The sequence below is a fragment of the Schistocerca nitens genome, chromosome 4 (assembly GCF_023898315.1).
Source record: "Schistocerca nitens isolate TAMUIC-IGC-003100 chromosome 4, iqSchNite1.1, whole genome shotgun sequence".
Taxonomy (NCBI): domain Eukaryota; kingdom Metazoa; phylum Arthropoda; class Insecta; order Orthoptera; family Acrididae; genus Schistocerca; species Schistocerca nitens.
In genome coordinates, this window is record NC_064617.1 from 340,402,498 (window position 1) to 340,546,676 (window position 144,179).

Here is a 144,179-nt window from a genome sequence, read left to right on the forward strand (position 1 = left end):
TTTGCACTTTGTATGCACGAAACAATAAATGTTTGTGTAAAATGTCATGGAGAGAGCTTTTTGGCATCTGTAATTCACGTGAGGCCCTGCGCACCGATTTCTTCGGACTTCGCAGAAAAGACTGCCTTACAGCTTCCACCCTGTCTGCTGAGGTGCTTGGTCGACCAGACCTCGGAAGGTCAGCAACCGATCCTGTGTCCTTGAACCTCTCATACTAGGCTTTAATGCTCTTGACATCAGGTGGATTCCTTCCAAATGTTATCTGGAAGTGTCTCTGCGCTGTGGTTGGTGATTGTGTCTCATGGTACCACAGGACACACTGTGCCTTCTCCTGATTGGTTAACATGGCTTCTTGGGCACTGCACCTCATCCACTACTTACGTACTGCGAACCTAAAAGAGAAAAAACTTTGATAGTTGTAAACAATTCGACACAAGTTCCACATTTGTATCTTACTTTTAGCATGAGTTATTAATTTATTTAATCAGGGAAATACTTTTCGGACACCCCGTATATTGATAACTTTGTAAACCTATACGTTGCTGAGAACAAGTGTTGTCTGATAATGGTTTCCTGGAATGGACAAACTATTCGTTGCAGTCACATTACTGTGACAACCGCGTATGTAAAACGTCACCATGCACTAACCATTCACAGATGGGAGGGGCAGTTGTCGTATTGTGGAGATGGAGCGATTTATCTGATGCCCAAAAGAGCATACTCATTGCCTTTCGGGTTAAGGGTGTACGTTTTTCCGAAATATCTAAGTTTGTAAACTGTTCGCCTCCAACCGTGGTTAAAGTATATCGTGCATGACAAAAAGGCGCTTTCCAATACCGGCGGCGAGGCAAATGTGATGCACCTCGGGCCATAGATGACAGAGGTGAATGGTGGCTGCGGAGATGTGTACGGGCGAGTAGACGTACAACTTTTAAGCAGCTGAAAGTCCGTACGAATCAAGCGGCTACCAGTAGAGTCTCATAAACGTTGTTGCATATGGACGTTTGCAGCAGGCGCCCAGTTCATGCACATGTGCTAAGGGCTGTTCATATGCGACGACTGCTGGAATTTGCACTCCAGTACTGCAGTTGGACGTCCACTGATTGGTGACAGGCGGCCTTTTCAGATGATTCGCGTTTTATGCTCAATCGAAGAGACAGCCTTCGGCGTGTATGACGTGAAACATCCTGCAATCATTAGGGATCAATACGGTCAGGGGAATGTTTTTGTGGCATTCGCCAGGTGATCTCGTCATCCTGGAAGGCACAATGGACCAACACCAGTATGCGTATATCCGCGCGGACAATCTCCACCTACTAGCAATTTGTTTTTCTTCGGCATGACGGCCTCTACTAGCAGGGCAATTCAGCGCCCCGCCGGCCGCTGTGGCAGAGCGGTTCTAGGCGCTTCAGTCCGGACCAAGTGGCTGCTGCGGTCGAAGTTTCGAATCCTGCCCCGGGCATGGATGTGTGTGATGTCCTTAGGTTAGTTAGGTTTAAGTAGTTCTAAGTTCTAGGGGACTGATGACCACAGATGTTACGTCCCATAGTGCTCAGAGTCATTTGAACCATTTGAACGCTAGTCCAATGCCTTCCCTAATAAACTTCCACACGTCAGCCTCGGCACTACTGACGATTTAAGAAGGGTAAAATGTAGATAAGCTGAGTTGTGAATTGAAGTTTGTGTTAGAGAGGACATTGGACTTGTGTAGTCCATGCAGCAGTGTGAACCACAGGGCCAGGTGCCAAAATGGCGAAGTGGATAACACATCTGCATAACAAGTGGGTGATCTGGGTTCAAGTCCCAACGTTGGCATAAATTTCGATTCCTGCCCATTCCATAAATTTCAATTTCTGTCCATTCAGAGACAAAGTTGAGACTTGATATGTCTCCAGGAAAACGTAATTCCATCAGATCAGTATGTCTGGTCTGTTATCCTCCTCACTATTACAGCAAAAATGGTTCAAATGGCTCTAAGCACTATGAGACAACATCTGAGGTCATCAGTCGCTTAGAACCACTTAAACCTAACTAACCTAAGGACATCACACACATCCATGCTCTAGGCAGGATTCGAACCTGCGACGGTAGCAGCCGCGTGGTTCTGGACTGAAGCGCCTAGAACCGCTCGGCCACAGCGGCCGGCTATTATAGCAGTAGACGACTTTCTGGGTAACTGTTATGCCTATATCGAGGCCGTGGTACCCAGGAGTGCATTTGGCTTGGCATCGTTGTTCGCTGAACTAAGAAATTCACTCTTGCAGTCGGCAACAGAGGATAAAGAAGCGAATTGTGGCGATGGGGGAGGGGGCAGGCAATGGCGAACGTACAGCAGTGCTCAAACGTTGCGATAACACTCGAGACGGAGTTCTATGGTCCATCAGAGCCACAGGCTTACATGTTTCATCTCCTGCTGTCACTTTCTGTGGTCCACTGGCATATTTAGAGCTAGTCCGGTTTTCTTCAGCCCACATCTTCCTGCCACGCTTGCATGTTATTACAGCGCGTTCCATGTGGGCTGTAATGTCGCGATATTATTAGGAACGTTAAAGGAGGCTGACCATTACATCTCCTTTGCAACGTCTGCGAAGTCATCACACGGTGCTCTTCAGAGTGTACAGGGAATAATTGTCTCCTTTGTAACGTTTATTAGTGACAGACAACGACGCTCAACGTTCAGCGCTTCTGACATTGATAACGGTCGTAGACGTTAGCGGAAACATTAGTCTTGGAAGTATGTTGAAGGACAAGCACTGTCAGCCCCACCTACGAGTATATTTTTTTGTACTTACATAACTTACTGTTTCATTTTGTCCTGTCCTTTTGCACAAAGAGTGAGTTCGTCGGACCAGATATTACTATCCGGCCCCTAAAATGGTCAGACTAGTTGCTTCGGAGAGCTGTAGACAGTGTGTAACTGGTACTAGACAATCATTAGACCGTCCACCGCTGACGTAGGCTAGGGCAGTGATGTACACTCCTGGAAATTGAAATAAGAACACCGTGAATTCATTGTCCCAGGAAGGGGAAACTTTATTGACACATTCCTGGGGTCAGATACATCACATGATCACACTGACAGAACCACAGGCAAATAGACACAGGCAACAGAGCATGCACAATGTCGGCACTAGTACAGTGTATATCCACCTTTCGCAGCAATGCAGGCTGCTATTCTCCCATGGAGACGATCGTAGAGATGCTGGATGTGGTCCTGTGGAACGGCTTGCCATGCCATTTCCACCTGGCGCCTCAGTTGGACCAGCGTTCGTGCTGGACGTGCAGACCGCGTGAGACGACGCTTCATCCAGTCCCAAACATGCTCAATGGGGGACAGATCCGGAGATCTTGCTGGCCAGGGTAGTTGACTTACACCTTGTAGAGCACGTTGGGTGGCACGGGATACATGCGGACGTGCATTGTCCTGTTGGAACAGCAAGTTCCCTTGCCGGTCTAGGAATGGTAGAACGATGGGTTCGATGACGGTTTGGATGTACCGTGCACTATTCAGGGTCCCCTCGACGATCACCAGTGGTGTACGGCCAGTGTAGGAGATCGCTCCCCACACCATGATGCCGGGTGTTGGCCCTGTGTGCCTCGGTCGTATGCAGTCCTGATTGTGGCGCTCACCTGCACGGCGCCAAACACGCATACGACCATCATTGGCACCAAGGCAGAAGCGACTCTCATCGCTGAAGACGACACGTCTCCATTCGTCCCTCCATTCACGCCTGTCGCGACACCACTGGAGGCGGGCTGCACGATGTTGGGGCGTGAGCGGAAGACGGCCTAACGGTGTGCGGGACCGTAGCCCAGCTTCATGGAGACGGTTGCGAATGGTCCTCGCCGATACCCCAGGAGCAACAGTGTCCCTAATTTGCTGGGAAGTGGCGGTGCGGTCCCCTACGGCACTGCGTAGGATCCTACGGTCTTGGCGTGCATCCGTGCGTCGCTGCGGTCCGGTCCCAGGTCGACGGCCACGTGCACGTGCACCTTCCGCCGACCACTGGCGACAACATCGATGTACTGTGGAGACCTCACGCCCCACGTGTTGAGCAATTCGGCGGTACGTTCACCCGGCCTCCCGCATGCCCACTATACGCCCTCGCTCAAAGTCCGTCAACTGCACATACGGTTCACGTCCACGCTGTCGCGGCATGCTACCAGTGTTAAAGACTGCGATGGAGCTCCGTATGCCACGGCAAACTGGCTGACACTGACGGCGGCGGTGCACAAATGCTGCGCAGCTAGCGCCATTCGACGGCCAACACCGCGGTTCCTGGTGTGTCCGCTGTGCCGTGCGTGTGATCATTGCTTGTACAGCCCTCTCGCAGTGTCCGGAGCAAGTATGGTGGGTCTGACACACCGGTGTCAATGTGTTCTTTTTTCCATTTCCAGGAGTGTAACTATCACGTGACTAAGTGGTTTCTGCAATGGTAGGATTGAACCACAGACATTACTAAATGATCTGATGATGGCCGATGCCAACCGAAACTGGTAATGTGTACAGAAATAAATGTGATTCTTCTGGATAATTGAATTCTTTTCGAAATAATCAATTACTGTGGTCTCCTTCTCGACAGAAATGTTATCTGTGGACACGTTGGTTTCGGAATATTGTGTGTACGTGACAGTCGATCGTACGTAATCAGCACAATAAGATTTTATGTCGTGATAGAATGATGGAAAGTAGCTATCGTTTTTGGAAGAGATTATGGCGACACCTAGACTCGCATTTGGGAGGACGATGGTTCAAACTCACATTTGGCCATCCTGATTTAGGCCTCCCATGATGTCCCTAAATCGCTTCAGGCAAATGCCGGGATGGTTCCTTTGCAAGGGCACTGCCGATTTCCCTCCCCATCCTTCCCTAATCCGAACTTGTGCTCTGTCTTAATGAGCTCGTTGTCGACGTAACGTTAAACACTAATCTCCTCCTCCTCCTTTTTATGAATAAAGTTCCCCGATTTGTCGGTATATCAACACGGGCAGCCCACCGTATCTACAAGGGAAGGTTACTGCTCGTGAGAATGTAACAACACAGCGTAATAACTGTTGTCTAAAGTTTTTCTAGTGGCAGAGGGCGAAGACGAGAGTCACGCCTTGTCAAACGATTTCAAATCCAACTAGAAGTGCTATTCTCACTGAAAGCAGGTCCGCCTCGACCAGTTTCCATGCGAAAGCTGCGAATGAATATTTGGAGTCGGAAACATCGTAAAGCGTCATATCTGCAGGACTTGCATGGACCTAACATCACATCAGCTGTACAGTAGCTGACTGGAAGCATATAGCGTGCCCCCATTTATTTATTTTTTTGAGTCGTCAGACTTATGACTAGTTTGATGCAACCCACCACGAATTCCTTTCTTGTGCTAATCTTTTTATGTCAGAGTAGCACTTGCCATCTAAGACCTCGATTATTTGCTGGATGGTTTCAAATATACGTGTTCCTCTACAGTTTTTACCCCCTACAGCTCCTTCTAGTGGCGTGGAAGTTAATGGAAGTTAATCCCTATCATCCTATCCCTTCTTCGTGTCAGTATTTCCCATATATTTCTTCCCTCGCCGATTCTACGGAGAACTTCCTCGTTCGTTGCCTTATCAGTCCACTTTATTTATAAATTCTTCTGTAACTCCACATCTCAAATGTTTTGGTTCTCTTCTCTTTCGGTTTTCCCACTGTCCGTGTTTCACTGCCACACAGTTCTGTGCTCCAAACACACATTCTCAGAAATTTCTATCTGAAATGAAGACCTTTGTTTGATGGTAGCAGACTTCTGTTGGTCAGGAATGCCATTTTTTTCAGTGCTAGTCTGCTTTCTATGTCCTCCTTACTCCAACCATGATGGGTTGGTTGGCTGCCTACGTAGCAGAATTGCTTTACTTCGTTATCCCCAATTCTGCTGTTACGTTTCTCGCTGTTCTCATTTCTGCTACTTCTGATTACTTTCGACCTTCTTCGAATTCTCTCAGTCCACAGTCTGTTCTCATTAGATTGTTCATTCTATTCAATAGACCCTTTTTCTTCTTCACTTCCACTGAGGATATCAATGTCATCAGCGAATCATTGATAGGCTATCGTCTCACCTTGATTTTTAATCCCACTCTTGAACAGTTCTTCTATTTCCATCATTGCTTCTTCGGTGTATAAACTGAAAATTGGCGGCGAAAGACTACATCCTAGTCTTACACCCTTTTCTAATCCGAGCAATTCACTCTTGGTGTTGCATTATTATTGTTTCCTCTCGTTTCTTGTATATATTGTGTACTACCTGTCTTTCCCTACGGCTTCCCCTATTTGTCTCAGAATTTCGAACGCCTTGCACCATTTTTCGTTGTCGAGCTCTTTTTCTGGGTCGCAGATCCTATAAACGTGTCTTGATTTTTCTTGTCTTGCAGTGTTCCTACTACAGGCGATTTCTTTTCTGTTCTGATAATTCAAGACGCTGAGTGGTCCGACAGCCCAATGATGCGTTTTACCTGCAGAGTGTGGTGACGAAGTGTTGTCCTTCCTCTGTATCTTCAAGAAGAATGTGGTGTGGACGATTCCGTCTTTCAAGATGACAACAGTCGGGTTTGCAGTGCTGTGAGCTTACATTTGTGGTTTGATGAACATTTGGGCACCCTGTCGCACGTTGCATGGCCTGCAGATGTGATGTGATGCTAATCCTATAGATCAGCCATCCTCAAAGTGGGGGCCACCCTCACCCCCCCTTGGGGGACAAGGTGCGAGGGTGGGGAGCTCAGAGAGTAATAGACGAGTAAGTGGGCCTTCACTGAAGTTCTTATAGTTCACATTATGTCAGTAGAAACTTGTTGTGAATAAATATTGATGATGTCAGATTCTCATTTCCATGAACCACGTTAAGAAGCTGCCACCATCGTCAATTTGCCGTCTTATATCACAGGAACTGACCAGCAGATCCTGTCAGCTGGAATACTGAGAAAAGTAGCGAAATATTCCATCCGATACCTAACAAGTATTTAACAATCACTAAAGACAACAAGCCACTTGACAATATGACCGCCACTTTCTTGCAACACTGATTCTAAGAATAGCAATCACAGCCATTGTGAGTGTCCATTCGATTTCCCCCCCCCCCCCACACACACACACACACCAGAAAATGACAAGAAGTTCAAATTCCTGCAGGACAATGCAACATACAATGGCTACCTTCACTAACCTAAGAAAATGGTGGGAAAAAAGGCACTTGTGCTACCTCATCCGACCACCACCTCTTCCTAGGAATTGGCAGGAAAAGGGCTCACCTGGGCTGGATACGATGGACGTAAGTCCGTATTTTGCATGCAGTATTTATTTAAACTATCTGAGGCAGTATCTCCATCCACTGTGTCCACCATGAGGTCCGGAGTCCAACTGATCTAGTACACAGTACCGCCACCAGAGTGCAGCTTCATCCCATGGCGGTCTGGAGAGGAAAAATTGCAGGTAAATGACTCAGCCTGTGCTGGGCTGCAGAGGATAGGGAGGGGAAGGGGGGAGGGGTGGTGAGGTGGGAGGGGAGGTGGTTAGGTTATTGGAGGTAGCCCAATTGAACTATCTACCCACCATGACATCATTGCGATGTTGCCTTATCTATCACTGCCATCTCTGTTCCACCATCTTGAATAAATATGGCAACAGTGGAGAGTGGGGCAGAACATACTTTGTTCTACTACTGTTATTTCCTTCAACAGAACTTGAAATATCATGTATTCAGGAAGATTACCTGCTCTTATGGATTCTGCCAGTGGTCTACTTTCACAGTGCAGTGTAACAAATAATGGATTTCGGGTTCAGCGTTCTGATGTGTGCAGTAAGGCAAGAAGTCACATGGAATACTTCTGGAGCATTAAGCTTTTTGTCATCATTTGCAGTAAAAATATTGTTCAATTTATAGCTTGCGTGATGGAAGCAAATAATCTCTTTATGTTGGCGTCTTCGAATGACGTAGTGCAATTGTGTGCAGATCTGATCGTTCCCCATTTTAGTCACTGCTATAGTCCACAAGATAATATTTATCGTGAGAGATGGTTAATGATTCTTTTGATGGCATACAGATAGATTTAAATCTTGTTTCCACACTTCAACATAACGTACGACGTAGATACAGATGTGTGGACATACTGCAGTTCTTAACTCAGAGTATTCTGCATCCAGGTAGCAGGATTACAGAAACCACTAGCACTACAAGGATGGACTGCTCATGGAATCAGACTTCTTATTAGCACTGTTACGTCAGCTGTGGGCTTACGTTAGTTCAATTTGACTTAATTATGCGGGAAACAATGGTGGATATATCGATATATCGAATTTTTATAAACATTTAACGCAACAAGTGCACATTTAATACAAAGCTTATACTGTCGGCTCAGTTAGTCTGTAAAACATACCGTCAGTAAGTGGAAAAAGAAATTAATAATCTTTCCATTGCTTCTCCATTAACGTAGTGAAGTGCTGAGGTAAAGCGTGCATAGCTTAAAAACTTTGGTACTGAGTTTTCTATGGGTGTCCCGAAATGATCTTTACAACTTCGATTAAGTATATCTGAGAAACGGGATAAGTACAGAATTGGGGTTTGCGGTATTATGTTAATCACTAATGTTCCTCTAAGTAATTCTTCGAAAAGTCATCTGCACGATTATACATACTTCTGCTTTGTGATGGCTGGTGTAAATGCAATAAATTTTCTATTTTACGCAGGTCAGTAGGACTTATGCGAGGTGCTTGCTGTTAAGAACTAGCTGCATTCTATAATTCCTAGGTACTAGTCTCTATGGATATCAGCTACAAAATTAATTTTCGGAATAGCATGATTTGGACATTAGAAACCACAGCGTGTTTAAAGGCCACAGCAGCTTGCACCGCAAAAGATTTAAGGAAGCAACAGAAAATTTAAATTAACGTGGCCATGCAGGAAAGTGACCCATCCCATTTCAGAGCTGGTCATCGAGGCTTATTTGAAGCGGTAATCATTAGTCTTAAATCCCGCTTCGAACTGAGCCTCGATGACCGCCATATGGCACGACAATCAGAGCTAAGGCCTGGGCTGCCATTTGTTCCTATAGCAGGAGCCCTTTGGTTGTCATCCGTGTCACCTCTAACAGCACAGCAGTAAGTCGACGATATTCTACGACCTGTTTCGTTGCCCTTCGTGGGAATCCATCATGGGCTTAAATTTCAGCAAGGTAGTGTGGTTCAAATGGCTCTGAGCACTATGGGACTTAGAACTACTTAAACCTAACTAACCTAAGGACATCACACACATCCATGCCCGAGGCAGGATTCGAACCTGCGACCGTAGCAGTCGCGCGCTTCCAGACTGAAGCGCCTAGAACCGCTCGGCCACAACGGCCGGCCGCAAGGTAGTGTCTGAGCCGTAGTAAAGTTAGCTTTGAAAAGCGCGCGGCAGAGCGTAGCGTGAAGCAGTCGCCCTCCGTTTTCTGGCGGTGGCGTCTCCCACTAGCGGGAAAGGGGAAAAGTGGGCTGTTCGCTTGGGTTTAAGAAGTGGCTGTATGGGCTCTCGTGGAGAGTTGGCAGTCGGGGCATCAAGAAGCGACTTCTCTTCCGGTGCCAGGGGGAAAGCACGCAGACCGCGGCATCAGCGTAAGCGACGCGAGCAGCGGCTCCGTGGTATGGGGCGTTAACTGCTCGTCGCGAAAGGAATCTTCCTGAGCGTGGGTCCGTAAGGGGCCTAATCTGCAGTTCGGCCGTATGCTGTCGACCGGCGAGGAGGTTCCGAAAATCGGCGCGCCTTCCTGCGTCCGTTGAAACGGCTGGAAGCGGGCGGATCGGCAGAGCATTTGAAGGTGCTGCTTTGGTTCAGTCCTGGGAGTCGTAACGCACCAGAAGTTGAGTATTGATTGTTAACAAATTTTATGAAGTTTAACTGAATTCAGTTTACTTATTCTTGTTAATTATACCAGCCGTAGTTTTTGGGGGGTTTGCCGCCATTCATTCTCGTCTGTCCACCCGCGGGAAGGTTGTAATATTAGAAAGGGTGGTCCGTTTGTCCCCTTTTGAGGACGAAAGGGGGGGAGTCAGAGTGAATCTGTGGTTCGGATTGCTTCTTTCCCCTCCCAGCTTACCTACGGGTTTATTCGACTGTTATCCTCTGCCATGTCTGTGAAAGTCTAAGGCACCAATGGCTGTACTGTTTAAAATGCAAGGCACTAAGACCTGATCCATTCTCTCGCCTACCATAACTAGTATTACTAGACTCACGTGTAAAAGGTACTCCAAGAAAGAAGAAAAATTCCTTTTGCCTCGTGGTAAGAACTAGTCAATTGCATAACTAATTCCTGCTCATCTAGAAGCTGTAACTCACGTAAATTTGTGTTTATGTATATTCGGTTATAATCAAGCAAGGTTACTGTACGCCGTAGTGGATTTTTTATATTGTTTCTGGTCAGCGAAAATTGTTGTGTGTTTTCCAATTCAGTATCTTTTAAGGCTTTTACTCAACGTGCTTATGTGTTTTATACAGGTAGTTGGTTATTAGTGTGTTTACTTGCTATGCAAAACTTCACCATTTCATTACGGTAGAAATTGCTGCCTTGAAAGGAGAATGTTGTAAAAGATCGCAAGTCGTACCTGGCGAGCGTGTGTGTTTCAGGTAACTTAACTGGCAGAAAGTTGTAAAATTTGTTTTTTTATATATTTTGGAAATGTTAAAGTTATTAACCGTGAGTGTCCCCCCGTGTGCATGACTCATGCGTTTTGGTTTTTTCTATTTTGAGAACTTTTGTAAACAGGATTGTCTTTATACTTTGCAGACAAGTTAGATTCTGCGCCATTGAATGAATGGAGTGAAATTCACTTGAAATTAAGCTGAGCTTCAAATATTATACAGCGTCGCGTTGTATACGTTAAATTTCTTGCCTGTACTTGCGTTTTACTGGCGTGAAATTTTTTATAATAATTTAATAATTTAAAAGTCCTTTCATATCATAAATTGTGTCCTATTTGTTAAATTATTGTTGGTTTTTTGTTTTAAATATCGTAAAGTCTTGCTCCAAATTAGAATAAAAAGTGTTACTGAAAGTTGTGTGTAATTTCACCAGTTATTCCTTGGCACCTACTTCCACTTTACATTTTGTGTATTGATTGAGATTAATAACCTTTGGTGAACTAGTAGTAATTTTACGGTTCCGTGTCTTCCTGCACACGAGAGAGTTTCTATTGCTAGCATTCGTGCTTGCCATATCCTACTTTGGCAAGCAAGGTCGTCGGATTTCTCCACAATTCAGATCGCTTGAAGCAATATGGGAAGGGCCTTCAAAGTATTTCGCGATACTGGTGATCTAACGCAACAAGTGGACAGATTATGGGACGATATCTCTCATGAGGACATGAAATAGCCCTGTCAATGTATGCCAAGCCGAATAACTGCTTGCATAAGAGCCAGAGGTGGACCAAGGCATTAATGACTTGCTGAGTTGGTGTGTGTGCTTTTTTTTTGGCTTAGAGTGTACATGTGAAAGTATTTGACAAGTGCGTACGCCGCCAAAGCCAAGGACGAGAAGGTCATCCTGACCCCTATCCTCTCCCCCTGGAACGCGTTCAACCACATTTGGCAGACGTATTAGTTACGATCTGGAAAGACATGCTGTGGGGGTAAGAACCACTAGCTTCCTATTGGGATAGGGATGATAATGTGCAAAGAAAAAGGGAAAGGTGGAGATGGACAGATAGATTGGAGAAAGGCGGGGATGGAAAGGAAAAGGAAAGAACATATAGATAATGAGAGGGGGGGGAGCAGATGGACGGGGAGAGGGGCAAGGAAGAAACTGATAAATAGAAGATTGGAATAATTTTATTTTAATAAACAACTGTTTACCTGCAGGTAACATCGTGGGGTGCAGCTAGTACGAAATGTTCTCCACCCTTGGTGGACAATATCGGCATCCCCTCGGCAATACGTCTGCAACTACCTGCAAGTGCCTGCAACATAAGCAGTATTTCCAAGCCATATGACATTACCGCCATTCATTGCGGCTACTGCGGCAATACTGACGTCAACGTTAATTCAGGGAAATATTGCCGTAAAGTAAGGCATTTCTATACATTCCTTAATATATGGTATATGCACCATGTATGGAAATTCTGAGATAGCTACTAATACGGAACCAGAGACTTAAAAAGATCTAGAAACATTTCATCAAACTCTTTTATTATATTCATGACACAGAGATTTCTTGTAAGAATAGCACGAATTAAGTTTTTTGTGACTGATGCTTTCGGAATCTCTGCTAATTTGCCCTGACAAGCTTATTTTATACGTGGTATGCTATTACTTTTGAATCAGAATTTGAATCTAGAATTCTTCTACAAATAGGTGTGGGCGTTGAACAACATTACATGGATCACTCCTAATATCCCTTCTGGAGCTGTGCAGTATCTCTGAGAACTCACCGCGCCCCTGAGTTAACGCAGTATATTTTATTGTACAGTGCAGTACGTAGGTAACCATAAAAACTGCGCAACTATGACTGCACCATCCGGCCTTGAACAAATCGGTGTGTCTCCATGTCTTCCTTGACGTCTGACAGACCATCTAATGAACAGTGCTTCGAAAGGTTTCCTCAGTGTCTTCGCGCATTTCTCCAACAGTCTCGTACTGACGTTGGGCCACATGGGACTGCATTAATTTCCGTAAATAGTTGTCCAGCAGGAGAAGGTCCGAAGATGTGTCTTGAGGATATCGTAGCCGACATCATAACAACTACTGCATATAATGAGGATTTTCCTTGTACCAGAAAATCACATTCCTCCAGTGTGAACTGCGATTTATCGCACATTCGTCAGGATATAAAAGTTCTGTATGAGACACGGCATTTAGAAATTATGCGAATAAAGCACAACATGATGGTCGATGCCGGTCGAAAGCAGTCGTTTCGTTTGAAAAACTTTGATTGTGTCTGACAATTAAGAATTTTCTAATCACAGCAGGCTTCGACCTACACAGTCATGGAACTGAATCCTTCCATTTTCTAATCTTTTTTAATGTGGTCGTCCGCTGTTGACCACCGTACTTCAATTTCAGTTGCTTAGAGAGGTGGCAATGTGTTTAAGACTCTAAGCTTGTAAAAGAACGATGATTGGGTTTAAAGTCCCGTCGGCATAGGGGTCATTAGAAACGGAGCCCAAGCTCAGACTGTGTCAAGGATGGGGAAGAAAATCGCACGTGCACTTTCAAAGGAACCATCTCGGCATTTGCCTGGTGCAATGTAGGGAAATCACGGTAAACCTAAATCGGGATGACCGGATGTGAGTTTGAACTGTCGTCCTCCCGCATGCAAGTCCAGTGTGCTAACCACTGCGGCACCGCGCTCTGTCGCTGGGCACGTATCTGGAAGGACGACGGTTCAAATCCACATCCGGTAATTCAGATTTAGGTTTGCTGTGATTTTCCTAAATCACTTAAGGCAAGTGCAGTAAAGGTTCCTTCGGAAGAGGCACCACTGATTTGCTTCCAAATCCTGCACTAGTCCGAGCTTGTGTTACATCTGTAATGCCTCGCCGTCGACGGGACGTTACACCCTAGTCATCATTCTTGATGTTCAATTCTGTTTTGCGAATGGATTTTCTTGGAGCTTGCTTAACTGACTGAGCAACATCAGCACAAGTTGTTACTTTTCGCATTTTCTTAATCGGGCTGCGAAGATATGTGATCTGTGTTCATTTAAAACATTTCTCCGCTCCAAGGTTCTGCGGAAGATTATGGTCTGCAACATCTCACTTCCTATGTTACAAGCGACCTAACAAGTTCAGTTTCTTATCTAACGATCTGCCCAATCACTATTGACGACATCCGAGTAGAAGTGAGTTGCTCCCGAATTGCAGTACCGAGTTTTGACAGTCCTATCCAGACATCACGTTCTCAAGGTGACTCTTAACTTCCTCGCTGGATCCGTGACTGCTGGTCACGTCCTAGAGCGACGACTGTGTTTTGTCGCCAGGAGCAGGGCAGCCAACCAGGCGCTGGCGTGAGTACTGCGTCACGCGTTGTCACGTTCCCTGTTTCCTGCACCGCCGTCTTCTGGGAAGCCCACTTACGCCTGACATCAAGGCCTCTTAGGTCACCGTGTGAAACATCATTTTTCATTCACTCCGTGCGCGGGGTGTATCTCTTCGTGCCGGAATGGAAACCGTGAAATGATATATATCCGAGTAGTTTGTACCGCGTGTCATATTCCTTGTTTCTTTTGCTTTTATTTTCCTTCTTTTCTTTCTTTCTTTTTCCTGTAACTGTCATACAACACAAGTGAGTTCCAGCAGTTGAGATTTATATCCGACTTGTGATAGCGGAGAAACTATGCAACAATTACGTTCTCTGCAAGCATTTCTTTCCTATTTATTTTTCTGCACTGTACCAGCGCAGGTCTATTTAGGAGAAACTGAAAATGTTTCAAAACCAAGCAAAGGCAGACTGGTTCTTACGATTTTTTCTTACAGGTATTCAGAACGCTCTTCATCACTTCGAAGAAAATTAACATGTCGTCGAAAGGCGATACGATCCATTTGTTGCCCGAAACGACAGTATTTCCTTGTTGATTTAAATAACCTCACTGCCTACCGACTTCCAATTATTTATTATTTTCAGGAAGTAAGCTTCTTTTTACTAAGAAACACATTTATACGCTTTCAAGGAAATTTGCTAGTTAACACGCTACTAACCACAAGATTTATTTACTTGTTTATTTACGACTTACTTATCAACTACGTTTTTCGATACTATATTCACTAAACGTAAACATGCCGTTTACATGTGTGTAACTCACACAGATATAATTCAAGCTACAGAAGTATAAACATAAACTCACATACAAGGTGATTCCTGTCAACGTTAAAAACGCCCCAAGCAACCTAGATGACAATGAAACAACTAATGAAAGATAGACGGAGCTGCATATGTGGGGAAATACCCCAAAAGCGGATGACAGATATTTAACTTGTGTCGTCAGGAGATGGTGTACGTCGCCGCGGTTGGACGTTTCGATCTTACCATCGCCGGTAATGGGCACTGCTACACATCGCCCCGCTAGGCTTCTGTTTTCGTTGTTGCATTATCCGATGTGATACGGTACTGATCGCAAATAGCAAAACACTGCAAATAATTTCTTACGTTAGATCGTGTCTGATAATTAACCTTGATTTTCGAACACAGCATATGTGACCGCAGTGTTGCCTTCCGTCGATACATTTCTTGCCTAAGTGTTTACTTACTCGCAGGGTCCCTCATTTATGCATTCGGCGATCCACAGTAGCAAACGATTTGGAGAAGGTACAACACGTTTTAGGAAACGTTCAGCGTATATAGGTCTTGCTGCAAGCGCATTAGAATTATCAGCACCAATAACGCACATGGATCTCGAGAAGCTCGTTAAATGTAAACCGATTCATCGTAGTCTTGCGTTACCACTACCGCGAGCAGTACTGTGTCGCATCGGAGAATGCAAGAACGAAAACAGAGTAGCTTAGCGGAGAGATGTGTTGCAGTGCTCATTACTGGCGAGGGTGAGATAGACAAGCCCAACCGCTGCACGTCAGGCGAGATAGGTCATCTGATGACGTCACATTTTCAACGTTTGTCATCCACTTTTAGGGTATTTCCCGACGTTTGCGGCACTGTGTGTCTCATATTAAATTTATTGGCTCAGCATCGTCTACGTCGCTTTGTCATTCTTCAAACGTTAATAAGAATCTTCCGCTATGTAATTCAGCTAACTTATTTACTTTAGGTTTCACAGCTGCCATGGGCTTGTGCTAAAATCATGGTGACGGTAAGGCTGTAAACTACCATACAAAATGAAATCTGTTGACACATCACTCATAGTCAAGCTTTACCACGTACTGTTTTCTGTTTCATGATTACGACAGCTGATATGTTTGACAGCTCTACGCTGTCATAAGAAATTGGCCTATGAAACTGGAACTGTCCAATCGCATGCTGTTCGCGGTGTTGTTGCTGCTGAAGTCTTCACTCCGAAGAGAAGTTTGCTGTAGCTCTCCATGCTAGTCTATCCTGCACATGCCTTTTCATCTCTGCACAACTACGGCACACTACATTCTTCTGAACACACTTTCTGTGTTACAGCCTTAACCTACATTCACACTTCCCTCCATCATAAAACTGATTATTCCACGATATCTAAGAATTTTCCTATCTACCGATACTTTCTTTCAGTCAAATTGCGCCACACATTTACTTTCTCCCCAATTCGTTTCAGTATGCATTTAATCTTCAACAATCTTCTAAATGGCTCTGAGCACTATGGGACTTAACATCTTAGGTCATCAGTCCCCTAGAACTTAGAACTACTTAAACCTAACTAACCTAAGGACATCACACACATCCATGCCCGAGGCAGGATTCGAACCTGCGACCGTAGCGGTCGCGCGGCTCCGGACTGCGCGCCTAGAACCTCGAGAACAATCTTCTGTAGCACCACAATTCAAAAGCTTCTATTCTGTTGCTCGTCCACGATTCGCTTCTAGAAGGCTACATTCCAGACAAATACCTTCAGATAAGATTTCTAACTTTTAAATTTGTATTACACGTTAGAATATTGCCCCTTTTTCAGATCTACTTCGGATACCGTTAGTCATTTTTTGCTCCAAAAGCAAAACTCATAAGCTATTTTTAGAGTTTCATTTCATGATATAATCCTTTATCATCACCTCATTTAAATCGAGAACACTCCATTGTCTGGTTTTCAAGACACTACCCATTTCGTTCAACTGTTTCCGTCTCTAACGGAATCACAATGTCTTCAACAAGCGCGTCACTGTATATGTCTTCTCTGTGAACTTTAATTCCCTTGTCCAGTTTCCCTTTAGTTTCTTTTACTGCTTGGTAAATCTACAGGTTGAATATGATCGGTGACAGGCTACAGCCCTGTCTCACTTCCTTCTCAACTACTGCGTGCCTTTGATGTCCTTTGTTATAACTGGAGAGGACAAGTTGCGACGGACGTTTCACTTCTTGTACCTTATTTCCACTACTTTCTTCTAGTCATTACGGTCAAAAGGTATCTTTAAATTTTTAAGTGCTACACGAGTAGGTTTGCCTTTCTTTAATCAACCATCTAAGATTTGTCACAGTTTCAGTATTGCTTCGCGTATTCCGACATTTCTACAGAACACGTCCTGTTCTTCCACGAGGTTTGGTTCTGTTATTCTATCAATTTTTGTCAGTGTTTTGCATTCTGAGTTATCCGACTGATGGTTCGGTAAACTTCATACCAGTCAACTCCTATATTTTTTGAAATAGTAATTATTACATTCTTTTTGAAGTCTGAGGGTATTTCCCCAGGTGGAACAGTTTTTGCATGGTTAGTTCTTCCAAGGATCTAAATAATTTGAGGGAACGTCGTTTTTTTTTTCTAGGATCTTGTATCCACTTACGTTTCAGTGCTCTGCCAAATTCTTGTCGTAGTGTCTTATCACCTATCTTCTCTTCATCTACCTCCTTTCTTATGATAGTTTCTTTAAATTTATTTCACTTATATAGCTTTCTCTCCTTCGCTTAATACTGGAGTATCATCTCAGCTTTTGATATTCATTCAGATCTCTTTGATTTTCCCTAGACGGTATCTGTCTTTTACCCAGTCACATATACTTTTAGTCTTGCACTTGTCGTAATTATTCTTGCTTTGACATTCTGCACATTTTGTCAGTATTTTTTGTACGTCTGTTTTCTGTTATGCTTTCTTCCGTGGCTGCATATTTATATTTTCTCCTTTCATGAATTAAATTGCTGTGATACCCAAGGATTTTTACTAGATAACCTTTCCATTTGTTTGATCCTCTGATGCCTTTGCTATCTCATGTTTAAAAGATTTCCATTCGTCTTCTACTGTGTTCCTTTCCCTTGTTTCAGTCAGTCCTTCCATAATAACCCATTCAGAAGTCTCAAAACCCTCTGATTCTTTCAATTTATCCTGACATTTTTACCTTACTTTTCTAACTTTCTGTTGTTTGTTCTGCTTTAATCTGCAATTCACAAACAAGAAATTCCAATTCATTCCATATCTACCTCTTGATACGATTTGCAGTTTACAGCCTGGTATCTGGATCTCTCCGTTATCATTACAAAATAAAAACGAAACCTTCCGGTATCTCCAGGTCTCTTCCACGTACACAACCTTCTTTCACATTAAAGCAAGTGTTTCCAGTGACTAAATTACTCGCATTTCAGATGAATGTTTGGCCTAGAGGATAGTTCATACAGGAACACACGATGTATTTTGGTCGGTACTTCAGTCTAGTGACTGATTTCAGAATATGATGAAGAAATGTGCTCTAGAGACCCCCATAAGCAGTCTCCGCAACTTTTTTACGTTTTTTACAGTTTTTGTTGTTAGACATCGACTTGTGTTCTGTGCAGTATTTGTAAATCTTTCGAATTCTTCAGTTTTAAGTGCTGTATAATACGTTAAAGCTATTGGTAATACTGTGCTTAGAATTCAGGTACATAATTTTACGATGAATAAAATTCCGTATATTTCAGTACCCTTTATGTAACATGTGTGTACCGTCATGTACCTTGAAAACAAGGAGGTCTTTTACCAAAGAGTATGTTATACTTGCAAATGAACTGATTCTCTGTAATGTCTTAACAGTTTTACTTGAGTTGAAAACAGGATTTTTTGTTAGTTTTCAATTGCTACCATTTCAAAATATATTTCTAGTTGTAACTAATTTTTGTTAACACTTCTGCTTAATTTAATCTCGCTTACTGATTATTGTTGCGCAGTTGTCACAGATGGGCTATTAACTACTCTACTGACAAGATTTCCTCGACTGCAATGCTTTGAAATTTCAATCAAATATTTGTTCCTAAGTACATGACCGTGGTGTATTTTACAACATGTTTTCACATTTGGAGAAATGTTAATTTTCTAGAGCAACTTTTTAATTAAAAAAAGACTGCAGCACAGAAAAAGTGAATGCTGTCATTTCAAAGTGGAAAAAGAAAACCTACTGAACTGATATTACAGTGCTGGCTAGAGGCGGAAATCTGAAAAGAGTACCACGCTACAACACTGTACCCTGCTGCTCAAAATTCTACCAGGATGCTCCCCCTTTCATTCCCTCCCCCATTCCATATGCTCTTATAATCTTTCCTTCTCTTCTGTTTCCTCGTATCGCATTCCACTCTCCTATCAATACTAAATTTGCGCCTGCCTTAAATTTCTAATTTATTTCTTTCATATCATGATACATTACTTTAATCTCTTCATTATCTTGGAGGGGGGAGGGGGGACTTGTTGACTTATACAGGGTGAATCACCTAAAACTTACACCGCAGATAATGTGGGAATGAGAAGTCAATTGACGTGACGTCTTCACGTAGTGAATTTGTAGTCAGGAGCTCGTATTGTTAGCCAATTAACAGATTGTGCTAATATGAAGTGTATTTTTTCTGCAATAATACACTTCTTTAAATTTAACAATGCCTATTGACATCAACAGACCAAAAGCAGGGTAAATTATAATGTCAGTAGTATTTGTTGCAATATTCTAGTGCGACTCGTTTACGGCATAAAGTACACTCCTGGAAATGGAAAAAAGAACACATTGACACCGGTGTGTCAGACCCACCATACTTGCTCCGGACACTGCGAGAGGGCTGTACAAGCAATGATCACACGCACGGCACAGCGGACACACCAGGAACCGCGGTGTTGGCCGTTGAATGGCGCTAGCTGCGCAGCATTTGTGCACCGCCGCCGTCAGTGTCAGCCAGTTTGCCGTGGCATACGGAGCTCCATCGCAGTCTTTAACACTGGTAGCATGCCGCGACAGCGTGGACGTGAACCGTATGTGCAGTTGACGGACTTTGAGCGAGGGCGTATAGTGGGCATGCGGGAGGCCGGGTGGACGTACCGCCGAATTGCTCAACACGTGGGGCGTGAGGTCTCCACAGTACATCGATGTTGTCGCCAGTGGTCGGCGGAAGGTGCACGTGCCCGTCGACCTGGGACCGGACCGCAGCGACGCACGGATGCACGCCAAGACCGTAGGATCCTACGCAGTGCCGTAGGGGACCGCACCGCCACTTCCCAGCAAATTAGGGACACTGTTGCTCCTGGGGTATCGGCGAGGACCATTCGCAACCGTCTCCATGAAGCTGGGCTACGGTCCCGCACACCGTTAGGCCGTCTTCCGCTCACGCCCCAACATCGTGCAGCCCGCCGCCTCCAGTGGTGTCGCGACAGGCGTGAATGGAGGGACGAATGGAGACGTGTCGTCTTCAGCGATGAGAGTCGCTTCTGCCTTGGTGCCAATGATGGTCGTATGCGTGTTTGGCGCCGTGCAGGTGAGCGCCACAATCAGGACTGCATACGACCGAGGCACACAGGGCCAACACCCGGCATCTTGTCTTGTGACAGCCAGAGCGAGAGCACCAGCAGCAGCGAGTACTGTTTGTATAAAGCGTTTATTTTGCATTTTGTTTACGACCTTCCACTAAGGAAGGGATTCTATTTGTGTTTATCTGCTCTGCATAGTAACTAACAGTTCTTGATAAAACTTTACGTAGTTTTCGTGTTAGATTTCTTAGTGTTTTCTTGATCGTTTAGAACAGAAAGCGCCCTAAAACCGTCTTTTGTTTGTTTCGCGGCCGTTAGCCACTAGTCACTTGAATCAGCAGTTCTCTTGTGACAGCCAGAGCGAGAGCACCAGCAGCAGCGAGTACTGTTTGTATAAAGCGTTTTTGTACTTATTTGCTGCGCTTAGCCTTTAAATAGTTTTTCTGGGAAAACCTAGCGTAGTTTTCGCGTCTCGTATTTCAGTGAGTGTTCCTTGATTATCAGAGTAGCTCATCAGAAGATTATCTTGGGAATTTGTCACCGTATAGAGTAGGGTAAACATAGTCATGTGTAGGGACTGTGGTTGTTGTGAGCGGACGCAAGGAGAATTGGCCACTCTTCGGGGGCAGGTGGAGGCTTTGTCTGTTAGGCTCATCGAGCTCGAGGCGCAGGCGTCGGCTCGTAGTGGCGTTGGGGCAACTGTGGTGAGACCTATGCCTACTTCGGTGGCCTTGGAATCACATGGAAACCCTGATGTCGCTGCGTCTTCCGGCAGTGAGCATCTTACCGGTCAGCCATCACTCCAGGGTGAATGGCGGACAGTGGTGGGCTCGCGTGTGCCTGGCCGAAAGGCGAAGGTGGGATCTGGCCGCGTGGCAGCTGCCTTACCCCTTTCCAACAGGTACGGGGTGCTTCCTAGTGGTGATGACATCGTTTCCGAGCCACCACAGGATGCCTCGCCTGTTGGGCCAGTGGCCGATTCTCCGGCAAGGTCCCGACAGTCACAGAGGGCGGGCCTATTAGTTATAGGGAGCTCCAACGTTAGGCGGGTTATGGAGCCCCTCAGGAAAATAGCGGGTAGGTCGGGGAAGAATGCCAGTGTGCACTCGGTGTGCTTGCCGGGGGGTCTCGTCCGTAATGTGGAGGAGGCCCTTCCGGCAGCTATTGAACGCACTGGGTGTGACCGGCTGCAGATAGTAGCACATGTCGGAACGAATGACGCCTGCCGCTTGGGTTCTGAGGCCATCCTTGGTTCCTTCCGGCGGCTGGCTGATTTGGTGAAGACAACCAGCATCGCACGCGGAGTGCAAGCTGAGCTTAATATCTGCAGCATAGTGCCCAGAGTCGATCGCGGTCCTCTGGTTTGGAGCCGTGTGGAGGGTCTAAACCAGAGGCTCAGACGACTCTGCGACTATAATGGTTGCAAATTCATCGACCTCCGTTATTGGGTGGAGAACTGTAGGGCCCCCCTAGACAGGTCAGGCGTGCACTACACACCGGAAGCAGCTACTAGGGTAGCAGAGTACGTGTGGCGTGCACACGGGGGTTTTTTAGGTTAGAGGGACCCCCCCTTGGGCGAAACGATAAAATACCTGACGGCTTACCAGAGAGAACATTATCATCGTTGATAAAGAACGTCCGTCCTCAGAGACCAAAAACAGGAAAAGTTAACGTAATATTGTTAAACTGCAGGAGTATCCAGGGCAAGGTTCCTGAATTAGTATCTCTTATTGAAGGAAATAGTGCGCATATAGTATTAGGAACGGAAAGTTGGTTAAAACCGGAAGTGAACAGTAACGAAATCCTAGACACAGAATGGAATATATACCGCAAGGATAGGATAAACGCCAATGGTGGAGGAGTATTTATAGCTGTAAAGAATTCAATAATATCCAGTGAAGTTATTAGCGAATGCGAATGTGAAATAATCTGGGTTAAGTTAAGTATCAAAGGTGGGTCAGATATGATAGTCGGATGCTTCTATAGACCACCTGCATCAGCAACCGTAGTAGTTGAGCGCCTCAGAGAGAACCTGCAGAACGTCGTGAAGAAGTTTCGTGATCATACTATTGTAATAGGGGGAGACTTCAATCTACCAGGTATAGAATGGGATAGTCACACAATCAGAACTGGAGCCAGGGACAGAGACTCTTGTGACATTATCCTGACTGCCTTGTCCGAGAATTACTTCGAGCAGATAGTTAGAGAACCAACTCGTGAAGCTAACGTTTTAGACCTCATAGCAACAAATAGACCGGAACTTTTCGACTCCGTGAATGTAGAAGAGGGTATCAGTGATCATAAGTCAGTGGTTGCATCAATGACTACAAGTGTAATAAGAAATGCCAAGAAAGGAAGGAAAATATATTTGCTTAACAAGAGTGATAGGGCGCAAATCGCAGAATATCTGAGTGACCACCATCAAACGTTCATTTCTGAGGAAGAGGATGTGGAACAAAAATGGAAAAAATTCAGAAACATCGTCCAGTACGCCTTAGATAGGTTCGTACCGACTAAGGTCCAAAGCGAGGGGAAAGATCCACCGTGGTATAACAATCATGTACGAAAGGTACTACGGAAACAAAGAAAGCTTCATCATAGGTTTAAGAGTAGTCGAATCATAGCTGATAAGGAAAAGCTGAACGAAGCGAAAAAGAGCGTAAAGAGAGCAATGAGAGAAGCATTCAACGAATTCGAACATAAAACATTGGCAAACAATCTAAACAAGAACCCTAAAAAGTTTTGGTCATATGTAAAATCGGTAAGCGGATCTAAATCCCCTATTCAGTCACTCGTTGACCACGATGGCACCGAAACAGAGGACGACCGAAGAAAGGCAGAAATACTGAATTCAGTGTTCCGAAACTGTTTCACTGCGGAAAATCGTAACACGGTCCCTGACTTCAGCCGTCGCACGGACGCCAAAATGGAAAATATTGAAATAAACGATATCGGAATTGAAAAACAACTGCTATCACTTAGTAGCGGAAAAGCATCCGGACCAGACGAGATACCCTTAAGATTCTACAGTGATTATGCTAAAGAACTTGCCCCCTTTCTATCAGCAATTTACCGTAGATCTCTGGAAGAACGTAAAGTACCTAGCGACTGGAAGAAAGCGCAGGTCGTTCCCATTTTCAAGAAGGGTCATAAATCAGATGCGAATAATTATAGGCCTATTTCGCTTACGTCAATCTGTTGTAGAATAATGGAACATGTTTTGTGTTCTCGTATTATGACGTTCTTAGATAATACAAATCTCCTTCATCATAACCAACATGGATTCCGCAAACAGAGATCATGTGAAACTCAGCTCGCCCTATTTGCCCAAGAAATTCACAGTGCCGTAGACACTGGCGAGCAGATTGATGCCGTATTCCTGGACTTCAGGAAGGCATTTGATACGGTTCCGCACTTACGTTTAGTGAAAAAAATACGAGCTTACGGAATATCGGACCAGGTTTGTGATTGGATTCAGGATTTCCTAGAAGAAAGAACACAACATGTCATTCTTAACGGTTCAAAATCTGCAGATGTAGAGGTAATTTCGGGAGTACCGCAAGGAAGCGTGATAGGACCTTTATTGTTTACAATATACATAAATGACTTAGTTGACAACATCGGTAGCTCCGTGAGGCTATTTGCAGATGACACGGTTGTCTACAAGAAAGTAGCAACATCAGAAGACTCGTACGTACTCCAGGAAGACCTGCAGAGGATTAATGAATGGTGCGCCAGCTGGCAGCTTTCCCTAAACGTAGATAAATGTAATATAATGCGCATACATAGGGGCAGAAATCCATTCCAGTACGATTATGCCATAGGTGGTAAATCATTGGAAGCGGTAACGACCGTAAAATACTTAGGAGTTACTATCCGGAGCGATCTGAAGTGGAATGATCACATAAAACAAATAGTGGGAAAAGCAGGCGCCAGGTTGAGATTCATAGGAAGAATTCTAAGAAAATGTGACTCATCGACGAAAGAAGTAGCTTACAAAACGCTTGTTCGTCCGATTCTTGAGTATTGCTCATCAGTATGGGACCCTTACCAGGTTGGATTAATAGAAGAGATAGACATGATCCAACGAAAAGCAGCGCGATTCGTCATGGGGACATTTAGTCAGCGCGAGAGCGTTACGGAGATGCTGAACAAGCTCCAGTGGCGGACACTTCAAGAAAGGCGTTACGCAATACGGAGAGGTTTATTATCGAAATTACGAGAGAGCACATTCCGGGAAGAGATGGGCAACATATTACTACCGCCCACATATATCTCGCGTAATGATAACAACGAAAAGATCCGAGAAATTAGAGCAAATACGGAGACTTACAAGCAGTCGTTCTTCCCACGCACAATTCGTGAATGGAACAGGGAAGGGGGATCAGATATTGGTACAATAAGTACCCTCCGCCACACACCGTAAGGTGGCTCGCGGAGTATAGATGTAGATGTAGATGTAGATCATGGTGTGGGGAGCGATCTCCTACACTGGCCGTACACCACTGGTGATCGTCGAGGGGACACTGAACAGTGCACGGTACATCCAAACCGTCATCGAACCCATCGTTCTACCATTCCTAGACCGGCAAGAGAACTTGCTGTTCGAACAGGACAATGCACGTCCGCATGCATCCCGTGCCACCCAACGTGCTCTAGAAGGTGTAAGTCAACTACCCTGGCCAGCAAGATCTCCGGATCTGTCCCCCATTGAGCATGTTTGGGACTGGATGAAGCGTCGTCTCACGCGGTCTGCACGTCCAGCACGAACGCTGGTCCAACTGAGGCGCCAGGTGGAAATGGCATGGCAAGCCGTTCCACAGGACTACATCCAGCATCTCTACGATCGTCTCCATGGGAGAATAGCAGCCCGCATTGCTGCGAAAGGTGGATATACACTGTACTAGTGCCGACATTGTGCATGCTCTGTTACCTGTGTCTATGTGCCTGTGGTTCTGTCAGTGTGATCATGTGATGTATCTGACCCCAGGAATGTGTCAATAAAGTTTCCCCTTCCTGGGACAATGAATTCACGGTGTTCTTATTTCAATTTCCAGGAGTGTATTTTGAAAAGCTCTCAAACCGACATCTGTACGATACCTGTGATAGAACACACAAAAGAACAATATCAGTGCATACACAATTTATGTGGATTCCGACAAGTAACGACACCATGATCATTACAGGTTGTGCTCAAAATGACTATCGGCAGCAGCAATACACGCTTCCCGTGTGGTATGGAGCGACTGCTGCACACGTACTATCGTTTCAGCGGAGATGCCCGAGCAGGCTGTGATAATACGTCGTTGCATATCATGGGTTGCAATTGGTATATCCTTGTAGAGGGCGTGTTTCAGGATTCCCCGCAGAAAAGAAGTCTACAGGAATCAAAACCGAGGAACAGGCCGGCCAAGGTAAAGGTCCTCTGCGTCCAGTCTAAAGATTTGGAAACAGTTTGTGAAAACACGCTGTAGTACTTCGTGTACTATGAGCTATGTTGGTACCTAATGTCCTCCTAGTCTGCAGGAGGCTTTTAGGAGGCTGGGATACTTGTGCGCGTTCAGTGCTCCGTCTATGAAAAATGGGCATATGATCCAATGGCTCACTATTTCACACCACACGTTTCCACGCCACGATACTGACCTCCCACCTGAGGAAGTCAATGGGGATTGTCAGCAGACCGACAATGCATGTTCCGGCGATTTACCTGCCCATGATTAGGAAAAGTGGCTTCATCACTAAACAAGACATATGATACATCCAGAGTATACCGTCTTAACACCCATGTGAAAAAGTTAATACATTGCTCATAATCGTTTCCACGCAGCTCTTGATGGAGAGAGATGTGATAGGAACGGAAGTTATGTCGACGGAGAATGTGTAGGACACTTGCCTGACAGGTCAGTTCCTCGTGTGATTGCGCGGGAGCTGTCGTGCGTGTCAACGGCAACAGCAGCAATAAAGTTAATGCCCCCCTCTTCTCTCGTCACTTCTTTGCTTCTGTTACAAGCACACTGTAAGCAAACGCAACAACACAGTACCCAGCTGCTATACGGGCTGAATGGCACCAACAAGTGTCGGTGTGGCAACTTCTAAAATACGATACCTCGTAAATGACTCGCCCTAGAGTCCGGCAACAAACACCACTGACATTCTAATTTACCCTACTTTACCCTACTTACAATGTCAATAGATATTGTTCCATTGAAAAAGTGTATATTTGCACTGAAAGTACATTTTCTAAGTATTATTTAAATCTGTTCATTGACGAACAGTAAGAGTCCTTGGATACCAATTCATTCTGCGAAAAACAGCACAACAGGAGCGCTTTCCATTTCACGTTTTATGTGGTTCAGCGTGGTTCACCGTGTAAGCGTGTACTACTGCGAAGTTTGTTAGTTCACTTCTATCTTGGATACTATAATGCATTCACTGTTCGGTACATAGTAACTTACCAACATTCCTACTTTCTTATTGCACTTTGGGCCTAGTACTGGGTTATCGGTATTTGATTTTGTATTTTTAACCCGGTGCTCACCTGATGGAACTCCTGTTTATTCTCGCTAATTGCCGCGCGGGATTAGCCGAGCGGTCTAAGGCGCTGCAGTCATGGACTGTGCGGCTGGTCCCGGCGGAGGTTCGAGTCCTCCCTCGGGCACGTGTGTGTTTTTGTCCTTAGGATAATTTAGGTTAAGTAGTGTGTAAGCTTAGGGACTGATGACTTTAGCAGTTAAGTCCTATAAGATTTCACATACATTTGAACTTTTTTTTTCTCGCTAATTCCATCTATACCTAACTTCACCATATCCATTTATCATTTTAAATTCTCTAGTGAACCTATCGCATTAAGAGAATTAACATTCCACGCTTAGACACTTAAAATGGTATATTTGTTTTTCATGATGCCTATGTAATCGTGAGTAGTCCCTTCTCTAAGATATGAATGGTGATTATTTTACCTTCGGAATATTTTATCCGAGAAGATGGCCTCATCATTGAGCTATGCAGCAGTGCTGCATGCCCTCAGGAAACACAGCAGCTGTAGTTTCCCCTTGTTTTCACCCGTTCGCATTACCGGCGCAAAAAAGCCGTGTAGGCTACTATTGCAAGGAAAGATCAGTCAGTTATCCATATTTTTGCCTCTGCAACTACAGAAAAGGCTGTGGGTCCTTGTCATTAACCACAGGTCAGTCAGGCCTACGGTACCTACGGTACGGCTTTATTATCGTCACACGCAGTTCACCTCATCTCCGGAGGATCCATAGTTTAAAGGAGAAACTTATAAAAGGAGAATATGTATGAAATGCTCTGATGGGCAGCAATTACTATAATACGGGGTGTGGAGCGTAAACATCCTTATTTGAAACGCGTGCCACACAGCAGCCGTTACTCATTGTTGTAAGAGGTTGAGCGCATTCGAACGTTTTGTTAAGATTATTTTAGTAGCGATCATGACGAGAGAGGAGGGAGGAGCATGCGTTCGCCGTGGCGACATATTTTCCCAATGGCCGTGCGGTCATTTCAACCCTGCGTGCAGTAAGGGAACATTTTAATATCGCACCTGCAGGTCGTGTTACTGATCGAAAATCGATTTGTATGTGGGTGGACACGTTTATGAATTTTAGCTGCGGGCAGAGAAAGAAACCAGGACCTTCAATAACCACCAGAACACCAGAATTCGTCGAGCAAGTAGGTCTGGCGAATATGAATTCCCCCAAGCGGTCTACAAGCAAACAGGCAGTTCCTTTAGCAATTTCTGATAGCACAGTGAGACCAATTCTTCGTGAGTACTTAAAATTTCATCCATACAAACTGTCAGCGGTACACTCACTTAATCCACGCGATTTTCTTTCATGAAAAAATACATGTGAAGCCTTAGTCAAAAACCTGCTTCATTCGCCTTAGTACTCTTCAGCGACGAGGCACATTGTCATTTTTCTGGATGCGTGAATAAACGAAACATTCGATACTGGAGCGACACGAACCACCCGAGAACTCCATGAGCAACCCCTGCGTACAGAACGTGCGAATGTTTAGTGTGCATCATCCAAAATTGGCATTATTGCCCTTGGTTTTCCGATCAGAACGATATGGCAGTTACGGTCAGCTCTAAGGCTTCTGTCCACATTATTGAGGAGTTTTTTCTTCGCGAACTCGAAGAAAAGGATGTTGGGGATGTCTGGTTACAATAAGACGGCGCCACGGCTCCCACTGCACGAACGTCAATGACTCTCTAGGGCGGACACTTCCCCGAGCACCTCATCTCTTTCAGGGGCAGTCTTCAGTGGCCAGCACGCTCCTCAGATTTAGCCCTCTGTGACTTTCGGTTGTAGGTCTGCCATAAATCCTTTGTGTACATCAGTCGTCCACGGACACTGGGTGAGCTACTGAACAATATCACAGTATCTCCACCAACACAGAGAGAGTCATGCTGGACAAAGTCGACTTAAGCTTCAGATTTCGACTCTCCAGATGAACTGAGCAAAACAGAGGCCACCTTCAAGATACCATTTTCAAAACCTAATGAAATAAAACTCTAAATGAACCTCTATATGGTGAAAAGAGAATTAAACTGATATCTAGAATTCTCTCTGTTTTTCTTTCTCTAAAATAAGGAAGTTCCAGAGGGCACCGTAAATGTACAGCTGTATAGAGAGTATCCGATGAAGTTATTTCTGTTTCTTTAAAAATAACTGTCAATAGATGTGCAGCAGCAGTATTTGGTAATTCGACTCTAGGTAAAAAACGAACTTAATAGTCCGCCACACCTGCACGTCGCCCACGGAAGAATTTCGCGAACCAGTCTACTACCACAGTTATTATTTAAAATCGATTCAAAGTGACGGAAACTTCACCGTCAAATAGGGGTGTATTCACGCTAGGCGATAGTCGCACCGCTTAGCCCAGTACCGAAGGTGAGAGAGATGTGAGATGGCTCCCGTCATACAGAAAGCCGGAACATATTAGTTGGCTAAGCTAAAAGACATTAACGGCCAAAGAAATTTTAACAAAGATTATACGATAAACTACTGAGAATAGGAAAATTTCAGAAGTTCGAGGTGTGTCTGCTATAGGAAAAACACGTGCGAGTATACACACGCATCAAAGAATATTTAGAATGTGATACACAGAAGCACTTTACCTAGTCTATGATTTTGTGTCCTTTTCGGTGGCAGACAGTCGGGAATTTGAGTAGTTTGTCCTTCACTAGAAAGAGCTTGTTCACTGTTGAAAATGGGGAATTTAATGAAAACTATCTGGTAGATTTTCGTTATTATATATGCACAGTATAGGTTTTCCCTTTGCCCAAATATTGTATAACCTAAGTAACTTTTCGTTTCCGGATAAATAGTAAGCGAAAAAGTTATAGTTGTCTGCTTAAAAAAGTGTTGGTGACCTTTGAAAGAGGATACAGCGCAGTTCATGGCATGGATTCAACTCCTTGGTAGCACCAGATGTCTAAGTACTGGTCACCCAGTTCCCATAGATTACGGGGAAATTTGGTGGCCAAGGTATCAATGTGATTTCAGTGTCATACCCCTCAAACCACCATAGCATGGTTCTGACCTTGAGATACGTACAGTTAGGCTACTGAAAGGTGCCATCACCATCAGACACAACTTCGAACAAAAGAGGAGCAGATTGTCCGAAATAATGTTCACGTAGTCCACAGCTTCCACGGTGTTTTTGATTACTACCATAGCTATCACGGAAGTTCAGGTGAATGTTCCCCGTATCACAATATTGCCCCCACTGATCAGTGTCCGTGGCTTTCTGTAACTTTCCAACAGCCATTTTCCCAGATGACTATGTTTCCAGACACGACCATCCACCTGATGTAGCAAGAAACGTGATTGATCTGACCAGGTGACATGTTCCCACCGATACACAGTCCTATCTCCATGACACCGTGAGCACTGCAATCGTAAATTAACGGGGTTGTTGCATCAGCGTGGAAACACTGTGGGTCTTGATGTGTCCGCAGAAGTGCCAACACCGTGTTGTTTGAGGAAGCCGAAATGCACGCTATAAGCTCGCGCAGGATGGCGTGAGGTCTGAAACAGGATACTTACTGAATGCTATAAAGAAAAGTACGTAGCTGCTGAAATACTTAACTTTAATCAACAATTGGTTAACACTGGTCTTGTTACTGTACATGCTTCATTAGATACATAGCAAAGGATAAATGGCGCCTTGCTAGGTCGTAGCAATTGACTAAGCTGAAGGCTATGCTAACTATCGTCTCGGCTAATGAGAGCGTAATTCTCAGTGAACCTTTCCTAGCAACGTCGGCTGTACAACTGGGGCGAGTGCTAGTAAGTCTCTCTAGACCTGCCGTGTGGCGGCTCTCGGTCTGCAATTACTGACAGTGGCGACACACGGGTCCGACATGTACTAATGGACCGCGGCCGATTTAAAGCTACCACCTAGCAAGTGTGGTGTCTGGCGGTGACACCACAGGTCTCTATGCTCAGTAGTGAGCTGAACAGTTGGTTCTGTTCTGTGCGCTCTGTGTTAATACGTGGATACCCGCCACCTTGTCGTCTACAAGTGATTTCACTATCTTTCAATGAATTTACATACGCACTCACGCCAGTAACCCATGAATAACAAATCAGCTTCACTTTTTTCGAGACGCTATTTACCAGACACCTATCCACAACAGTGTCTCCTTTGTCAAAGTTACTTGCCAGTGGATTTATCCATTTTCAGCCCATATCGTCGTCGTAATGATACCCCATTTGTCTATTCGTGGCTTACAGTTTCCTTACCGTGTTACGTGCCCGCAATGCCAGCTGTGGCATTCAGATTCCTGATAGGCAAGGATCCGGATGTCTAGGCGCATTAGTCCATGTGGCCTGTTCTGTGGAGGAACACTAATGGCAAACGTATCCACTCATGGGAAATATATCCAAGTCGTTGGGGATCTTTTGCAGTGTGTTACGAAAGTAAAGCAAAAACCATTTAAAGAAGAAGAAGATGCAAAAGCGCAAAACCCACTGCACCAACATCAGCGATTCAAACTAGAACAGGCTACCTTTTGATGGTAACAGATGTCTCCACTATACATCCACCTACATCAAAGCGAAAACTTACTGCTGCAGAAAGCTTTACTTTGACGTCTCTTTATGTCTCGTTCTGAAGGCCTGTGTGAATGCCGCCATTTAAAATGCTTTGTTTAATGTCTTGATGTGTTCCTTTCAGTATCAACTGAACTTTAAAACACCTCTGTTGGATGCTGCTCCTCTCTCCTGTCGTGTGTCGACTGGCTGTCTCACGAAGTGCTTGTACAGGAACCCAGGGTTTGTTATGTGTTAGGAGAGTGCTTACGTTTCTCAAACTTGGGCTGATTCCTTTATTTTACAGGGGATTGCATGCTGTGGTCCTCGATTTGTGTTCAACAGAGTTTCGGAAATCTCATGTTTCACACTGGCGAGAAGAGAAGGCTGTGAGAAGAAGTCAGCCAATCGCACGCTGACTGGGCCTCCCTCCAGGACGACAATGCGACAGCAGTGGCCCCTATGTGAAGAGGACACAAGCGCCGCGACCCGACTGGCCACGGCCCTGTTCAATAGCAGCTTCAAGATTAGTGACATTGATAGCAGCGTCAAAACTAGACAGTGCGCTTTTACTCTCTTTGGCCGGCCGGTGTGGCCGAGCGGTTCTAGCCGCTTCAGTCTGGAACCGCGTGACCGCTACGGTCGCAGGTTCTAATTCTGCCTCGGGCATGGATGTGTGTGATGTCCTTAGGTTAGTTAGGTTTAAGTAGTTCTAAGTTCTAGGGGACTGATGATTTCAGCTGTTAAGTCCCATAGTGCTCAGAGCCATTTGAATCATTTTGTACTCTCTATGTAGCACAGACTTGAGATTGTCTATACTGAAGAATGTTGATTATTTCGTATGTGGACCTTTACTTGCGACACATCTGTGTTATTGTCAAAGTTAAGAATTATAATTTTCTTTTTGTAATAAACCTCATTAATAAGACTTGTTTGATTCTTCGTCTAGCGAACCGAGAATACAGGCTTTCTAGACACTACAGATCTGTTTTATGACATTCCATTACAAAATACATAAAGAGGCCATTCCAGTCAGACCAATCATTAGTGTAATCGGGGTCCAACTTAGAAGCTGCTGAAACATCTAACATAACATTTGACACCTAAAATCGATAACTGCTGCTTTCAAACTGGATCACTAAACCCCTCCTTGATGTAATGAAAAATCATATAGTTACCCCTGGGTGACACTGCGGTAAGTCTAAACTTGCTGTCTTTATTTAGGAAAGTACTGGTACAGATGTGTTGGAACTTCTAGCTGGCCATTTTCCACCTGGCATTCCCTTACTTTATAAAGATGTCTTGATGATGATTTATGTTCTGTACAGTGGGAAATATTATGAATTGACCAATGGTACGACTATAGGCTCCCCATTATCACCAACTGTTGCTAACTTCTTCATGGGAGATTTTGAAGAACAGGCTTTACAGTCTGTTCCTCTTCGCCCAATATGTTTTTACAGGTGTGTGGATGACACGTTTCTAATCTGGTCCCACAAAATGAAAGCATTACATCATTACTTAGACCAAATGAACTGCACACATCCAAGCATCATATTTATTATGGAAGTAGAGATAAAAGGCAAATTGCCCTTTTTGATTGTATTAGTTGAATATATATTGGATAGATGATTGTCTCACTCGGTTCACAAAAGCCCACTCACACGGATCTTTACTCAACTGAGCGCAGTTTCTACCATCCGGCTCGAAAGCACCCGGTACTGAGCTCTTTAATACACAGGGTGCATACGATTTCAGACAATTATCATCTCAGATGTGGATTGAAACAGCTAAAGCTTCTGTTCAGGAAAACCAGATGCAAACCACACCAATTTACAGCTGTATTTGGTAACTGGAAGCGAAAATCTATTCAGCCAACGGAAGAAGACAAACCAACAGCATTTCTATCCCTCTTTGTAACTACCTTGAGCAAAGTTGGGCGTATATTGAGTAAATACGGTAGTAGAGCAATTTTTCGATATCCGCAGAAAATTAAGGACTTTCTACGTGCAATGAAAAACAATACACAGCGCGTAAAATTTGCCAAGCGAAAGCGACGAAAATTACGTAAGGTAGACAATCCACGCTGAAGCTGAGCGCTGCACTTAAAACGGACGCAACATTAGGTACAGAAGTCTTCAGAAATCAGCGATAGTGGAACGCAGCCCTACGGAAGGGCACAAAATCGGCTTTGGGAAAACGAAAGTTCTCTCCCAAGCATCGACGCACTGGGATTCCATAATACAAGAAGCGGCACAAATTCGCATGTGCACAAACAATTTTAACAGAGGCAGACGTTATAATCTGAGTGGTGCCTGGAGACCAGCGCTTGAGACACGCCACTTCTACATCTACATCTACATCTACATCCATACTCCGCAAGCCACCTGACGGTGTGTGGCGGAGGGTACCCTGAGCACCTCTATCGGTTCTCCCTTCTATTCCAGTCTCGTATTGTTCGTGGAAAGAATGATTGTCGGTATGCATCTGTGTGGGCTCTAATCTCTATGATTTTATCCTCATGGTCTCTTCGCGAGACATATTTAGGAGGGAGCAATATACTGCTTGACTCTTCAGTGAAGGTATGTTCTCGAAACTTTAACAAAAGCCCGTACCGAGCTACTGAGCGTCTCTCCTGCAGAGTCTTCCACTGGAGTTTATCTATCATCTCCGTAACGCTTTCGCGATTACTAAATGATCCCGTAACGAAGCGCGCCGCTCTCCGTTGGATCCTCTCTATCTCTTCTATCAATCCTATCTGGTACGGATCCCACACTGCTGAGCAGTATTCAAGCAGTGGGCGAACAAGCGTACTGTAACCTACTTCCTTTGTTTTCGGATTGCACTTCCTTAGGACTCTTCCAATGAATCTCAGTCTGGCATCTGCTTTACCGACGATCAACTTCATATGATCATTCCATTTTAAATCACTCCTAATGCGTACTCCCAGATAATTTATGGAATTAACTGCTTCCAGTTGCTGACCTGCTATTTTGTAGCTAAATGATAAGGGATCTAGCTTTCTATGTATTCGCAGCACATTACACTTGTCTACATTGAGATTCAGTTGCCATTCCCCGCACCATGCGTCAATTCGCTGCAGATCCTCCTGCATTTCAGTACAATTTTCCATTGTTACAACCTCTCGATACACCACAGCATCATCTGCAAAAAGCCCCAGTGAACTTCCGATGTCATCCACCAAGTCATTTATGTTTATTGTGAATAGCAACGGTCCCATGACACTCCCCTGCGGCACAACTGAAATCACTCTTACTTCGGAAGACTTCTCTCCATTGAGAATGACATGCTGCGTTCTGTTATCTAGGAACTCCTCAATCCAATCACACAGCTGGTCTGACAGTCCATATGCTCTTACTTTGTTCATTAAACGACTGTGGGGAACTGTATCGAACGCCTTGCGGAAGTCAAGAAACACGGCATCTACCTGGGAACCCGTGTCTATGGCCTTCTGAGTCTCGTGGACGAATAGCGCGAGCTGGGTTTCACACGACCGTCTTTTTCGAAACCCATGCTGATTCCTACAGAGTAGATTTCTAGTCTCCAGAAAAGTCATTATACTCGAACATAATACGTGTTCCAAAATTCTACAACTGATTGACGTTAGAGATATAGGTCTGTAGTTCTGCACATCTGTTCGACGTCCCTTCTTGAAAACGGGGATGACCTGTGCCCTTTTCCAATCCTTTGGAACGCTACGCTCTTCTAGAGACCTACTTCAAAGAAATGCAGCTAAAAATTAAAGCTCTTATGAGAAGAGGTGATGCTTTGCGTCGTCTCCGTTCTCCTTCTGTACCCCAATCGTTGCCCGGTGTGTGACGGAGGGGGGGGGGGGGGCGGGGGGGGGATACAGACGCATTATCGGTTTTCAGCATTTGTACATGTGAATCCCGCCTTCCAGATGACATCACCGCCAATAGAAGCGACATTTCTGAACAACGTCACTCGACCAATCACAAGCCTCAAGCCATGAGGCTTACAATAGATATCATATGTAGTTTCATGAGGTTCAAAAGTTCAAATGACCACACAGATTATAGCAGTAATGATGGTTACGCAATTAAATTATAAGGCTAACATTCTAAATCATAAAAAGCATTCTCTTAACAATTGATACAGTCATTTCTTACAGAAACGCTTAAAATTAAACACATTTTAAATATTATAGTACTTTGTCGAAAAATTTCTGTAAAGAGTAGAGAGAACTAATCAAAAGATAAAGTCTTAGCTGTTTATTGAATTTAGTCTTATTCCTAATGACTGATTTATCATCAACTCGAAGTTTATTGTAAACTTTCATGCATGAATAATATACTCCTTTCTGCACCATACTGAGGTTTTTTATATCTTCGTGGAAATCACGTTTATTTCTTATATTATGATCATGATATTCACTGTTTGTTCTGTAAATTGTATGATTATTCTCCACACAGCACATTAGTGAAAAAATAGTGAGGCTCTCTAGCTGTTTGAATAAATTTCTGCAAGAGCATTTAGAGTGCACTCTACTCATAATTCTGATAACTTTCTTGTGTGCAATAACGGCTGTATTTGTTCATGACTGATTTCTCCAGAACATGATACCATACATCATAAGTGAATGTAAATATGCAAAGCATTCACCTTCCACTGTTTCTGAGTCACAAACAGATTAAATTGATTAAATGGAAAATGCTGACAAATCCAGTCTTTTTCACAGGTTGGTTATGTAGACTGACCAGTTTACAGAGTTGTTAATGTGAAATCCCAGAAGTCTGGAAGACTTAGCTCTCAATATTGTCCCATTTTTCGTTTGCTGTTTGAAAGCAAATGAATTTAGTCTAGTTACCATTGATGGACAGACTATTTGAAGAGAAGCAATCTAGAGCTTCTTTGAATACAGTGATGACAGAGTTATCTAGACTGCAGTTTGGTACTCGCTCTATGATAGTGGTTGTGTCGTCTGAAAACAGGGCGAGGTGTGCTTTTTGTGCAATACACCACAGCAGATCGTTGATAAAGATTAGGGAAAGTAAGGGACCAAACATTGAGCCCTGTGCCACTTCACATTTCACTGTTCCCCAATCAGATCAGGCAGGAGCCATTGCAGAATTATTCAGTACTACCTTCTGCCTTCTATCATGTATATATGATTCAAGCCAAATCCGTACTTTAGCATATAAGCCATAGTGCAAAGCCTGCAAATCAGAATTTTGTGATCTACACAGTTGAATGCTTTCGACAGACCACAAAAGTTTCCAGCTGGTGACATTTTTATTGTTTATCGATTCGAGGAGTTTGTTGGCAAATGAGAAAATGGTGTGTAATGTTTATGTTTATTAAGATGATCCATGATTCTCTTGAACATTGGTTTCTCTAGATTTTGGAAAGACTTACTAGCAATGAAATTGGTCAGTAATTGGGAACCTCAGCTTTATAACCTTTTTTGAGCAGTGGATTAACAGTTGCATATTTGAGTCTATTAGGGACAATACTTTAATTTATAGACTCATTAAATATGTGACAGAGAATGTCAGGAACAAATTTGCAGCAGTGCTTCAGTGCTTGCACAGATATGTTTTAATTTTTCATTTGGCTTATTACCTTACCAGTCTCATCAGTTGTAATGTAAGGTGTATGCATCTGACTAATTTTGTTCTGGACTGGTTTCTGAAGAAGGTCCATGGCTTTACTCATAGATCCTTCATAAACAATTTGATCTGCTACTGTCAAAAAATAGTTTGTTGAAGATATTGGCAGTTATATCACCTTCACCTGATTTCAGTATGACACACTTCGATACTGTCCGTATCTTCTTAAATTTTTGTCTCCCTTTTGACAACTTTCCAAATAGTTTTTATTTCATAATTTGAACTGTAAATTTCAGATAAGATTAACATGCTATTCTATTTTTTATTTATATTCTGTAGAAAGATAAAAAATAATTTGTAGTGTTCCCTTTCCTGAGGTTTTTTAGAATTTCTGTGTGAAACGTAAAGCATTATGTTTGTTTTACGGATTTTTGATTCTGATAATGAACCATTGTTTCCTGTAACCACTCATCTTGGTACTTTTTGGAATTCTCTTAGGAAATCCGGCTTCAAAATGGGTAAATAATTCATTTAGGGATAGATTACATATATCATTGACATTTATCATTGACATATACTGTGCCTCACTCTAACTGCTGCAGATGTCTGCTGAAGGATTTCAGATACTCGCCACTTATTAGTCTAAAAGATCTATTGATAAAACTTTTCTTGTTAGTAGAGCTTACATCATGCATTTTCAGCAGCTTCCAATCATGGTCAGAAAGGCCATTTAAGATTTGTGTTACACGTATGTTATCAGTTCTGTTACTGTCTACAAATGTATTGTCATCTGACTGGTGCTGTACTTTGTTACTCTTATGGGAAAGTCAGTAACTGCCCTCATATTAAAAGAGGACATTACATTCCCAGAATCTGTTCTATCATTACTAAAATTAAAGTCACCAAGCATGATTAGTTCTTTGGTTTTTGAGAATAGGTAAGTTAAAAGTCTTAAAAGTGACTATGTGCTTGAGGACTATACTAAGCTTTCCTGAGGCAGCTCTAAGACAGTAATCACATAAATAAGCAGAGCATTAAAACGGAATTCAGCGCTACAATCATCAAAATGTTGATCAACACAATAATTTCTTACATCTATAGACTAGTACACTGTACAATTTTTAACACATATTATTACTCCACATTTATATATTGTATTCCTAGCGTAATAAGCTGCTAAGTTGTACTTTTACAGATGTATCATTTCATTCATTTCCTTCAAATAATATTCAATGAAACAAGATGTGAGCACATTGTTTATTGTGTTACTGTCGTTAATGCAAACAGATGATTGGTCCAAATTGTTTCTTAGATCCATTGTATACTGGTGAAAAATACAAAGTTTGTCATTTTCTAAACCCTTTGTTGTGATGTCACTGGTATGTTGTAAATTTCAGTTAGAGATTAAAGAGAGTATATTTGCAGATTTGTCCTGTAACAGGCCAGGTACCAAAAATCTGGTAGAGTTATGCGTTTCCTGGTCCTTGTGTTTCTTCTACTTTTCACTCTTACTGCTGATGATGGTGGAGAAACATCAAGTGGTGAAGGATCTTGCACTTCTGAAGATTGTGGGGGACTAGTATTGATGAAAGGTTTTGAGCCACTGATGGAAGGTCAGCAGCAAATGAAGTTTTTGACACTGTTGCTGATGAATGCAGGGACACAGTAGTTGCAGGTTTGATGGCTACGTTTTGGGATTCTAAGATCACTGTTGACACACCTGAAGTTTAGTGGAAGTATTCCTGTTGATTCTTCCATTGTTGACAGAGATATGGTTGGATCCTCTAAAGTTGCCACTGCTGGCAGGGAAACTGGGATGTTTGCTTTACTTGTTGACAGAAGAACTTTATTTCCGCACCCATAGCATCTTTACCCTTGTTATTTCGGCTGAGATCATGGGTTGTAAAGTGCTCTCTTACAGAGCTGTTAACTGGAGTGAACGTTACATTGTGAAATGATTCACAAAATTTTTATAGTTCCTTGTTAATATCCGTGTTTTCAATATTAGCACACGATTTTTTCCCTTAAATCATACATCCGCAGAATAGCCATAACAAAGAAGATACGTGAGTTATTTCGCAGTTTACCTTTCTAAACCCTCATTGCCCACCTACTTTAATTACAGTAAACCTCGTTTGCACCTCCTATCACAATACGCTTCTTCCAAACTGTAAGGATCTTACACAGTTTCTTAGAATTCGAGATAAAGGTGCCCCTTGTTTGACAGTGCCAGTTATGTCAAGTCTTTGTTGAGAGTTACGTCAAATTTCGGTGATTACTGCACCACGACTATCTACAAAAACATCTATTTTGCGATTTTTCTTCGGTACGTGATAATATGTACGGCTGACTGTTTCGTCCACTTTTTTCCGAGTTTTATCACTTTTTTCACAGATACAAATTTTTCTTGTCGCTCCTTCCCCTTCAGATTTACTGTCGCCGAGTTCAAGAACATCGAGTTTGTTCTCCATTCCGAACACAAATTTCTCTGTCCTTCGCACTAAAAGAGCTGACTTGTTAGGCCTAATATATCTTTCCTGTTGATTTCCGTCCTTCACATATTCTTGAGCGTTGAGTCAATAATTTTGCAAATAATTTTCAGTTACCGAAACTTATTGTCTGAGTGCTTCTACCACTGATTCTTCCAAATCAGCATTAAGTTTCATGTTCACAATTTTTTGTCGCTTACAGTCTGTGAAACCACGTTCACACGAATGTTTATCGCATTTAAATTCGCCAAACAAGATACGTGAGTCCACAAATATATCACTGGGTACATTCGAATACCTTTTATTACTGCTTTTTGATACGCTATACAGTTTAATTAAATACGGAAATTTAAGAGAGCGAATTACTGCTATGTCTACACGTGATTACATCTTGTAATTTTAGCTCTGGTGACAACGCTTCATGTATATGTATACAGAACGATAATCCAGTACCTGAGTTGTTCAGAATTAATGCAATGTTCCTTCGGACATACACGCGATAAGCGAGAAATCACGTTCGAGTCCTGGTAATTGGCACAAATTTTGATTTCCGTCATTACATTATATAGCTGATAGTTGTCCTTATTCGCAGCTGCGAATACATTTCATGTAAAGGAATCCAAATTCGCTTCTGGCGGATGTTCATCTCCTGACGAGAAAGATGATGTTAACATTGAAAAACTAGAGTTTTAATTCTGATTTGACGTGGTCTTAACACCGAGGAGATTTTATACATGTTGCGTTACAGATCTGCAATAACAACTGTTATACATTTTCAAGCATTTTAATACTTGTTGCGATAGATCAAGTTAAGTTCCATTCAAACCGAACAAAATTTATTAAGACACATTTGTTGGTACATTATGCAAGCATGTCGTCTTCATGGTCACCAAAAATATAGTAAGATTCTGGTCACTTCTCCGAGCCCTTCACGCATCCATTTATGCGTGACGTCACAGTCCCCAATTACAGAGGATAAGTTCATTAATCTACTGAAACTTGTAATATCTCTCTCAACACACATTCAACCACTTATTACATTAAAGGAAACTGTGAATCGTATTGTCACAATGCTACACTTTTATAAATGTATAGAATCAAATCCCTATTCACCTTTGATGTAAATGCATCGACGAGCAGTAGTGCAGCGAACAGCGTCTAATTTGGATTCACAACTTCTGGAACTCCTAAAGCAACGATAGGAAACCCATCAGCAGCAAATGTGGATTCGAAAAGGGAGAGCCAAATAAAAATCGTCAGTGATATTTATTTTCCACAAGCGGCGCATACCTTCTCGATATTATCTCCCTCACGTGTAGTGCATCTTCGTCAGCGCTTACAAAGTGCTTGATTTCTAGTGTAATAGAATTCTGCGCAACGGCTCGTGCACTGAGAGGCGTATCTCTTCATCAGAACGGAACTTTTTGCCACCAGATGTTTCTCGAGTGATGTAAACATATGGAAATCAGTCGGGGAAGGGTCTAGAGAGTATGCTGGATGCGCGAAAGACACCAACTTTAGGCCTGTGAAGGTCACAGCTGTTACACCTCGCTATTGTGCCGTGCATTAGCATGTTGCAATACAATACCTATAGACGGCTCGATCCACGTCACTGTGATTGTATAAGAAGGGAAGACGTCGATTTTAGGAGGTCTGAGTATGATGTACTAGCGGCAGTGGTCCGTCATTGTGTCTAGTGCTTCTTCGTTTCAAACGGGATTCAGGAAACGTCTGTTCTGACGGCTGTGTTCTTTTTGGGTGATTAGGAATGACACTGTTTCTGACGCGCTTTTTTTATTTCCATTGGTGATAATGGATCTGCAAATCCGGTGCCGATTCTTGCAAGAATAGCATCGTCCCCTTGTTCAGTTCATCAATGAAGTTTTCCACACCGACGAACCGACCGACCTCCGTTTCAGTCCCAGGTCCCAGAAATGGGCGCTGCTATGAAAAACTGGTTCTACTCGTGAGTTAGGCGGGGGACAGACTAAGGATTCAAAGATTCAAGGCTCAATCATTAGTCGATCCAGATATATTATCAGCTTCTTTCACCTTTGGCAGTGATCTTGATGTGTGAAACTTATCAAGTCACACTGTCGTCGGGGTCCACGTTGATCTGTAAGGTCAAAGGTTTTAGCAAGCCAAGGATCTCCACGTCCCATACGGCCAAGCCTAGTAAAGTCTGGTGGTGTCAAAGAAAACAAAACTGTCGGTCTGAGAACGACTTTAGTCACCAACAGCTGAAAAACTTGCAAATCCAGATTTCGGCTATAATTAGCCGTCTTCAGTGCATTTTCGTTACAATTCAACGGACTCACAGGCTCACTCTTACAGGTGTAAGACCATATGGTGACATGAACTGCCACGAGTCTTTTGAATTGTAACGGAATCAAATTTCACATCATGCTCTTTACGGAATGAGTATTAATAGGGATCTCTCTTTGTCCTGTGAACCGCCACAGAATCATTTTTCTTTTACATACACCCTCTAATCAGATTCATTAGTGTTGACTTTAAGGACAGTAGGTTTTCAAGAAGAGAACAGAAGTTTTCGAAATGTGGTGCTACAGAAGAATGCTGAAGATTAGATGGGTATATCACGTAACTAATGAGATGGTACTGAATAGAATTGGGGAGAAGAGAAATTTGTGGCACAACTTGACTAGAAGAAGGGATTGTTTGGTAGGACATGTTCTGAGGCATCAAGGGATCAACAACTTAGCACTGGAGGGCAGCGTAGAGGAAAAAAACTCGCAGGGGGAGACCAAGAGATGAATATACTAAGCAGATTCAGAAGGATGTAGGTTGCAGTAGGTACTTGGAGAGGAAAAAACTTGCACACGATAGAGTAGCATATAGAGCGGCATCAAACCAGTCTCAGGACTGAAGACCACAACAACAACACAGGTTGGCTTTAATCTTTCTGTTTTTGCAGCTGTGTCATGTAGGGACGACGCTAGAATATTATCATTAGCATAAGTAATCACACTCTTCGTATCCCTATTATTCCTCGCGGATCAGAGATCAAGTGCCAAATCATACGTACAGATGTCAAACGTAAACGTTCCGACCCTGTCACGAAATTCTGAAAGTGTCACTAGAACCTGATGACTCTTCTGTAAACGATATAATTCGCACTGCAAAGTAATTCGAAATAGCTGAGACATCTAATGAGAGTTTCCGTAGGTGGTAACATTCAAAGGGACACATCAGCACCGTAATACAGTGTCATCCAATCTTTCAGCAGAACAAGCCTGTGTAGACGCAGTCTCGTGCAACTGTCGTATTCGAAGTGTTTCAGAAAGCATTTCAGGTTGGCTGGTTATATTGGTTGGTTCAAATGGCTCTGAGCACTCTGCGACTTAACTTCTAAGGTCATCAGTCGCCTAGAACTTAGAACTAATTAAACCTAACTAACCAAAGGACATCACACACATCCATGCCGGGGGCAGGATTCGAACCTGCGACCGTAGCGGTCGCTCGGCTCCAGACTGTAGCGCCTAGAACCGCACGGCCACTAAGGCCGGCTATACTGCTTGCCATGAACAAGTATTTGTTTATCGAAATCCGAAAAGCTTACAGTGTTGCCCTATGGGTTCTCATTCATTCAGTGTGACGAAACTCACAACTTTACATTTAGCGAGTAGCGTGTTTTTGTAAAGGCTGTTGGTATCGATGCAACCCCAAGTAGCCCTTGACTTCGATCTCTCATATTAATTTGTCTACCTATTAATACTTAGATTTACCACAGATGTCACTGAAACGTGGACCAGTATCCACGTACGACAAGTAGCATATCACCATGAAAGGTAAATTTTTCAAAGTAATGAATAGTTTGCTATTCCTTAGATCGATGATGTGCGCTTTAAATTGCTACCGGTATTTCTCCCTACATTTGCTCATTTATGTATTTTTAAGCCTACGTATAGCTAAACCGAATTGTATTTTCATGTATCTGCTGCGAACGACCAATAATGTTCTTGTAAATCAGTTTCAAACAAAAATCAGATTGAAAAATATACGTATTTTAGAAACGATAATTTCCAGTGAACGAACGACAATGTAATTGGTAAAATATGTTAAAATCTTGCTCTTTCTCTCCACCTGTGAGTTGATTTCAAATCAAAACCCAAATTATGTTGAAAGGTCTCTGTTGGATTCCTTTCATGTTTAATTTCTCAAATTTGTTGTCTTTTAAGGAATAAATTCCTCTTCTAAATTTACTGTGGCGTTTCTGACTATCTGGGAGGAGACTGAGTAGTGGAACGTGTTACTTTTACACGTAAACAAGAACGATCTCTCACACTACTACACTTTAAAGCACAGTTTATATGTAATTCTTATATGTAATTCATGTCACACAGTCTCATACGGAACCTACATCCGCTTTCTTTTATATACTGTGTATGATAAGATACTGTCATCCCCCTTCCCTTCTGTGTGAGAGGATGAATGATCAAATGTGTTTGTAGCTGCATGCTTGAGGGTAGCAGACAAGGCTGTCTGCTAGAGAACAGTAGGACCAACGTTGAAACAGGTAGCTACGGTTCCTAAAAGCAGAGAGGTTTCCATTCTTAGTATGGTCCGGTCCGTCCCCTGTCATGTTGGTATAGGAAGCTGCCCCTCTGGCGCCTTCCGTTGGTCTTTGTGAGCGACTCTCGGGAGCACGCTGGGTAGTTCAGTGGGTAGTCGGCAGTTGGAGTCCAGTAGTAGCGCAGGGCAGTCCAGCAGTAGCAGTCTGGCGGTGCGAGCGTCTGAAGTGGTAAGATCTCCGGCCAAGCGCGTGTCTGTTAAGTCCATAGGACAATGGATTTGTTAAGTTCAGGTTAACTGAGAATTTAATCATTTTATTTCGGGTTAGCTTTAAAATAGCTAAGGTTATCTTTAATTGCAGCGGAGTGTAATTCTCGTGTCCAGTTCAGATTAATTTGCGGTAGTTGCTTTGTTACTACTTTGTGAGTAAAGTGGAACCACGTGTTGGTCAGTAACTCTAAGTAAGATCAATCTTAAAGGCAAATGCTTGTGTGATTATAACGTATCGTCTTGAAAAGATTTTGAATATACCAACTTTTCTTTATGTTCAACCCACGTGGCGTGTACTTTGTGAGACCAGTACCACGTGCTTATATAACTGTTTGACCCATCAGGTTAGTAGTAAGACGTTAGTAACCAGTTCGAGGTTTTTGTTTTGTAATTTGCTTTTTGATCTAATTTATTTTTATTATCTAAATTATTGCGGAGTTATACGCTTTCTGTAAACCAAGTTGACCACGTGAAGGGTAATTACAAGACGGACAGGATTGTGCTACGAAAGTAAATTCCTTAACTAAAAATTTGAATCTGTTTGTAGTGATTAACTTTCTCTTGCATGCGTTTCAATGTTCTTTGTGTGTTGTTTTATGAATGCAGTGCTGTATCCAGTCTCCCAATCTTGACTCCATATTTTATGTGTTCCGTAATATTCCAATCTCACAGTTTCACAATCGTAAATAAGGCACCAACTCAGTTATAACTCACGTATAATATGCTGAAATTTCAAAGAACAATCTTTAAAATAAATTTGCAAATATAAACTGATTTCTTTCTTTTTATTTAAATTCTCCTTTTATATAGATATATTACCGGTTGTTGTATGAGTGTAAAAGATTATAATCAATGTTAGTCTGATTGGTAAGGTGGTAAACCTAGACTAGTTACCTGCTGAAACAGTGGCCCAGTAAACTCACGGTTAACCTCCCAAGACAGCTCACAGTTTTAAACCGCTTTCATGGTCTAATTAGCACCCGATTTCAGCATACCAAATTCAAGTCACAATCTTACGCTATTCAGCAAAGCAAATTAGAGTTACAATCTTTCAATGTTTATCCATTACGGATATTTTAGAACCGTGACTGTATATTGAATGTAAATAAAGTATACAGAACTGCTACCAGTCACTTTTTTGAATAATTATGTTTTATTCCATGAACCGGTTTTCGAACCTTTTCAAGTTCATCTTCAGATGGTTTCAGAAAGTTACATCATTATTGCTAGCATAATGCTGGGTGCTGATTTGCGACAGTATCGGCGGCTTTTTTCGGTTAGTGTCCATCTGTCTGCTTCCATTTTGATGTCCAGTTGTTGTATCACTACACACACTTCCATACAAACTATATTAATTACACTCTGGCAGGGAGACTTTTCCAGCATCCAGCATGCGCTTTACAACTGTTACAAGCATTTTTTTTTATATGCTTCAGTTTGGAGAGCTGTTTTTTAATCGTGAGCTATACAGATATTCGAAGACAACATCAAGAGAAGATTTGGATTTATTATTTTGAATAGCCCCTGGAAGTTCTTTGCCGCTCAGCGGTGATTTAATTAATACAGCTGACAACTGACTCATTCGAAATCTATCACATTCGTCATCCTTGCTCTACAGATCCTATTATCTTTCCGTTCTCATGCTGGAGAAAGCCTAACTCGCAAACCAAAAACTTGAAGTTAATATTATCAAATAGTGAAGAATGTTGGGATACTGCAGAAAACAGAGAAGCTTGATATGATTTTTTGTTGTCTGAGCTGTTACGAGTAGGTATTGAATCTGTTGTCTACGACTTAGCAGGAACTGATCACTGTCCTCAACAGCTGAAACATCCGTTAGCCACGATAGACAGACTTCAGGATGCTGCTCTAGACTGCGTTGCTGTTGACGGAACTGCGGCGAAAGCTACGGCCCATCTGGCGCCTCTAGCATGGCCTGGGATCCCCATCTTACAAAACCGCCCTACCTTGTACTGCCACGGCGGAGCCGGCTGGTGTACTCAAGGTCCGCTTTATGGCTTAAATGTTTCCTGACGGATGGATTATGTATCCGATTACCTTGGTGTCTATTTTACATTATATGTGGTTTTATGACTGATTGGTCACATATACAGCAGGTTTTACGCAATCTGATGATGCCCCAAGGACGTCATTGACATTAAATAATTACGCAAATGAGACTGTTTCTCTTCTGCAAAATAAACACATAAAAAAATTTGCATCACCCCGTTCACAGAACTCCTGAAGATAGACGTTTACTGTGTGGAAATTGTATCACATACACAGTGACTTTGACTGTTCAGAGATGTCACTAACCCCCCCCCCCCCCGCCCCCCACCCACCCAGAGATCTAAACAACCATGCATGAGCAGCGCCTATTAGATGGAGGGGGTCCGACATCCGATCAGTTCCAGTCATTCCACCACGAAGGAGGTATACGGCTTGTGTTGTCTGTAGTTCATCCATGCCTAGACGGTCAGTACCGCGGTTCGATCGCGTCTGCATTGTTACTTTGTGCCAGCAACGGCTCTCAACGAGGGATGTGTCCAGGCGTCTCTGAGTGAACCAAAGCGATGTTGTTCGAACATGGAGGAAATACAGAGACACAGGAACTGTCGATGACATGCCTCGCTCAGGCCGCCCAAGGGCTTCTACTGCAGAGGATGAGCGTTACCTACGGTTTATGGCTCGGAGGAACCCTGACAGCAACGCCACCATGTTGTTAATGCTTTTCGTGCAGCCACAGGACGTCGTGTTACGATTCAAACTGTGCGCAATAGGCTGCATGATGCGCATGCTGAACTTCACTCCCGACGTCCATGGTGAGGTCCATCTCTGCAACCACAACATCATGCATCGCGGTACAGATGGTCCCAACAATATGCCGAACGGACCGCTCAGGTTTGGCATCACGTTCTCTTCACCGATGAGTGTCGCATATGCCTTCAACCAGACAATCGTCGGAGACGTGTTTGGAGGCAAACCGGTCAAGCTGACCGCTTTAGACACACTGCCCAGGGAGGTTCCCTGCTGTTTTGGGGTGGCACTATGTGCGGCCGACTTACGCCACTGGTGGTCATGGAAGGCGCCGAAAAGACTGTACGATACGTGAATTCCGTCCTCCGACCGATAGTGCAACCATATTGGCAGCATATTGGCGAGGCATTCGCCTTTGTGATTGACTTCCTTCAGGATAAAAACATCGCTCGACTAGAGTTACAAGACACCTTTCCTACTTTCCCGCACCCAGTACTCATGTAAACTGGTCCAAGTCCTAGTGCCTGAATTTTCCGTCGCCTGTAAAAACAATATACGTTTAAAACAAATTCAAGCTTTATATCCTAGAACAAGCATTTTTAGCAGCACACTAGTACTTCAGTGAAAGCAAAACCTGAACTCATTTATCTTATTAATGATTTTTTCCGGGCACTCGTCAATACCATCGGAAGCTTCCTTTTTTGTGCCATTCGTCATTGAAATTCTGCCTAATTCCTGTATTGAATACGGATCATGAGCATGATTTCCGTCGTAACGAGACAAAACATGATCAGTCCCTAACGTAGACAATGTTGGCATTGCAGTTCTTCTTGTTAATATCCAACACTTTTCGCCAGTAGATCTCACGTTAGTGTAATGTGTGAGTGTAAAGGAGGCGTGTCTGGCACCTTTTGCTGTGCAATATCTGCACAGTATTCTCCTCCTTCAGATTCCTACACTAGACGTTTAAAAACTTTTCAGAAAAAGTACTGTGCCGTGCGTCGAAACCTTCTGCAAAGTTTTGGTATTTTTCGACCTTTTGTCTCTCTCAGTGAATCGCTGGTTGCGCAGAATCTATTCGACAGAAAGGCTTGTGGTGCGAATGTGGGCCGCTAGGCGGAGTGTGAGGGGCAGCGACGGGGGCCTGGACGTAGCAGCGAGCCGGGACCTGTGCTGGGAGCAGCTCGTGTATGTGCAAGAAAACGACCTGGCCGCACCTAGAGTGACAGCGCGGCCTAGTTGTAGTAAAGAGGCGTTGTTCTGAAAGTTGTAATTTAGAAAGGAGCTCTCCGTCTGATGCAAGAGCGCTTCGCTTGCACAATAATGATGTTGTCCTAAGGAGATCGTTGGTTACAGCAATAGTTGGAGGTCTGAAGAGCAGTCACTATACTGTCGTTGCAGCCTGGTTGTATTTACACACGAATACTCGGTAACTCCACGTGAAGCTGAGTAACTTTAGTATTGAGTAGTTACCCATCTGTGTGTTTTAGTTGGTCGTCTTGTAAAACTGTAATTGAGTCTGGCGCTATGAGTTCCACTATTTCGTGACTTCTCTTTGGTTTAAGGCAACGGCCTTGCCGCAGTGGATACATCGGTTCCCGTGAGATCACCGAAGTTAAGCACTGTCGGGCGTGGCCGGCGCTTGAATGGGTGACCATCCAGCCGCCATGCGCTGTTGCCATTTTTCGGGGTGCACTCAGCCTCGTGATGCCAATTGAGGAGCTACTCGACCGAATAGTAGCGGCTCCGGTCAAGGAAAACCATCATAACGACAGGGAGAGCGGTGTGCTGACCACACGCCCCTCCTATCCGCATCCTCACCTGAGGATGACACGGCGGTCGGATGGTCCCGATGGGCCATTTGTGGCCTGAAGACGGAGTGCTTTTCTTTGTTTTAACTGTTCATGTTACAAGGTGGGAGCATTATTTTGTATGCACGTGTGAGACCAGTGATAAGTGATTTATGTTTCAGGTCTTATCGCACCATTTAATGATCTGGGTAATGTATTGCCAGAAGGCGTGCGCAAGAGTGATGTGTGAACAAAAATAAGATTGCAAGATCACGGCTCTGTAAACCTACTGAGGCAGCAACGGATGAATTCTGATACTGCAGATTTGTTCTTGAGTTAAGTAATTATGTTTTGTAATCGAACGATTAACGTCTCTTAATTTGGCGTTCATCCGAAGGAGCTTTGCAACTAAATTATTTTGAAATTTGTCGGCAATATATTACACACTTCATTAAATGGTGTGATAAGACCTGAAACAAATCAGTTACCACTGATTCCACATATGCCTACAAAACAATGTCCCCCACCAGGGCAAACTCAATGACGACTTTGAAACCTGAACAGTTAAAACAAACAAAAGAGCAGTCTCGAAATAATGGAACTAATGGCACGGCAAAGGACAGACTCAATTACAGTTTTGCAAGATGAGCAACTAAAGCAAACAGATGGGCAACTACTCTGTACTAAAGTTGCTCAGCTTCACGTGGATTTGTCGAGTACTCGTGTGAAAATCAGTCACCACTAGTCCCACACATGCATACAAAATAATGCCCCAACTAGGGCAAACTCAATGACAACCTTGTAATATGAACAGTTAAAACAAAGAGAAGTCACGAAACAGTGGAACTAATGGCGCCGCACAAGGACAGACTCAATTACAGTTTTGCAAGACGAACAACTAAAACAAACAGATGGGTAACTACTCAATACTAAAGTTACTCAGCTTCACGTGAAGTTATCGAGTACTTGTGTGTAAATGCAACCAGGTCGCAGCGACAGTATAGTAATGGTTGTACAGACCTCCAACCGTTGCTTTAACCGCCGATCTCCTTCAGGCAACTCCAGTATTGTGCAACCGAAGCGCTCTTGCACGAAAAAGGAGAGCTCCTTTCCAAATTCCAGCTTTCCAAACAACGGCTCTCAGCTACAACTAGGCCGCGTTATCACTCCAGGTGCGACCAAGTCGTTCTCTGGCACATGCACGGGCTGCTCCCACCACAGGGCACCGCTCACTGCTGACTAATGCTCAGTACGGCCATCCTGTTCCCCTGCGTTTGCCGCAGTCCGCTGTTCAGGATTGGCTGAAGCCGCGTCTCGTGAGATTAACAGTCATTGTGGGCTAAAGCGTTACGTGTGATGCATAGGAAGAGTTGTGTATTTTCGAAGTTTTAAGTAGAATAATGTCTCAGTGCTGTGCTTTTGACTTTTCCTTTCGTGGCAAAAAGGGAGGAAAACTGTACAGAATTACTTCCGAATAATACATTTCTTCACGATATTTTTAATAACACATGTTACAAATATTAGTGCACCCATTGTCTTCAAAGTAGAACAACAGTTTCAGTAATACCATATAGTAAATACATTCCCTCAAATATTTTCAGATATTGAGTGCAGATGTTAATTGCTGTTACGGACCATGCCCCTTTCTGTTAACAGATACTGGGCAAGATTCATATTTTCTATTAATTCACTGAAATTACGGGACGAAACTCCATCCTAGCTTTCAAGGCAAAACCTATTTCATTCTTCCTTTCTTGGTCCTGCAATTGCAACTTATTTTAAATGAGATATACTTGCCTTACATCTCTGCTGCAGTGAATTTTGCAGCATATGATTTACCTTATACATTGTAATGACGTATCATTTATTTGAAATCCATATTCAAAAGTTAATGAAAATTTGGTGAGCAAATACATCAGCAAAAGTAGAACCATGTTGCCTGATTGGTAGTGACAGAAATGATGTTTGTAAGTTCCCTGTGGTCGTCCGAGCGGTCTAAGGCGCTGCAGTCATGGACTGTGCGGCTGGTCCCGGCGGAGGTTCGAGTCCTCCTTCGGGCATGGGTGTTTGTGTTTGTTCTTAGGATAATTTAGGTTAAGTAGTGTGTAAGCTTAGGGAATGATGACCTTAGCAGTTAAGTCCCATAAGATTTCACACACAGTACAGTACCTGTGGTCGTGAGCACAAGATTGCTGTTTACACCTAATTCAGCTAATTTCATGCTACTATCAGGCCCATTATTTTAATTTCAATGTCTGGCCACTACAGCGTAAGTCCTTATCCAATTTCTGGGTTTTGGGTTGATCTTGGTCGCTATGGGAAAGGTTGCAGGAACTCGACTTAACCATCCAATTAATTTTATTCATTTCTGGACTTTCGTCTTTGTTTCTTTTTTTACTTTTCTGTCACTTAATTTCCAATCTATTCGAACAGAAAAAAAGGCAGAAGAGCTAATAGGATGGTTTAATGGTAATTTAACTACAAAATAGAAATTTTAGAGATGAAACCGCCGCTGTTAGCACATAAAACGAAACATAGTGAGTGGTACCGTACAAAGCTATCATGACTGGTAAAAAAATTGACCCGACTGATTGTACAGTACATTTAGGATGCTCACAATAATGAATTGTACTTTGTGCCACACAATATAGTGTACCAAGAGAAAAAAAATATACTGTGCATGTATCGAACCTACTACCTTTCATTCAGTAATTTTCGTAGTACCGAGCAGCAGGAACAAGAATTAAGTCGATACAGAGCTTTCAATCAGCGATGGATTTTTCCTTGCACTTACGAACTAATATTGGTTCCCTTTTGTCTTGCTGACTAATGGATAGGACCAATTTAACGTTAATTACGAAAACAGGTGGTGAAACTCGATACCGCATCGAAAACTGCGACATCTGCATTCGCTATTAATAAAGGATAGTAGGAAAAACTGGTAAATTTGTTGAGATTTTTTATTGCTAAATATCCGACATGTTCCGTTTGAAGCCACTGATCAGTTTTACTAGTGCATTAGACGGTTGAGTGCAGACGGCTAAATTTGCTGCAGATGTCAACGTATCACCAGTGGCGCAGGGGGTCCAAAATGGCGGCCGCTGCTAAGTTGGCCGTACATTCCCTATACAGAGCTTTACTGCTAACACCAGACTCCGTCACTGCCGGCCACATTCGCACCACAACCCTGGCAAAGAGATTCTACGCAACCGGTGATTCAACGGGAGAAGCACAAGGTCGAAAAATACCAAAACTTTGCAGAAGATTTTGATGCATGGCACACGTAAATTGGCACTAGATTCACCATCACTATGCACGTCACTGCCAGCAGATGCAAGCTTACTGTGTCTACGGCGACGCTGCCGGTGGCAACCATGAGGCGAGAAAGTCCCATGTATGCACTCTCCTACCTGAAGGGAAAACTGCACAATTCGTGTACAGGATTTGTTGTTGTTGTTGTGGTCTTCCGTCCTGAGACTTGTTTGATGCAGCTCTTCATGCTACTCTCTATCCTGTGCAAGCTTCTTCATCTCCCAGTACCTATTGAAACCTACATCCTTCCGAATCTGCTTAGTGTATTCATCTCTTGGTCTCCCTCTACGACATTTTACCCTCCACGCTGCCCTCCAGTTCTAAGTTGGTGACCCCTTGGTGCCTCAGAACATGTCCTACCAAACGATCCCTTCTTCTAGTCAAGTTATGCCACAAATTTATCTTCTCCCCAATTATATTCAGTATCTCCTCATTAGTAACGTGATCTACCCATCTAATCTTCAGCATTCTTCTGTAGCACCACATTTCGAAAGCTTCTATTCTCTTTTTGTCCAAACTATTTATCATCCATGTTTCACTTCCATACATGGCTACACTCCGTATAAATACTTTTAGAAACGGCTTCCTGACACTTAAATCTATACTCAATGTTAACAAATTTCTCTTCTTCAGAAACGCTTTGCTAGCCATTGCCAGTCTACGTTTTATATCCTCTCTATTTCGACCGTCATCAGTTATTTTCTCCCCAAATAGCAAAACTCCTTTACTACTTTGAGTGTCTCATTTCCTAATCTAATTCCCTCAGCATCACCCGACTTAATTCGACTACATTCCATGATCCTCGTTTTGCTTTTGTTGATGTTCATCTTATATCCTCCTTTCAAGACACTGTCCATTCCGTTCAACTGCTCTTCCAAGTCTTTTGCTGTCCCTGACAGAATTACAATGTCATCGGCGAACCTCAAAGTTTTTATTTTTTCTCCATGGATTTTAATTTCTACTCCGAACTGTTCTTTTGATTCCTTTACTGCTTGCTCAATATACAAATTGAATAACATGAGAACCCTCTCACTCCCTTCCCAACCACTGCTTCCCTTTCATGTCCCCCGACTCTTATAACTGCCATCTGGTTTCAGTACAAATTGTAAATAGCCTTCCGCTCCCTGTATTTTACCCCTGCCACTTTTCAGAATTTGCAAGAGAGTATTCCAATCAACGTTGTCAAAAGCTTTCTGTAAGTCTTCAAATGCTAGAAACGTAGGTTTGCCTTCCATTAATCTATTTTCTAAGATAAGTCGTACGGTCAGTACCGCCTCACGTGTTCCAATATTTCTACGAAATCCAAACTAATTTTCCCCGATGTCGGCTTCTACCAGTTTTTCCATTCTTCTGTAAAGAATTCGTGTTATTATTTTGCAGCGGAGACTTATTAAACTGATAGTTCGGTAATTTTCACATCTGTCAACACCTGCTTTCTTTGGGATTGGAATTATTATATTCTTCTTGAAGTCTGAGGGTATTTCGCCTGTCTCATACATCTTGCTCACCAGATGGTAGAGTTTTGTTGGGAGTGGCTCCCTCAAGGCTGTCGGTAGTTCTAATGGAATGTCGTCTACTCCCGGGGCTTGTTTCGACTCAGGCCTTTCAATGCCCTGTGAAACTCTTCACGTAGTATCATATCTCCCATTTCATCTTCATCTACATCCTCTTCCATTTTCATAATCTTGTCCTCAAGTACATCGCCCTTGTATAGATCCTCTATATATTCCTACCACCTTCCTGCTTGTCCTTCTTTGCTTAGAACTGGGTTTCCATCTGAGCTCTTGATATTCATAAAAGTGGTTCTCTTTTCTCCAAAGGTCTCTTTGATTTTCCTGTAGGCAGTATTTATCTTACCCCTAGTGAGATAAGCCTCTACATCCTTACATTTGCTTTCTAACCATCACTGCTTAGCCATTTTGCACTTTCTGTCGATCTCATTTTTTAGAGGTTTGTATTCCTTTCTCTAGGATTTAGTGAGGCCTACCTCGACCTCGTCTGAGCTGCGGAGTTCATGTCCTCTCGGCTGTGAGTGCCTATAGCAAAGAAGCAGTTGCGAGCAGGACTGGTGTTTCCAGGAAGATCTTACACAATTTGTTGGTGCGGCGGCAAGCAGGAGCTTTTGTTAGCTGTCCGGCGCTTCACACTGCAATAACCGCGCCTTTACAAAACAGGCCTAGTTCTAAACTGCTGCGCGCGCCAACGGCTATCTCTCGCCTGCAGCACGACAGATACTAGCTGCGTCCGTTTTTCCTCAGAAGTCTCTGCCTCGTCGCCTTTGCAGTCGTCAGAACGGCAGACTTTCCTGTGTATGTGCGCGTCTCATGAGCAAGATCGTGCTACTTTCAGAACTGAGTCTTCTTAATGGCCGCCACCATCTTCAACAAATAATTACTTGCTCTAAAAAGGACAGTGGCCGAAATTATAAGTTTTCTTTCCTCTCTGAAATTAATACTTCGCAGCTCACTTATTCGGTACTTCGAAATAAAATTAATGCACAAGTTATAAATGCAGCAGCGGGTTGCCCATCATCAAAAGGTCGAGAATCTGCCACCCCAAGTAATATTTGTTAATTACTTCTCTAGTCATCTTTTGGGTTTGGCCCTCGCTGCCGCCGATCCGCTCGTTACGGCACATGGCATTCTTGGGAGGATTCCTAACACGATGTATTACAAGCTTACGATCAACGGATAGTCCGAGATATTTTAATGTGGTTCCTAATCGGATAGGAGATTCATAAGTAGTAAGATTAAGTCGTAGAATTCCAAATTAGGGTAATTCTTCTTCCTATAATTGCTGCCGAGGGGCAGAGGAAAGACAAGAGAACCTTCAAAGTTGATGAACTACTCATTTGTGTCGATGAAATGAATTCATCTAACCAAATTTACATAATCTGCCTCTCTGAACATCAAGTGACCACTGATATAGATATGTTAGACATTTCAGGATTTAAGCTAGCTTCCTACTTCTGCAGAGTAGATATGGATGGAGGAGGAGTTGCCACATTTATTAAAAACTGCCATAAATTCAAGAACATTGACATTAATAAATTCTGTTTAGAGCAGCATCTAGAAGCATGTGCAACAGAAGTAGAGTTCCATAACAGATCCTATATAATAGTAACTATTTACCGAGCACCTGCAGGAAATTATAATCTATTCATAAATCATCTAGAAGCTCTTTTGGGTTATTTAACAGGAAGAAACAAGAAATTTTGATTGCTGGTGACTTTAATACAGATTTTCTAATAATATTCCAGCAAACAATCACTGCAGTTAGTAATGTTGTCTTTCAATCTAACTCACACTGTAAACTTTCCAACTAGGATCACTAAATCCTCAAGGACAGCCATTGATAACATTTTTATAGACAAATCAAAGGAACAAAATCATATCATAAAACCTATAATAAATGGACTATCGGATCATGACATGCAGCTCCTTGTTTTAGATGTAAATTCTAAGCAGATTGTCAAGACTGCTAAATCTGAGTACAGGACAGTAGTCAATCTACCAAAAATTGAGTGTTTTAGAAAACTGCTCAAAGATATGAACTGGAGATATGTTTATAGTGCTCATGACATGATTGAAAAATATAACACATTCATGAAAAATGTCAGTACCATGTCTGAAAACTGTTTTCCTCTAAAAGTTACTCTAATTAAACAGAAGTCTATATTAAAACCATGGATCACACAAGGAATAAGGATTTCCTGTAAGACAAAAAGGAAAATGTATCTGTCTACCAAGAATAGCTCCAATGCTGATGATTTAGCTAAATACAAGGATTACTGTAAAATATGAAAAAAAGTAATTCAGACATACAAACAAATGCACTATGGGAAGAAGATAGCAATGTCAGAGAACAAAATAAAAACAATATGGGATATAGTGAAAGAGGAGACTGGTAGAACCAGGAAGGAACAGGAGCAAATAGCACTAATGGTAGATGACACATTAGTAACCGATTGGCATAGTGTGGCAAATCTATTAAACAACTACTTTATATCCGTTACTGATAGAATGGGATTGTCAGGATCAGTAAATAATGCCCTTGAGTATCTGAAACTAGCCTTTACAAATAGCTTCAGGTACATGAATACGTCACTCACTTCACCAAAAGAAATAACTTCCATAATAAAATCTTTAAAAACAAAGCATTCTAGTGGTTACGATGAAATATCAACAAAGTTAATTAAGGCATGTTCTTGTGAGTTTAGCACAATTCTAAGTTACTTGTGTAACCAGTCAATTATAACTGGGACATTTCCTGACTGGCTAAAATATGCAGATGTCAAATCTCTATTCAAGAAAGGGGATAAAGAGATACCATCAAACTACAGACCGATTTCACTTTTGCCAGCATTCTCAAAACTTTAAAAAAAAGTAATGTACAGGCAGCTTCTCAACCATCTGACCACAAATAACATATTATCAAGAACACAGTTTGGATTTCTCAAGGGTTCTGATATCGAAAAGGCTATTTACTCCTACAGTGACAATGTATTTAATTCATTAAATAACAAGTTACAAGCAGCAGGTATTTTCTGTGATTTGTCAAAGGGATTCGATTGTGTGAATCACAACACCTTTTAAATAAATTAGAATTCTATGGTGTCACGGGCAGTGCTGCAAAATGGTTCAAGTCATACCTCGCTAACAGGAAACAAAGGGTGTCAGTGCAAGGAACTAGTGAATTAAGTCATCAGTCATCATCAGAATGGGAAGAAATTACATGTGGTGTCCCACAAGGATCCATCTTAGAGCCATTGCTTTTTCTTGTGTACATTAAGGATCTCTCATCAGTTACACTGCCAGAAGTAGAAATCGTTTTGTTTGCAGATAACACAAGTATTGCAATAAATAGTATGTTGAGTGTAGTTCTAGAAAGATCTGCTAATGATATTTTCATGGATATTAATAAATGGTTTAAAGCCAACTCACTGACATTAAACTTCGAAAAGACTCACTGTATGCAATTCAGAACCTGTAAGAGGTTTCCACCCAACATATGCATAAAGTATGAAGAAGAGCAGATAGAAGAGGTTGACAGTCTTAAATTCCTGGGATTACAACTTGATAATAAATTCAGTTGGGAGGAGCACACCACAGAACTGCAGAAACGCCTTAACAAATATGTATTTGCAATTCGAGTGTTAGCAGACATAGGCGACATAAAAATGAAAAAGCTTGCATACTTTGCCTACTTTCATTCCATAATGTCATATGGTATAATATTTTTGGGTAACTCTTCAAGTCAAAAGTTTTCAGTGTCCAAAAGCGTGTAATATTATTATTTGTGGAGTAAATTCACGGACGCCCTGTAGAAACCTCTTCAAAGAACCGGGTATACTAACTACTGTCTCTCAGTATATTTACTCCTTGATGAAATTTGTTCTAAATAATATATCTCTTTTCCAACAAACAGCTCAGTTCATACATACAATACCAGGAACAAAAATGATCTGCACATGGACTTAAAAGCACTTACTTTAGTTCAAAAAGGGGTCCACTACTCACGAACACTCATCTTCAATAATTTGCCAGCAAACATAAAAAATTTAGTTACAAATAAAAATCAGTTTAAAAGGAGCCTGAAAGCATTACTAGTGGCCAACTCCTTCTACTCCACTGACGAATTTTTAATAGAAAAAAGTGATGTATATATTCATACTATTAGTATTGTTATTTGAGTTTTAAAAAAATTATTGTATATATTATACTATTAGTATTGCTATTTCAAATTTTTAAAAAAAGTGACATGATCCACATCCACGAGGATCTCCTCAACATGGATCTATGGAACGAAAAACTAATCTAATCTAATCTTCAACACAGGACTATTGAAAGAATCCTCTTGAAACAAGCACAAAACGATGTTTAACTACATTTTCATTTTACATAACGTTTCAGCAGTCTTATTGCTTCTTCATGGAACCTATAGCAGCGAGTTAGTATCACAGGAGTTAAGCCCGAAATTTGACAAAGATTGAAAATTTGTATCAAAATAAGAGGTTTGAAGATATGTATGTAACTTGTAAAAAAATGGTTCAAATGGCTCTGAGCACTATGGGACTCAACTGCTGAGGTCATTAGTCCCCTAGAACTTAAAACTAGTTAAACCTAACTAACCTAAGGACATCACACACATCCATGCCCGAGGCAGGATTCGAACCTGCGACCGTAGCGGTCTCGCGGTTCCAGACTGCAGCGCCAGAACCGCGCGGCCACTTCGGCCGGCTGTAACTTGTACTCGGAGTTTTCCGCAGCGGCATGCTTCAATAAAATCTTCTCGACCTACAGGCCGTGTCTTTTCGATTAAAACGCTCAAGCTTTCGGCAGCAGTCTCCACTATAATCACCTGGAACTGAAATTACTGTACCGGTGCTGGAACGATGTTCCTCTTATATAGACGTAATGGAGCGTCTGGAACCTTCTAGAAAGTGTCGGAGTGGCGCATGTGCGGAGGGCAAGTTGGGCTGCTCCTAGCGGCTCCGTCCCGCAGGGGGATCGAGTGACGTCATTTTTTATCCGGGATAAAATACAATTTGTAAAAAAAACGAGTTTTCGTTGAGACCACAACATACTGGAATTCTGTTTTCAAAGAAACGGCAGACATTAGAATAAACGTAGGTCTGGGAACCATCGATACAACAGTAGTAACAGTCGTGGTTGTATTGGGAAAGTACCGGAGCTCCGAGCGCTAATAGAAAGCTCAGATGTATCAATCGTTGTAGGCCCTGAAAGCTGGCTAAAGGCGAAGATATGGACAGGTGAAATTTTTGCGAAACACCTAACGGTGTTCAGAAATGATAGGCTAAACACATTTGGCGGTGGATTGTTTGTTGCTGTTAGAAGTAGCTTCTCCTGTACCGAAATTGAAATAGATAGTTCCTGTGAGTTATTATAGGGTAAGAGATCATTCTCGGCAACCGGAGTAAAATAGGGATTCGATCCTTTTGCCGATCTCCCAACTCAGATGATACAATTGCTGAATGGTTCAAAGAAAACTTGAGTCTAATTTCAAACACGTATCCGACTCATACAGTTATAGTTGAGGGTGACTTCAATTTAACCTCGATATGTTGCCGAAAATACATGTTTAAATCCGGAGATACGAATAAAACATCATCCGAAATTGTGCTAAACGCGTTCTCTGATAATTATTTCTAGCTGTTATTTCATGAGCCCACTCGAATAGTAAACGGTTTTGATAACACGCTCAACCTCTTAGCAACAAATAATACTGAGCTAATAACGAGCATCAAAACAGATGCAGGGTTAATGAACATAGGGGTGTCAAAGGCTTGACTGAATATCGTAACTCCCAAGCCTCTCGAAAATAAACAAAAAATATACCTTTTCAAAAAAGCAGATAAAAATTCGCTTGACGCCTTCCTGAGAGACAATCTCCACTCATTCCAAATAAACAATGTCAGTGCAGACTAGATGTGGCTTGAATTCAAAGAAATCGTATCTACAACAAATCACGGAGCTGATACCCCTCGGTACACAAAACGGTTCAGAACATCTGCAGAAACAACCAAAATGCATGTCAAATTTAAACGAATGCAAAATCCGCAAGTTTGAAGATGATTGCAGAACCTCGAAATTTAGCGCGGGCTTCAATGCCAGATGCTTATAATTGTTTCCATAACGAAACTTTGTCTAGAAACCTGGCAGAAAACCCAAAGAGATTCTTGTCGTATGTGAAGTATGCTAGCGACAAGGCACAATCAATGCCTTCTCTGCACGATAGTAATGGAAATAGCGGAGTTACTAAACACAGCGTCCCGAAATGCCTTCAACTAAGAAGAATTAGTAAATATTTCAAAATTCGAATCAAGATCAGCTGCCAACATGAGTAACTTAGAAGTAGATAACCTCAGAGTAGTGAAGTAACTTAAATCATTTAATAAAAGCAAGTGTTTCGGTCAGGACTGGTCCACGGACGCTTGGTCGGAGCTCGTGTGGGGGCGACGGTGGGGCGGCAATGGTCGCGTCGGCGGCGGCGGTGGCTTCCCGCGAGGTGACCGGCAGTGGCCATGCCGGTAAGGCATGTCTCATCGTGTCCCGCTTCTCTACCCCCGGTGGGAGAGCGACATTGTATTGGCTGAACGGAGCTGCTGTAAAGAGAGAGAATAACGAAACATACGTACAGCGTTCAAGACATCGCCGGCTGCTGCTGCTGCAAGGAAAGAAAGAACACATATTATTTGTAAGCAGAGTGAGTATGTATATCACCTATTTCGCTCTGGCTCCTTGGCATCTGCCTCAGATCATCAGGCATCTCCTCACGCCGGCGAAGGTCTTCCTCCGTCTCCTCCACTGTGGCATTTCGTCCTCTCCTGGACTGGGGAAGAGCTATCTGTCCCTCTCACTGGTATCACCTAAAACTTTATGTTAATTTCTCTTTAATAATAAAAGCATATACAAATACGAAAAAATACAAGGAAAAAATATGCACTTATAGGAGATCTGTCATGGCTCCTGCTTATCGTCGACACATACCCTTCCCTGTTCATCTTCTTCGGCAAGGAAATAGTCTACAACACAACAAAGAATATGAACCATATTACACATCCCATGAAATTTTTGTCAAACAGAAACGTATTACGTATACAAAGTACCACGAAAAAGAAAATTATATATACAGGGTGGTCCATTGATCGTGACCGGGCCAAATATCTCACGAAATAAGCGTCAGACGAAAAAACTACAAATAACGAAATTTGTCTAGCTTGAAGGGGAAAACCAGATGGCGCTTTGGTTGGCCCGCTAGATGGCGCTGCCATAGGTCAAACGGGTATCAACTGCGTTTTTTTTTTAAATTGGAACCCCCATTTTTTATTACATATTCGTATAGTATGTAAAGAAATATGAATATTTTAGTTGGACCACTTTTTTCGCTTTGCGATAGATGGCGCTGTAATAGTCACAAACCTATGGCTCACAATTTTAGACGAACAGTTAGTAACAGGTAGGTTTTTTTAAATTAAAATACAGAACGTAGGTACGTTTGAACATTTTATTTCGGTTGTTCCAATGTGATACACGTACCTTTGCGAACTTATCACTTCTGAGAACGCATGCTGTAACAGCGTGATTACGTGTAAATACCACATTAATGCAATAAATACTCAAAATGATGTCCGTCAACCTCAATGCATTTGGCAATACGTGTAACGACATCCCTCTCAACAGCGTATAGCTCGCCTTCCGTAATGTTCGCACATGCATTGACAATGCGCTGACGCATGTTGTCAGGCGTTGTCGGTTGATCACGATAGCAAATATCCTTCAACTTTCCCCACAAAAAGAAATCCGGGGACGTCAGATCCGGTGAACGTGCCGGCCATGGTATGGTGCTTCGACGACCAATCCACTTGTCGTGAAATATGCTATTAAATACCGCTTCAACCGCACTCGAACTATGTGCCGGACATCCATCGTGTTGGACGTACATCGCCATTCTGTCATGCAGTGAAATATCTTGTAGTAACATCGGTAGAACATTACGTAGGAAATCAGCATACATTGCACCATTTAGATTGCCATCGATAAAATGGGGGCCAATTATCCTTCCTCCCATAATGCCGCACCATACATTAACCCGTCAAGGTCGCTGATGTTCCACTTGTCGCAGCCATCGTCGATTTTCCGTTGCCAAATAGTGCATATTATGCCGGTTTACGTTACAGCTGTTGGTGAATGACACTTCATTGCTAAATAGAAGGCGTGCTAAAAATCTGTCATCATCCCGTAATTTCTCTTGTGCCCAGTGGCAGAACTATACACGACGTTCAAAATCGTCGCCATGCAATTCCTGGTGCCTAGAAATATGGTACGGGTGCAATCGATGTTGATGTAGCATTCTCAACACCAACGTTTTTGAGATTCCCGATTCTCGCGCAATTTGTCTGCTACTGATGTGCGGATTAGCCGCGACAGCAGCTAAAACATCTACTTGGGCATTATCATTTCTTGCACGTCGTGGTTGACGTTTCACTTGTGGATGAACACTTCCTGTTTCCTTAAATAACATAACTATCCGGTGAACGGTTCGGACACTTGAATGATGTCGTCCAGGATACCGAGCAGCATACATAGCACACGCCCTTTGGGCATTTTGATCACAATAGCCATACATCCGCAATTAGTAAACGGTCCATTTTAACACGGGTAATGTATCCCGAAGCAAGTACCGTCCGCACTGGCGGAGTGTTACGTGATACCACGTACTTACACGTTTGTGACTATTACAGCGCCATCTATCACAAAGCGAAAAAAGTTGTCCAACTAAAACATTCTTATTTCTTTACGTACTACACGAATATGTAATAAAAAATGGGGGTCCTATTTTTAAAAAACGCAGCTGATATCCGTTTGACCTATGGCAGCGCCATCTAGCGGGCCAACCATAGCGCCATCTTGTTTTCCCCTTCAAGCTAGACGAGTTTCGTTCTTTGCAGTTTTTTCGTTTGATGCTTATTTCGTGAGATATTTGGCCCGGTCACTATCAGTGGACCACCCTGTATACTACTTAAGTTGCTGGACTTCAGCTGATTACAACTGTCGATCTGTCACATTTGTCGCTAACGTCACACTTGCCTGTACATTACAGTCAAGATTCTTAATTATATTTCTATGTCTTCTACTGCTCTGCCTTATTGTTGACGGGTATGCTAACCGAATCATCAAGTAAGACGACTGTCGTTACTTTCATGTACCCTACGGAAGTAATACTCGCATAATTTTGTCGAGGGACAAATTATCGTTCATTGTATGTAAAACGCTGCTGCATCTGTATTTTATACAAATGTTCGTGTTGTGTACTCGGTAGACGTTCGAGAATGAAATATCAGCACGAATAGAGACAGAAAGTAAACAAACAACAAAAATTCGTTCTTTATAAAACATATCTGATTGTCAACGCCGGCCGTAGTGGCCGTGCGGTTAAAGGCGCTGCAGTCTGGAACCGCAAGACCGCTACGGTCGCAGGTTCGAATCCTGCCTCGGGCATGGATGTTTGTGATGTCCTTAGGTTAGTTAGGTTTAACTAGTTCTAAGTTCTAGGGGACTAATGACCTCAGCAGTTGAGTCCCATAGTGCTCAGAGCCATTTGAACCATTTTTTTTTGTCAACTTTGAAACCATTCTTGCATTTTCGGAAATCACCGCCTCACAGAAATAGTGAAGCATACAGAAGAGGAGGAGGAGGAAACCAAATGAAGGGTTGATATGCTATGTGGTGTTATTTCAACGTTTACTGGTCCGCAGCTCGTGGTGTAGTGGCTAGCATTGCTATCTTTGGATCATGGGGTTCTGGTTTCGATGCCGGGTCGAAGATTTTCTTCGACCGAGGACTGTGTGTGTATATGTGTGTGTGTATATGTGTGTGTGTGTGTGTGTGTGTGTTGTCCTCATCATCTCATCGTCATTCGGGAAGTGGCGAGCTGAGAACTTGAAAGATTGGGAACTTGTACGGGCGCTGGAGACCACGATGTTTGTGGTGGTTCTTTTTACGTATGCGTATTGTTGGTACTTGTTTGACGTGTAATCTTGGAGTCAGTATTATTCTGCCTGCTTCATAACTGAAAAATTATTTACGTCATTGACTCAGTTCTGGTACTTCTCGCAGTTAGTTTGCCCAACACGCTGTTTCTATGTTAAAAGACACCACTATAACACAGTATTTGAGGTATATTGCAGCTGTTACTGTGGTAGTTAAAATTAATTGAATTAGTTTTGCGAAAAGGCAACGCTAAGGAGATAATTGGAATTTCAATTAAGTTGGGATCAAAAACATTTTATTGGAGTCACTTTACTCAAATGTGATTCAATATTGAGGAAACTGGTTACTTTTATTGTTTCAAAGGAAGAATCGCTAATCAAGAGAAATCTCCAACATTTACGTTTATTTTTATTTTTCAAAATTAGCAAATATTAACACTTTGCCGTCCGCACTTCTCGTGCAAATTTATTCGCTTGGCGCCGGCAGCGCTCTTTCGGGTTACTTGGTTTGTCGCAGGCCGCTTGTCACCTTTCCATTGATGACAAGCTTCAAACACATTGACTTTTGCGCGCTTTAATTTTCCGGAAGTCCTCTGTTTTACCGTATCGTTCTATAAACTCGAATTTTCTTTTCAAGTAACTTCTCTTCAAGGTCTACACTGTTATAAATCCATGCAGAGGTGATGCCACTTTCCGTCAGAAGGTGTCAATAGTTCCGTCATTGTTTTTGATAACGGCTGTCCAGCGCCGGAATATATCTTGAATGAGGAAATGTATCCCGAAATCGAGTCACACAGCATCCGAATGAGTATTCCGTATTTCGCAATTTTCGACGGATTGTAAACTTTAAAATTTAACCGTCCACGTCACGCTATCATTCCTTCATCAATTTAGATGTTTTGACTTGGATTAAACGTTTCTTTAAACTTTTTGGAAAAATAAACAATTACGAATTGCACTCTGACAAGCCGGTCGACACTATCCGGTTTATTGTTGCTGTCGGAAAAATGTAAAAATGATAATATTTGTCTGAATCGGTTGCGGGACATCGTTTTGCGAAATATCGATGTGTCTATCAACGGATTCGTTGACCAATTATCATCGATCTTTGCTTTCTTTACAGTTCCCATAAGGATAGCAAGCCCAAACCATTTTCTAAGTTCGGGTCCCGGAACGTAGACAAATTTAGCATTTTTAAAAACAAGTTTCCTTTTATTGACATTCTGACTGTAGTACTTGTTGGTTTGGTTGCTAATATATTCAAATAGATCGTTCCCAATATATAATTCTACGATATCCTCGACGATCTGTGTATCTTTGAGAAATATGTGTGGAGCCGGGGATGGTTCAAATTTATTATTGGTCCCCGTAAATCAAAGTCTGACCACTGTGCACTGCATTCTTCGTCTGATTCATCCGAATCAGTTGGCAACCGTAGCGTTCACTGAATTCTTCTTGGACATATTTCACTATCTTCCTACGATTCTGCTTCACTTTCATCTTTTGATATACAATGTCTTCTTCTCAATCGGCCAAATCGTCCGGAACGTCAGAAAAGACATCCGCGCATTCTTCGTAAATAATCCTACAGTCTCTTTCGTCCGCACAAGTACTTATAAAAACAAAAAACTTGTTGACGTGTGTAACTTATTGTTACCAAACAAAACACCAACAGAATGCAAAAGATTCGAAAGTGCTGTCGCCAACAATGCCTGATACTATGTTCATGACACCACTGTGGTGTCGCTGGCCACTGAGCGATACTATGCAGACGACACCACTGTGGTGTCGCCGGCCGTTGACCGCTATATCGCGCATGACACCACTGTGGTGTCGCCAGACGGCATAGTGTTAACATATTTATTACGACTCTGAGCTGTTATCATTAAGAACAATGGCGTTGACCTCTGCACCAACGTACCCCTATAAAATTTGCATAAATTTATTAAGTCATTCACTTCATGAATATAGGATCTGTTGCAGTAAAACATTAGGGACACTTTTAAATAATATTTGATTATATGAAGTCTAAATATTACATGAAACTTAAACGTTTTCGTACCTCGTCACAAAATGGCTTCTTCCACTACCAAGAAACAAAAAGGAAATGTTTTCGAACCTTTTTCAAAAGGAACAGTGAGTACAATAACATTCGCAGATCATATTAGTTAATTACATAGTCTTTTCGATTTTTCTGCGATAATATTAATTTCGTTAAGACGTCAGTTTTGTTAAATTTGCGAAATTCTTCAATATTATTTTTATTTCACGCTATGTGGCGTACCGCCACATGTTGAGCGTCCAACCAACCAACATCATCAATGATTACTAATTCCAATCAAATTTACAAAGCACTTGGAAATATGAACTCATAAGTAAGACGTTGCATCCTTCTGTCCTGGATGCATGCACCGGTTCCGCTGGGAAGTCTGTCAGAAAGCCTGTGTCTTCTGTCGTGAGAGAAGCTGGCCCAAAACGTGTAACTTATGGCTGATATCCTGGACATCGGAATTGAAATGGAGTTGACCTCCGAGATGGTCCGACACATTTGATGGCAACGAGGGTATCTCTTATTAGAGACACTTACCATATGTGGACGCCCTTTGTCCTCTTGAAACATGTCACTACGTTACTGTCTCATGTGTGGTAACACATCAGGACCAGAGGATGACTGTCGCGTACTATTGTGACGTCAGAGCTTCCTCAGTCACTGCCAGACGTGACCTGAAGCCATAAACTATGGCTCCCCACACTATCGACGATGGTCGCCCGGGGGAGTGCCCGTGATTGACGGCTCAAGACAATGCGACGCCATTTATCACTAGTCCATATTTTCCGTTCATGACAACACTCCAGACACAGCTGTTTGAGATATGCTGTTAATGACAGCCTATGCAGCCTGGTCTAGTTGCTGTTAACCTCCGACCAATGATGCGGAATGACCATTACTTGTTCTCCGACGTCAGGGTCAGATACGAAGGGGTTACGATATGCTTGGTGCACAATACGGCGTTCCCGCGAAGTGGTGATCAGATATGATTGATTGGAACCTTGACTACGAACATGGCTGCTCTCCTGGTCCCATGTTGTCTAACACTGAGCGTGTGTCCCAGTGCCACAAATCTGTATATTGCACGATTCGCCAGCCGGTCGAATGGGGAGCCACAATGAGGCCTCTTTCTATCTGTCAAGTGACATTAACGCTGTCTCACTGGAGTACGTGGCGTCTCCGTGTCTTTCACAGTCATCACTCAACATCTGACGCTGCTCACGCTTCATATACACCCTACCAGGCTTGGTAACAACATTAAACACGAACAACGTTAATGCACACTGGTGGCCATTCTACATGTCACAGAGAATTGCAGCTCTAATAATTCACATCCGCCGATGGTGTGTACGTGTGTGAAACAACATCGCCATCCGAAGATAACTTCTGGCGCTTTACTTCTTTCGTCAGGCAGTGTATACAGCTTGTCCAGAAAGTGTACTACGGTAACATCCACTAGAACAACATACTTGTATGTTGACTAAACTAGGGATCAAGCACAGATACAACGGTAGTTGAACTCATAGACTAATTGTTCCCTTACACAGAATTTAGGAAGATATGAGACAGAAGGCTGCAGGAGTTTGAAATGAAATATTCTTAATACATACAAAATACTTCCAAATGGGTGTTTTGAGTAAGATGTAGATTCTGTTCATTAAAGTAAACCTAATCATTCAGAACTGTTTTCTTTCCCAGAGTTCATTTATATGAAACTTATGCTCACCTTGGTCTTTCATCACAGTTATATTACTTGGAATAAATACGATCGTGAGTTGCAATTAATAGTTACAAATAAACGGTAAGAAGTAATGCGAAGTAAAACTGTTGATTGTAGATACACATCGAAAGTTAACAAATGTATGCAAGGTACCAGGCTAATGGTATCTGTTTAATGAAACAGAAAAACGCATCCTGAAAATATTCCAAAGAACACTATCCCACAAACATTCCATCAACTTTTATCACTTAAAATATCTTTGAAAAATTAATTGTTCTAAGCAAAAACCATACGCATGTGTAATGACCGAATCATAAAGAAATATTTTCTGGTAAAGATCGTTTTCAAAACTATTTTTTTATCGACCGGTTTCGAAAGAGAAGAATGTCGTCTAAAGATATTCAAAAACGTCTTTGTTTGTATTTCATGTTCCATTGTGCTTTTATCACTACATTAACATTTTACTGGAAAGGATATTGCGCATTGCACACAGATTTGTCAATATACTCCCCACTAAAATTTCTAACATAGAATGAGTAAAGAATGCACAATGTAATATGACGTGAAACTAACAAGTTTTTTGAAGATCTGAAGAGGGCAGTTTTGTCTGTCGAAGCCAGTCAATAAAAAATAGTTTTCAACACGATCCTGGCTACAACAAATTTCTTTAGGGTACCTACAGATCGCTCGTTTTGATTTCTCATTTGAGAAGCTTCAATCGAATCATGAAGAGCTGCCGGAGTGGCCGAGCGGTTCTAGGCGCTACAGTCTGGAACCGCGCGACCGCTACGGTCGCAGGTTCGAATCCTGCCTAGGGCATGGATGTCTGTGACGTCCTGAGGTTAGTTAGGTTTAAGTAGTTCTAAGTTCTAGGGGACTGATGGCCTCAGAAGTTAAGTCCCATAGTGCTCCGAGCCATTTGAACCATGTAAGTACAAATATTAGCTGTAAGCCTTAACTTAGGTAGAGATATACAGCGCAAGCCGCTTTTGTCAGTCCATTAAGAGGTCGCTTTCGTTGAGAAACTGCTAGTTTCACTCTCACTGCGAGTAAGAGGTAGAAAGGAACGCAATCACGTACCATCTACAAGCAAACAGCCCCAAATGCCGTATATAGAAACCCTCAGATGTCAAGCAAGGCAGAGTTCCAGCGAGCAGGGGAGTTCCCGACAGAGAAGAGTTCCAGCTAGACTAGGATAAACAAACCTACAGCAAATACTGTTTGAATGAGCTTTATAATTAGTTAAGTTTGTACGCTAAGGAGAACTCGAAGATCTTGCCTATATGTATCTCTGACTAGAGTTATTGATTTACATCGTGCATTTGTCTGCATGTCTATATGTCACTTTCACTTTGATGATTACTTGAATCTAAGAGCTCCATTAGAGCAATACGATCTGGCACTTCTGTGGTTGATGGTCTGCAGTACAATACATTAATTAACAATGGTACAGGCGACAGTGGCCATTTGTTCTGGTAATTTATTGGAGAAACTAGTAAATCCAATGTATGTTCTACGTTTACTGAAGTTATAAACTGGTGTCTGTGCTCTTCTGCATTATCATTGCAAACACTTGAAGAAGCAATACAAAGCAGACCAATAAGCCAACCTTGAGTCTCATACCCTTACCATCACAATATCTGTCCCCATAGTATGACATCCGAGTCATTCAGTACTGACTCCAACAACAGAGCCTGATAAATCTCATGCTGACCACGTCGCCGTTTCACTCGTGTACACAGCCGCTCATGTACCGAGAAACGGATGACTTAAAAATCCCGCGCCACCTCTGATGTGAGCGTGAGCTACTACGTAAGTATGTTGGGATCACGTCGGTTTACGACAATTGGCTAAAAAAATCAATAGAGGATAAGAGAGAGTTTTTCTGTAGTGACACGGAAATAATTCATTGCAACGTGTAACAGAATTACTATAAAAAAAAAAGACCGAGCAAGGAGACGCAATGATATGGCACTGGATTCGTATTCGGGAGGACGACGACTCAGTCCCCGTCTGCCAACCAGATGTAGGCTTTCACAAGTTCGATCAAGCCACTTGACGCAATTATTTGTGTAAAACTAATCATTTTGGATAGGTGCTATTAGTCAGTCTAGATGATGCATTTGATTTGTTAGAGGGGATTCTGGGACATAGAGTATCGAGTGCGTGCTGTTTAATCAGGAAGACATTAAGCCAAATTTTTTAGACGTTTCCTAATATTCGCGCTCCAGTGACACTCTATTCCTTAACTTTGCTCGATGTTGTGAAGAGCAGCTAGATTTCCCTATTGCATGTTGAACTTTCGTTATAAAAGGGGCGTAATATGTTGCACCCGTTGTATCAGGGAAGTTCTTCCACGAGGGGAGGATAAAGACCGGGAGCGGGTGGAGGAAGGCACGTAGGGAACGGATGGACAGCGTAGCATCATGACTGTTGCAGATAAAGGAGGAGTGCGCTTCATGTAAAGACCGAGTAACTTTCACCTCAAGCAGATAGTGTTGCCACTAGCAAAAATTTGGTCAGGTGCGAATAGGACTCGCGCTCTGAGGACTCCGTAGAAGCATAATTATATATACAGACAGTTAATCGATTCTAGGTATCGAGATTCTCGATAATTTTTGCCCATTATCGACACAGCTGCTGGAAAGACATCTAACCAGGTCATTGTAAGTCTTTCGAGAATCTTCTAATTGTTACATTTGAAGGCGGATTGCAAATGATAAAAGAAATTTATTTTTCGTGTGATCTAATTACAAATTAACAATTTTCTGCTTTTTTTCATTATTTGTATTGTGAAACCTTGCTTCTTGACAAACTTCATGATTCTATAGATTTTGATAAGTGAGTCTGCGTGTATCAAAATATGTTACATAAATTATTGTATCTTTTCACTGTATTGATATAGGAGCCTACATTGACTACACCGCTAACGGACCATAGGCTTTAGTATGTGACATAAATTTGAACTTGATTCGGCCACTCCTTCCTGAGAAAACAGGTTTTCAACAGTCGGACAGACAGAAAGGAGAACAGACAATAAAGTGGTTTGTAAGGGTTTTTGCCAATTTAAGTACGAAATTCTAAAAATCTGGCAGAAGTTGATGCATCTTCCGAGTCACCTGTGAGGGCAAGAATGAAATTAAAATCTGATGAGCGCCTAAATTTTTAAAATTTATCAAGAAGAAACTATCATTGTCATCCATATGAAGTTGCACTAACATACGTCAGAATAAATAACTGGAAGGTCTCTCTGAAACTCACAACTTCCAAGGAACTCCGGCAAATGATGTGGAGGTGTCCGTCTCTGCCAGTACAGGCTATTGCCCATATCACCTCTCCATGGCATCAATAACAGGAAGTTTTGCAAAGAAAAGTTGTTTGCTTTGCGTTCCAACGTTTCTAGAAATGTGAGCGCATCGGTTTTCAAATACAGCGCTAAGAAATCACTCTTCAGAAAACAAAGCGTGGCTGCATTTACTGTGTCCCCGTCCATAATGTTACTCCGTCTAATATCTTTGGATGTTGTGACTGAATGAGAGAAGAGCTAGAGGCAGGTTCGGGACTGTTTATGGGAGTTATCGAATAAGTTTACTTTGCGACGAGATGTATGTTGTGATGAAACTTCACGACAGATTAAAACTGGGTATCGCTCTTGGACTAGTAAAGGTGCGTTTACACTGCGATTTGTATCGGTACATGTATGAGATACATGTATATGCGACTTTGCGACATGTATCGCGACTTGTATGAGTTGACAAGTATCAATCTCATACATGTATGAGCGTGCGTTTACACTGGTTGATATGTATCACTGTGCGATAGCTTCCGACGACGATTTGGAAGATTTCACATTTTTATGTGCTGATACACTTGCTCTTTTGGAAGATGATAGAAAGAAAAGGCGGAGGAAGCGTAGATGGTGGCACAGAGAGTTTCTCGCGAATTAACGCTAGAGGATGGCGCATATTTTAGAAATTATGTTAGGATGAGTATGGAGGATTTCCGCAGTTTGTTATCACTTGTGGCTCCTCTTGTGTCCAAAACCAACACAAACTTTCGGGAAGTGATTCCACCAGAGGATCAGTTGGCAGTAACACTTCGTTTTTTAGCCACTGGGGATTCCTCGTAAAACGAAGATTTCATGACAAAACATTTGCATTGTCGCGCGATTGCTAATGCCAACGCCTCACACACGATTGTCGGCATCCGTTGTCAACATTATCACGCGAGGCCGCCGGAATAATAGCAAAACATTGATATACGTGCCAGATGCATGAAAAAATTATATAATGTATTACATACTCTGATATATATATAAAACTTTTACGTTCACTTGTTGGGATAAAACTTGCACAATGGCCTCGCAAACACGAAGAATAATGTTGCATATGGCACTTTTTGATATTCTATGCAGATACATTAACGTCGAAACGACAGTCGGCACCTTCAAAACTCAAACAGCCGCCAAAGAGCCTGGTACTACGCATGCGCTAATCGTCGAAATAAGCGGCAGTCGACAAGACGACAGGAAATGATAGTACTGCGCATGCGCGAGTTCTTCAAATGTCGCTCATACATGTCGCGTATATGGCCAAAAAGCGATATACAAAATGTATACGCGACATGTATGAGCTGGAGGGTCCGCATACAAGTTCTGTGAATTTTTGTATGAGGTGATGTATCGCGACATGTCAAATTGACATGTCGCTCATACATGTCGCGATACATGTATCCCAGTGTAAACGTACCTTAACTCAGACTGTTCTCTTTCGTTAGCGACGCACTTACCATCTGAACCACCCGAACAGACCCTAACCTTCGTAGTTTTCTTATTCCAAGCGTTCACCTAAAAACGGAACGGTGCTGGTTCCAGTCCAGTCATTCAGTAGGCTACATATCACTGAAGAAAATCAGCTGAAGCGTATTTCCCCTACAAAGTGAAAAGTTCGTTCTGGTGACCAGCCTTAAGTTATAGCCAGGCAGCTTTATATCACGTCAGTCCCTACAGTAATTCTTTTTCAGTAACGTGTTCAGGCGTTTTTGTGTGCATTTATATAGATTGAAGCTTAAAGTTGAGGTAACTCGGCTGAGAAATATGTGAACCAGAAGCGACAGAAGTCATGTTTTAAGCCGAAGCCCATCATAGGGATTTTTGCTATTCGGAAGTTCATAGTGAAACTAACTGCACTAACGGCAATACTGCAGTAGCATATCTACGATGAAATAGTTTCCTTTACTTTCATACTACTGTCCATTGTAGACCTCCAGAACACAGAATTCTACATATCTCATTAAAAGTGTCTTACATTTGTTCGTATATCGAAGCTGTCCGCCTCTTACGAACACTAGCAATCTTTGGCAAGGGAAATGAAGTAGTAGCTAACGCGATATAACTTGCATAATATCCGAATCAATGGCTGATGGTTATTACGTGAAAGAAATTGTTACATTATTTAAAAGACTGACGTTGTTAAAAGTTTCTTTGTGTGTTAGTCCACAGCCTCTACGTAATTTCTGAATGATAGAACTACTTTAAATATCCACCATAGGCTGTCAGATTCTTTACACAAGATGAACTTCATTGCAACATGTATCATACTGCACTACGTTATTTGCCAGTTTCAGCCTCTGTGAATTTTCAAATGCCTGTAATAAAAAGTATCAACAAAGTAAGGAGGTAAACTACTTATTTGCCATCGTTACGTTTTTAATATTCGAACTGGTGTGAAATCATTTACAGCTGCGTCAGTTACATGAGTTTCATGTCACACATTTTGTGAGACATCATATAACTAAAGTGCTGTTAACAAATGGCTTCTGAGGCCTTGCTTAATGCATTTAATAGCATTCCACAGACGTAGACACATTTGTTAGAAAAACGCAGGAACATGCAGTGCTCAAGGCATATGTTTAGTGAGTGACATTTTGCAGAGATTTAGTGTACACCTGCAGAGAGAATCGTCTGTTCACAGTATTTCATGCTTCCATGCTTGTCATTATACATAATGGAAAAACAGTACTTAGTAGAAGTCAAAGTTGTTTACAAGAAAATTACTAGTACAATCAATTGATGCCGTTAGAACCATAAGGGTCTAAAGCACATCATCGTCGATTGTGAAAATGGAGCATTTATTGATGATTGTAACAACTGTTGATCTTATGGTGAGCCAGAGTTATATGTGCTATAGGCCCACATCTATTCTAATATTATAACTCTTGTGCGTGTGGTTTGCGATATTGAGTACGCACTCTGCCTGGCACACCAAGGAGCTTTGGTGCGGATATAACAACAAAACTGGGCTGTAATCCCGAGAACAACATTGAAAATTATTACTATAGGCCTCGCAAATGTAAGTTTGCTTTAATTGTAAAATGTAAACGTCACATTTTATAAAATATTCCGGGCTAATATGTCGAGGTCGAATGGATTTCAGCTTAAAAGAACGTTCAAATGTGTGTGAATTCCTAAGGGACCAAACTGATGAGGTCATCGGTCCCTAGACTTACAAACTACGTAAACTAACTTATGCTAAGAAGAACGCACATACTCACGCCGGAGGGAGGACTCGAACCTCCGACGGGAGGAGCCGCGCAATCCGTGTCATGGAGCCTCAAACCGAGGGGCCACTCCGCTCGTCTTCAGCTTAAAACCGGACATTTCATCTCTATCTGCGGAGGACGTTTTCAAGGGGGATGGTAGCGTTATTGAACGTCCGATTCACACACTGGTTCGCAACTGACTACAGTAACATTCCGCTTCTGCGAACTTCCGCGCTGTGGTGTGACGTAAAATTTTGTGAATACGCTAGCGCAATTGGCCGTTGTCGGCTGCCGTCGTCCGCTGATGCCGTCATCCCATGGTGTAAGACTGGTACACATCTTATTCAGCACAGGAAACCCAATGTCATACAAACTCACATCTTCCTCATTCCTATCGAAATTCCACGGGTGTTTGACAAGCTCTATGGTCTTTCCGTACAGCCTTTCATGGTATCCGCTTGTGGATGTATAATCGCTATTTTAATTGAAAACCGTATTATCAAGCTTATTCTCGTATAGGGGAAAGGTGATCGATAATACCAGAAATAATTAATAGCATTGAAAGAGTTTTCATTAAAATCATTGATATATAATCTCACATCAGAATAACGCCCGCGGCTAAGTATTGTCTAAGGGAAATCAAAGAGGGTTCAACGCGACTACTTTTGTTTCTGAATTCTACTAAATAAACCATGTATGGGAATTATTTGTTGGTTCTCTTGTCTTGTTTTCTGCGCTGTGAATAAGTCTACGTAGCTGCGGCGTGCGATATAGCTGGCATTTCCGTGTGATATGATACGGAAGGGATCAGCGTACTTCTGTTAAACTGTAAGAGAAGTGACTATAGTTAATTTATACGGGACAGACATACGTTGAAACTTATACTCAGATCTAGGTACATTTTTGCCGTAAGGTCACGGACTAAGAATATCTGAGGAATTGTGTGCGCGAGAGATAGTATCGCTCAGTATAAAACTCTATTACATGCCGAATAACCGATAATAGGATCTGTGGAATATACGTAGGGACGTTAAACTGAATATAAGAAAACAATTGGACGATTAGCTCTGTAAAAGTAAAAGCGTAAGAAGTGTGAATGACTGTATCGAAGTATATTAATGGACCATAGTCCTTGCTATAATATCTTTGAGTGACTAACTATAAAAATCATAGACGTTTTAGTTCCCGTAATTTCTGAGAGTAATTGCAGGGTCAGCCCTCCCTTTCTCTATATACAAAACGCAATCATTCATGATCATTTAATTATGATTAAACTTTGTTAATTAAAAGTAAAGTGATTTCAACAATAACGTGTGTGTTAGTCAACGATAATCACAGTCAATCCGCAAACTGTATCTCTGGATGTCGGAAGGTTCGATTATGAAATATTACTAAGCGTAAATTGTGACTTAAAAGCTATTTAACGATTCATTTCCAATCGGACAGAAATAATACAAAATCAGAAATAGCGCGGATAAGTAGTTACGTCAAAAATAGGAAGCTGAATTAATAACTAAAATCCAAAGACTTTATTAACTATCTTATCTTCGGTAACGCAGCAACAAATGAAGGGTGTAAAAAGTCAACATCAATTACCCGTATCAAAACCCGAAATTTAGTCACCGTTTCAGTGAAGATGTTGTGGCTGCTCCATCTAATGCGTAGATATAACGAAAAGTCGGGCGTATAAAGTAGATAACAACATCAATATCTTACGTCAGAGAAGTCGACGACAGCAGATCGACGGAGGGCGGCTACAACTGGCGCCCAACGTGGGGCTTAAAGGAAAAGGTATGAAAACAATTAATACGTAATAAACAGTGGTAAATATAATTGTTGTAATTTCTTAATGAGCAGTGACTGAAAACTACCAATTATATGTCTCAGATTTTCCACTACGACAACCCACGACGCACGCCTAACGACACGAGCTGATTGCGGACGGAAGATCGCATCTGCGAGTGCGGCCGACAACGAGGCGTCTACCTTCGGCAACTACAAGACGTCAGAAGCTGTACGGAAGGTAGGAAATAACTGACTCTTGTTACTGCGGCTCGGACTTGAATGTGTAGACACATTTTATTACTGACTGAACAGTGCGTCATTGTGATTCCTTTTAATTATAATTGCCTGGATAAATGCGGCAAGTCCGTGACGCAGAAGCTATATAAGTAGTTAGTTATATTTTATTTATTGTGTATTGTTATTTTGGTGCTATTCTAGGAGTGCATACTGATAATAATGAAGCGGGGATACCATTTAAGATCGAATCTAGATACAATTCTAGAGACATTGGGGAGAGAAGGTACGAGCGAGGATGAAAACCGTGTGGAAAATTTAGATGTTAATAGGACAGAGGATTTGTTGGAACCTGAAATGTCAAAAATGAGTAGAACTAATTTGGTAAGGAGTAATGACCATACCGAAAGTGACAAGTTTGAAACTGTAGGTACTTACGAGGAAAGTAATCCTACCAGTGTGGTCAATATGCCATCTGGAGGGATAAGTATCAGTAAGCTGTTTGAATTTCTAGTGAAATCAAATCAGGAAAAGTTAGAGCAAAACAAACAACGTGAACTCAGAGAAATAGAGCTAAAGAAATTACGTGATCTTAGCGATAAAGCCTTCAGAGAGGAAATTTTAGAGCAAAAAATCAACGCGAACTTAGACAAAGGGAACAACAGAAACGACGCGAACTTGCGGAAAAAACTTTTGGGGAGGAGATGTTAGAATTACAGAAACAACAAGATCATCAAGACCAAGAATTTAAGACAGAGGTATTACAGATTGTTAATGACCTAGCATCACGTACTAAGAAAAGGAATGAATACTTATCTTCCGAGACAGACAGAATAACATTTAGTGTAAGATCTTCTAATGAAATGAGCGAAACATTGCGTAGAGGGGAATCTGGAGGCAATAAATAGAGAACAGACCAAAATAGCTGAACACGATCGACAAAGTAACTAAACAAGTAGAAGATTTAAAAATCACAGAGCATGAGTTTATTGATGACTAAACAGACGACTAAGGTAGAGGAGGATTTGTCAGAATGGTTAGAAACAAAGGCGGGAGAAATTCACACACAAGTTCAGAATGTTATCGAGAACGTGACCTGTGGTGTCACCGCCAGACACCACACTTGCTAGGTGGTAGCCTTTAAATCGGCCGCGGTCCGTTAGTATACGTCGGACCCGCGTGTCGCCACTGTCAGTGATTGCAGACCGAGCGCCGCCACACGGCAGGTCTAGAGAGACTTCCTAGCAGTCGCCCAGTTGTACAGCCGACTTTGCTAGCAATGGTTCACTGACAAATTACGCTCTCAATTGCCGAGACGATGTTAGCATAGCCTTCAGCTACATTTGCTACGACCTAGCAAGGCGCCATTATCATTCGCTATTTATCTTGTGATGCATGTACCGTCAGACCGATGTTCACCAATTATGGATTAAAGTTAAGTATTCCGGAAGCTACGTACCTTTTTTGCTAGTCTCTATTCCTTTAACTGTTCCAGACCTCACGCCAGCTTGCGTGAGCTTAAACGCGTGCCTTTCGGCTTCCTCTCATAGTGGCTTGGCTGTCTTGCCAAGTCACAACATGACCCAACAGAATAAATCAAATGCAGGAAAACTTTCGACTTCACCGGTGCGTTAGCATCGCTATGATTTCTACGCCGTGGTCTTAACACTCTTTTCACCTCAGAGAACGAATAACCATTCTTGAGCAGTGCAGTGGTTGAATTGTTTTAATTCTGCGTCAAGCAGCTCTGACCTCGCTTTTGTCGTGGGTGGTGGTTCGAATCTCTGTGTAGATAACGATCCGTGTGCGTGGGTTCTCGGTAAAGAATCATTTTACCATGCAGGAGGAGACAGGCGGAAGATCAAATTTTCTTGACGTGGCTAGTTTTCAAGGAAGGGTTTACCGAAAACCGAAAACCAACGCACAGTTACAGCGGACTATGGCAGTCGGCAACGGCCAGTAGTGCTCCGGTCCTGTTTTAAGCTGAAATCCATTCGACCACGACATAACAGCCCGGAACATTTTATTAATTGTGAAGTCGGACTGCGCATAGTTCTAAGTGCCCAAGCTGCGAAAGCTACTCGAATCCAACAAACTTCAGATCAGTCTCATGTTCGTCGGAACTTGGATGCAGAACGTCTTAGGGTCTACAGAGATGTCAGAACAGTCACAAGCCCATCGCATAGCATACGCTGATCGTCGGGCGTCTCTTGCAGCTTCCAAGACGCTTGAAGAATCACATCGACGGCGTCATTTAAGGGTTGCAGGACAAACAGGGAGTCGTACCTTTACACGTGGAACGTGGGAGGATTTTGGTGAGAGTGCATTTGATTATCACCTATTAACTGACTATGTTAATCATAAATTAGGTATCATGGGGGGATGGATCAAACATAAAGGCGCCATAACACATTAAAGTGTACTGAAGAAACGGTTGGTATGTGTGACTGGTGACAAAATCTCACATCCCGTACTAAATGACCCAGAGAAATCCCTAAAAACTCCACTTCTGCACGAATGAAGTGAGCAAGGCAGTTTTTAATTACAATTAGTAAGTATAATGCATGCTTTCAGATTCGATATACAAGAAAATAATAGAAACACATTCATTATTTACCTACACACTGCCATTGTATACATTTTTATGTGTAAGTCTCTACATTACTGCATACATAGACATCTCGTAAAATTAGTAGATTGCTTACTCACCATTATTCATCATAACAAAATCTCTGCTATGCGAGCGAAGAAACGGGTGACGGGTAGTTGTATGTATGAACGTTCACGAAACAGGTGTTTCATCGGTTTGTCTGATATTCACTTATGGGGTCGACGACGGTGTGCTTCAGGTCCCTATGGTTCTCAGTGCCTCCTTTATTTTCCTCACTGATGCGTAAGATGTATCGAGATTGTGTTAAAAATTATTCCGCTGGTAATAATGGTCTCTCACGTTCATTAGTCTACATATGATAATTATAATATTTACACTATAATGTTGCTTTTATAATAAACGATAATAGTCGCTACTACACAAAATCCGGCCGGCCGCGGTGGTCTCGCGGTTAATGCGCTCAGTCCGGAACCGCGCGACTGCTACGGTCGCAGGTTCGAATCCTGCCTCGGGCATGGATGTGTGTGATGTCCTTAGGTTAGTTAGGTTTAAGTAGTTCTAAGTTCTAGGGGACTGATGACCACAGATGTTAAGTCCCATAGTGCTCAGAGCCATTTGAACCATTTTGAACAAAATCCAGAGTGACTCTCTAACACTGCACATATGTCAGTTAGGCTCTTACTCTCGTATGATACAGATCTACAGAGCAGCAAGTTAAGTTTTTACCTTTTCCTGTCTTTTCGTCGTAGTATATTTATTAAATTTAGCGTGAGTTTTTCTTATTAAGAGGTTTCATCTCTCGTTTCTGTAAGTGTAAATTCATTCAGTCTGGAGCGCAGTAGTTGCTCACATATTTTGTTTTCATGACGAGCATTTGTTTAGTAAGCCAGTCAGTAAGACTCCAGTACTGATACATATCTGCAGAGCGGATAGGTAAGTGCTTATCTATTCCTATCCTTTTCCCGTATATGTTTACTAAATTCCGTGCGTGTTCCCGTTTAAGAGGAGTAAACTCGCATTTTGTAAGTGTAAATTGGGGCAGTCTGCAGCGCAGTTATTTCCTCTGAACAGTCAGCTAACTAGATCACTGAGACATCAGAGTCCATTGGTGACACATCACAAGGATAGCAAGTTGCATATCTAAGATCCTGTCTGCTTTTGTAGTATACTTCTTCAGGTAGTCTTGCTAGGATGTGTAGGATTTGCGCATGCCTGTGTGCGGATGCTGGAGGAGATGGCCGGAGTTCGCGAACAGCTGAATGCGCTTTTGGCTACTGTCAGACACCTTCAAGCAGCTGTCTCAGGGTGTAGCGGTGGCGGAGAAACTGACGCGTCGCCTCCGGCACCACACCTATTTCTTGTTTCGCCCACGGCCTCTGCTACCGAGGCACCACCTAGCTTACCAGATGCTGTGGATCCGCCCTTACAGAAGAAAGAGTGGCAGGTGGTAACCCGTTCACGTCGCCCGAGGCAGAGGGGCAATATGGAGACTGGTTATCTGGCTTCACTCATTCATCCTGTGAGTGGACACAGGTAACAGCTCCTTCAGCAGGATCCGAGCAGGCACGCGGAAGGAGGGGTTTACTGGTTATAGGGAGCTTCAACATTAGGCGCCTTATGGAGCCCCTTCGGCTGGTAGCGTTCAGGGCTAGGAAGAAAGCCAGTGTGCACTCGGTATGTCCACCGGGAGGCCTCATTCGATATGTGGAGGAGGCCCAGCCTGCGGCCGTCGAGCATGCTGGGTGCAGTCAGCTGCGAGTTGTGGCTCATGTCGATACCAAAGACGCCTGTTGCATGGCATGGATTCTGAGGCCATCCTTAGTTCATACAGGTGACTGGCGGAAGTGGTGAAGGGTGCAAGCAGACCCCGCAATCGCAATCTGCAGCATTGTTGCCAGAGTTGATCGGGGTCCTGTAGTTTGAAGCCGAGTGGAGGGTCTCAAGCAAAGGATTCGTCGACTGTGCAGTGGTCCTGGCTGCAGATTTATAGACCTGCGTTATCTGTTGGAGATTTGTAGGACTCCCCTTGAAAGGTCAGGGGTGCACAACACAAACGAAGCAATTACTCAGGTAGAGTACATGTGGAGTGCATATGAGGTTTTTTTAAGTTAGGCGGTAGTTTGAGGTACTCTGATGAACACTCGCCAGTCGGTACGCACCAAGGGAAGTCAGACAGCCTTCAGAGTAAAGACACCGTCAAAATTTTATCAGTAAATTGTCGAAGTTTTGTAACAAAGTTCCCGAATTTACTGCCCTCAGGGAAAGTTCTAGAGCTCACATTATTCTCAGGACCGATAGCAGGCTGAAGCCCGAAGTGGAAAGCTGTGAGATATTAAGCGATTCACGGAATGTACATCGGAAAGACAGATTGGATGCCATAGGAAGGGGAGTGTTCACTGAGGTTGACAAAAATATTGTCTATTGACATCGAAGCTGAGCGTGACAGTAAAATCGGAAATTTGTGGTAAGGCCTTATGGGACGAAACTGCTGAGGTCATCGGTCCCTAAGCGTAATCTAACTCAAACTATCTTACGTTATGGACAACACACACACCCATGCCCGAAGGAGGACTCGAACCTCCGACGGGGGGAGCCGCACGGACCGTGACAAGGCGCCCAAGACAGCGCGGCTACCCCGCTCGGCACAGTAAAATTATCTGGTCGCGTGTAACACGTATACGTGAAACCACACAAATTGTTCGATGTTTTTGCTGGCCACTCGATTCTGTTGTGAAAGTTCTAGTCATTCAAAGAATGTCTATGGTCAGTAACGCGTAAATACCCAGCTCGTGCGTTACTGGTTGGAGGCGATTTTCATCTACCGAGTATATGCTTGGACGTCTATAGATTCATTGCAGAGGGGTGCAGACAGACACTCGTGCGAATTACTTCTGAACGCCTTTTCTGAAAGCTGTCTTGAGCATTTAGTTTGGCAGCCCACACGCAGTGGAAATATCTGAGACGTTGTAGCTACAAATAGCCCGGACTTATCCACAACGTCAGCACAGAAACGGGTATAAGCGATCATGATGCCATTATATCAACTATGGTTACGAAATTTAATAAATGAGTTAAGAAGGTTAGGAGACGATTTCTGCTACAAATAGCAGATAAGTGGTTGTTAGCATCTCACTTAAACAGTGAACTGACATCACTTAGTTCCCGTAAGATGGATGTATAGGAATTATGGACAAAGTTTAAGTGGAATGTAAATCGTGATCTGGGGAATAATATGCCTAATAAGTGAATTAGGTTCAAAAATGGTTCAAATGGCTCTGAGCACTATGGGACTCAACTGCTGTGGTCATAAGTCCCCTAGAACTTAGAACTACTTAAACCTAACTAACCTAAGGACAGCACACAACACCCAGCCATCACGAGGCAGAGAAAATCCCTGACCCCGCCGGGAATCGAACCCGGGAACCCGGGCGTGGGAAGCGAGAACGCCACCGCACGACCACGAGATGCGGGCAAGTGAATTAGGGACAGAAAAGGCCCACCATGGTTTAATAAAGGGATCCGTAAAACTTTGATAAAGTTGAGGCTGTTACACTTTCTGTTCAAAAGAGGTCGCGCAAATGACGACGATCAAAGTTTAGTAGAAATTCGTGAGCCTGCGAAATGATGTACGTGCGAGTCATACAGCTACAACCACCGTCATACGTTAGCGAAAGATCTGGCAAAGAACCCGAGAAAATTCTCGTCCTATGTAAATTGGCTGAGTGGGTGTAAGCCCTCAATCCAGTGACTTGATCAGTCTGGTGTGGCAGTTGAAGATAGCAAAACGAAAGCGGAAGTTCTGAATTTCACATTCAAGAAATCGTTCACGTAGGATAATCGTATAAACGTACTGTTGTTGGACCATGGATCAGACTCCCGTATGGGCGACGTAGTAACAAGTGTCTCTGGCTAGAGAAAAACCGAAGGAGTTAAAAACAAATAAGTCACCTGTTCCTCATGGAATCCCAATTCGTTTTTTACAGCAGTGGCCAGTTACTTAGCTTGCAATTATCGTGAATCTGTAGCCCAGCACAAAGTACCAAGCGACTGGAAAAAAGCGCAGGGGACCCCTGTGTATAGGAAGGGCGAAAGACCAATATCCCTGATATCGGTTTGCTGCCGAACCCTTGAACATATTCTCATTTCGAATACAATAAATTTTCTGGAGACTGAGAAGCTTGTGTCCACGAATCAGCAAGGTTTCAAAAAGCATCGTTCGTGAGAAACTCTGCTTGCCCCTTTTCTCACATAATATGCTGAGAAGTACGATGAATAGTAATAGGCAGATTCCATATTTCTAGATTTCCGGAAAGCGTTTGATACGATGCCCTATTGCAGGCTGTTAAAGAAGGTACGAGCATATGAAATAGATTTACAGATACGTGAGTGGCTCGAAGACTTCTTAATTTACAGATCACAGTATGTTGTTACGTCGTCCTCGACGGCGAGAGTTCATCAGAGACAAGGATGACGTCAGGCTTGCCCCTGGAAAGTGTGACAGGACCCTTATTATTCTCTATATGATTTGGCGGACAGGGTGGGCAGCAATCTGCTGTTCTTTGGTGATGCTGCTCTGGTTTACGGTAAAGTGTCAAAGTTGAGTAACTGCAGGAGGATACAAGATGACTTTGACAATATTTCTAGTTGTTGTGATTAACGGTAGCTACCCCTAAATGAAGAAAAATGTAAGTTAATGTCGGTGATTAGGAAAAACAAACCCATAATGTTGGGATAGAGTATTAGTAGTATCCTGATTGACATAGTCACGTGGTTTAAATACCTGGGCATAATATTGCAAAGCGTTATGAGATAGAACGTGCATGTGCGTATTGTGGTAGGATAAACGAATGGTCGAATTCGGTTTATTGGGAGAATTCTAGGTAAGCCTGGTTCACCTGTAAAGGTGACCGCATATAGGACGCTATTGCCATCTGTTCTTGGTTACTGCCCGAGTGTTTGGGATCCTAGTAGGTCGGATTAAAGGAAGACATCGAAGCAATTCAGAGATGGGCTGCTAGATTTGCTACTGGTGGAAAATGCATGCTTTGGGAACTCAAATGCAAATCCCTGGAGCGAAGGCGACGTTCTTTTCGAGGAACTCTATTGAGAAAATTTAGACAACTGACATTTGAAACTGACTGCAGAAAGATTCTATTTCCTGCAACGTACAATGCGCATTGCAAATATTAAGCGCTTTTTTCATGCCAATTATGTGCAACATTCTGTCTGTTCTTTTATGCAGATAACCGACTAAAAGGAAATCGCAAACAAATAAACATATACATTGCGCTTAAGGACCACGAAGATAAAGTACGAGAAATTAGCGGCATATATACGGAGGCATATATACAGTTGTTTTCCCCCGCTATTTTCGAGTGGAATAGGAGTAGAAATGACTGGTAGTAGTACGGGGTACCATCCTATCCCCGATGTTATTCAATCTGTATATTGAGCAAGCAGTAAAGGAAACAAAAGAAAGATTCGGAGCAAAGGACCTGGAAGAGCAGCTGAATGGAATGGACAGTGTCTTGAAAAGAGGATATAAGATGAACATCAACAAAAGCTAAACGAGGATAATGGAATGTAGTCGAATTAAATCGGGTGATGCTGCGTGAATTAGATTAGGAAATGAGACGCATAAAGTAGTAAATGAGTTTTGCTATTTCGGGAGCAAAATAACTGATGATGGTCGAAGTAGAGAGGATATAAAATGTAGACTGGCAATAGCAAGGAAAGCGTTTCTGAAGAAGAGAAATTTGTTGACACCGAGAATCGATTTAAGTGTCGGGAAGTCGTTTCTGAAAGTATTTGTATGGAGTGTAGCCATGTATGGAAGTGAAACGTGGACGATAAATAGTTTAGACAAGAAGAGAGTAGAAGCTTTCGAAATGTGGTGCTAAAGAAGAATGCTGAAGATTAGATGAGTAGATCACCTAGATAATGAGGAGGTATTGAACACAATTGGAGAGAAGAGAAATTTGTATCACAACTTGACTAGAAGAAGGGATTGGTTGGTAGGGCATATTCTGAGGCATCAAGACATCACCAATTTAGTATTGGAGGGCAGTGTGGAGGGTAAAATTCGTAGAGGGAGACCAAGAGATGAATACACTAAACAGATTCAGAAGGATGTAGGTTGCAGTAGGTACTGGGAGATGAAGAAGCTTGCACAGGATAGAGTAGCATGGAGAGCTGCATCAAACCAGTCTCTGGACTGAAGACCACAACAACAAGATTCTTCTATGTCAGTGGAAAAAAGTAGCTTCTCATGTTCATCCTACTAAGAGGGTACATCAAAATTCACATTAACGTCACTAATATAAAACAACAATCACTATCACACAAAACACAATGCGGTTTTGCAACTCTGTCAGATGTCCTCATAGTAAAAGTAGCCCCTCGCGCTCAGTGGTTCACATGGTACTTAAAATATGATTAACACTGTCCAAACAACCTCCTATTTCGCAAAGTACCTTTTTAAATTGTTGGTATTCTTATAACAGGCCTTTAAAATGGCCACAGGCTGAAAATGAGCAGTAATGTAATGGAATACATGACGCAATGAAGTTCATGTTTTATACAGATTTTGCCAGCCTACGGTGAATATTTAAAATGGTTTCATAATATCATTCAGTTATTTAAAAGTATTGTAGATATAGTTCTTTTCCTTTCCGATTTTTTTTCTTTGTCTTCTCCGTGCCGATGTGTTGCACCTATCCGTTGCCAATGTTTTCTGCAGACGTAATACGTATTCCAGATGGTGATTTCACGGATCAGATTTCCTGTTCGTCTCGCCGTCACAATGATGTATGGCCGTACTCCCAACAAATCGTAGAAGCGGCCACCGTGTCGACTTCCCGGAAACTGCGACGCAACGTGAATCGATTGTGAACTAATGGAGCGTGCTCTTAGCACACACACGTAAACGCCTTCGCCGTCAGATCTTATCTCTTACCTGCTGGCGGGGCCTTTGATTTCTCACAGCGGCTACAAGCCAACACTTTGTGCTATCCGTTACCGCAGTTTCGCCGAGCATAGTTTATCCTGCCCCCTCCATGAACCATGGACCTTGCCGTTGGTGGGGAGGCTTGCGTGCCTCAGCGATACAGATAGCCGTACCGTAGGTACAACCACAACGGAGGGGTATCTGTTGAGAGGCCAGACAAATGTGTGGTTCCTGAAGAGGGGCAGCAGCCTTTTCAGTAGTTGCAAGGGCAACAGTCTGGATGATTGACTGATCTGGCCTTGTAACAATAACCAAAACGGCCTTGCTGTGCTGGTACTGCGAACGGCTGAAAGCAAGGGGAAACTACGGCCGTAATTTTTCCCGAGGGCATGCAGCTTTACTGTATGATTAAATGATGATGGCGTCCTCTTGGGTAAAATATTCCGGAGGTAAAATAGTCCCCCATTCGGATCTCCGGGCGGGGACTACCCAAGAGGATGTCGTTATCAGGAGAAAGAAAACTGGCGTTCTACGGATCGGAGCGTGGAATGTCAGGTCCCTTAATCGGGCAGGTAGGTTAGAAAATTTGAAAAGGGAAATGGATAGGTTAAAGTTAGATATAGTGGGAATTAGTGAAGTTCGGTGGCAGGAGGAACAAGACTTTTGGTCAGGTGAATACAGGGTTATAAATACAAAATCAAATAGGGGTAATGCAGGAGTAGGTTTAATAATGAATAGGAAAATAGGAACGCGGGTAAGCTACTACAAACAGCTTAGTGAACGCATTATTGTGGCCAAGATAAACACGAAGCCCACACCTACTACAGTAGTACAAGTTTATATGCCAACTAGCTCTGCAGATGACGAAGAAATTGAAGAAATGTATGATGAAATAAAAGAAATTATTCAGATAGTGAAGGGAGACGAAAATTTAATAGTCATGGGTGACTGGAATTCGAGTCTAGGAAAAGGGAGAGTAGGAAACGTAGTAGGTGAATATGGATTGGGGCTAAGAAATGAAAGAGGAAGCCGCCTGGTAGAATTTTGCACAGAGCACAACTTAATCATAGCTAACACTTGGTTTAAGAATCATGATAGAAGGTTGTATACATGGAAGAACCCTGGAGATACTAAAAGGTATCAGATAGATTATATAATGGTAAGACAGAGATTTAGGAACCAGGTTTTAAATTGTAAGACATTTCCAGGGGCAGATGTGGACTCTGACCACAATCTATTGGTTATGACCTGTAGATTAAAACTGAAGAAACTGCAAAAAGGTGGGAATTTAAGGAGATGGGACCTGGATAAACTGAAAGAACCAGAGGTTGTACAGAGTTTCAGGGAGAGCATAAGGGAACAATTGACAGGAATGGGGGAAAGAAATACAGTAGAAGAAGAATGGGTAGCTTTGAGGGATGAAGTAGTGAAGGCAGCAGAGGATCAAGTAGGTAAAAAGATGAGGGCTAGTAGAAATCCTTGGGTAACAGAAGAAATATTGAATTTAATTGATGAAAGGAGAAAATATAAAAATGCAGTAAATGAAGCAGGCAAAAAGGAATACAAACGTCTCAAAAATGAGATCGACAGGAAGTGCAAAATGGCTAAGCAGGGATGGCTAGAGGACAAATGTAAGGATGTAGAGGCTTGTCTCACTAGGGGTAAGATAGATACTGCCTACAGGAAAATTAAAGAGACCTTTGGAGATAAGAGAACCACTTGTATGAACATCAAGAGCTCAGATGGAAACCCAGTTCTAAGCAAAGAAGGGAAAGCAGAAAGGTGGAAGGAGTATATAGAGGGTCTATACAAGGGCGATGTACTTGAGGACAATATTATGGAAATGGAAGAGGATGTAGATGAAGATGAAATGGGAGATACGATACTGCGTGAAGAGTTTGACAGAGCACTGAAAGACCTGAGTCGAAACAAGGCCCCCGGAGTAGACAACATTCCATTGGAACTACTGACGGCCTTGGGAGAGCCAGTCCTGACAAAACTCTACCATCTGGTGAGCAAGATGTATGAAACAGGCGAAGTACCCTCAGACTTCAAGAAGAATATAATAATTCCAATCCCAAAGAAAGCAGGTGTTGACAGATGTGAGAATTACCGAACAATCAGTTTAATAAGCCACAGTTGCAAAATACTAACACGAATTCTTTACAGACGAATGGAAAAACTAGTAGAAGCCAACCTCGGGGAAGATCAGTTTGGATTCCGTAGAAATACTGGAACACGTGAGGCAATACTGACCTTACGACTTATCTTAGAAGAAAGATTAAGGAAAGGCAAACCTACGTTTCTAGCATTTGTAGACTTAGAGAAAGCTTTTGACAATGTTGACTGGAATACTCTCTTTCAAATTCTAAAGGTGGCAGGGGTAAAATACAGGGAGCGAAAGGCTATTTACAATTTGTACAGAAACCAGATGGCAGTTATAAGAGTCGAGGGACATGAAAGGGAAGCAGTGGTTGGGAAGGGAGTAAGACAGGGTTGTAGCCTCTCCCCGATGTTATTCAATCTGTATATTGAGCAAGCAGTAAAGGAAACAAAAGAAAAATTCGGAGTAGGTATTAAAATCCATGGAGAAGAAATAAAAACTTTGAGGTTCGCCGATGACATTGTAATTCTGTCAGAGACAGCAAAGGACTTGGAAGAGCAGTTGAACGGAATGGATGGTGTCTTGAAGGGAGGATATAAGATGAACATCAACAAAAGCAAAACGAGGATAATGGAATGTAGTCGAATTAAGTCGGGTGATGTTGAGGGTATTAGATTAGGAAATGAGACACTTAAAGTAGTAAAGGAGTTTTGCTATTTGGGGAGCAAAATAACTGATGATGGTCGAAGTAGAGAGGATATAAAATGTAGACTGGCAATGGCAAGGAAATCGTTTCTGAAGAAGAGAAATTTGTTAACATCGAGTATAGATTTAAGTGTCAGGAAGTCTTTTCTGAAAGTATTTGTATGGAGTGTAGCCATGTATGGAAGTGAAACATGGACGATAAATAGTTTAGACAAGAAGAGAATAGAAGCTTTCGAAATGTGGTGCTACAGAAGAATGCTGAAGATTAGATGGGTAGATCACATAACTAATGAGGAGGTACTGAATAGGATTGGGGAGAAGAGGAGTTTGTGGCACAACTTGACCAGAAGAAGGGATCGGTTGGTAGGACATGTTTTGAGGCATCAAGGGATCACCAATTTAGTATTGGAGGGCAGTGTGGAGGGTAAAAATCGTAGGGGGAGACCAAGAGATGCATACACTAAGCAGATTCAGAAGGATGTAGGTTGCAGTAGGTACTGGGAGATGAAGAAGCTTGCACAGGATAGAGTAGCATGGAGAGCTGCATCAAACCAGTCTCAGGACTGAAGACCACAACAACAACAACAGTTTATCCTGTGTGTGTCGGTGCTCCGATTGCAGACAGGAATCTATTAGACTCTAGCGCTTGCGTGAGAGAACTAAAGGGAGAGGATTGTGAAGGGTGTGAATGATAATTGCTAACAACGTGCCACAGTAGTGTAGGGAAAGTCGAGACGAACAATTTGATAAAGAATTTTGTATCTGTGTTGGTCCACAGCCTTTAAATATTTTACAAATGAAAATGTGGTCAGTTTTGGGCTGCATATTAATGTTCTTCATTTACTTTGTGTGACTAGGTAATTCCGAGATGGCCTCATTCTCAAGTACATGCGTGACATCAACTTGCGTATATCGTTTCATCGTTTTGTACATTGTGTAAATATCGGATTCATCGTATATGTAATCCAGAAATACATGTGGATAGAGTCCTAATAATAATTTTACACCATCTCGAGTCACATAATTGTAGAGGAATCTTCGCGTACTGCGGCCCAAAGAATCACAAGAGGAAGAGTTATACTTGGCAAAGGCCGGGAGATGCGGGAGGATTTCAATTAGATTACTTCATGGTAACGTAGAGATTCCGAAATCTAATACTGAATTATAAAGCTTACACGGGAGCAGATATAGACTCAGATCAAAATTTAGTAATGATGAAGAGTAGGCTGACGTTGAAGAGACTAGTCAGGAAAAACTAGTGCTCAAGGATGTGGAATACCGAAGTACTAAGGAATAAAGGGACACGCTTGATGATCTCTGAGGCTATAGATACTGCGCTAATAAATAGGTGTGTGAGCAACTCAGTTGAACAGGAATCGACATCTCCAAAAAGGGCACTCAGAGAAGTTGGGAAGAAAACCGTAGATACAAAGAAGGTAGCTGCGAAGAAACCATGGACAACAGAAGGAATACTACGGTTGATCGGTAAAATAAGAAAGTAAAAATATGAAACTTCCTGGCAGATTAAAACTGTGTGCCCGACCGAGACTCGAACTCGGGAAAGGTAAAGGTCCCGAGTTCGAGTCTCGGTCGGGCACACAGTTTTAATCTGCCAGGAAGTTTCATATCAGCGCACACTCCGCTGCAGAGTGAAAATCTTATTCTGGAAACATCCCCCAGGCTGTGGCTAAGCCATGTCTCCGCAGTATCCTTTCTTTCAGGAGTGCTAGTTCTGCAAGGTTCGCAGGAGAGCTTCTGTAAAGTTTGGAAGGTAGGAGACGAGATACTGGCAGAAGTAAAGCTGTGAGATCGGGCGTGAGTCGTGCTTCGGTAGCTCAGATGGTAGAGCACTTGCCGCGAAAGGCAAAGGTCCCGAATTCGAGTCTCGGTCGGGCACACAGTTTTAATCTGCCAGGAAATTTCATATCAGCGCACACTCCGCTGCAGAGTGAAAATCTCATTCTGGAAGTAAAAATATGTTCAGGGACATTCAGGAATACAGAAATACAAGTAACTTAGGAACGAAATAAACAGGAAGTGCAGGCAGATTTGCTGCATGAAAAAAAGATTGTCGGAAGGACAGACTCAGCATATAGCGTAGAGCTAGGAGACCCACTATTAGAATCAGGATTTAAAAGAGCTATGAATGACTTAAGATCAAAGAAGGTAGAAGGGATGGATAACATTCGATCGGAATTTCTGAAATCATTGTTTGAAGTGGCAGCAAGGATTTCCGTCGGTATGTATAATGTATGAGACTGGCGATGTACCACCACACTTTCGGAAAAACATGATCAACAATTTTCTGAAGACTGCAAGAGCTGACAAATGCGAGAAATATCGCACAGTCGACTTAACAGCTCATGCATCTAAGCGGCTGACAAGAATAATATACAGAAGAATGGAGAATAAAACTGAGGATCCATTAGATGACGATCAGTTTCGCTTTAGGAAAAGTAAAGGCACTAGAGGCACAGTTCAGACGTTGCGGTTGATAATGCAAGCAAGACTGAAGAAAAATGAAGACACCTGCATAGGATTTGTTGACCCGGAAAACCTTTCGACAACGTAAAATGATGCAATATGTTCTAAATTTTGAGCAAAATGGGGGTAAGCTATAGGTAAAGACGGGTGATACACAATATGTACAAGAACCAATAGGATACAATAAGAATGAGAGACCAAGATCGAAATGCTCGGACTAAAAAGAGTGTAACGCAGGGACGTAGTCTTTTATCTCTACTGTGCAATCAATACGTCGAAGAAGTAGTGATGGAAATAAAAGAAAGGTTGAAGAGTAGGATTAAAATTCGAGGTGAAAGGATATCAATGATACGATTCGCTGATGACATTGGTATCGTTAGTGACAGTGAATAAGACTTAGAGGATCTGTTGAATAGAATGGATAACCTAATGAGTACAGAATATGATTGACAGTGAACTGAAGAAAGGGGAAAATAATGAGAGGTTGCAGAAATGAGAACAGCGAGAAACTTACCAGTAAAACTGGTGATCACGAAGCAGATGAAGTTAAGGAATTCTGATACCTAGACACCAAAATAACCCATGACGTTCGGGGAAACGAGGACATAAATAACAGAGTTGCACTAGCAAGAAGGGAATAACTGGCCAAAAGAAATCTACTAGTACCAAACACGGGCTTTAACTTTAGGAAGAAATTTCTGAGAATGTACGTTTGGGACACCGTATTGTATGGTAGTGGAACATGAACAGTAGGAAAAGCGGGACAGAAGAGAATCGAAGCACCGGAGATGAGGTGCTACAGAAGAATAGTGAAAATTCGGTGGATTGATAAGTAAGGAATGGGGATGTTCTCCGGAGAATCAGCGAGGAAAATAATACATGGGAAACACTGGCAAGAAGAAGGGGTAGCATGGTAGGAATCTGTTAAGACATCACAAAATAGCTACCATGGTACTAGAGGGAGCTGTAGAGAGTATAAACTGTAGAGCAAGACAGAGATTGAAATATAGCCAGCATATAACAGAGGACTCCGGTTTCTGAGATGAAAAGGTTGGCACAAAATTCGTGGCGGGGCGCATAAAACCAGTCAGAAGACTGATGAGCCCAAAAAAGTTGAAGATCAAGATGTGTTTGATATTCAGGGACGATTTTAGCGAGAAAAAGAAATGACCTTAAAATGGTTAAGACTGTCTAAGCTGGTGATGTAAAAGTGCGAGAGGATATTTAAAATCTCTCCCGGCGCGCATGCTGGTGTAGCTTAGGAGGCTTTTGAAGGGCAGCTGGAGATTATTTCACAGCTTCATAGACCTCAAGTGTCATATATAAAATTGTTCGTCTCGATTTCCCGACTTTACAGCCTGTACAGTGCGTCCAAAAATGCGAGACCGTGCTTTTCACTAAGCGACAAGCTACAAGTTTTCCCCAAATATCATACAATCTACCGTTTGTGAGAAAATTCTGATATAGTACACGATGTAACAATACTGCTGGACTGAAGTGCCCCACACCAAATTGTATTCAAAAAACGGAAGCAGTGTATTTAACAAAATTATTGCATTCTTATTTCCAGCCTCGTGTTACACAAATAGTTTCGTTATCGGTTTTATCTTTTTCAAAAGCCTTCACCGGATGACTGAATAAATATTTGGTAAATCACGGGAAGTATGAGAGCTCGTACAGCACTGTGGTAAAAGTGTATGTGAACTATTGTATCAAAGTGTTGTACTCGTTTTTAACAGTTGCAAAGTATTTGCAGCTCATCAGTCTAAGGCCTTCGTTCGTTACAGCTTTTCAATATCTGTATTTATATTACTAACAGAACATCCACTTATATCGACGTAAACTACACCATTCGTAAATTACTATGTAAAAGTTTTATTTTTATTCATAAAATCGAGGGATACGAGTCAACAGTGAGTTGCCAGAGGGAGCTGTCGACGCACCTGCAATTAAAAACCTGTAGCAATTACTGTATCTTTCTGTACGCAAAATTTCCTTCTGTTATCACTGAAGTAGTAATACAATTGGACGTAATTCCGACGATAGTGATATAGCATCTGACGGCTTGTCACCGCGGATCGGTTAAAAGAGAAGGGAGTTGGAAAAGAAAGTCCCATATATATCACTAGTGAGAGAACTGTTGCTCAGAATGGTCGTGGATGGGGAAAGGAAAAGATCGTGTCCTTGTTAAAGGAATCATCCCAAAATTGCGAAAAGTTGCAGTGAATCCATGCATAGCTGAGAGATTTCAGGTACTAATCCTTTTGCTTGCAGACTAGGACCATCATGCACTGGAGTGCGTCTGTAATTAGTATACAGGGTGACTCTTACTAATGTTTAAAAAACCCGAAACGGCGTAGATGACCCTGAGGCAAGTAATTTAATATAAGTCACAAGGGGTCGCAAATGTCGGGAAAGACTCCAAAAATGCATGAGTAATAGTGAACGTGTGACGTCACCAAATGACGTACGTCACCGCACTTGCAGCGGTCGAGCTTGTGAGTGAAGAGATGATTGAGCGGTGTAATTCTTACTTTCGAGCAAACGGTACAAATTTCGAACACCTTTTGTAAATTTAATATGTTGTAAGCGTATAATTTACAGAATTATTGTCTTTGATGTAACAAAGTAAAAGCTGTTCTTATTTTGTGTTTCTTTTCTTTTGTCAAGTCTTTTTTCGCTTACAGACATTATTTAGTGAAGAAAACGTAAATCATTTACTGGTAACAACGCAGTTCGGAAGCTTATACTCACTTATTTGTGACGCAATACGGTAGATATTTGTTGTACTGTACTTTGCAGTAAACCAGTGGAGACGGCGAGATCCTTACCTCAACGTAAACACACAATTATCTAACGCAATGAAAAATATACTGCCTGCCAAACACAAGACTCGAACCCTGAACCCTACGCGCTAATATCGTGCGCGTAGATCCTGAGCCACACCGATGTAAATAATTGAGCTAGGTTGGGACGATCAGATGCGACAGACCGATAGGTTCAACCGCTGCACAAGCGGCGAGGTACGTCGTATGATGACGTCACATGTTCAACTTCTGTCATTCACTTCTGGGGTATTTTCCCGACCTTTGCGGCCCCATATGCCTTATACTTAATTACTTGTCTCAGCGTCATCTACGTCCCTTCGGAAGTCTTTAAATGTTAGTAAGAATCACCGTTTATAGTGGTACAGCTCCCAACACTTATGGGTTGAGTGAATCAGCGCCGCCACCTCATACATCAGCGCTGGTAGGCTCGCTTCGCAAGCCAAGCAAGTCATACAGTTTACTTTCTTACACATACAAACAGATGCTGAAACACACTATCTCTCCATGTTTTTGATTGGAACATATAGAACCAGAAATAAATAAAAAATAGTTTCAACCTTCCTTACTGGTTTCTGCCAGTCTTTGATAATAATACAAATGCTGGAACCCGTACTCCACTTCGCAATACTCCGAACTGTGGATCTCTCTTTCCCATAATGAGATGAGTTGGTGCGTGATAATACATCCATATGATAAGACGCTAAAATCAGTGGCCATTTTGCTGCTTATTACTTGACGGCACCCTTTCCAGTTCTCTCGCCCACTCTACCACCCTTATCGACAACACATTTGTTGCCTCCTTTAGTTTTGGTGGAGAGTCGTTGCCGCTTCAAGGACTTGGGTACGAGTCTCACTTCGTATATTAGATTCTGCTTTAAATATGCAGTTGCTTTGTGTAGTCTGCTTATATATGATAAATGAACTGCACCTATGAAATTCAATCGTTACAAAATTTGATGTGTAATGAGGCTATTCAGTGACTAAGGAATAATAATGGCTAATGGCAGTTGGCCTGATGAGCACGGAACAAATAAATAAAGATATCATCGGCAAAGGGAAGAAAGGCACATCAAGGTCACTAGAGGAGAAATAAAGGGTGGAAAGGAAATAAGCCGTGCCCTTTCGAAGGAACCATTCCGTCATTCGCCATATGTCATTTAGAGAAGTCACATAAAACCTAAAACTGAATGGTTAACGGAGATTCGAGCCAGTGTCCTCCCGAAAGCGGCACCTTGTTCGGTAAAGTAAGTGGAACGTAATTTCGTACCACCAGACTTTGCGCCAAAATCCTAAGGAGATCTGCAAACCTCTCCGCAATGTCTCATTGAATGAGGGCGTGCGTCTTACTTGAGGGTGACCCGTTTCATGTTCCGGCACAAGATTCCCCCTTCTTTCATCTCCCTTCCTTTGCCATCAGCTACATGAACACGACATTTAAACACACTACCTACTCATAACAGCCACTTAATATCTAGCCTCACGACACAATTCTCACATTTCGCCAAGGAACAGTGCGAGTGTGCGTGAAGAAAAAAACTCTTTCAATCAAACATGTTAATCCAGTTCTGGAGTACATGCAGTTAATACGACCTCATTTACTGATAACGGAGTAGATTTAGTATGCGTAAGAAATGACAAATCAGTACGTTCATGAAAGTCACATTCAATTAAACGGCAGCTGACCCCTCTGCAATATTTAGTGGTAATATACAGGGTGCGGCAAATAAAAGAGGCTCGAACCAGTGGATACGACTGGACATGAATGTATGCATACAACCACACACCGTGACGCGCTCACCACGTGTACGCCCGCCTCATTAGCAAAGAGGACGATGGTACCCACAGTGGAACAGTGGGTGTTCGTTGTGGAAAGTTACGTGACAACAGAGTCGTGGAAATGTTGTGTTCAGCTGTTTGCTGAAAAGCTCAATGGTGTCAAAGTGCCAGCAAAGAGGGCCATTCAAAGCTTAGTCCGAAAGAGGCGTCAGACAGGCTCTATTTTGAACAGGTCAAAAAACATTCCGAAACGTGCCCGCACAGCGGAAAATGTGTCTGCAGCTCACCAGAAAATGCTTCAGATTCTTACGAAATCAACTCGACGCCTGTCCAGGAGACCGGCATATCACGTTGATCATGCGAACGAATACTCCGTCTGGACCTGTTCTCCGGACCACTGTTATTTGTCCCGCCTTGTATTTAGCGAAAACAAATGATATAAATTAATTTTACTTTAAAGTCCACTGTAACGAACTCTCGTGAGAGAATCCAAGGATAAAACGTCTTTTTAGAACTTCCTAGACTTCCAAATTTCCTTCTAGTTTATGCAGAGACCAGCAATCCTCCGAATTCTTTCTTTTTTTTTGGGGGGGGGGGGGAGGGGCTGCGGTGAGGAGCGACAGGGGAGAGGAGGGGGAGAACGGAGGAGCGGCGGAAAAAAAGAAAAAAAAAACACCAGAATTCCAACTCCACACCGAAACGGATATCGTCCCAGCCGTAGTTACAGCTGTGGAGAACTTATTTCTAATTGTGAAGCTACGCCACGTATGAAGTGATTCACCGCTGGAATCCGTTCCACCGGAACGTCTTATTCAGCGGATGATGATGGAGATGTTTGCGGTCGCTGCTGAAAGCCGTAACGTCAGACTTATTGCTAACAAACGAGGTTTACGCTATTATTCAAACAGCCCTTGTCTGTCTGTAAATGCGTTTGCCTATCCGTATGTCTTAACATCTCAGCCCGGCATGTGCTCCAAGGTCTTACTGTCAATGTCTGAATGGTACTCACCAAGAAAACGAGTAATTCGAAACACGTCCGTCACTATTCACAATTCCTTGTTAGACGTAAGTTGCTCAGGCTTTGTGTGCCTTAATATTACAGGAAAATAAATACTTAGTTGACACCGTAAGGATAGTGTCTAAATATCTACGTTTCGGAAGTGAAGGTATACAGCCTAAGGAAATTAGTATGAAAAGTCTGAAAATGAGCTAAGACGCAGCCCATGAAACAGGTAACACAAAACAGACGAAAAAGGTAGTAAGGAAAAAACAGACGAAAAAGGTAGTAAGGAACTCGCTGACAGTACTGACGCTGACAGTCAAAAATGACAAGATAATGCTGTAATTGATCTATATGATCATGTTTCTTGACCTCTGGATCGGTCTGTCTGTGATTAAGGATTATTTACTTAAATCTGTTCATAAACCTTCAAACTCGAACCCTCTTTCACCAAGTGGAGTGTCCGAAACGACTAGTTATCAAATTCGAATTTTTTAAATATTTAAATGACATCGTGGACAGATTTTATACATTTAGAAACAATTAATCCACTAAAAAACAACAGAAAACTGAATCATAGTACGAAAGACGTCCAACAATATCAACGGAGTAACAATCGTGTCATTCATATTAGAGATAGGCTGTTTTCCCGTTAGGAAAAATAAGTGGGGCAGAGTTGGATATCACTTTATTTATTTCGTGGAAATATCAAATCTGCGTGATGCATTTGGAGTACATGATTTTTGAAATAATATTTCAGGTTTTCTTGGCAAAATTGTTGGTTTACAGGTTTTCCAGTTACGAGTTGTCATTTTCTTTACGCCAAACAGCAGCCAACTTATCTAGTTATAATTTTCATGTGGCCAGCACAGATTTCATTGCTTGCTATTTGGACTCAAACAGTGCAGGGAACATGCTATGAGCCGTTTAGAATTTACCAGCCATTTTCCTTCCTTGTAACATTGTCATTTGGATGGTGTTAGGTGCACTGTTTGCTCGGTGTCCAAATAGGGAACAACAACATCTATGCCTATCAACTGTACATTATAATTAAACCAGCTTTCGAAATATCGTATGAAGGAAATGGCATATCGGCCGCAAAACAGTTTGAAAATGTGACTGTCGGTTCTAATAAAAGTCAAAGTGCGTAATCTCGCGGCGATATGCCGAATGGGTCCAGTTGATCTATATCCTACTCCATCACAGGTTGTATCCCATCAGCAACGTACTCCACATCAATACTTGACCCTGTTAATGCAGGCACCTCCTGATTAATGCGAGGACGCTTCTTTTATTTGTATTTGCAACTGTACTGCGCATTAAATTTGGCTACTGCGTTTTTATCGTCGTACTCTTTGGAATTTTGTCCTCTGTGCACTAGCGTTTTTATAAACCTCAGTGTACTTTACACAAAAGTTACCGCCTTGCATCATTTTTATCCCTTGGTACCGCTGGTGAGTTTTTAAAAAATACAGAGCTCTTTAGTGTAAGACGCCAGTCTAATCATTATTTTTTTCTCAGATATGATCTGGCTTATGGCCACGAGTCGAATCCATAAAATCGAAAATCGTGGGCACACAGCTGGTTACTTAAGGCCGACGCAAGTATAGGACTACTACTGGACCAAACTCTATTCTTTTCTCTCTAAAATGAGGTCACATTGTAAGAGCAGTGCTCCTTTATTAGAGTTACTGAGCTTTGAATAGCTTTGACAGAAATTGTCGCTTATTTGCAAGCGATTGCCTCCTCATATTTGTCATCGAATTCTAAGATATTTCACGTCAAAAAGTAGATAAACAGGAGATGAAAGGAATTCTTGAGCTAACAGTATCATACAATAATTTCTCTGTTAACGACAAATATTGCTCGATGAAACAGAGTTTGGTGATGTGACAAAATCTAGCAGCTATATTAAGGAAAACTTATGTTGGTGACTTGTAAACTTATATTTTACCCCTTAAGATATCAGAACTTGTCATATACTACAAGAATATGAACACAATATGCGAGAGTTTTCCAAAAGCAAAAGTTAAAAAACAGATACTATGAGGTGCGACAAAAAGTAATGAGACTTATTTTCTTTGCAAGATGTGGCAACCCTGCAGGCTTGCGTAGGCACAATATCTTTGACCTTGGTCTATAAGCTGCTTCTGGTCCAAGAGGCACATCGATGCAACTACTCAGTCGTGAGTTGTGCTGTAATAAGTTAACATGTGTTTGTGTCTCTCGTCACGGAAATGAAACCACATAATATTGCGCAACGGTATGCCATTTCTCTTTGCGTTAAATTGGGTGAAAAAGCGACGAAAACTTACGGTAAGCTTCAGAAGGTCTTTGGAGAGGAGGTTATGTCAAGAACTCAAGCTTGTCGTTGGCATAAAATGTTCAGTGAAGGCAGAACGATTGTTGAATAAGAAGACTGCAGTGGATGACCGTCAACCTCACAGACGGATGTCAACTTGACCAGGGTGCATGAACTCGTACGATCTGATCGAAGATTATCTGTGAAAATGATTGCAGGAGAACTGAACATCAATCGATAAACAGTTCGTCTAATAACAACTGAAGATCTTGGTATGAGAAAGATTTGTGCAGAAATGGTCCCCAAAAATCCCACACCACAATAGCGAGAAAAACACGGAAAAATGTGGCAACCGATCTGTTAGAACAAACCGAAATCAATCCAGAACTGTTGAGCCGTATTATCACTGGTGATGAAAGTTGGTTTCTTCAGTACGATTCAAAGACAAAACGCCAAAGTTCGCAATGGTGCTCAAAGAGATCACCCGGACCAAAAATGCTCGCATGTCAAAGTCAAAAGTGAAATGCATGCTTGTGTGCTTCTTTGATTCCAAAGGAACTGTTCATAAAGAGTGGCTGCCTCGTGAACATACAGTTAACCAATATTACTACAAAGAAATTTTAGAAAGACTTCGTAAAAGAGTTCTTCGTGTCCTTGCCAACATTGCTGATAATTGGGTTCTACATCACGATAATGAGGCATCCCATACTGCTCTGTCAGTACAGAAATTTTTAACCTCAAAACAAATTTCAATACTACCACAGCCACCTTATTCACCAGATATCGCTCTGTGCGACTTTTTTCTATTTCCAAGAGTCAAAACGGCAGTCAAGGGGACACCATTTTCACACAACACAAGAAGTCCAAAAAGCTGTGACGAGTGTCTTGGAGGATATTACACAAGATGAGTTTCAGAAATGTTACCATCAATGTCAAAAGCGGTGGAAAAAGTGTGTGCAATCAGAATGGAACTACACTACTGGCCATTAAAATTGTTACACCAAGAAGAAATGCAGATGATAAACGGGTATTCATTGGACAAATATATTGTTTAGAACTGACTTGTGATTAAATTTTCACGCAATTTGGGTGCATAGATGCTGAGAAATCAGTACCCAGAGCAACCACCTCTGGCCGTAATAACAGCCTTGATACACCTGGGCATTGAGTCAATCTGAGCTTGGATGCTGTGTACAGGTACAGCTGCCCATGCAGCTTCAATATGGTACCACAGTTCATCAAGAGTAGTGACTGGCGTATTTTGATGAGCCAGTTGCTCGGTCACCGTTGGCCACACGTTTGCAATTGCTGAGATATCTGGAGTATGTGCTGGCCAGGGCAGCAGTCGAACATCCAGAAAGGCCTGTACAGGACCTACAAAATGCTGTCCTGCGTAATCCTGCTGAAATGTAGGGTTTCGCAGGGATCGAATGAAGGGTAGAGCCACGGGTCTTAACACATCTGAAATGTAACGTCCACTGTTCAAAGTGCCCTCAGTGCGAACAAGAGGTGACCGAGGCACCCCGTACCATCACGCTGGGTGATACGCCAGTATGGCGATGACGAATACACGCTTCCAATGTGCATTCACCGCGATGTCGCTACACACGGATGCGACCATCATGATGCTGTAAACAGAACCTGGATTCATCCGAAAAATGACGTTTTGCCATTCGTGTACCCAGGTTCGTCGTTGAGTACACCACCACAGGCGCTCCTGTCTGTGATGCAGCGTCAAGGGTAACTGCAGCCATGGTCTCCGAGCTGATAGTCCATGCTGCTGCAAACGTCGTCGAACTGTTGGTGCAGATGGTTGTTGTCTTGCAAACGTCCCCATCTGTTGACTCAGGGATCGAGACGTGCCATGCGGATAAGATTCCTGTCATCTGGACTGCTAGCGATACGAAGCCGTTGGGATCCAGCACGGCGTTCCGTATTACCCTCCTGAACTCACCGATTCCATATTCTGCTAACAGTCATTGGATATCGACCAACGCGAGCAGCAATCTCCCGATACGATAAACCGCAATCGCGATAGGCTACAATCCGACCTTTATCAAAGTCGCAAACGTGATGGTACGCATTTCTCCTCCTTACACGAGGCATCAGAACAACGTTTCACCAGGCGACGCCGGTCAACTGGTGTTTGTGTATAAGAAATCGATTGGAAACTTTCCTCATGTCGGCACGTTGTAGGTGTCGCCGCCTGCGGCAAACTTGTGTGAATGCTCTGAAAAGCTAATCATTTGCATATCACAGCATCTTCTTCCTGTCGGTTAAATTTCGTGACGTCATCTTCGTGGTGTAGCAATTTTAATAGCCAGTAGTGCACTTTGATGGATACACTAAACTTGACTAAAACGGTAAGCAACTTTTTTTTTCACATCAGTCTCATTACTTTATTGTCGCACCTCGTATATCTCAAAACTTGGTAAAATGAATTGAGGTTACTAGACACTGCTATATCCTACAAGAAATACAAACGTAATAAAATTATTTTCTATGGGAATGAGGTAAGAAACAGATACTCTATTTCATGAACTAAGTGAAACGTATAAAAATATTCAATTAAACGTAAAGAGTACAGTCGCTGTTGTATTATGGAAAAGGAGCGATTTATACGATTTTCAAAAGGGAATGATCATTGGCTTTCTGAACAACGGCGTAAGCATTTCTGAAATGACTAAGTTTTCGCCATAGTTACAGTATACCGTGCAAGGCAAAGTAGCGTTATCCAACAGCGGCGCCGAGGCAACTATTGTGCACCACCGGCCACAGGTGACAGGGGTGAATAACGGGCGCTGAGATGTGTACGGGAGAATAAACTGTTGACAAACTGACTGTGCAGACGAACCAAGATCAAACAGTGTCTCTTCAACGACCGTTCAGCGAAAGTTGCTGCGCATGGCCCTTCGCAGCAGGCGCTCGGCTCATGCTCCCATGGTGACTGCTGTTCATCAGCGACGGTTGCTCGAATTTGCACGCAAGTACTGTTAATGGACCTCCACTAATAGCGACCATTTGCCTTTCCAGGCTAATCACGTTTTATGCTCCAGTGATCTGAAAGCAAACACCCTGTAAAAGTCGAGAGAGGGATCCAGGCCGTAGGAGGGAGCGTTGTGGCATGGAGGATGTTTTCGTGGCATTCCGTGGGTGATCTCGTCATTCTGAAAGGCACATTGGATCAACACACGTATACATCTATCCTAGGAGACCATGTCCACCACTACATGCAGAGTATTTTTCGTCGGCAGGACGGCATCTACCAGCAGGACAATGGAACTGGTCACACAGCTCGCAGTTTACTCGTGTGGTTCGAAAAGCATCAGGGTGAGTATACCGTACTCACTTGGTCATCAGACTCCCGGATTTCAACCGAATCGAGTGTCTGTGAGACCACGTGTTGCGCGATGCATCTTGAACCGAGAAACCTAGTGTACAAGGGACTGGAGTGGGCATGGCTCCACATCCCTGTCCCTGCCTTCGAGAAGCTCACTAGCCCTTTTCCTGCCCGTCTTGCAGCACTCCATGCTGCAAACGGAGATTACTCAGGCTTTTGACACGTGGTCACATTAATGTGACTAGGCAATGAAAATCATTTCGATATGTCGAGAAAATTATCTTCCTTGTGGCACCATCTTGCTTTTTTCGGTCCTGGTGATCATTAGTCATCACGTATGACGTACTGAGTATTATTAGTTAAAAATTCTTAGAAACAATCACAAATCTGTGAAGATACTACTTATAATAGTATCCTATCACTCTACGATATATGACAATACCGAATCGATTGCGGAAATCTACGAAGAAAAACCTACACGTTCGACTGCATTTACTTTTCCACAGAGTGGCTGCATGTCATCATGGGTTTCTTTGGAATAGAGTACCTTTTTCTGAAACGTTGCTATACAAGAAAATGCGGTGTCATACGGTTATAAACTACTGGCTGAGTGCCCAGCATGCCCAGGTATGTATTTATTCCAGCCTTCTATTAGTCCACCTCCTCCTTCCCTCCCCCCTCTCTCTCTCCATTTTCTCCTTCATCTCATCTCTAGCCCACTCCTCCACTCCGTCTAATACCATGCCTCCTCCCCCTCTCTTCGTCAATCTCCTCTTCCCCTCCCTCTGTCTATTTCCTTCTTCCACATCTTCCTGTTCATCTCCTCTTCTTTCCTTTCTGTGTCCATCTCCTCCTCTCTCCCCCCTCTCTCCCTGTCCATTTCCTTTTCCCCTATCTCTGTCCACCTCCTCCTCCTCTTATTTCTGCCTATCTCCTCCTTCCCCTTCTCTTACCCCTCCATTCTCTGGTGGGCTTTACCCCTGCAGTATTTCTTTCCTGATTGTAAGTAATGTGAGTACCAGATTTTAATGAATTCATTCCAAGGGTTAAGGATGAGTATTTTACACATGGCTTTGTCCACATACAAACATGTCAAATGCATTATGTGATCACACCAAGAAAATACGTTTTTCATATTAGGTGCATTGTGCTGCCACCTACTGCCAGGTGCTCCATATCAGCTACCTCAGTAGCCATTAGACATCATGTGTGAGAAGAATGTGGCGCTTCGCGGAACTCGCGAACTTCGAACGGGGTCAGGTGACTGGGTGTCACTTGCGTCATACGTCTGTACACGAGATTTCCACACTCTTAAACATCCCTAGGTCCACTGTTTCCGATGTCATAGTGAAGTGGATACGTGAAGGGACACATAGAGCATGAAAGCGTACAGGCCGACCTCTTCTGTGACTGACAGAGACCGCTGACTTTTGAAGAGAGTCGTAATGTGTAATAGCCAGACATCTATCCAGACCATCACACAGGAATTCCTAACTGCATCAGGATCCATTGCAAGTACTATGACAGTTAAGCGGGAGGTGAGCAAACGGATTTCATGGTCGAGCAGCTGCTCATAAGCCACACATCACGCCGATAGATGCCAAACGACGCCTCGCTTGGTGTAAGGAGCGTAAACATTGGACGACTGAACAGTGGAAAAACGTTGTGTGCAGTGACGAATCAGGGTACACAATGTGGCGATCCATGGCAGGGTGTGGGTATGGCGAATGCCCTGTGAACGTCATCTGCCAGCGTGTGTAGTGCCAACAGTCAAATTCGGAGGCGGTGGTGCTACGGTGTGGTCGTATTTTTCTTGGAGTGGGCTTGCACCCCTTGCTGTTTTGCGTGGCACTGTCACAGCACCGGTCTACATTGACGTTTTAAGCACGTTCTTGCTTCCCACAGTTGAAGAGAAATTCGGGGGTGGTGATTGCATCTTTCAACACGATCGAGCACCTGTTCATAATGCACGAGCTGTGGCGGAGTGGATACACGACAAAACCATCCCTGTAGTGGACTGGCCTGTACTGATTCCTGACCTGAATCCTATTGAACACCTTTGGGATGTTTTGGAACGCTGACATCGTGCCAGGCCTCACCGACAGACATCGATACCTCTGCTCAGTGCAGCACCCCGTGAGGAATGAGCTGCCATTCCCCAAGAAACCTCGCAGCACCTGATTGAACGCATGCCTGCGGGAGCGAAAGTCATCAAGATTAAGGCTGGGCCAACATCATATTGAATTCCAGTATTACCAGTGGAGGGCACCACGAACTTGTCAGTCATTTTCATCCAGGTGTCCGGATACTTTTGATCACAGAGTGTATATTTCACATAAATTTAACATATTTCTCTGCTATCTGTGCACATATTTCACTTATGTCTCTAGCGAGTTTCACCTTGGACTTTTTTTTCTTGTTGCTGCATTTTTATGATGTTTTATCTCCTGAAATATGTGCTATACAGTGACATAAATTTTTAGATACGTGCAGTGTTATATGTGGCTACTGCCTCCGTAATGTGTTTTGAACAGAATTAATAGTAAAGAAGTAATGAATTAAAACGTAATGCATGATGCGGCAATTTTTCACGAGTCTCACGTTATTCCTCCAGAACTGTGTATCGTACAATGATATATTTTTCTAGGTACATTCAGTGACATACGTGAATACTGGCTATGAAACTTGTTGCAAATAGAATTAATAGCAAAGAAATAATAAATTAAAACTTCATACAGGATGCTGCACTTTTTACGCATCTTTGTATTTGACGCCATATCTCCTAAACTGTGTTGTGCGTGATATATTATTGTCGGGACATTCAGTGGCAGACGTGAATACTGTCCGCGGGAAGTGTTGCGAATAGAGTTAGTAGCAACGATGTAATAAATTCAAACGTTTTGCACGACGCGGTAGTTTTTCGCGCGTTTACAACCTCATATCTCCTGAACTAAGTGTCATACGATGATGTGATTATTTGTGGTATATTCAGTGCATGCGGTAGTTTTACTAAATGACCGGCGAAAATGTAGTAAGCGATAAACATTTTTCCTTTCGTCGTTTTGTGGAGGGTATTCGCGCGGTGCGAGTTACACTGCTTTTTCACTCCCAACCCCACCCATTTCACTGTTGGGTTGTTCTTACCCTCACAACGATTCTTTCTAGACAGTAAGTGATAAGTGCACCAAGTTTAGCTGAAATCGATAAAGTGGTTTAGTAGGAGATAAGGAACGTATATACATATATGTATATATACATATAGAGTGTGTACCAAAAACACATCGGCAAACTACACAGAAATAATTTAAAAATGTCTAGTAAACATGGGCTCTAAAATGCATACTTCAAGAGATACGCGCACTTGTTCATCTTTTATGCTATGAAACCGATCTCTTCTCTTACAGGGTCTCTGATTTCCATGTTTTGGAAGGAGGAAGTATTGAGCAAAACAAGAAAAGAATCTCCGGTAAACACAGTTCTAAAATACATACTTCAAGAGCTTCGAGCACTTCATCATCGCTGGTGTGAAATACGTCTCTTCTACTGAACAACTGTTCATAGTTCTATGCATTTGAGGATCCATGTTTACTAGTAATTTTTTTCTTGTTTTGGTCCGTACTACTGTCTCCCAAAATATGAAAAGCAAAGAGCTTGCAGTAGAAGAGATGTGTTTCACAGTATCGAAGATCAACAGGTGCTCATATCGCTTAAGCCATGCGCTTTAGAGCCCTTGTTATTAGATATTTTTGTTTTGCTGTAAGGAACCTGTTCGTAAATTTTGTCGGTGGTTTTTAGGGACACTCTGTACACGTACATCTGTTTTCATAATTTGCATGGATTTTGTAGCTCATTTTATAAAAGAAAGTTAAGTTAACGACACTGACTGGTTTTTCAACTACGAAAAATGCACAAGTTGAAGGGCCGCGGAAAAAAATCCTGCATTTTGCATTATCTACATATGCTATGTTTTTAACGAATTCCATCTTGATACTGAGCCTGCAAGAATGCGATGAATCATGAATAAAAGGATGTAAATTATAGTTGAAGCTCTATGTCGTAAAAATTGACAAGAAATAGTTTTCTGGAGTTTTAAAACAGGATTGTTGTATAGCCTTAATCGTTTTCCTGATAATCGTGTAAGCATGAACGATGATCGAAGGCTAGCAACGATGAAAACATCAAGGAATGACTCCGAAATTAGTCTGCGACACGCCGAAAATATACTTTATTTGTACTACTCTATAAAGACAAGTTGTAGTTCAACGTTGTTAGCAAAAATCTCGAGAACTGTTAGACCGATCTACTTCAGATTATTACACGATATTCTAATAAACGTTAAGATAGACAAAGGCCACACTTTTTTTTAATATACGAAAAATTATAGATCGATTTCCTTAAAAATTTTACATTCTCTAATAAACATTCGGACAGACAAAGCTACATATTCTTAATACATACTAGACGTAAATGTAAAAATATAAAATATATACGTCTATATTCATACAAGTCGTAGTTTAACGTTTTTACCAAAAATCTCGAAAAGTTCGTGACCTATTTCCTTCAGATATTTACACGATGCTCTAATAAACATTCGCTCTGACACTGGTTGCATTTGTTTTAAGTATATCTAATATATTAATATATATTTAAGATATAAAGGGGAAACGTTGTTACTAAAAATTTGGAAAATTTTTGGCTAACTAACATTAAATCGTTACAAGAAACTGTACTAACATTCAGGCGGAAACTGCTCATATATTTTTTAAACAAGAATGTACGGATCCTCTGTTAACATCGACTGCAAGAAAGAAAATGCTATGCTGTGAAAATGCGTTGGTTTGTTGTACTTCTCGCAGTCAGTTTTAACTTAGATATCGGGGCATTTAAACCATTACACAAACTGTTTCTTGCACAAATATATTTTTCACCTTATGTATAATTTTCTTCAAAAATTTCATACATAACAACGTGCTGTTTTGTTTTCTTCGTCGCAGTCAGCTTTAAGAGGAAAGAGCAATGTTGTATTGAGTGTTTATCGGCTTATGATTAGAATACTACTGAGAAGTCTGTATCATCCGAAACATTGCAATTCTACCTGTTCACAGATTAAGACTATGAGAAATACTAACATTATTATCCTCACATATCCAGCAGCTAGAGAGGTCTCTCCTCTACCCCATATTAATGATTCCAACTGATTTACCCATCCATTTTAAGTAACTTCGTTTCCCAATAGAGGTTTCGTTAGCAATAAATATAAAGAAGACTCAAGGTCAGAGGAGGAGGAGATGGATAGCGAGAGGGGTAAGGAGGAGGTGGAGAGAGATTGTGGGGGGGGGGGAGGGAGGAGATCGACAGAAGATGGACAAAGAGAGGGGGAGGAAGTGATGGACAGAAAGAGGGAAGATAAGGAGTTTATGACGTATATACTATTGCTATTCATGTTATTTTTAGTGATTGTTGGGTCGCTAGTTTTAGTACCGGATGATCAAAAAGTCAGTATAAATTTGAAAACTGAATAAATCACGGAATAATGTAGATAGAGAGGTACAAATTGAAACACATGCTAGGAATGACACGGGGTTTTATTAGAACCAAAAAAATACAAAACTTCAAAAAATGTCCGACAGATGGCGCTTCATCTGATCAGAATAGCAATAATTAGCATAACAAAGTAAGACAAAGCAAAGATGATATTCTTTACAGGAAATTCTCAGTATGTCCACCATCATTCCTCAACAATAGCTGCAGTCGAGGAATAATGTCGTGAACAGCACTGTAAAGCATGCCCGAAGTATGGTGAGGCATTGGCGTCGGATGTCGTCTTTCATCATCCCTAGAGATGTCGGTCGATCACGATACACTTGCGACTTCAGGTAACCCCAAAGCCAATAATTGCACGGACTGAGGTCTGGGGACCTGGGAGGCCAAGCATGACGAAAGTGGCGGCTGAGCACACGATCATAACCAAACGACGCGCATCTGTCGGACATTTTGTGAACTTGTTTTTTTTTTTTGTTCTAATAAAACCCCATGTCATTCCAAGCATGTGTGTCAATTTTTACCTCTCTATCTACATTATTCCGTGGTTTATTAAGTTTTCAAATTTATACTGACTTTTTGATCACCCGGTATATTAGCAGTCCAAGTGTATGTGCATGTGTGTGTGTGTGTGTGTGTGTGTGTGTGTGTGTGTGTGTGTGTGTGTGTGTACATGAGAAAGAAGAAGACTGTCTGCTTTCAGAGCACCTGCGTGATGATACAGTGTTCTGTTCAGCCTGCAGCCATGCTCACACTGAGAACCCGACGAAAGTGTTTTCCCATGGCCTGAGAGTGTTTCCCAGCAACAAGAGAGCACGTGGGCAAGGCGCCTGCGGACCGTTACACACAGCTGCCGAAGATCCCAAACTCCCTCGGTCCTTCCGGAGTCTGGAGGAAGTGGTGACAGTTAAGCTCATCAATAGTGTCTCGTCCCAACTGTCAGGCAGCAGCAGCCTTCTTGGAAGGTCTCCGAACCCTCACGCCTGGAGCACAGACGAAGTCCTAAACCGATGACGCCGGATCTGTGTGATGCTCGGCTGAAATTTCCTGAAGCTGGGCTAGCGTAGGTTTCTTGGGCCTGTGAGACGTGCGCTATGCAGATGAAAGGCAGTTTCCAGCAAGTACAGTGTGTGTGTGTGTGTGTGTGTGTGTGTGTTTGTGGAATGCTTATAGGGACCTTCTTTTTATTGTAGACGAAATTCAAAGAAACCTAGGTGAAAACTAGACAGTTACCTTACTGGATATGAATCTGGACGACCACTGTGAGGAACTAGAGCCTAGCTGTCTAAGACTTTGTAAGAGAGTCGTAGATTTCACTATATTGCAACAAACAACTCGTGGTTTGTAATTATTTTATTACAGTTTGTTTGTTTACTGTTGTGTGTGTGAAGTGGTTTACTCTTCTTAAACCTTCGTGTATGTCTGTATTGTAATGTGAACCTGAATAATGCAAATAGTGTGCTTGCGTAAACGCTGCCTGATAAAATGAGCTGCCAGATCCATCTAAAACTCTGTAATGCTTTGAAATTAAATTCTAGCAAAAATAATTAGAAAAAAGTGAAGCTGTATACTAAATAAGCTATCCTGTTAAATTCTCTATTGTGCAGTGGAGCGAGCAGTGGTATAATGCGTGACATCACAATGCTTGTGTTACAGTTCTGAAGTAATGCTTTACTGTATGGTTAAATGATGATGGCGTCCTCTTTGGTGAAATATTTCGGAGATAAAATAGTCCCCCATTCGGATCTCCGGGCGGGGACTACTCAAGAGGACGTCGTTATCAGGAGAAAGAAAACTGGCGTTCCACTGATCGGAGCGTGGAATGTCAGATCAGTTAATCGGGCAGGTAGGCAGATTCAGAAGGATGTAGGCTGCAGTATGTACTGGGAGATGAAGCAGCTTGCACAGGATAGAGTAGCATGTAAAGCTGCATTAAACCAGTTTCAGGACTGAAGACCACAACAACAACAGAGTTAAATACAAAATTATAAACCGAATTTTGAAAAAATAAATATCAAAAACGTTTCAGTGAAAAATCCCTGTAAATTTATGCACGTGAAGTGACTAAATAAAATTCCAAACCCGAAATGATATACACGCGAACACATAACACTGCTCTGTAGGAATAAGAATGCCAGCAGAAAGAGAAGAGCTGCATTCAACGTTATGTCATCTGAACGTGATAATAATTTGGACTGCGAACGATTTTACAAGGTGTTGGCTCCAATGTTAAACTGGATCTAACAAATTTTCATAACTTGCCTTGCGGCAATGTAAGCCCGATACTGCTCGATAGTGGTGAAAATTATAATGCAGCGTAGCAGCAACCCAGTTAAATGTAAACCCCACCAACTGCAATCCAAGGAAAAGCAGCTATGCTATACTTCTCTGCATATCATGCTTTATTTTGAGTGACTGTGTTCCGCTCAATGCAGTGCACGACTCATAATTACAAAACATAATTTTCGGTAACGAATGGTGGAAAAAACTCAACTTACTGAACGAATGAAAAAACACTAGAATTCAAAACTGTATTATGAACCTCATTCCTTAACAATTAAAGTCATCTTTACAAAAATAATTTCTTATAAAATTCTGACTCTCCTGTGAAATTAGTTAATGAAACGGTACAGGAGTGGTGGATCTATAAATCTGTGACCAAGCTATGTGGGCGGGTGACTTTGTTTAATCACATCTCAACAGTCAACTAATTGACACAACCCAATAAAGAAAGATTCGTGCTAAATATTTGCCTTCTCGAACTCATATAAAGCAATGCAGAGACAACATCATCTGAATATCGTCACACTTCTGAAATCAATCATTACAGAATCATATTTCGAAAAAGCAACATCCTCTGCATTTGCATTTCTGTGTTCCGCTATCTACTTCCAGACCGCTCAGCAGCGTCACCAACAGGCGACTCTCTCACTTACTTCTCACTGAAAGCTATACTGGCAAAGGCAATGCTACTGACAACGAAAGAACACACTGCTTGTACTCGGAACCCTTGTGGCGTAACATATCGACTATTGAACTCTTCTGCTTGAAAAAATCGAGTGTAAAAATATGAAGTATGGCACATCGAATAAAAAGAGAGTTCACATCACTTTCACTCAATACTAAAAATAAGCCAGATGACTTACAAACAGCCCAGTTGAATCTCGCTCTCAACCCTCAAGTCGCTGCTGTCTGTTGTATGGTAACATCGGTCAACGACGGATGGCAGCTCGATGTCTCAATCCAGCCTCCAACAATCTATTCCTAAGGTTCGTGAAGGCACTCTGCCTGTAACGTACGCCCGCATTTCAGCTGTAAGCATATCCACCTTCTCGTCACAGCCAGTTGAACGAATCTATTACCTTCTCGTGACACAATACTTGTGGTAGAGCTCCTGCGTACTTCTTCCGCGTACACTGCTTTCCTGATTCCATATGGTAGTCACTCATAATGCAGTCATCACACTACAACCACCTCCATATGCGATCCGTCAGTACGATCCTCCTAAGCCTCTCATGCAACTGATTTCGAACTGTTTCAAACTGAGAAGTTCCAGTAACGTTAAACACACCCAGCACCCATCATGCACTGTGCACTCACACCATTCTTTCCTCTTCTTTATCTTCTTCTTCTTGCGGATTATATACGACTGTTGCCACTTCCGCCTGCAGTCCCGTCTTCCTCCGTCTTGACTTTCCTAAGTCTTCATACTGATTGCTTGCATTGCCTCCTCAACACCTTCTTGTCAGTTGCATAGTGGGCGATGCTTTTGTCCGATAGTGATATCCACCGTGCTATCTAATTTGATATCCTGTCTACACTTCTTTTATTCACAGGACTAAATGACATCAGCTGTTTTTGTTGAGTGTCGTCACTGATATCCATATCCGTCTTCATTCTTTGTCAGATTACGTCTTTTTCTATCCTTTTGTCCGATAGTGATATCCACCGTGCCATCTAGTTTGATATCCTGTCTACACTTCTTTTATTCACAGGACTAAATGACATCAGCTGTTTTTGTTGAGTGTCGTCACTGGTATCCATATCCATCTTCATTCATTGTCAGATTACGTCTTTTTCAATCCTTTTGTCCGATAGTGATATCCACCGTGCTATCTAATTTGATATCCTGTCTACACTTCTTTTATTCACAGGACTAAATGACATCAGCTGTTTTTGTTGAGTGTCGTCACTGATATCCATATCCATCTTCATTCTTTGTCAGATTACGTCTTTTTCTATCCTTTTGTCCGATAGTGATATCCACCGTGCTATCTAATTTGATATCCTGTCTACACTTCTTTTATTCACAGGACTAAATGACATCAGCTGTTTTTGTTGAGTGTCGTCACTGATATCCATATCCATCTTCATTCTTTGTCAGATTACGTCTTTTTCTATCCTTTTGTCCGATAGTGATATCCACCGTGCTATCTAATTTGATATCCTGTCTACACTTCTTTTATTCACAGGACTAAATGACATCAGCTGTTTTTGTTGAGTGTCGTCACTGATATCCATATCCATCTTCATTCTTTGTCAGATTACGTCTTTTTCTATCCTTTTGTCAGATAGTGATATCCACCGTGCTATCTAATTTGATATCCTGTCTACACTTCTTTTATTCACAGGACTAAATGACATCAGTTGTTTTTGTTGAGTGTCGTCACTGATATCCATATCCATCTTCATTCTTTGTCAGATTACGTCTTTTTCTATCCTTTTGTCCGATAGTGATATCCACCGTGCTATCTAATTTGATATCCTGTCTACACTTCTTTTATTCACAGGACTAAATGACATCAGTTGTTTTTGTTGAGTGTCGTCACTGATATCCATATCCATCTTCATTCTTTGTCAGATTACGTCTTTTTCTATCCTTTTGTCCGATAGTGATATCCACCGTGCTATCTAATTTGATATCCTGTCTACACTTCTTTTATTCACAGGACTAAATGACATCAGCTGTTTTTGTTGAGTGTCGTCACTGATATCCATATCCATCTTCATTCTTTGTCAGATTACGTCTTTTTCTATCCTTTTGTCCGATAGTGATATCCACCGTGCTATCTAATTTGATATCCTGTCTACACTTCTTTTATTCACAGGACTAAATGACATCAGCTGTTTTTGTTGAGTGTCGTCACTGATATCCATATCCATCTTCATTCTTTGTCAGATTACGTCTTTTTCTATCCTTTTGTCCGATAGTGATATCCACCGTGCTATCTAATTTGATATCCTGTCTACACTTCTTTTATTCACAGGACTAAATGACATCAGCTGTTTTTGTTGAGTGTCGTCACTGATATCCATATCCATCTTCATTCTTTGTCAGATTACGTCTTTTTCTATCCTGTCTATACTAGAACAGTTTGGGCTTCGTTATCAGATATCCTTCTCAGTGGCAAGCAGTTTACTCCTTTATTTTTGCTAACGTTCCTGGCTCCCGCTCCGTAAAAACAATACTTCCATAAATTCCTTCTTCGTTATTCGTCTTCTCTTTTTGTTCTACTGAACGGAGTTCATTACCCTTGTTAAGGCGTCTTCTTTATTAATCCTATTATTGATTCCATCATCGCTTGTGCCCTCTTTATTAAGTAATACTGAAAGGTATTTTACCTTTTCCACAGTTACTTCTCCATCTGTTTCCAATTTATTTATTCTTCCCACTCCAAAAGCCAACTACTCAGACTTACTCATGTTCATCTTCAGATGAGCCTTATTGTATCTCCCTTTAAGCTTTCTTATATCGTTTTCATCGTGTGTTAGTAAAATCTGGTCGTCTGCAAAATATAGGCAAAAAATCCTGCTACAGCAACTCCCATTACCTGGAATTTTCTATGACAAGTATATAGGATTACTTAAAGAGTCACCGTGAGAACCCAGATCACTGCCACAGGCCCTTATTGGCCTCAAATTCTTCTGTCCAGCTATTCCCAATCCTTTATTTTCATGTAATTTCGTAACGGGATTTACCAATCGTCATTTTTTCGTTTCCCGTTGTTGCGTCCATTCAACTACAAGACCAAATATATCACCATCAAATTTAACAATCTTTGGGACATGTCTTATCTCTTTCAACTTTTCCCCCAGTTTGTTGGTGGGTACATTATCAGATGCATTTTCTAACTAGGACTGTACTGAAAACAAGCTCTTATATGGATGAAATTTCAATGTAAACACTGGAGTATCAGTTTGGTAGCGTTGGATCAAGATGTTTGTGATGTAACATTTCCCACGTCCGCCAACGTACAATTCTTGGCACCGACTAACAGAAGGCACCTGAGGTCGATTGTAGTGGACTTGGATATATTGAACGTGTACCAGAAAGATAAGTTCGATTTCTTAACACTACTACAACGAGGGTACTGACCTGTAGTACAGTACGTGCAGCTATACCCGTAAAATTTGCTACCACATTCACGCATGGTGGAAATTAATCACCTCGTTTTGTCCGCGGTTCATTTCGACAGTGGAGTTTACATTACACCTGGTAAGCAAGACAGGACCTGCTCTGTTACCACGTTCTTGAATACATAAAATACCACTGACCAATGAGTTGGCCCCACTTCATCCAGCACAATAAAATTTGCTGGCGCATTAAGTTGACATTTATTTCGCATGCCAGGTGACTTAGGTTCCGTTCGATGAGTTTAAATCTAAAAGTGTATGTAGAAGAAGTGTAATAACAGTCATCCCCAAGTCAGTTTTCTACAAAAATTCACTATAAAAGAATCCACGTCAGTTTTGGAAAGAACTGACTATAATTTTCTCCACACGACTTCCAAATTGCGTGTTATAACTTTTCTGTCAACAGTCATTGGTATTTTTATGGCTACATGCTATAGGTTTGAGTTTTAACTTTGAGAGTGTAGGGAGAGATCGTATCCGTGGTCTAGGGATAGCGTTTTGGACTACTAATCAAAACGTCCAGCATCTCGTGTTTGAACCTCACCACTGCTTAATTTAGAATTAAAATCATCAGCAATGGCGGCCGAAGACTTCCGGCATTAGAAGTCACCCTCGTTCTGCCAACGGTCTTATCGAAGAGGGCAATGAGTGGACAGAGGTTCAGGACACTCTCTTGCCCTTTTGGCGGAAAACTACCACTGAAGGCGGAAGAATCAGCAATTATCAACGGCATGAGGATGCAGAAGGCAATGATCTCTCCATTGGCAAAAGATTCCGGATTAGTCCTCCATTTGGATCTCCGGGAGGGGACTGCCAAGGGGGAAGTGACCATGAGAAAAAGACTGTATAAGCAACGAAAGGGTAACTTTCAGCGAGTCGGGGCTTGGAACGTCAAAAGATTGAACATAGCAGGGAAGCTGGAAAGCCTGAAAAGGGAAATGATACCGCTTAATCTAGAAATATAGTGAGATGAAGTGAAGTAAAACTGAAAGAAGACAAGGATTTCAGGTCAGTCGAAAATGAGATAACTGGAGAAGGATTAGTTATAAATAGGGAGGTAGGACAGAGATTGAGTTACTGTGAACTGTTCATTGATAGGGTTGTTCTCACCAGAACCGACAGCAAACCAACACCGACAACGATATTTAGGTACATATGTCGACGCCTCTGCAGAAGATGAAGAGAGAGGATCATAAAAGGGTAATTCAGTACTTAAAGGAAGATGAGACAATAGTAGTCATGGGAGACGGTAATAATAACTCTGAACAGTGTTAACGTAGGAAACCTTAATAAGCACGTAGCGAGGTTTATAAAACAGCACGGTCCACAGTGAAACTATAGTTGACCTCTTGTTTGTCGACTTTCGGGAAGTTTAAGATACAGTCCAGAAATTTGGCTGCTATAAGGGGTGATCAACAAGTTGCCTTTTTGAGGACGTTGCTGCGGAGTATTTGCAACGCAGCGTCACTTCTGTACTGGTATACAAGCACCGACATGTGGGCAAGGGATTAGTGTAACATTCGGGTCTTTCCTATGTGCGTGGGGTAAATGCGGAAACGTGAACGTGAGCTATGGCGACGTTATTACCAAACGCTTCCAAACAGAACCGACGTGCCGTTGTTCTTGTCTTGGTTGCCGAGGACAAACACCAGTATACACTCACCGGAGACCGAAGAATATGAATGGTGCAGCATGCCTGCCAAAAAGCAGCAACGACAAGGGGAGCTGCTGCTTCACGATAACGCACGTCCTCATAACGCAGAAGTTAACGCCAAAAGAAGTGGGAGACACTCGAACCCGCACCCTACAGTCCTTACTTTTCCCTATTCAATTACCACACCTACGGTCTCTTACCAAAAGGCCTTCGTCGTAACGCTCACGGCGATTTTGCCTGATTGGCATACCAATTCTGGACTGTACGGACTTGGAACGGCAGCTTCTTTTATCGATTCTTATAAATCAAGTAATTGCTTAAATGATGCCATGTGTAATATGCGACAGGAATGGAAATTTTCTAGGAAAAAATACACAGTATGTTTATCTCGGAAGCGCCGTCAAGAGCGAAACTACAATTTGGCACCCAAAAATTATGTGATACTACAACATAATTTCAGTAGCCACCTGGTTTTAGAGGGATGTTATCGAAAGGAAAAAGATGCGAAACGAAGGAATACCGCTCTCCGCGGCAAAATCTCGAAGCTAATCGTTACGGGGCGCAACAACAGTGCACATTGCGCTTTTGCGTCTTCTTCAATCTTTATTTTATTGGTTACCTCGTCTTCGTGACATATCGTGAAGTTAGAGTGATAGCTATGTATTCTTCCTACGAGTGTTATCGCACAGAATTGACTAATTACCTGAAGATGAAAAATGATTTAAGGTTTATTTTATGTGGATACTGCAATTTCTTAGTAACATAGCGAAACATTAGGCCTTATAGAAGGAGAATTTTTTTCCCCGCAGTTATTTTGCAGTGAGACAGAAAATAAGACGCAAAGAAAGAAACGAAAGGAGCTGTGCACTGCCTTCAAAATACTGTTTGATGCGTTACATGGAAATATTTGATCGATAAATTTGATGTTTTATTCAGTATGAATTTTCACTCTGCAGCACTGCCTTCTAAATACTGTTTGATGCGTTACATGGAAATATTTGATCGATAAATTTGATGTTTTATTCAGTATAAATTTTCACTCTGCAGCAGAGTGTGTGCTCCGATTTAAAACTTCTGACAGAATACAACTGTGTGCCTGCGCCCTTAGCCTTTCTTGGGCAAGTTCTAGACCGACTGGACTACCCAAGCACGACTCACAAGATATACTGCCAACTTCACTTGCTGCTGTACATCTTCTATCTTCCAACCATTTCAGAAGTTCTACTGCACACCTAGCAGGACTAGCACTCATGGCACAAAGAATATTGCAGACAAATAGCTTGGCTATAGCCTAAGGCTATAGTACCACTAAAACTTGTTCAGTTTTTAACGAAATCGCTGGTGGAGCAAGAGATTGGGCAGCAGATGGCTGACCGACGAATACCGGAAGGATAAGGATCGATTCGGTGGAAATGATTTTCAACCACCGTTGACAACACACAGCGGTTTTACGTCATGCCGGTCAGCTGTGGCAGAAATGTTCCTCACACAGTCACAAGTAATAAAGTTTCGTGAAAGCACTTTCTTACGGAGTCGCTCACGTTTACATCTGATACTTCTTTGTAGCAAATAATATGAAACTAAATTAAGCCGGTTTTGATACAAATATTCAGTAAGAGACGAATACCATTTAAAATATTTGCTAACCTTTTACAGCACAATTAATACAAGCCAGCTGTGCAAGAGAGTAATAAACTGATCACTGAGTATAGTAAATTGGAAGCAAAAAGGCAAAAAAAAAAAAAAAATCTGAATCGAATCTAACTTTGGCGGAAAATAAAAATCAGTAATTAATCAGCTCTCAAATTTGAGTTCTGATAAAAGGACAACTACACGTTTCAGCTGGAAGGATGTGCTGTTTATCTCCCATCAGAGCCTCAAAGTCCGGTTCCACTGAGCTCAACTTAACTTTCGAATCTTCTTCAACACTAAGTCTGATCCTTACAATTTTAAAACTAACAGATACGAAATTTTTATTAATTTAGTATCATTGCTGATAAAATTTCCTATAGATTTGGGTTCACTTTTACAATACCCTGATGTCCTCTGAAAAAAATCAGTAGGTTTACCCAGTTTAACTAAGTGCTTAGAATGATGACGACGTTTTATTGAGGAAGTCTTAATGCCCTGATATGAAAGCGTTTATAAACAGACAATGCATTTGAGAATTGAGTTATTACTGGTTTCTGATCCAGTCTTTTCTGTAAAACCAGGCTGTAAATAACTTCTTGATTCACATTTATAGACTTCTAGATTTTCTCACTACTGGCTTCTAATAAAACTGCACACCTATGGAATATAGTACCTGCGTCCAGACATCCACATTTAGGTTTCCCGTGATTTCCATAAATAGCTCCAGGCAAGTGCCAGGATGGTTCCCTTGAAAGGGCACGGCCTGTTTCCTTGCCCGTCCTTACAACAATCCGAACTTGTGCTCCAATGGCCTAAATGTCGTCGTGGCCTTAAACACAATCTTCCCTCCTTCCTTACCCTCTGAAACTCTCCTTCATGTAGTGAGTTGTGTGTCTGAATTCGTGATTTCCTGTCAAAAAAATCCAAGTTCATAGCAGCTGACGGAAACTCATCGAGTAAATCAGAAGTGATACCTGGCGTTCCCCCAGGGGGGTGTTATAGGCCCTCTATATAAAGGATTTAGGATATGATGAGCCTTCTAGACTGTTTGCAGATGATGCTGTGTTTATCCTTTAGTAAAGTCGTCAAATATCGATACTAATTGCGATCTGATTTAGACAAGATATTCGTATGGTGCAGAAACTGACAGTTAAAGTAATGAAAAGTGTCAAGCCATCCTCACGAGTAGTATAAGAAAGTCGTTAAATTTCGATTACACAATAAATCACACAAATCTAAAGGCTATGAATACAGCTGAATACCAAGGATTACAATTATTGTTAGCAACTTAAACTGGAAAGATCACACAGAAAATGTAGTGGGGAAGGTGAAGGAAAGATAGTACTTTATTGGCAGAACTCTTAGAAGGTACATCAGATCTACTAAAGACACAGCCTAGCTAAGATTGTCCGTCCTCTTCTGGAGTGTTGCAGCGCGATATGGGATCCTTTCCAGACAGTACTAACGGATGATGTCGAAAAATCCAAAGAAGGGCAGCTCGTTTTGTACTATCACAAATTAGGGGAAAGAGTGACACGGATATGATACACGAGTCGGAGTGCCAGTCATTAAAACAAAGGCCTTTTTCCTTGTGGCGAGGTCTTTTCATGAAATTTCAGTCACATATGAGAAAACATTTTGTTGATGTACACCTTCTTAGGGAGAACTGATCGTAATAAAATAAAAAATCAGAACTGGCACTGGACGTTTTAAGAGATCGCTTATTCGGAGGTAGAACGATGGAGAAATAGTCTGAAGGTGGTTCGACAAATCTTCTGCCACGCAGCTAAATTTGAACTGCAGAGTGTCATTTAGGTGATAATGTAGAACCAGAGAAGTGCTACATGCATTCCGTAACGTGGGAGTGTTTTATCAGTGAACGTCTTGAATGCGTACACATTTCTGACAATAGTCACCTGGACGTAAAATTTGTATATGATTACCTCCAGATTACACAGATCTTCGGTCCAGGGAGCTTATGTTAAAGCAGTCACAATATGTAACTTGCAGCACCTATGAGGTGGAGTATCAGTATGTGGAACTAGTATTTTAGTTTCTCTAACTGTGAGAGAGCAACATATAAAACTGTCCATAAAGTAATAACGTCCGTAGCCGTAGCCGAGTGGTTTGCGCGGCTTACTGCCATGCGGAGGATCTGGGTTCGATTTCTGCTTCTGTCAGGGATTTTTGTTGGTAGGAGCAGTGGAACAGCCACTTGAGGAGATATTTGAGCGAGAAGTTGAGGCTGCACGTCACGAAAATTGACAACGGCCTAGAGAACGCTGTGCTGACACCACTCCCCTCCAGATCGCATCCAAAGACACCATTGGCAGAGGATGACACGGCGGTGAGTCGGTGCCGAGGGGCCTGTATATGGTGATTTGTTTAGAAAGTAACAAGAGAAGAATCTTTTGCACTTCATAACTCCAAATTCGATGTGTTCAAGACACTTTCACTTTGGTATAGTAAGAATCGATTTCGCAATGGCACTGCATCATAACACAAGATGTCTTCAAAAATTACGGTGAATAATTTTATTTTTAAAAAAATGCATCCATGACTGGATGCATTTCTGGAATTTCTCATTTGGAAGGTGGTTCAGCTGCTTTTCTGTGGCACCCTCAGTGTCAGGAATGGTGTCAAAACGTTTTCCTTTAAGTACCGTGTTAATTTTAGGGATGAACTAGACGTAGCCTGATGCTAAATCTGGTCAATAAGGTGGATGTGGACAGAGAGGAACACTTTTTCCAGCAAAAGAGTCCAAAGCGAGATATAGCACGGCGTGTTGCTATGATGAAGAACGAAGTCATTAGCCCATTTTTTCTGGTCTCTTTCTTCGTACATCGCTTCGCAGGCGTTGCAGTATGCCCCTGCAAAATTTGGCGTTGTTCCCCTTGCAACAAAGTCTGGTCGCACTACGCCCTCAGTGTCGAGAAAGTACAATGAGCATGGCTTTAATATTCTATTTTAACAGATGTGCCTCTTTAGGGCGAAGAGGTTCATTGGATTTCCACTGGAAACTGAGTTTTCCTCTGCGGGTCTTACCAATAGACCCAAGTTTCATTTCCAGATACAGTTTGAACATGATGTCCGGGTCTGGATGAAGACAATCCTGCAACTCATTGCTGGCTGACACACGATTTTCCTTCTGTTCATCACTCAAACGTCTGGGAACAAATTTTGCAATCACTCGTCTCATTTGCAAATTATCGGTACGAGACGCTAAGTTCATCAGGAAGCTCTAGCTCTCGAATGGTTATTCGTCTGTTTTAACGAACACTTTTTGCCACCTTTCGATGTTTCCTTCTGAATGTGAGGTGAACCCTAGAAATACCAACGCATTTTCCATAGGTGATGAGGCGGGGGGAGGAGGGGGGGCGGGGGGGGGGAAGAAGGGGTACTTTGTGCCCACCATAAAAAAACAAACTAAAACATCCTATTTTTCTTAATGGTGTTTAACTTTCATTGACAACAAACTTTTTAAATAGGTACTAATGTATAAGTATGGCACATAACCTGAAAATATCTTTTAGTACAATCTTAGCAAAATCAACGCATTTTCTGTAATGTTTACACCGAGCGCTGCGGTACCTAATGACCACCACGAAAATTTCAAAAATGCAAATTTCGTTGATTGTCGTTGATTTTCATTCACAATGTGTAGAAGAAGGGTTCTGAAAGTTGTTGAAATAGTACATATTAACTACTAACACTTAAATTTTTGGGAAGTTTTATTGAAAAATATAAAACACTTACGGAATTTGATAAGAAATGACTGAAAACAATAAATAATTTTTTTCGAAATTTTGAAATATAAAGCGCCAGACTGGATTACGATAGTTTAAAAATGTGGGCACAAAGTTCCTCCCCCCCCCCCTCTCCACCCGCACCAATCATGGTATTGCGATGTTTAATGGACATCCAGACGGCTGCACGTCTTCTACCGACTCACTTCCGCTTTTAAATTCCTGATACCACTTGTAAACAGCCTTCAGAGGTACAACAATATCGCCATATACCAATTTCCACATTTTATTAGTTTCTTTAGCACTTTTTTGCTACTTGAAACAGAACTTAATGTTCACGTGGTAATCTAAATCCACGGTAAATGCAACCCCACGCTAGCGTCTCTAGACGCTGACTCACAAGTCAGAACACGTTCCATCTTCACTCTGCCTGTCTCAACGGATCAAGCTCATTCAGCGTATTTTTTGATCACTCCTCGTAAATAAGACACACAAAAAGCAACATACGTGCTGCGACACTGCTACATCGGAAGTATATGTTCGTTGTCATGCAGATGTAAAAAAAGGAATCAGACAAATTGCTATCACAAATGTCGGCAACTGCTATCGGCTTGTGGTAAAATGGTCGACTTTAATAATTCGCCAGTTTTTTCATAACATGTGTGATTGTCCTCTACAAACACGGATTTTTGATTCCACGTAGATCACACAGTTTAAAGCAACCAGTATTGGAATAAAACAATCTGTAATTCCTCACTTCTTCGTAATAACATCACTTCAAATTTACTCAACGTACAATGGATTTCAAGGACACAGGAACAAAATCGGAGACGAACTTCTCACTATCACAACTACTAGGGTCACAACGCAACAGTGTTACCGTACAAGGAGAAAGAGATAAATAATATATACTCCATAGAGATGTTCAACACGATACCACAGTTAATCAAGAGTAGTGACTGGCGTATTGTGACGAGCCAGTTGCTAGGCCATCATTGACCAGACGTTTTCAGTTGGTGAGGGATCTGGAGAATGTGCTGGCCAGAGCAGTAGCCGAACATTTTCTGTATCCAGAAAGGCCCGTACAGAACCTGCAACATGCGGTCGTGCATCATACTACTGAAATGTAGGGTTTCGCAGGGATCGAATGAAGGGTAGAGCCACGGGTCGTAACACATCTGAAATGTAACGTCCACTGTTCAAAGTGCCGTCAATGCGAACAAGAGGTGACCGAGACGTGTAACCAATGGCCCCCTATACCATCACGATGGGTGATACGCCAGTATGGCGATGACGAATACACGCTTCCGATGTGCGTTCACCGCGATGTCGCCAAACACGGATGTGACCATCATGATGCTGTAAACATAACCTGGATTCATCCGAAAAATGACGTTTTGCCATTCGTGCACCCAGGTTCGTCGTTGAGTACACAATCGCAGGCGCTCCTGTCTGTGATGCAGCGTCAGGGGTAACCGCAGCCATGGTCTCCGAGCTGATAGTCCATGCTGCTGAAAACGTCGTCGAACTGTTCGTGTAGATGGTTGTTGTCTTGCAAACGTCCCCATCTGTTGACTCAGGGATCGAGACGTGGCTGCACGAACCGTTACCGCCATGCGGATAAGATGCCTGTCATCTCGACTGCTAGTGATACGAGGCCGTTGGGGTCCAGCACGACGTTCCGTATTACCCTACTGAACCCACCGATTCCATATTCTGCTAACAGTCATCGGATCTCGACAAACGCGAGTACCAATGTCGCGATACGATAATCCGCAATCGTGATAGGCTACAATCCGACCTTTATCAAAGTCGCAAACGTGATGGTATGCATTTCTCCTCCTTACACGAGGCATCACAACAACGTTTCACCACGCAACGCCGGTCAACTGCTGTTTGCGTATGAGAAATCGGTTGGAAACTTTCCTCGTGTCAGCACGTTGTAGGTGTCGTGACCGTCGCCAACCTTGTGTGAATGCTCTGAAAAGCTAATCATTTGCATATCACAGCATCTTCATCCTGTCGGTTAAATTTCGCGTCTGTAGCACGTCATCTTCGTGGTGTAGCAATTTTAATGGCCAGTGGTGTAAATACTTGGAAGCAGCCGGCGGAGCCGAGAGATTAGCAGGTAATATGTACACAGCCCCCCATTCAGACATTCCCACCCGGCTTTCACGCCGGTGGCGTCCGGGCACCCCGCGGAGGTGCGGGGGTGTTCTGCGCCTAACCTCGCGGTGATCCGAACCGCGTATGCGCGCGCACGCCGCGGCTGCGACAGGCCACATTCCTGGCGCCTCGCCTCCAGGACTCGGCAAACACGAGGCCGCCACAAAGGCGCATTCCACGCGACGCGCCACCCCCCGGTCCACTGGTTGCTCGCGCCCGCGTGGGAAGATTACGGTGGACGTGCGCCTCCCTCTCTGCCACTGACTGATCGCCACTTGCTCTACACGGCAAATCAGTGTGAGGCATTCCCAACAACAGGCTCTTTAGGTTGTAGCGTAAACAGCGCGAAATAGCATTAATTGATGAATATACCCTGACGTACATCCGCATCTACATACAGAACATGGGCAAAGATATCGAAACACCAGAAACACGACACATTACAATGTCTAATACAGTATATGGAAACCGTTGGCATTCAGAACAGCTTCCAGTAATTTCGAAATGGATAAATGCAGGTCCTGTATGGTTTTAAAGAGACTTTTATCCCATTCTTCCTGAAAAATAGTGGCAAGGTCAGGCTTGAAAAACACTCGTTCGACCTATACTGCTCATCAGTGTGGGATCCGTACCAGGTCGGGTTGACGGAGGAGATAGAGAAGGTCCAAAGATGAGCGGCGCGTTTCGTCACAGGGTTATCTGGTAAGCGTGATAGCGTTACGAAGATGTTTAGCAAACTCAAGGGGCCGACTCTGCAAGAGAGGCGCTCTGCATCGCGGTGTAGCTTGCTGTCCAAGTTTCGAGATGGTGCGTTTCTGGATGAGGTATCGAATATATTGCTTCCCCCTACTTATACCTCCAGAGGAGATTACGAATATAAAATTAGAGAGATTCGAGCGCGCACAGAGGCTTTCCGGCAGTCGTTCTTCCCGCGAACCATATGCGACTGGAACAGGAAAGGGAGGTAATGATAGTGGCACGTAAAGTGCCTTACGCCACTCACCGTTGGGTGGTTTGCGGAGTATAAATGTAGATGCAGATGTAGAAATGATGATGGAGATGGATAGATATCACTTAACATTCTCTCCGAAGTACACCACAAAGTTTCAACAGTGGGCTATAGAGATCTGCTGACAGTGATGGGCAGGGCAGATACGACAATTCATCCTCGTGTTCACAAAACCACTCCTGCATGATGCGAGTTACTCATAAGACTAGTGCTGGATTATGCCAGCTGTGTGAATAGGAGCCTAGTCTTCTTGGAACACAGCATCGCCATTTGGGAACAAATATTGTACCGTGGGATGGACCTGAATAGCCGAAGTGGTCACATAATCCATGGCGGTAATGCGACCTTACCGACTAACCATGGGGCTCACGGAATACCACGATATGGCTGCCCAATCATCAACGAACCCCAGCCATGTTTCACTCTTGCGACGTAAACTCCCTGAAGTTGGAAAGAGTGTGAAACGTGACTCATCAAAAATGGCTCTGAGCACTATGGGACCTAACTGCTGAGGTCATCTGTCTCCTAGAACTTAGAAATAATTAAACCTAACTAACCTAAGGACATCACACACATCCATGCCCGATGCAGGATTCGAACCTGCGACCGTAGCAGCAGCGCGGCTCCGTACTGAAGCGCCTAGAATCTCTCGGTCACAACGGCCGGCTCATGACTAATTCGACCAAAGGACTTTTTTCCACTGCTCCATAGCGCAGGTTTCACGGCTTCGGCACCACGTTTTCGTGTTGCAGGCATTTGCATTACTGTCTTGTGGTTTTAGAATTTCAGCTCGCTGTGCAATTCGCAGCTTAAAGAGCAGCCTTAGTGTTGCTTTGTAGCGCTCAGTGTTCACGAGTGCGACATTCAGTTCTGCAGTGACTTTCGCAGCTACTGTCATCAGACGATCAAAACGACTTGCAAAATGATTTAGATAAGATATCTTTATGGTGCGAAAAGTGGCAATTGACCCTGAATAAAGAAAAGTGCGAAGTTATTCACATGAGTACTAAAAGAAATCAGCTAAATTTCGATTAGGCGATAAGTCACACAAATCTGAAGGCTGTAAATACTTAGGGATTACATTTACAAATAACCTAAACTGGAACTATCACATAGATAATATTGTGGGTAGAGAAAACCAAAGACTGCGATTCATTGGCAGAACACTTAGAAGTTGCAACAGGTCTACTAAAGAGACTCCTTACACCACGCTTGTCCGCCCTATTCTGGAGTGTTGCCGTGCTGTGTGGGATCCGCATCATGTGGGACTGACGGATGACATCGAAAAAGTACAAAGAATGGCACCTAGTTTTGTATTATCGAGACATAGGGGAGATAGTGTCACAGACATGATACGTCAATTGGAGTAGCAATCATTATAACAAAGACGTTTTTCGTTACGACGGGATCTTCTCATGAAATTTGAATCACCAGTTTTCTCCTCCGATTGCGAAAACATAGTGTTGGCACCCACCACATAGGGAGAAATGATCATCACGATAAAATAAGAGAAATAAGGGCCCGCACAGAAGAATTTAAGTGCTCGTTTTTCCCGCATGCCGTTCGAGAGTGGAACGGTAGAGAGACAGCTCGAAGGTGGTTGACTGAACCCTCTGCCAGGCACTTTATTGTGAATAGCAGAGTAATAACGTAGAAGTAGCTGAAGCGAAGTGACCCGGCCGTCTGCTCTTGATCAGATGGCTGAATCAGGAGCGGAGCTCGTAGATCTCTGCACAGCAGAGACTAGAGGGCGCTGTCGGTCGGTGTCCGTCGTAGTGCCAACTTAATAACTTTAACTCACCGTGGCATCGTTGCTATCGATACCACAAGAAGTTTGGCCACTGGACAATCTGTACAAATTCAAATGTCTCAAAGCAGTATGGGACTTAGCACCTGAGGTCATCAGTCCCCTAGACTTAGAGCTACGTAAACCTAACTAACCTAAGGACATCTAAGGACATCACATACATCCATCCCGAGGCAGGATTCGAACCTGCAACCGTAGCAGCCGCGTGGTTCCGGACTGAAGATGCTAGAACCGCTCGGCCACAGCGGCCAGCCGGCCAGAGTGGCCGAGCGGTTCTAGGCGCTACAGTCTGGAACCTCGCGACCGCTCCGGTCGAAGGTTCGAATCCTGCCTCGGGCATGGATGTGTGTGCTGTCCTTAGGTTAGTTAGTTTTAATTAGTTCTAAGTTCTAGGTGACTGATGACCTCAGAAGTTAAGTCCCATAGTGCTCAGAGCCATTTTTTGAATAGCGGCCAGCCAAGAATCAGTAGAAGGGTCTGTACATTCTCCAAGGCATATGTGGTGTGAAGTGCAGTGTGGGGTCGTGCAATATTCCACTGGAATATACAGTTCGGTATCATGGTGATGAATGGAATCATAACTACGTATACCATCCTTGCCACATACTGGGGAGTATTCAGTCACCCCGCAACAACTACCAGAGCAGTCCTTCTGTCGTATCCAATAGCTACCCACATAATGATTTCAACATCTACGTACACACATATATTACGCAAGCTGTTCAGTGTAATGCGTAGAGTACATAATATAACGTTATAGATTATTGTTCGTATTCCACTCACGTAATAAGCGAGAGAAATAAAGAATGCGTGTGAGCCTCTGTACATGCCTCCAATCTCTCATTATTCCTGCGCGAAGTATAGTGGTACCTTGGTAGGTTCAGTCTTTTCCGGATACAGGACTTGCAAGTTTCCCTTCGAGATGCACTGCAGTTAGCCAGAACCCTTCTGCAGCTCTATGTCTCCTTTCGTCTTGCTTAACTCTGATTCTACGTGATCGTCCCACTCCATATCGGTTCTTATTATTACCTCTCAATACTTACACCATGTGTAGTGCCGAATATATTCACCAGAAATCTTGTAATCAGATACTATAGTGTTCTTTCTCTTTGATATAGGAAATATCTTACACACTGCGCAAAAAAGTATCACTTTTCTAAAAGTCCCGATTGATCTCTTGTTGTCACGCCTGAGATTGAAATTTGGCTCAGATGTGCGTATATCCTTCCTCCATAGTTGTGCAAAAGCTCGGTGTCTACGACGCTGTCATCGGACTCAGCGACACTTCGAACAGCAAGACGTCGACACATCCGAGTATAAGGCCGGATGTTCATATGAGGTCTAAGATGGGTTAACGATGTCACATTGGCACCGAATTTCACAATTCGATATTTTGGTTTATCTCTGGCAAGGATTATCTCTGCCGATCACATGTGAAATTCCATCACTTCCCATTCTCACAGTATTCATATTGCTCTCCGAATTACTAACAGTCAATCGGCACAGCTCAACCTATCAAAAAAAAAATGGTTCAAATGGCTCTGAGCACTATAGGACTCAACTGCTGAGGTCATTAGTCCCCTAGAACTTAGAACTAGTTAAACCTAACTAACCTAAGGACATCACAAACATCCATGCCCGAGGCAGGATTCGAACCTGCGACCGTAGCGGTCTTGCGGTTCCAGACTGCAGCGCCTTTAACCGCACGGCCACTTCGGCCGGCCTCAACCTATCTTCGAGTAGCTGTGGTTGATACGATAGGAACGGAAAGTTTCATAGACTACGACCGTACAACGTAGAAGATTTACCAGGAACTAAGACATCGGGTACTGAATGAAAATGATTTAAATTTTTCTAAATTTTGTAATAAAATACAGAAACCATCTCTGAAATTTTCTTGAAGAGATTTATGGAATCCTTGGAAAAACTTAATCTGAATGGTCAAACGGGGATTTAAATCTGTGTCCTCTGTCATGAGAGTGCAGTAGCTCATTGGAGCGCCACATCGCTCTATCCCCTTCAAAGATACTTCGAGGCTGGCGATGAAGTGGGTAACATCATTCTGTACCGATATTTCACCTGGTAAAACGGGGCAAGAGAAGACGACTGCTGTAGCTTAACACTGATTGATCTCCATCACATCACATTCCTACGTGTAAAACGTGCTATACTTACTTCTAATCTTCTGGATAACTGTGATATTCAGATAACATATAACCAACCGAGAAAATACTTGTTTCTATTTCAACTAGCGACTAAAGAAATGGATACGCTAAAATTCGTTGTAAATAAAAATTAAGAATACGGTAAAATACAAATATGAAGGAAAAGGTACAGTGACACGCATGATGTTTGAGTTGAATGTTCCAGGAGAGAGAGAGAGCGTATGAGAGAGAGGGAGGGAGGGAGGGAGAGAGAAGGAGGGAGGGAGAAGATGAACCGGACCGTTACGTGCCTGAAACCGACCCCGCTACTTCCTCGTCACCAGCCACATAAAACTGCCACGGATCCTTTTCTTTTTTCCTTGAAAGGGTTGGTTGGCTATTGTAACTCTCCGTCCTATTCTGCGACACGAGCCACAGCCGCAGGTCTAACCGGCAATGGGGATTAAGGAAATTCCAGCACAGGCGAGGACCGAAATCCACTAGCGTTTGTCTCGGAGCCGACCTCGGCTGTACATGCAACTCCATGTTGACACATAATTTCAGTAGCACAATTTATGGAGGGGACTCTCAGGTTATGGCAAATACTGTAAAAACAGCCTAATGTGTAATAATATTAACGTATGTGCATTGCAGTTTCGTAGGAAGAGAATGTGTGGCGTTTTACACGCGAGGTTGAACTTCTTTCTCATTACTAACGACGATTCTGCATAGAGAGAAGAAAGGGTGGAAGCCCGATGTCATGGAAGAACTTGAGATCTTTAGACATAATAACCAGTAAACATGATCTAATCTTAAATAAACTACGACAGTTGATGATGATGATGTTTGGTTAATAGGGCGCTCAACTGCGCAGTCATCAACGCCCGTAAAAATGCCCAATTTTTCTCACACTCCAATTCTTAACGTAGCCCAATCTAGCCACAATCACGAATGATAAAGATGATGAAATGATGAGGACAACACAAACACCCAGTCCCCGGGCACTGAGAATCCCCAACCGGGCCAGGAATCGAATGCGGGACCCCGTGATCCAGATGCAGCAACACTAGCCACTAAACCATGAGCTACGGTCTACTATAGTTAAGAAACAAAAATCTCTTTATCACTTTCATGCCGTTGCTCGTAACTGCATGGCAGTTTGGCTCATGCAATTTTCACTTCCATTTCGGAAACGTTGTTTTCCCTTTACTTAGTGAGCTCTGTATTTCCTTACCGATATGATATAAAAATGATTGTAATATATACCCATCTCTAAATAAAAAGTTGTAGTAATTACATAACCACTGCAGCAGGTAAGCTTTACATTCATTGAAAACTGGTTAAATGCCTTCGATTCGAGCGCTTCCTCAATAGGCTGAATTGAACGGGGGCGTCAGAAGTTGGAAAAAATATTCCTTAGCGGTGGACCAGGCAATGGAGTCTGTAACTGAGTACCACTTCGTAACGTAAATTGAAATAACCATATCACGATTTTTGGTGAGCATATGATTCTTCAGCTTGATTGTCCGTCGGTGTTTGTCAGAACAACATAATAAGAACCAAAAAATAAAAAAATTCTATAATCGTGTAATATCTCCTTCTGACTTAACCTGCCTTATATGTGGCTGCGACAGTCAATTATCGCCTGATAATGACTTAAGGTACCGAAAACTGTCTAGAAGGAAAGTAAATATGATTGCAGAACTCCAAGAAACTGAACCTTTTAGACTTGTTACTTTTTGTTAGATGCTTTAGCCAGACGGCTGTATACACAGCAACCTCTATGCCACAGCATGTTTCAGTTTTTTACTGATTTTCAATCTTTCGTATTAACTTGTGGATTCCTGTTTCAGCTGCAGTAATCAATGACCATTCTACAGCACGGAAAATGAAACAATGAAAAGACTGAAGATACACGCACAGTAAAAGAAACATACATCGTCTGCATATACAAAAGGGAAAACTATTTCTTCCAGATATTCGTTGCTAAACCAGAGATTTAGGTGAGCCGATAAATAGTGAAACATACCTTTGCGTCTTGCCAAATTTTTGCTGCAGTTTATGGATGAGAGGCTAAAAAATAACTCTCATATATTTCTCCACAGTCGTCTCCATGATGCAACTTTTAGTTGGTTAGAGAATTTGAGTATTACCTTGAGTTATACTTATCTGCCGGCCACTCTACAAAACTGTGCGAACTTCGAAGTCGCACCTGAACTCTTAGGGCTTGAGACGCTTCAGAAGTTAAAACACTGGATTCGAATTCTCTGCGAGCAGGGCTTCAAACGTGCGTCTGGCCATATATTTAGGTTTTTCCTGGTTTTCATAGAAAGGGTCGCTATAAAAGGGAAGTAGCTTCCTTAGTTTTCCGTACTTAAGCAACTGAGCTCGTGGTATCACTTTACTCAAATCGATTTTGATGGCAACCTGAACTCTTATTTGTCTCCCTTCCTTCCTTCCTTGCGAAAAATCTCAAAACATAATAATACAGATCACAAAATCATACACACGAAACTACTCGGATCTCTGTACACCTTGTTGAGAACTTGCTAAACTAGCACATACCAGACAAAAATTTATTTGTATCACTGAAAAATCGTAGCGGTTTATGAGTGACGCAATTATGCGGCAGGTACTGCCACACTCAAACGCAGCCGGAAGGGATGAAACTCATCCGTCCTTAAATGTTGTAACTCGTCCTAAGCCTCCTCCCCTAGTCCACCCATGTGCTTAAATGCAGCTAAGAGTCCTAAGAAGCACTTCGCTTGTAAAAGGAGAAGAAGCACAGACAGCGGCCGTCAAAGGATCAGCCTGTCAACACAGGAAGTTCTTATTGTCCCGCACCGCCCAGCAGTACAATAGGCGAGGTCTACTAACAGTTCCCAAGCTCGTGCATCCGGCCTCCTTGGTATCTCTCACTTCGATAACTAGATGTTTAACAGCAGCTCATCAGAGTTGCATCTCGGAAATCGTTGCGTGATCACGAGCTCCTCGTCCAACCAGTGAAGACACAAGGGATGTCTACCGGCCGCCGTGTCATCCTCTGCGTTGCGGCTATGTTGCGTGTCCAGGAAGGAGCCAGATAAAAGACACTCACAAAATTGTAAAGCTCAACTTAATGTTTCGACTGAAACTTTCATCCACACCCATGAATGGGTATTTCAGCGTTTTTATTATGGTTCATTACACTATTAAAGAAAAAACATCATCAGATACTATGTTAATATTTCCCTTTTGCCAATTTCTATTACATTTTTAATGTGTTTCTTCTGTTCTTTTTCCTATTTCGCTTATAAACTTAAAAATGTATTCCCTCCTCTTTACAATCATGGTCGCAAGCGATAAAAATAATTTGTAATCATCCGTATCACTTGACTAGACAGCCAACATTAGAAGCGGATAGTACGATGGCCCGCTTCCGAATATTTGATGTCAAAACTCTTAACGCTTTTAAAGTAAAAAAAAAAAAGCGTTATTAACATTCTACATCTTTCTTCTTCGTGTCTACATATTTATTTCTCAACATAGGTCTCTTGTAAAAATGTACTAAATTTCATTTGTTCTGTATGTTGTAATGAAGTAATATATGTGAGTTATGTCATGGAAGATAAATGAAATATTAATCAGAGTAGAGCACAATGTAAATTTAATTCAAAACCTGTGTATACCAAAAAACAGCAAAGACTCTATCTACAGGTTACTCATTGTTTAAAACGAAAGTAAGCAAGTTTGGTCTTCTTCTTCCGATGTTCACTGCTTGCCTTTCCCTTGTGAACAGATATATGCGTATTTTCTCTGTGTAATTTTTAATTATTACTGAATAAGAAGATCATTTCTTGCAAATATTTCTGCTGTCATATTTTAGGTCCTTTGGAACTATGTATTTAAATCTGGTTTATGAGTTTTAGCTCCGACCTGTGTATCAGTAGTGTGCACACGTTTGGAGGCAAAATAGCCTATAGCTTACTGCAACTGATCGTTTTACTCGTACATTACGTACATTGAAAGTCGAATCTCTGGCTTTATTCTTGTACAGTTCGATTTCATACTTTTTGCCATTTTGTGCATGGAAGTCAATATAATATATTTTCAAGGTCAATGCTTTAAAACAATGGCGATGTACAACAGCTACCAGGGCCTGATGCATCGAGAGAACATTGAAGTCGCTATGGCAGAAGGAAGATACTAAAGCTGATGAAAGTTAACCAAATAATATTAAATTTTATAATACCTTTTAAACTAGTAACCGCATTGAGTAATTGCATTTGTGACGTGTGTTTCCTCAGGCAACTCCTTCTTAACTGCACTCTATACATTCTGATAACAACTAAATGTATTTTCCAAATTTTACCTTGCCGGTAAGGAAAGAGACGTTACAGAGAGTCCACTTTGTTAATGTTTGACTTTGTTGACGGAGCCACAACCTGTCCTCCGCTAGCACCGCTTCATCACAATCAAAACTGAAGTCCTCGGAGCTGTTTTGGAAACAGATGCGGCTAAGTCTGGACTGTATGGATGGTGATCGATAACGGTGAACCCAAGGCGTCGGATTGTCGCTGTTGTCGCAGCCTTCGTGTAGTCCGGCATGTCATGGTGGACAGCACGCCCGATGTGTGTGAACGGGATGGTTTTTAGGCGGTTTTCCATCTGCCTCGGCGAATGCGGGCTGGTTCCCCTTATTTCGCCTCAGCTACATTATGTCGGCGATTGCTGCGCAAACAAGTTCTGCACGTACGCGTGCACCACTATTACTCTACCACACAAACTTTGGGGTTACAGTCGACTGGTGTCAGACATTCCCTGGGGAGGTCCACCGCGGGCTGAAAGAGTGGTTCGGTGTGGGTCGGTGGAGGGGTGAAGTGGACTGCGGTAGTCGTCGTAGGTTTGTGGACCACTGCGGCTGTGGCAGGGACGGAGCCTCTCCGTCGTTTCCAGACCCCCCGTTATCATACAATACAATGCAATACAATATCTCAACCGATATTGAGGACAGAATTTAAAAAATTCGGAGGCGTTGCTTTTCAGCATGCCTACGAAGTTTGCGTTTTATTCCATTATCAAAGACAAGCTCCCAGACGAAATACTGTATTAGTCACTCAGTGAAAAAGCGCAGACCAGTTGCTGTGGAGTGGTGTACATAGTGTATAACTGGTACCAGACAATAAAGTGATAATCCACCGTTGAAGTTACCCAGGACTGTCATGTGGTATACAAAAGGTGTTCATTTTAACTGAAGACATTGAAAGACCTTGAAAACTACGCATAGAATCAAAAAGAGTTGTAATTCCAATTTGTTTGCCTCAGAGGGGGACATCCAACCATATCACACTCGACCGCCACCCCACCCCGTGCGTGACTGGTGAGAGGCAACTTTGAGATCTTCAGCAGGAATCTCCGTTATTTATTGCAGGTTACGATACTAGGGCAAAAGCTACAATGCAAATATCGATCCCTTTTTGGGATAGGAGCTACTGGTGCTAATGCAGGATGTAGCCCTGGATGTTCGACAACATACGTAGTTTCAGCATGACGGTTGCCCCGCACGTTACACAATTGATTCATAGAAGGTAGTAGACCGTGTTTACACTGGCCGTTGTATCGGCAGAGGTGGCCCTGTGAACTGGCCCGCAGGATCGCCGGATTTTACGTCGCTGGATTTCTTTCTGTGGGGATATTTAAAAGATAAGATGTATCAGCAAGTGCCAACAGGCCGTGAAGATATGGTCGACCGCATCAGAAAGGCTGTGATGACATTCCCGCAGATATGCTTCCATCTCGTGTACCGTCATTTGAAAAGCCCTGTGTGCGGTCATTTGAAAAGCAGATTACTAAGTCTGTTGGATTGGCGGTACTATGTTTGAACACTTACTGTAATTGGAAAATTAGAGTAGCATTCGCCTCGAACCACGATCACAGTGGTGCGTCGAATACCTCACTGTTCGATTTGTCGGAGGAATACAACGTTGCGAATGGGTTTTCCAGTTGGAAGTTATCAAATACTGACGTGGTCTACCTACGCAACTTGGGGGTGGGGTCTCACATGCCACCGGATATTCTAGAGCCATTGAGTAGCGTGTCGTAAATTACGATTGTGTACCCATTTCTGTTCCTCCGATTACAGCGCCATCTGTGACGAAAAGAAGAAAATTTAGATTTTGCAGCAGAATCTTAATCTGCAACAGAGAACTGGGGTTCGTATTGAAGATTTTAAAGTTGCTCCTCGCCATTCCCGCACGGGGCAGTGTGTAGGTTTGAGTTTGGTATCATTAAATGTCCCACTCCGAGAAAAAAAAAAAAAAAATATTTTAACTTTTTTGTGATCCGATCTGTAGTTTTCGAGATATTTCGATGTCTTCAGTTAAAATGAACACCCTGTACGTGCCAGTCGGTCGTAGGGAACCATGCAGTAAAACGGGTCAACACGGAGACTTGAGAGAATGGAGACAGGATCCGTTGCGTTTGGACGTGGCCATGAACACGGCGTCAGTAAAATTCCAGAATTGTTATTGTGTCAATACAGACTGTGCAATGTGCCAACAAAGAATGGTGTACCGCTCGCAGCGATGTAACACGGCTTAATAATAGGAGTGAAAGTGTGATGGGAATAGTGAAATAGGAACCCTTGTATAGCAGGATAGAAAAATCAAGGATAAGACTTAAATATGGGCACTTAAACAGAATGGAAAATAAGAGGATTCTCTAGAAGACACACGAAACGTGTGCTCCTCCTCGTCCTCCTTCTCCTCCCCTCTTTTTCCGTTCAGACAATTACACACATGTCACTTTTGGCTACCAATTGCGATACGCACTGTATGCAAATTTTACTCTGAGCTTGGCGCACAAAGTCGCCGCTGCTAATAGTGATACGTCCTGTTTAGAAATCTTAGGCCCAGTTCACACAGAAATGGCATGGCTTAGATGCCTGGCGGTGGCGAGTCAGTGACGCTGCTCGGACGCAAAGTGAGCAATTCACAATGAAGTGGCGCTGTCAGTGAGACGCGGGACGGTCGTGCTGCGAAAGTATTTGAAAATGTCGTCTGCATTAAGCAAATAGACTGACGCAGTGGATCTTTTGTAACTCGTAAATGGGCAGCGAAAGAGATATTGGGTACGTCCGTGGAGGTTGCAAAATGACAAATTTAGCACTTTTGACGAAATACGATTCAACGTTGTTCGTTAGGGAAAATAAAAAGAAAGTGCTGTCTTTTCAAAGATAACATAAGTGATTGTGTAATAACTGTTACAAAAATATAAAATGGCGTTTTAAGTCATATACACTGCTTGCAAAAAGAAAGCCCAAGTATATAAGCAGAAAATTGGTAAGCAAATAGGTACAAACAAAACATCCAGAACAAAGATTAATTTTAAATCAAATAGCGAAGGCTCCTATTCTCATTCGTTACTCGCTGGAACAGACGCCATTTGTTCGACAATATCTGAACGAAAGTAGTTACTCCATGTTTCGTGAATGAAACTGTTAGTACAGCCAAGTTAAATTCACGTGTACAGTATATAGCTAAGTCTGCCGCTGGATTTGCCATCGTCTACCTCTAGTTTTAAAATGAAAATAACTCTTCGCGCAATATTACCTTAAAATGCGATTGTAACTGACTTCATAAACCACATACAAATGTGAAACATGAGCCACAACCCCGCTTAGCACGCGGTCATAGAGTCGAGTAATGGATGTCGTAGCTCGCCACGGTCGAACGTCAAAATATGTATCACTTATTTACTCGGTATTGGAAAGGCGTATCGCTCTCCTTCCATCGTTAAAAACAATTTCGATATGTTACTTGTACTTCTTATGCAGTAGCTTATGCTCTAAAGCCCACCGTCTGGTCCCTTCAACCCCCACAAACCAACCAACCAACCAACCAAAGCCCACCAGACGTAAACTGACCAGCAACTACAGTCTTCACTGCAAACTTTTCAAAATATTCCCAGTGGTTTACTTACTTGGGAAATTTCACAACAACTATGGGCAATCAGTTCACTATCAAACAGCGGTGTCAGACTATAAGATGTCAAAAAATATGTTTTTCTTTGCAGTTTTACTGAGAAACTATCGACAGAGATGGATGCAGCTTTGCTTCATCTACATGAAACAACTTTTTTAGGAACCTCGAATGACTTCAGATTAATGAAAACAGCTGCACGCCACTTGGACGTATCCGTCACGCATCCCTTTGGCGCGCCACTCGTATCCACAGATGGACGTGACGCGGACCACGAAGCGACGCGTCCCCGCCCTGCCATCTCCGTGTGAGCTGCTTCATTTGTTAGCATGGAGGTGGCGCGAAACAGAGCTACTTCTGTTCAAGACGTCCGCGTCACGCTATTTCTTGTGTATAAGCCCTTAAAGTTGTTGCGCCATGGCGTCCCTTTTAGTTTGGCGCCTCCTATGTGGCGGGTTGTGTCGCTTGGGCCTTAAACCGGCTGTCTATTGTCGTCTATTGCCGAGGTGAAACTTGTCTGGGAGTAAGGAATTGGAGGATTAATACTGCCGAATTTGCCCCAGTCGAACATGAATGGAATGCGGCTTAAAGAAAACGTGGCAACTGGACAATATGTTCCCGGGAGGCGATGGTTTCACACTCGGCTTAGTCGACGTTAGAATGCAGTCTCAGTCTATGCGGCCACGAAAATCGTTACCAGTCGACTCAGTGATCTGGAAGGCAAATCAACTTCTCCCGTATGTGAGTGGACCTTCGAAAATAACGACACATTCGGAAAAAAACAGCTAAATGTTTGTGACAAGGAAGAATATAAATGTTATCGGTGCTCCTATCACTCGGAGAAATTTATGCTGTACTCTTTTCAGTTCCTGCCTAACTACGCACTCGTAAATCGCGACATATTCGGAAATATACAGTTAAATATTTGTGATAAGCAAGAATTCAAATGGCATTGCCGCTCATTTCACACACAACCATTTAATCTTTCGTTTTTTAATCACACTGAAGTCACAAAATCGAACAAACACACTCCAGAGAGAGTGCTTTTATATGTAAATAGCATGGAATATTTTAGAGAACACTTGTATTACATTAATAAGAAAATCTTATAATGTACTACAAATGCGAAGGTAATGAAATGGCGTGTGACGAGGGCCTGCCGTCGGGGACACCGCCCGCCTGGTGCAAGTCTTTCGATTTGACGCCACTTCGGCGACTTGCGCGTCGATGGGAAGGAAATAATGTCCTGAGCGGAGAAAATCTCCGACCCAGCCGGGAATCGAATCCGGGCCCTTAGAATTGACAGCCTGTCGCGTTGACCACTCAGCTACCGGGGGCGAACAATGCGAAGGTGAAAAAAAAGGACATATAGTAGGACACAGATCTATTGCCTTGACTGCTTCTTCACGTGTCTACACATCACATAAGACCACGGTGACCACATGGAACTCTTAACAATACTATCATCTTAGGGTCTCCTGAAGGCTTTTACCTTCTACGTGTCATTAACTGACATTTAATTATAACAAATGGCACCAAGAATGATGTGTGTGTGATGAATCTTCAAGGCACCGTTTTCTTGAAACGGCGAATTGTAGTGCGCAAGTTATAACATGAAATCAATATAATTCTACGAAATCCAATATGGCGTAACCAAAGTCCTCAATTTGTTGACTGCTATTGAGTGTTATGGTCGTATCGAGTGACGCTTCATATTGGGCTCGTTTCTCAGAAAGTCGAGTGTGACACTAACTTCTGCCTACAGTATGTACTGTGTCTCACTGAAGATGGAGGAATGTAAAACTGAAACTGCCGAGTCGACACAAAGCTCGCGGCGAAGAAGATAGACGAATAATGGAACGTTTCTGACAATAACGAAATGGCACTTCGGGTCACGTGGTTACTCAGTAACGAATACATACGATTTTCAACAATCCTACTGTACAACTCTAGCTAAATGATAGTAAAAGATAGAATTAAAAGCCAACTGCAAAACACTTGTTTGGGGGTTGGGGGCGAGAAGAAATTGCACAAGTTTATAAACATCAGGATATGTGCCAAACGATGCTGAAACTTTTGTAAGACTGCATCAATGAAAGAGCGCGGGTGGTTTTTTTTCCTTTCTTTTCTTTTTTACTCCTTGCAGTCTAATTTGCAAACAACGTCCAAGAAGAATTTACTTTCTTTGGCAAATTAACCGGGAAAACTAGTACTTTCGGCTTCCACTTAGTCATTAATAAATCTGTTTTCTAGAGCTGAAAGTACTTTCCAGTGTTAATTGGTGACAAGTAACGGCTTTGGAAAACTGCATTATTTTATGTGCAGTGTCAAAACTATACACAGAAAAGTTTATAGCGTGTAAAATATGTTACACACATTGCTACTGAATAACATGAAGCAGTCATAACTCGAAATTTTATTGGAACATGGTACTGCTTTTCGAAGACTGATCCTATTTGAAAGGATATAACCTTGCCCTTTTTTGCGCTAAGAATGGAATGCAACTGCCATTAACTGTGAAAGGGAAGGTACGTGGAAGAGAAATGAAGTTTCATGTGGAATCCCAGTATTGCTGGAACCTGACATTTCCGAGAATCGTTAGGCATTTTCTAGATGGCACAATTATGCATGTGAAAGACCGAAGACTAATTGGTGATCGCACTCCAATAATAGGATGTTTAATCTGGGAATTACTCCCTCAGCTCTCTAGAGATTCAATGACAATAGTATAGCTGCTGATTACGCAGAACTTTCCAAATTGTGGTATCGTCAGCACAGGCTGTGTATCGAGTGTCCGCCTGTAGGTTACCTTCAACTGCATAAAATACGACCTCCACGAAACTGATTGTGCACCACAACCTTTAGTTGCCACAGACTGCAGTTTACGAGATAAATATAACGCCTCTAGCAGCCGCTGATTAACTTTAGTAGAAATGTCGTGTGGTGGAGTAAAGCGCTGTGGAAAATACTCCTGATTAAGTTGACAGACAGTGGCATGTAGGTATTTTCATTAAACACACGTGTGCAGATGTAATGGTCAGAAAATAAATGAGAAGTTAATTATAGCTTTAAGGAGTAAGACAGAAAAACAGTATAGCGCCACGTGATGTACAATGTTAAACGAGCACCAGTGAGGACACAAGGTAGGTATAGGGGCAGCAGACGGTATGAGACGAATGGTCTGATATTGTCTGATCAATGCAGTCTGCACACCACACGCTGATCTGGTGGCTTCCTGAATCAGCAAAAACGAAAGATTTGAAACATTGGTTTTGCTTAAACCGTAGCTGATAAAGAACACGTGTCTGACTATATGTCCATTCAGGACCCAGTACGGACTCTTGCAGTTGGTACTAGATACTTCACGTTTTCTGCGTTTATTTATTTGTTTTGTGTCAGGAACACACGAAAGTGAAATACGATTGTATACTAACAGTTATATTGGGCATAGGCTAGAACAATACAAACCATACAATTATCGAAAACGTTAATAAAACGCAGAAAGATAATACGCCGAGCGAGGTTGCGCAGTCGTTAGCACACTGGACTCGTATTCGAGAGAAGGGCGGTTCAAACCCCTCGTCCAGCCATCCTGATTTAGGTTTTCCGTGATTTCCCTAAAGCGCTTCAGGCAAATGCTGGAGTGGTTCCTTTGAAAGGGCAAGGCCAATTTCCTTCCCCATCTTTCCCAGATCCGATGGGAGCGATGACCTCGCTGTTTGGTTCCCTCCCCCAAATCAACCAACCAACCAAAGATAATACCCACCTACACCTCCAAAACGTAATGGAACGATCTCCGTTCGCAGCTATACCTTCCAAACTCTACAGGTTAAACACCTCATCGGGTTGTCGATCCACTCGATGCCTTGAATCATTTGAAAAAAGGCCAATTCGTAGGTCGTCGGACCCATTTACATGCCACCAGTTGGCTATTGTCCAGTTTCTGTGGTTTTTGACCTCACGAAGATGTGTCGCTTTATATTCCTCTATGAGGAATGACCTCTCAGAGCTATAAGACTCCAAACTGATGTTCTTCGAATGTAGTCCCCCCCGCGATGTTTGCTCGAAAATTCGGAGGAGCAGTTCCAGTCATGTTTGAAACTATGACACTCATCTCCCGTCCCTATAGGTCCGGATATTTTGTATTAGTGTTGTAACGCCCTGTTACAAGGCAACGAGTGTCAAACTATTCCTTGTAGACACACTAGACTGTCTGTGTCGATACGCCAGTAAATAGATAATTTCATTCGATTTACACATGACAGCAATGGCGCAAAGAGGTTCTGGGGGCTCCTTTTGATATGAAATTGACTTGTTAATTTGTTGAATTGATCAATTAAACCACCCTTTCCCCTCCCCTTGTTCTCTGGGGATAATCCATCCTTCTGAGAAACCCCCAACCTCTTCCCATTCCTCTCCCTCCCCTATCCCTCCCCAACAAGGGAAACTTTTTGCGTCACCCCTCCCCATTTCAGCTCTAATCCACCTTTCCCCGTTCTGGGAAATCCCCCAGCCCTCTCCTCCACTCCCCCGCTTCTCCTCCCATCTGGGAAGTTCTGAGAGAAAGACTCAATGTATGCTGGGCAGCTGGAGAAGAAGGATCTCACTAAACAAAATTCAAATCAATGTCAATTTATATGATAATGTACTGTTCAATTCAGTTTTTCATATTCTATATTCAGTCAGTTTACGGTAGACACTGCTCCTCCCCTTCCATCTCCCACTTGGGTGGAGCTCATGTCTGTACCATGGAGAGGAATGAAGTGCGATGTTTTAGTTATCATTCTGGTTTGCCTGCACATCTGTCTGCCATGAGGAGGCCGACGGCATTGATAGAGCCCTCAACCCTGACAGCTTCTGTCATTTTCGAAAGCTATGGGCCAACAGCCCAATTCCGAGATTGCGCTGCTTCGCCACACAATGGACCGGAGAACTACCATGAGACTGTGCTCGTGTGAGGAGCCGGTCCTCTGGGCTATGTAGAGAAATCCCTGTTGGGGTCACACAATCTGCCCCAGAAAAACCTCTGTCGGAGGCCGCACAGCCCATTGCTGCTGTAAGCAACACATGGTGATACAAGTCTGACTGCACGGCTAAGGGACCTCCGTTTGTTCTCACAGCCCCAAACAAAACGTCAAGTTGTGGCCTGACTTACTTCCTGTCTCTGTTTCTCTCAGGTGGTTACTTCCTGTTTGTGTGAACACCTGTATGAACCAATCTGTCCAAACTCGTAGACCAAGGTGTTCTCCCCACTCCCAAATACTACGTCCCAATTGGCTAACGCTGAATCAGTGAACCTGTATAATGCCCTCCCCGACTTCCAGTCGTGCTCATTCTGATATTGTCTAAGCTGCATCAAGTTGTCCACGTGCTTATTGGCGTTCCCAGTCTTTATTTGTTTGCTTTGTGCGAATCATTTACATTACAAGATGAAACTTTCAGCCAGCAAAAGCAGCGGTGCCAGTGGCAAACTTGCTAGGCAAGGAGAATTACCAGATAAGCAAATACTCCAATCCAAAATTGTAACTTTTTTCTCACAGTTCTTTCACTAAATTTTCGTAATATTAAACACTTGTCCTTTTCTTAATGTTTCAGCATATATCCTGTAAGACGTATGCTTTGCCGGCGATGGGCGAGGCGTGACAGAAACTCTGACCAGAGAGTAGTTTGTCGTTAGTTGTTGCTTGTCGCTAGTCTGCGCTTGACTGCGCGAGTCGACAGTAGTAGTCTGGTGTAGTCTGCGTGAATCGGCGGGGAGTCGGCATGTGTTTGCTGTGTGCTCTGCTCGCGACTCTGGTCAGGACTCTGGAGGATGAGTATTGTTGTAGAAGGTAAAGAAGCAGCCTTGCGCATATTTAATAATGTATGTTAATTGTAATTTAATTTGTTCTAAGAAATGCCCCAATAATAATTTTTATAATATAAAGCAACTCTTTTAAAGAAAAGCATTCATTTCAATTTAAAGAATTTCCAATGCATTATCATTGCTTCCAAGAATCAAAAAAAAATATATATATATACGCCAGCATTGCACGAAGCTGTGTCGAAAAATGTCTAATTAAGAGCAGATATAATTGCAGTTTTATTGAGGTAAGAATTTTTGCTTTTTTTATTCAGAATACAGGGCCGAAGGGCAGCGCTGCTGTCCTCATAAAATTCATCAGGTTACAATTTTTTTTATTATTTTGGTGTTTAGGAATTTTTCTGTTTCGAACTTGACATTAAATGGGAAAAGAATTTTGTGGTAACATTAAATGTGAATGCATTTCTGCACACAGACTATAAATCGGAGCCAATTTTGTTCAGAGGTTACAATGTTTAAAATTCATTTAATTATTATTCTTTGGGCAGGCTACACTTGGCTCCATTTCCATTTAATATATTTTTTGTGGCGAGGTTACGCTTGGCTCATTTCCATTTTCATTTAAAATATTTCTGTGGGGAGGTTACAATCCATAAAATACTGTATCAGCTGGAAGCTGAGGGGCAGCAACAGCAATGGCAGCAGCGGCATCTGCAGCAGCATCAGCATCGTAATGCTGTGTGTATTAGTAATATGTTGCTGAGACATATTTGTTAAAAAATTTCTCTTAAAATTTCATTGTAGTGCTGTGAGTACATGTAATATCTTGTTGTCTCAGACGTATTCTTTATTGTTCGATGACTTAGAGGAAGAGGAGCAGGGAGAGGTAGAGGCTGAAACGCATTCCCCACCACAGCTATCGTCTAAGTGTATATTCTAAAAAAGTTTCTTAGTTTTCATTGTGTTTTATTTAATTAATGTATTGCTGTTATAGAGGCTTTTGGGGAGCTGGATCGATGGATCTTAGATGGTTTGGGTGAAAATGATGACATGCCACAGATAGTAGAGGAAATCGAGCTGTATCTGCATCAGTGTGAGGAGATGACAGAGGTGATTTACAGTGGCCTGAGGGATACGTCACAGGGCCAGAGAAATATAGCTAATTTTTATACACACTAACGCTGCTTACATATAATCAGTGCTTATAACAATGTACTTGCAGCAGCATCAAGAAATATCTGGATTGTAGTACTTAATTTTTTTCGTTATTCATCTTCTTGTATCAGCTGCCTCACCACAATACGCAGGTCCTATGTACCACACACAGCTGTGTAAGACGTCACTCGCCACTGCACAGGAAGCCACAGCAGCCTCAGCTGCCCCATTCACTGCCGCCCCAAACCATCCCTGCTCTGGGATCCATGGAGCAGCCTCCATCCCACAACTGGCTCAGGGTTGTGGCAACAACGATCTCCACAGCTGCAGCTGCAGCCAGTCTGCTGACACTGGGGCGATGCATCATTTTCTTCTCTCCCTCGTTCTCATCTGAACCGCAAGGAATATGAAACTCCCTGCTCCTCCACACAGCTGTCATCATCGTTCCAGTCAGCAGCAGTAGCAGCAACCTCATCAACCACTTGTAGTTGAAGTAACAGTAGTAATCCCGTGGCTAGCAGCAGTTCTCTCCCCTGTCCTTTTAGTGAAGGACATCAGATTAGTAACACCATAACACAACTAGAATGGTTCGTGATAGTGGACCCCTTTGAGGGGCAAATCTCATTCACTAGGATGAAGAACCTAACACAAGGGTATCGTGACCCTGTAGGATTTCTGAAAGCATGCCTTCCTGTTCTGGAAATGGAGCTCCTCAAGGTTGTTACTGATCCACAGCATCTCACCATTAAATGCAACACTGTGCTGTGCATCGAACTGTCACACCCTCCATACAAGCCTCTGGCACTGTAGAGACAACCTTCAAGATCTGTGGGAGGAAAATGGCATGATATCACAGAGCACATCAATCGCCGAGTTGTTTCATGAGTCCACCTTGAGTGCCATACTAGACTGGTTCTCCAAGATGAAATTTAGAGGGTCAGCTAAAGCATTCAGCCAAATACTGAGCCTCAACATTCATATGCTTGTCTATGATAAAGATAGTGGAGGGTCCAGCTATATCAAGCTTCCTGAGGATATAGCAGATAAGAAGGCATGTGTTAATGTTAAAAATAAAACCGTTCAGGCTTA